The sequence below is a fragment of the Hydra vulgaris genome, chromosome 14 (genome assembly GCF_038396675.1).
Source record: "Hydra vulgaris chromosome 14, alternate assembly HydraT2T_AEP".
NCBI lineage: Eukaryota > Metazoa > Cnidaria > Hydrozoa > Anthoathecata > Hydridae > Hydra > Hydra vulgaris.
The window spans coordinates 1,668,956-1,800,000 of NC_088933.1; the positions used below are offsets into that span (position 1 = coordinate 1,668,956).

At 28.6% G+C, this 131,045-nt stretch overlaps 3 protein-coding genes and 1 pseudogene across 6 annotated transcripts; 3 read left to right on the forward strand and 1 right to left on the reverse strand.

The window, feature by feature from the left end:
- Window positions 1-52,604: 52,604 nt before the first annotated feature.
- Window positions 52,605-116,043, forward strand: LOC136090455 (uncharacterized). Of its 4 annotated transcripts, none has more exons than XM_065817134.1 (8): window positions 52,669-52,931; window positions 67,529-67,559; window positions 75,184-75,449; window positions 87,045-87,076; window positions 88,969-91,465; window positions 91,888-91,931; window positions 103,457-103,717; window positions 115,486-116,043. In XM_065817134.1, the coding sequence occupies exons 5-8, from the start codon at window positions 89,004-89,006 to the stop codon at window positions 115,500-115,502; spliced, it is 2,784 nt and encodes a 927-aa protein (XP_065673206.1). In that variant the 5' UTR covers window positions 52,669-52,931; window positions 67,529-67,559; window positions 75,184-75,449; window positions 87,045-87,076; window positions 88,969-89,003; the 3' UTR covers window positions 115,503-116,043. The 4 variants fall into 4 exon arrangements, with proteins under 4 accessions (XP_065673205.1, XP_065673204.1, XP_065673206.1 ...); XM_065817135.1 differs by lacking the exon at window positions 115,486-116,043 and adding an exon at window positions 111,679-111,921 and having other exon boundaries at window positions 52,670-52,931; XM_065817133.1 differs by lacking the exons at window positions 87,045-87,076; window positions 115,486-116,043 and adding an exon at window positions 111,679-111,921 and having other exon boundaries at window positions 52,605-52,931.
- Window positions 55,210-57,393, forward strand: LOC136090722 (uncharacterized; annotated as a pseudogene).
- LOC136090561 (uncharacterized) lies at window positions 58,832-62,095 on the forward strand. Its single transcript, XM_065817350.1, has 2 exons — window positions 58,832-59,144; window positions 59,242-62,095. Exon 2 carries the CDS (start codon window positions 59,977-59,979, stop codon window positions 61,171-61,173), a length of 1,197 nt encoding a protein of 398 aa, XP_065673422.1. The 5' UTR covers window positions 58,832-59,144; window positions 59,242-59,976; the 3' UTR covers window positions 61,174-62,095.
- An 859-nt stretch (window positions 116,044-116,902) lies between the features above and the next one.
- On the reverse strand, window positions 116,903-118,341 carry LOC136090474 (uncharacterized). Its single transcript, XM_065817169.1, has 2 exons — window positions 117,550-118,341; window positions 116,903-117,348 (listed from the first exon to the last, which is right to left on the reverse strand). The coding sequence occupies exons 1-2, from the start codon at window positions 118,273-118,275 to the stop codon at window positions 116,995-116,997; spliced, it is 1,080 nt and encodes a 359-aa protein (XP_065673241.1). The 5' UTR covers window positions 118,276-118,341; the 3' UTR covers window positions 116,903-116,994.
- Window positions 118,342-131,045: the final 12,704 nt, after the last annotated feature.

A 131,045-nucleotide genomic window follows, 5' to 3' on the forward strand; every position in this document is an offset into this window, starting at 1 on the left:
TATGTTGTTTACAACCATTTATATTGTTTTTATATTTATATATGTTGTTAATATTGTTTACAGTTTTGCTTATGTAAAAAATTCTTGTAATAGTTTTTTGTTTGTTTTTATTTTTATTTTTTTTTTAAGGTCCGATTATAAGATCTTAGTGATCTTCTTTCGGAAACCTAGTTCCTTTTTTTCGGAAACCTTGTTTACACTGTTATCACGTTTTGTAGATATATATATATATATATATATATATATATATATATATATATATATATATATATATATATATATATATATATATATTTGCAAGGACTTTTAACAGTTTATTTTATTGTATTACGACTAACATTGTAAACTGAAAAATAAAAAAAATTGTTTGTACTTTATAATTTTTAAATTTATAAATCTAAAAAAAAATTTATAATTTATAATTTGTAATTTACTAAATACTCTATTGCGATATTTTAATGGGGTAAATAGAAAAAAAGCGCAGGAGAACGTGCTACATCTCGCTTACCCCGGCCTACAAGTCTGCAAACTTAACAAAATTATAAAAAGGAAATCTATAAATTACGTCACGCTTAAGGAGAAGGCCAAAATTTGTTACAATTTGTGATAAAGGGGAGGGGGTTTGATAAATATAACATATAAAAAATATTTTAGCAAGACAACTTTATTATTACTTGTTTAGTCATTTAAATAGGAAAGTGTTTTAGTTTGTCGTATTTTTATCAGATTTTTAGCAGAAACGCAACTATTTACATTGAAATATTTTAGAATATTTCTGGCGCAAAAAAAGCATAGAATATCATAGTTGTGAAGACCTTGATGCGCAGCGATTCGAAATATTTTATTTCATTAAATTGAGAACGTAAATTTTTATTTTATATATAAATTTACTATAAATCAGGGGCGTATCTAGGGTACGTCTAATACGTCCGTAGAAGTACCCAAGAATAAAATTGAATCTAAAAATAAATTAAATTAATATAATATTTTAATATTACGTATAATAATAACACAGGTCAACAAAAAAAATTTTTTTTTCTGGTGCCGAGCAAACAATTTGTTTTTTGGATTGCATTTCACATTTTGATTTCAAATATGCAACTCATTTTTTACCATCACGTCAAGTTGTAAAGATATTTGGGTTCAGATCTTTAATATTTGGGGTAAAGTCCCTAATATTGTCAAAAAAAAAGTTGTTCAAAAGTATGTCAACCTGGGTCTCAAAAAAAGCGTATTTTCATAGAGATTTTAGAAAACATAAAAGTTTTTCCTTAAAATTTTTTGGCAAAAAAATTACTTTAAAAAATACTAAAGACTCTAAAAAAAATGTTAACAAAATGTTTTTCAGCAATAATACAAAAAATACTTACTTTTATTACAAACGATTAACATCTTTAAAATCTCTATGAAAATACGCTTCTTTTGAGACCCAGGTTGACATACTTTTGAACAACTTTTTTTTCAACAATATTAGGGACTTTACCCCAAATTCTAAAGATTTGAACCCAAATATCTTTACAACTTGACGTGATGGTAAAAAATGAGCTACATATTTGAAATCAAAATAAGAAATTCTACATAAAAAACAAATTGTTTTCTTGGCACCAGAAAAATGTTTTGCTTTTGTTGACCTGTGTAATTTTTCTTTGACATCAAAGTGAATTAGATTTAAGTTTTATTATCGGATTTAAGTTGTAAAAACACTAATAATAATAAAAAAATTGCTTCTTGTTAAGAGCGGTTTTTAAAGTTTATATAAAAAACATATTTCTTAATTAAATGTTAAAGTAATATTATATAAATAATATTTAATTAGAAATAGAACAGTTGCATAAAGTAACTATTGGAGTTCATTGTTTTTTTAAGTTGGGTTCAGATATATCGCTGTTAGTGACACCAACAACACCAATTTGCTGTTATCATTCTTTATATTAAAATGCTGTTGTAATTGCTACATTGGTAAATGCTTTTGTTTTTTCAATTGATTTTTTGCAGATTTCATGTATTTTTAGCCAGATTTAACAAAATAAAGTTTTAAAGTTTTCTTTTTTTTAACAAAACGGGGCATTAAGATTGTGTATTTAAATATCTCTTTACATAATTTAAAAACTGTATATTTTAATATAAAAATATTTTATTATAATTTGTGTTATTTTATAATATAATTGTTACTTAAGAATGTACTTATATGGATAAAGTACATCACAGTAAAGTTTCCTATAAACTAAATCAAAACAACCAGTTAAGTTACACAACTATTAAATTTACATAATATGCTCAAAAACATTTACTTGCAAAAGTTAACCACACCAATGTTTCTATTTATATTTTATATGTTCTTAACACTCCATAAATTTTAAATAGAATTTGAATAAAATACAATGCCATTTTTTTCATATTTCATATTATTAGGGAGTTTTTTAGATAATGTAAATAACTTTTATTTTAAATGCATTGGATTCCTTAATATATTTCATTTCCAAAATGGTTTCAACTACTTCTGTAGCTTATTTAGTCCCAAATGGTTTCAATAGAGTCGCAAATGGTTTCAATAGAGTATGCTCAAAAGAGAATTAATAAAATATGTAAAGTTATTTAAGCGCAAAAAAAAAAAGTCGGTTTTAGATACATTTTCTGTTTAATTGAAAACAGGAAAAGCTTATTTAGCCTGGTTGTTTGGTAATGCGCTTTTTCAGGGGGGAAAAACTAATAAAGGCTAATAATCAATTTACTAATAATCAATTTACACTAAGTTTTTATGTTTTAATTTAAAACAAAGATAAGTGTCATATAAAACAAAAATAGGAATTCTTCAAAAATGTTTTAAAAAAATAGTTCATGAATACCCAATAAAGCCTATTTTAAAGAAATAGTTCATGAATACCCAATAAAAATAAAAACTTTATTTTCCTTAAATACATCATAACAGTCTTAAAACTAAAATATTTTTAAAATTTGTATTGACTAAAATATAGACTAAAAGATTTTTTGATTTTTTGATTATCTCAGTTGTAAAGAATTCCTTGTCAACATAGGACTGTTCCTACTTTATTCGCTTGATCATTTCGGATATTCCTCCAGCAATTGTTGTTTTTTTTCTTTCAGAAGTTATTGGTGTATAATCTGCAGTTTGAACCTCGCTTGAGGCAATTTATCGGAGCGCCATGTTTATTTTAGGAAAATCATATAAATAAGTATTTCCATTGTATTACGAACTGTTTTAGTTTGTCAAACAATTTATTTATACTTCTAATATTTATGTGTATTGCAGTAAAACTCGCTTTTAAGGTTTCAAGTTCAGTTTTGAACGAATCTGTTTTACATTAATGCGAGTCAAAGTTGTTTATTTGAAAAATTATGCGCTTTTTTTATGCGTTTATGCGTTTTTAATGCGTTTATGCGTTAAATTATGTGTTTATTTGAAAAATTATGTGTTTATTTGAAAAATTATGCGCTTATTCGTTTGAAGTCTTTTAGTGAAATATTATTATCCATTTCTATTTATTTAATCATTAAATTAAAAATTAAAAACTTAATTATACTTTATAAAATTAAGTTCGATGTTGTTCTTATAGTTAAAAACTTGTCAATGGACCTTAATAAACATATAAAATAAAAAAATTTTAGGACAAAGAAATAATGGAGTAAACTGCAGTAACACATTAAAAAAAAAAATTAATAGGAACAATAATATTTAAAAAAATCGGAATCAGAAAAAAAATATTAAAGAAGTAAAACCAATAAAAACGACAAAATTTTAAGGAAATATGGAATTCCTTGTTATCAAGTATAGCACAAAACAAAAATAAAACAAAACAAAACAAAAACAAAAAAAAACTGGCTTTTAATTTAAAAGCCAGTTTTTTTTAATAAATAAAAATTTATATTTTTATTAGCAGTTACGAAGACATTAAAACGCATTTTGAAACATTACGTTTTAATGTCTTTGAAACTGCTATAAAGCTAATAACTGATTAGTTGGCTATTTAAATTATAAAGCTATAAAGCACTTTTTAAAATCTTGACAAAAAATATTTCTTTATATTTAAAAACTGCGCATTTATCTACGCTTCGAAGTCTTTTTGAAACCTTCTCTCATAACTTCTTTTGGTGTTCTATTATCTTGTTTATTTTCTTGTCTATTTCAAAAGTCTTTGTATATATATAGTCCAGTTCCAAACATACAGAGTGCATTGCATAAATTTACGGCGTAGGTATGCACAGATAGGTTATTTAAATGCATGCATAGTATGCATTCATTTAAATGATTTAAAACGCTTATATAAACCATATATATATTGAGGGTTAGGATAAAAAGTTATTTTAATTTGATTTTATTAAATTGAAAAAATTCAATAAAAGATCAATAAAAGATGAAAAAATTCAATAAAAGACTTTCATGATAAATGTATCATGATCAGAAGTCAATTTAGATCCATATGTTAACTTTGTAAATGATTTTTGAACATTGTTTTTATCAATATCCTAACGAAAATATTTTTAATGGTAAAACAAAGTTCCTTTACAATAATAACACTGTACAACAATTTTTAACTTATTGATAAAAACAAGAACCAAATTAGGTTATCTTTATTAATTCAGACGTGCTGATTCCAAATATGTAATCAGTTATGCTGTAGCACGTCACAATTTTTTGTAATAAAGATTTAAAGATGTAACGTAAGATGCATTTTTCTATACATGTGAATAAGTGTATGAACATGTTTATTATCACTTTTAACACAAATTGTTTACTTGTATTTAATTGTATTTAGCCTGGCGTTTGAATGCTGCATCGGGTTCATCGCGCTGCAAATTCCAGCAGTAATCTGCAAGCATGGCGGGGCTTCACTTTCCCTTGTATCCGCTTTCCATTGTGGCAATACTCTGACGAAAGCGCTCGCCATTTTCATCATATACATCTCCATTGACAGAAAAGAAGGAAAGATGGGAATGAAGAAAGTGGAGCTTCAGCGACATGTTACAACCCAGTTGTTGATAGGATGCAATTAATCTGTCAACCAAATCAGCGTAATTTGGTGCAATATGTTTTCCAAGAAATCCCTGGCACACCCGTTTGAATGCTGCAATTTCATATTGATCCATCGTTCCCGAAAACGTTTCATCCAGCATCAGTTCTCGTATTTGGGGCCCCACGAAAATGCCCTCTTTTGGCGTCAGTGATTTTAGGAAACTTTACTGAAATGCTGGTTTGTTGTGATATAACGCCTTTACAAACTGTTTCATGATTCCAAGCTTGATGTGAAGATTGGGCAAGATGATCTTCTCTTTATCCAAAAGAGGTTCATGAATGACGTTATGGGAACCAACCTCAAATGTTTCTCGTTGTGACCAACATTTCCTCATATAATGTTCTGATTTCATCCTGCTATCCCATTTGCAGAGGAAACACATGTACCTAGTAAAACCAGCCTGCAATCCATTTAGTATAGCAACAACTTTCAAATCTGCTCATATGAACCATCTGTGATCTCTGTATTTTATTCTGTCCAGAATAAGTGATATATTCACATAGCTTTCCCTCAGGGTTACCGAATGTGCTATGGGAATGGAAGGCAGCACATTTCCAGTATGCAGTAATACTGCCTTAATACTATAAAAAGATGCGTCAATAAACAAATTCCACATAGATGAATCGTATTGTATTCCTAGATCATCGAACAATCCACTGATGTCATTACAGGAGCAAAGTTCTTCACCCATTGAGAAGTATTGCTGCAGTTCCCGTGATCGCTTTCTAAATGACGACACTCTTGCATCACCAGCCAACAAATGCCACTCCTGGAGACGTGAAGCCAGCAATTCACTCTGTTGCTTTGTTAAATACAAATCTCGAACGAGATCTTTCAGGTCAGATCCTGTTATGAAGTGGGGTTTACGCTCTGTATCTTCTGGCAACTCGTAACTATCATCGTCATCAGTATCCTCGTCTGAATCAGAACTGTCCGTGTTTGGGATTTCCGATGGAGGTTCAGGAACAGGGAGTTCAGCCAAATGAGGAACAGGACGAATAGCTGAAGGTAGATTTGGGTACACTATAGCTTTCTTACCCTTAGAATTGCAACCTGATATGTTAACAGAACAGAAATAGCAATCTGAGCAATAATTATGGGGTTCACGCCACACCATTTGCACCCCAAATGTTGGTCCTCCGCCAGTCCTGTTCGCCCACGACGATAGTGAACGAGCGCACCTCACACAGTATGCATGAGGCGCCCAGTTCTTATCCTGGTTCGCCACAAATGTAGCAAAAGTTTTCGACTTGATTTTTAAAAGTTCTGGGCATTTCTTGTTTCAATATACACTGTATTATATCTATATATTACTTGGCTAACTGTAGTTTATCTAAAATAAAACAGACTTACATTTAGTCTAATACAAGGTTAAACAAATCCAAATAGGTATATGATAAAGAAATGCTAATAAATAAATCATAAACAACTGCTAATAAATATATTAAAAATCATATTGACAACTTTCATAGTGAAAATCGAAAAATGTGAATTTAACCAAAATTGGTGGGTCACACATCAAAACGGACAACATTTTCGTAATCTCCAAATCAAAATACATAAGGTAGTGTCAATGGCATTTCCGTTTTTTTTTTCGTTGTTGTAGAGTGTAATCAAAGCGATGAAAACTTGGAGGTGGGGAATTGAAGTATGGCATATTTTTTGTATCAACATTCTCTCTCTCCCCACCCCACTAAATATTTAGTAAGTCCGTAACTAAATATTTAAAGTCTAAGTAAAAGTTTTTAAAAAACTTCAACATTTTGTAGAAGAAACTGGAAATAATTTCAATAAAATTTGCTTATAAGCAAGTTATATATATATATAAAAAAACTTTAATTCTGATTTCAGGGCCAACAAAGTCAGGAGTGTGTGCCCTCTACTTTTTTCCTAGACTTCTTTTTTTATTATTATCATTTTTTTAGTTTCTAGATATATAGGACATTTCTTTAGAGACTGACAATTGTGTCCTCTTATTTCAAAAACCGTCGGCCTTGGATATACGTTAAGGAAAACATTGTATATATAGAATGAAATGTGTATTTCTGACATCCATTGACAAAATATAATATTGAAATTTTAATTTCTTTGTCTAAGATATTATTTTTATTGCTTTTTTTAAGTTAGCAACTTTTGGTTAAATTTTTTAAACAAAATTTATCTAATATTCATTTTTTAGTTTTACTACCATTTTCTATTCAGTTAAAGAAAATATGAACTTTGATAATTTATATAATGTATTTTTTATTAAAACACATTTTTTTTTAGATGGTAAAGCCAAATACATGTAAAACTATATGTAAATTTGTGATACTTTGAGTTATAAATGTTTCAATAAATTACTCTGAGAAACAATTTGAATAAAATTTTTTGTTGAATTTGATTTGGGGGCCTGATTAAAATTGACAAGCTGATTCCAAAGCTAAAATCTTTTTTTTCTAAGAAGTCAACCTTTTTCTCCACCCCTTGCGCTTTAGTTAAACAAATTTTACCGTAAAAGAGTTACCCGCTGATTACGATCGGTTCGTCTGCCCTTGAATCTACAAAAATAGTTTGTCTGGGCTACAAGCTATTTTTTGTATGAATTTTTAATTTTGTTAAAAGTTTTTGTTATTTTCAAATTATGTGAGTTTTATATTTAAATGTTCCTGATGAAACTTAATGATCAAGACAAGTCATGAAACTTGGTGATCAAGACAAGTCATGAAACTTGATGATCAAGACAAGCCATGTTCCCCTCATGAGCCCTTCACAAAGTGTGCAAGTAGTGTGTCAAATGTTTACTTATGTCGACGAAGGGAACACAAGAAAAGTTAGCATTTGGTATTCCTAAGGTTTGGTGTAAGGATCATTCAACAGACTGTTACTTTTGTTTAATAAAAGATTTTAACTAAAAAATGAAAGGAAAATAGTTTATCCTAATTTACCATCAGCTTTAAGACCAACGTGTCACTCAAATGAAATTTCAGTGCAAGTATTCAAACAACAATCTTCTCTAGAAGAAATTAGTGATGTTCAAGAAGACAGTGATAGGAATGATGCAGATTTTGAACATCACTATTCAGCTTAAGAGATTTGATCAGCTAGAGTTGAATGATTTGGCACAAGATTTGGGCCTATCAAAAAAAGCTCCAGAAATTTTAGCGTCAAGACTAAATGAGAAAAAACATAGTTGAAAAAGGAGTAAAAGTGCCTTAATTTCACACTCGAGAAAATTAATTTCTGCAGTAGTTTCAAATTGAAGTGGTTTTGTGTTTTTCCATAACATTTTTGGTTTACTTAAGGAATTGGGATTTTCAGACTCCAACTTAATTGAATGGCGAATGTTCATTGATTATTCAAAGGAGAGCTTCAAGTGCGTCCTGCTACATAATAGCGATTTATTTAGTGCAGTGTATACTAGGCATTCTGTCTGTCTTCGTGAAGAATATTGCGATTCAATAAGAGTTATTGAGTTGTTACAGTATAAGAAGCATCATTGGACAATCTGTGTTGACTCTAAAATGGTGTGTTTCCTTCTTGATAACCAGCGTTTTTACACAAAGTATCCTTGCTTTCTCTGTATATTACATAGAAGTGCTCGAGGTAAGCATTGTGTTAAAACAAATGGGCCTCCAAGGTCTGATCTTAAGCCTGGAGATCCAAAAATTTTACATAAACCACTTGTTGACTGAAAGGAAAGGAAATTTCCACCTCTGAACATAAAATTAGATCTCATGAAGCAATTTGTGTTGCTAATGACGACTATTTTAAGAACTTCGTTATTACATTATATGCATTTCCTAGACTGCCAAATAAAAAAATTAAAGCGGTGTCTTAAATTGTGCACGAATTCGACAGCTTATCAAAGATAAATATTTAACTAGAACTGTCGGATATTGAGAAGAATGCTTTAATATCATTTAAAGTCATCGTTAAAAACTTTCTTGGAAATACATACACACATAGTTACAAAAAAATTGTTTAACAACTTTTGGAAAATTATAAAGCACTTGGTTGCAATAAGAGCATTAAACTACATTTTCGGCATTGCCATCTCGCCAATTTCGTAAAAATCTTAGTGCTGTCAGTGATGAGAACAATTTCAACATGATTTGAAGGTTATGGAAGAACGTTATCAATTTAAATGGGATGTACATACGATAGCCAACTTTTTTTGGAGCAAAAAACGCCATAGTCATCAATCTGAACATTCCGGAAAGAGATATAAACGTACATTTTTACCTTAACTACTTTTAAAACTATGTATTCAGTATCCATATTATTTGTAAAAACATTATTTGTGTTAAATAAACAATGCAGTCTAGCCCAATTGTTTATTTTCTTTTGTATGGTAATATTTGGATAAAATAAGCTTATATCGGCTAAGTACCTTATAATTTACATTTTATCACATTTTTTAAGAAAATGAAAACCCTGTAATTTAAAAACTTGACGTGATAAAGAAAAATTAAGATTAAGGTTTTTAATTTAGCACTTATAAATTAATCAATAACTTATTTCAGATTCCATTCAAAAAAACTTTGGGTTCTCCAGTGTTTATTATTATTATTATTATTATTGCCATTATTGTTATTATCGCTATTATTATTAACATTATTATTATTATTTTTGTTAATATTTTTTTTAATCCATTAAAAAATTATGAGTTTTTATAAGAAATTCAAAATACTTTTTAATGTTTTGCATAAACGAGTTTAAATATATTAGTTTGTCTTCTTTTTACAAAGAATATTTAATACTTGTATTTATTTATATTTGTTATATTTTAACACTAATGGACATTTTCACAAAAAGCATTAAGTAGAAAAAACACCGCACTAGTATCGTTTTTAAGATTGCTTAAAAACGCATCAATGGTTTCTAAAATTTCTTAAGTTTTTTAAAACGTATTCAATATTTCTGAGACCTCTCTAGCGTTTTAGTTTGTTGAAAGACAAATAATAATTATGTTGTATCCCATTTTATTGTTCCTTGGTAGAATTTTTTATGATTAAATATTTAAGAGAAAACACATTTACAATCTTAACTTATTTTACATGTTAAGTATTCTCGATAAAATTTAAAGCTCTTTTACCTAAATAAGGTTTTCTGCAGCTTAATATACCTAATAAACTTATAAACTCAATAAACCGACTTAATAAACATCTGGTTTGCTAAAACTTTGTAGTTTAGTTGTTGAAAATGACTATAAATAGACCCAAATTTAAAAACGGTTTTATAAAAAGCATTTCGATACTTTTTCTAAACTTAGGACCTTATAAACTTTAGAGGTGTGAATATAAACATATTTGTGTATTCATACCTCCAAAGCATTTTTCTTTTGGGAATGGCTGTAGACATTAAACATTGATATAGTATAGAAATTTTAAATATGTCGCTTTTAAAACTTTTTAATTTTGCTCTAGAACAATGGGTATTGGAGATCAAAACAATAAAAAAAGAGGTTTAAGATATTAAAGTGAGTCTAAATTTCCACGAACATTTAATAGATGAAAAAATTAGGTCTGTCGTTAATTCACAAGAAAAGTGTATAACAACAAGCGCAATTCAAAGTAACGAATCAGCATTTATTAAAATTAGAGGCAAACTAAGAGAAATGAAAGATCGATCACGGCGGAACAATCTGAGAATTGACGGAGTTAACGAAAACGATGGGGAAAGCTGGGAAGACAGCGAAATGAAGGTAAATAAAATTTTTGAAACTTATTTAGGTCTAATAGGCATTAAAATAGAAAGGGCACACAGAACTGGCCAAAAAAACTCAGTTAAAGCAAGAACAATAATAATAAAACTTCTGGACTTTAAAGATAAAATCGATATTCTTAAAAAGAGCACTAATCTTAAAGGTAAAAATATCTATATAAATGAAGATTTTTGCGCTGAGACAGTGCAAATTAGGAAGAATCTACGAGAACAGATGAAAATCGAACGAGCGGCAGGAAAGTTTGCAACCATCTCGTATGATAAGCTGATCATACGCGATTGGGCTTCAAAGAAAAGTAATAATTTAATATCCTAGTATTTTAATTTTTTAGTATCTTATTTTCGTGATTACGAAATTATTTTATTATTTTTTCTTTCCGAAATGGATGACAACTTTTTATTTAATTTTAATAAGGAAAATAGCAGCTTTGATGACTATTTCAATAAAAAAAACATTGTGAGTGAATACTATTCAGTCCGTGAACCTACTCAATTTTTTAGTAAAAAAATAAATAATAATTTTTCAATTTTAAATCTAAACATTCGAAGTATTAATAAAAACTTTGATAATCTAAAACTATTATTGCATGATCTAAACCACGATTTTAAAATAATTAGTCTCACGGAAACGTGGTTAAAAAGTAATGAAAAAAATTGTAATTATGAATTAAATAGCTAAGTATCAATTCACCAACCTCGTAAAACCCACGTTGGTGGCGGTGTAAGTATCTTTATTCACAAATCTATTAACTTTATATTGCGTAATGACGTCAATGTTAATAATAGAGATTGTGAGTCGTTGTGCATCGAAATAACAAATAAAGCAACCAAAAATATTATCATTAATTCTATTTATATAAAGCCAGGTGGGAATTTTAAAATATTTAAATCTTATTTAAAAAATTTTTTAAGCAACACCAACATAACAAAGAAACACGTTTACTTAACTGGTGACTACAATATAAACTTGTTAAATCATTCTTCAAATGTAAATGTTTAATATTTTTCAAATACCTTAATTCAACATGATATAATTCCAATAATAAACAAATCAACCAGAATAACTAACACTTCATCAACATTACTTGATAATATATTTACTAATAATATTCATAATTGCCTCCTAGAATCTGGTATAATCAAAACTGGCATAACAGATCATTTCCCAATATTCTTAATTACAAATAATATAACTGATAATTATTCTGCTTTAAAATCTACAATCCAAATGCCAAAAAATTGATTGGGACCTTATATTACAATCACAAGAGGCAAATAAGGCGTATGATCTTTTTTTGGCGCGGTTTTGTAAATATTACGATTTGGCATTTCCAATAAAAAAAATAATTATAAATTTAAAATCACTTTTAAGCCCTTGGATGACCAAAGGTTTACTTAAATCATCTAAGAGAAAACAAAAACTTTATGAAAAATATCTAAAACATAAATCATTTACAAATGAAATAAATTACAAAAATTATAAAAGTTTATTTATAAAAACAAAGAAACACTCTGCATCTTAGCATCATAAAAGAATTTATTATGCTAAGATGCTAAAAAAAACACAAGGAAACAATCAAAAAACCTGGAATGTGATTAACCAGATAATTGGTAAAAAAAGATGTTCTAACAATAATTTGCCACAAAAACTCATAATTAAAGGGGAAATGATCAGTACTAAAGAAACCATCGTTGAAAAGCTCAACGACTATTTCCTTAAAGTTGGCCCAAATTTAGCAGATAAAATCCCAAAAAACACCACAAATTTCAAATCCTATATAAAACCAACCAATATATCGATGAAAGAAGTTAGTTTAAATATAACTGAGGTGCTTAATGCGTTCAATAGTCTGAAAAATAATAAATCCGCTGGCATTGATCAAATTAGCGTGAACTAGTTAAAGCAATCTTCGATATTATAGAACCATCTTTGTTTCATATTTTTAACCTTTCAATACAATCCGGTATTGTACCGGAGAAATTAAAAATAGCTAAAATATCACCTATTTTTATATCTGGCGATAACACAATTATGTCAAATTATAGACCTATTTCTGCCTTACCATGCTTTTCAAAATTGTTAGAACGTATTATGTATGATAGGCTTAATAAATATTTAACCAAAAACAAAATACTGTATAATAAACAATTTGGATTCAAAAAAAAACATTCAACGGATCATGCAGTAATCGATTTAATAAATTATATATCCGATGGGTTCAATAATGATTGTTATACACTAGGAGTTTTTATTGATCTGTCAAAAGCATTTGACACAGTTGACCATGACATACTTATAGAAAAACAAGAACTCTATGGAGTATTAAACAATAACCTATTCTGGTTTAAAAATTACCTGTCAAACAGGAAACAATACATAGTGTTTAAAGAAAATGAAACAGGAAACAAAGTTATAACTTGTGGTGTTCCCCAGGGATCCATCCTAGGACCACTATTATTCTTGTTGTACATTAACGATTTATATTTAGCTTCAAAGACTTTAAATCTTATTTTGTTTGCTGACGACTCTAATCTTTTTTACTCAAATAAAAATATAAAAGATCTTTTTAAAATATTTAATGAAGAACTGGATTATTTGTAATAAACTTTCATTAAATGTACTGAAAACTAAATTTTTGTTGTTTCATAAACCTAGTACGAGTGATCACCTCCCTCTAAAAGTACCCAATCTCTTTATGAATAATTCAGTTATTAAAAGAGAATCAAATGTAAACTTCCTGGGAATAATATTACATGAATATATATAATAATGGAAATCTCATATTAAATCTGTTGAAAATATAATTTCCAAAAATATTTCTGTTCTATATAGAGTTAAACCATTTCTTAACATCAAGTCTTTAAAAATTATATATTTTTCATTTATCCATAGTTATCTATCCTATTGCAATATTGTATGGGGAAGTAGCAACTATGGAAAGCTTAAAAAAATTTATAGTAAACAAAAAATTGCATGCAAAATTATTTTTGGCGTTAAGAGAACAGCTCATGGAGAGCCTTTCTTAATGGAACTTAATGCACTCAATGTTTATAAACTTAATATATATCAAGTTATGCTGTTTATGTTTAAATCTAAACATGGTTTGTCGCCTAATATATTTCACTCTTACTGAAATTTCTCATAAGTACCCCACAAATTTTTCAAATGATGATTTTGTAGTTCCAAGATTCTATTTCAAACTCAGTTCATTCCAAATTCAATATCGTGGAGCATTTCTATGGAATGAATTTTTTCAAAAAATTAATAAAAATAATATTCTTCAAATCTATCTTTTGAACAATTTAAAATAGTATGTAAACGTTTCTTATTAGGAAAAAATTTCAATCTAAAATATTTATTTTAAAATTTGATTATAAAATAATAAAAAAATATATAAACTGAATAGGGGTTCATCTACTTTTTTTTTTTTTTTTGTGTGAAAAAGTCAAAACTTATTTTTTTTTGATCTTCTGACTTTTATTTTTCATTTAAATATTTTGTTATTGAAAACTTATGCTATTTTAATATCTTATTATAATTTTTATATCTTTGTAGAAATGTTTATTTATATATATATATTTATATATATATATATATATATATATATATATATATATATATATATATATATATATATATATATATATATATATATATATATATATATATATATATATATATATATGTATGTGTGTGTATATATGTATATATATATATATATATATATATGTATATATATATATATATATATATATATATATATATATATATATATATATATATATATATATATATGTATATCTATATATGTATGTGTGTGTATATATATATATATATATATATATATATATATATATATATATATATATATATATATATATATATATATATATACTTTTATGTTTAAAGTTTTTAAATTGTAATATTAACTGACGGCTTCTATGTTAACGGGGCTCGGTGATAAGACAGTATGTCTTCTTCTTGCTCCGGCCATTTATTATATATGTAAACGATTTTTCTCATTGTAAATAGGCAAAATAAAATTAAATTGAAAAAAAAAAAAAAAACATCTCAAGCGATCCGACAAACATCGATTGGACGTCTATACTCATACTTATCAACAATCATATCAACAATTATATCGATATGTCGCGATGTTAGAATTATATTGTTCTATCTCCGCTTTTTCAAAAATTTGAGTTATTGATAGTGTTGCCTACCTCAGAATAATGTTTTTCTATTGTATTAAAAACTAAGTTATAAGTAAAAAATTTGCGGAAAAAACATTAGTTATAAAAAAAAAATTATATGCCGTCTCCTAAAGTCTATCCTTTTAATCGTTTTATCTCAAAAGTTAAAAATGTGGAAATAGAATAAGATATTTCTAACGCTGTATTAAACTTAAGAATATAATTTATACTAAAAAATTGTGACTTTATATTGTTTAAGCACTTTTGGCTATACATGTTTATAAATAAGATTTTACTTAACCCTACCCTATGATACCTATGATATATCATATATCGATACCCTATGATATATCATATATTATATATCACTCAGTGGCGGATACAAAGGGTAAGGTGGTGGGAAAGGAAGGGTGGTTGAAGGGGATAATTAACCCCCATAAGAAATACCAAACATCAAAGTACTATGGAAAAATTTGTAAAAAGAAAAACGAAATACAAAAAATTATTCTGCAGCTAACTATTAACTTTTTTAAACTAAAACAAAAACTAAAACCAAAGCAAAGCTAAAACTATTTCAAAACATCACAAAAAATTGTTGCATTTTTAACATTTTTACGATATCGAAGAAAAACGATGGAAGTTTCGAAACATTTTAATGTTATCATCATTAATTAATTCATATGATATAATTAAATAGCAATAAAAAACAGTAAAATTACTATCGTTATATTTTGAAAAATTAGTAAAAATAGTATATAGGTTTGGTTTTAATAGTAAATTTTTTTTTTATTAATTCAATTTTAATTTGTAGTATAATTTACATAGGTGATGAATATCCTAAAACTATTCTTAAACATACCATAAAGATATTAAGTAAAAGACTTCAGAATAAAGAAAACTTAATGCTATATTTATGACTGCATCAAAGTTACTAGAAGACTTAGGTTTAAAAATCAAGATTCCACGAATTACAGGAAAACAAGCGCAATCGTGCAAACCTTAATACCAATGATCCTCTAACTTACTAACGAGTCAATGTTTATTTTCCTTTTGAATTAAATGTAGCAATACCAAGAAATTTATTAAATAAAACAAAGACAGAGTTAACAGCATCCATAACTAATATACTGAGTTTTATGAAAGGGCTGCCCAATATAAACACTGTTGATGAGAATGTCTAACTAATGAAAGTTTCTAAAAATGGAAAGACGCAATCAAAAAGCAACAAGACCTACCTGAATGTGGTTAAACTCCAATATAAACGTGGTTAAAATCCAATATAGGACAAGAACGATTAAATGGATAAGCTATGATGCATATTCATAGAGATTCATAAAAGTCGAAAAGATTATTGATAGTTTTGCATCTTCGAAAACTAGAAAACTCAATTTATAGTTGATTGTTAAATTTATAAAAGTCTTTATTAATAGAAAGAATATACTAAAGATATTATTTTGTTGCACATTACAGACAGGGCCAGACTTACCTATAGGCAGACAAGACTGCAGCCTGTGTACCATGATGTTAGCGGGCTCAATTTTTAAATGGGATATTGTTGAAAAAAAATTGTGGTATTTAGAAGTGTTTACGGCCCCAAAAAATTTTCTGCCTTGGGCCTTCGAGGATATGAATCCGTCCCTTATAACAGACTAAATAATTATTTTCAACGTTTGATTTTTTCAAGATATTTATATACAGATACATTCAATATATTTATAGGCAAACTTTTCTAAAATTATTCTAAATAATCAAATAAAAAAGTGGTTTATCTGGAGGAAAAAAAAGCTGATTTTTTTTTGTTGGTCAAGTTACCCCCTTAGGACAAGGACCTGGATCCGCCACTGATATCACTAAAACAAAGATATATTATATAAAACTTGATATATCACTGAAACTATAATATACCATTATCGATAAAATTTCATAGTGTTCTAAAACTTTCCTCTACAATAACATGTTTATATTTAAAGAAACAATTGTTTTATTTTTACTTTTAAAGAACCGCTGAGTTTTTTTAATAAGAAACATTATTTTATTATTTGTTAAATTAGGTTATACTTTGTTAAACTTGTTAAACTACCTTATATAATGTTATGTTTTATATATTATACGTTGCATTATATTGACTAACAGAATTGTAACGTAATAAAGTGTAAATATATTAGAGATATATTTAGAGATTGAAAAGTTTTTTTACCACTAGACACCAGAGAGGGGGATAAAAATCTTTTCAACGCTATCTTAAACTAAATTACAATTCAATCATAGAATTCAGACTTCATCAAAAAATATCTTGGTTTTGATGGTCAGAATTTAAATTGAACATAAATCTTTTTGTACTGATTTAATATCTTTGTATTTGTGCTGAGAGGCTCGTTGATATTACTACAAGTAGTTTGTTTTTTAATTTGATACTGATATTTTTATATAACTATAATGTTGCTATCAAATACGACAATATAATAATGTAAACATATATCTGTATTTTTCCCATTTAGTTTCTGCGTTTTTCAGGAGATTTAAAGAGTATTAATTTATCGCTTTGATTTTTTAGAGAAAATCAGGAACAATTTCCATAAAAACAGGAACGATTTTCTTAAAAACAGGAACGATTTCTTTTTAAACAGGAACGATTTCTTACGTACAACAAATCTTAGCTAAAAAAAATATTAAAGCCGCCATCTTGTTCCAAATATATAGTTAAAGTATAGATTAATGCATACTATAATTTAATTGATTTAATATAGTGTTTAAAAACAATTGTCTTAAATCATACCCTTATGTTAATGCTTAATAAAGCATACATATTTTCAAAGAAATTCTTTAAAGATAATGTAGTCAGTAAGTTGTTTATTTTGAAATGATGAATTGTTTTTTTACTTTAACTTAAAAAATTATATATATATAATATATATATATATATATATATATATATATATATATATATATATATATATATATATATATATATATATATATATATATATATATAATGTAAATAAAGAGTATAAGACTGCCTAAATAAAATTATAAATTAATAAAATAAAGACTTCTTGCTCCACCCCAACCTTTCAGTCAATATTGACTGATAGGTTGGACATATTGCTTTCTATCATATCAATATTGACTTATAGGAACAGTCATATTGCCTTTTATCATGGAGTCAAAACATAATTGTAATTTGCTTGTTTATTTTTCAGAAACAAGAAATCAGCTTTATTGAATTTCTACCAAAAAATTCACATACATTCACATCTTTTAACGCATTACAAATTTTAAAAGTGCATGATATAATCAAAATTAAAAAATGTTTATATATTCACAGCTGCCTAAACAAAAAGCTACCTCCTATATTTAATAAATGGTTTACTCTACGCAGTGCAATTAGCTGTCAACTTACAAGAAATTTTTGTAAAGATGCAGTTAGCAAACATATAATACAATACGGTTATCCTAAGGTAGCGATCCCACGGCTTAACAAAAAACATTTGACGTTTGACAAAAAACACGTAATTTTTATAAACTTTGCTCTGTTATATCTTTTTGTTTGGTTAAGCCAGCGCCTTGAGGTTTTTTGCATCAGTTAGTGTTACTCAATCTCTTTCCAACCATGTATAGAAAGTACTAAGCTTTGTATGGCTTCATTTATATATTACCCATATCTTGAGACCACTTTTCATTAAAAAACTTGCCGCGGCACAGTGGGTCAAAAGTGACATTTTCTAGTCAAAACCTCTAAAACCAAAATTTTTTTATTTTTTATATTAGAAACAGTTTATTATATTGAAAAACATAATTTGTGGAAAAAATAACATTTGTTTTTTAAAAACTTCAAGTTTTATTACATAATTACGCAAATTATTAAAAAACTTATAAATGGAAAATTTATTTTTCATTTATAAAAAATTCCGTTTTTACCCAACAAAATTAACAACAAGGATATTATTTAAGTTTATGTTTTACGCAGAGTATTCTATCGTTGGCTCTTGCAATAGTTCAAGTACACCAGATGGTAGACTTTTTTTTTTGTTATGTATCTTCTTTCTTAATGTGCAAATTAAAGAATCAGATGCACATAAAAGGCGATGAAAAAGGTCTATATTAATTTTTTTCCAATCGCATTTTCTTGTAAACTTTTCACGAAAAATCTTAAAAACCTTATTGGTAGCCTCTTGAGCCTCTTCAGAAAACATACCTAATAAAAGAGTAAATAGTTCGATGATTTCATAGCCATGAATCAAAATCGTATGAAGTGTTTGGGTCATAGGATACCAAGGGTACAGGAATACATAGAGCGAAGCAGTTTCCCAACAGAATGTTTTAAATTTGGATGAGTTAATTTCATAACCACTTGATATTGTGGCCAGAATAATATGAAGCCTTTTCATAAGATCTACATCGATGTTCATTATACTAGCTGAGACATCGTATTGCTGAAAAAATTGCCTAGCTGTGTTGCCATCGTTTGATGTACCTGCCCCACCTATTCTCGGTTGGTCTATGACAAGACCTATTCTTGTTCGAAATTCAGCACAGACTGCAAACTTTCTCAGTTTAACAATATTTTTTTCGTCTTGATTTCTAGCCTGCCACTTCATAATCGGCATCTTATAAGAGATATCAAGCATACATTTTAAAAACCTTATCCAAGCATGCAAAGTTGAAACGCCATGTTTTATATTGCCTTCTAAAATTTTTTTTTAAACAAATAAAGATAAATTGTTCATTTCGATTGGAGATGCACTACACACTGAACAGCATTGGTATGAGTTGGTTTCTTTGGAAATAATAGTTTGAATTTTTCCATCTATCATTGTTAAATTTAAAATATGTTGTATTTCAACTTCCTTTGTTGTACCGTCCTCCAATAAAACAGGTACAACAGATAATGTTATCTCTTTAATAGAAGCCATAATTGACTCATTTTCTTCAAGAATTACTTCATTTGATTCTTTACTATATTTAAATCTCAGAGGTCTGCAGTAATTAGTTGACGATGGTTTCGGATTTCTCCAAACAACCTGTTTTTTGTCATCTTTGAAACAATATAGTTCTAGTGGAACCAAGCAAGTTATGAAAAGTGATTCATCTGTATGAAGTTCACTAGAAACATCTGACAGTTGTTTATAAACAGATTGTCCTGTTGCACCATCAAAACCAGCTTTGTATATTATAAATAGTTTAGTACAATCTTTAAGCACAGGTGAATTTAACACAACACTATAAGCTGAACATATTCTTAATGCAGTATGAAAAAGAAAGCTTGAAATGGAACCTCTGCAGAGTAGTCACTGACCTGAATGTTTTCAGGGTAGCATTTGATTTTAGCCACTTTTACAATATGATAGGATGGGTATAGAGAGCTGAATGGAAGGGCATTGTTTCTTAAATGCTGATAAGTTTCTTTAGATAAATTAGCATTTAAGACTAGCGCTAATGATTGTTCTGAAGTAAGTGATTCTGTCGATAATTATTTGTTGTATATTTTTTTAACCACTTTTGCTTCTATAAACCTTTTATCCCTTTCCAAACTTTTACTTGCTGCACATATAAAAGTTCGTTTAAATTATATTTACTCAAAAGCTCTTTAATTATGCGATCTTTAGTTCACACAGGCGCATCTTCAATCAAAATCAAAGGGCTTCCACCTTAAAGTATAATATTATTTTATCAATTATTAAATCGTCGTAATAATAATACAAATAAATTATACATATTATAATAAATTTACACATAGTTAAAGTAAACATGCCGCAGGTTTTTGTTTCGATTTTTTTTTTTTTTTACAGTCAAATATAGTTTGGTTTAACCAAACTTTATATCTTTTTTCAAATACTGCACTTGTTCTATTCAATTTTTTCCACTTTTATTTAGATTGGTAAATGAATTTCGAAATAATTAACAAGTTATCATTAGATTCTTCAAAATTGCTTTGGGAAACAAAACTCAAAATCTTTGCATGTAAATCATCATTTTGTGGTAAATTATTTTCCATTATATAATTCATAAGACATCTCCTTTCCATTTTTAAGAGATTGTCTGTTCAATAAAATACTTTTAATTTGAAAGAAAGTAATTTAAAATGTTTTTAATAAAGTAATTTTTTTACGAGCAGTAACTATGAAACTCAGTTCCTTTCCTTTATTTCTCATTGATTGTTATCGTGTTTTTTATCGATTACATATAATTTTATTGTTTTCGGAAATTATAAAATAAATAATAAATATTATGTTCCAAACTTGTACTACGTAGAAGTATATAATTCATATTTTATCACAGTCTCTGAGTTTTTATTACTTTAAAACGGTAGCATAAAAAATTAGGAATAATGGTTTCAATGCGATCTAAATGTTCATTGAGCAAATACGAGGAAGTTACTGGAAAGCAATTAAAAAATACATAAATATTTAATTTTAAACTTATGTCTTTAATAAAAATTATTATAAAGTCAAACTGCAGTTTTTAAATTTCAAATCTTAAATTTTTTGTTATCGATCAAAAACGCATTAACAAGAAACGTGGACGTAGTTAATTGAATTTAAAAGTGTATTCGTTTAGGCAGCTATAGGCAGCCAATTTTTATACCACAAGATCAATGTCATATTGATATACAATTATATATCATTTTAAGCGGTTGATACAGTTTGATCCGATGGTTTTAAATGATATTTTTGAAAAAAATAAAAACTTATAACTCAAAATTATTGATGTTTGCATTGTTGAAAATATTTATATAAAATGCAAAAAATATTTTTTTTAATTTGATTTAAATATTAACATATACTATATAAGTCATTTATAAGTTAAAAAATAAATTAAAACTTCTAGTTTTTAACGCATCATTTTTATGAAACTTTCCATATTTATTAAGAAAAGGACGGGGAATCTAATGGAATCTTTTTAATATTTATACACAAATTTTAGTTCTCAGCGTTTAAAAACTTCAAGGTTGATTTATATAGAAAAAAAAGCCTTTTTGAAAAACGTCCAGGTGGAAATTGCAAGTTTAGCCTTTCCTCTATTTAAAAGAAGTATTTACTTAAGTTTACCTAAAGAATTGGTACTTAGGATTTGCATATATAAATTATGTATATATATATATATATATATATATATATATATATATATATATATATATATATATATATATATATATATATATATTTATATATATATATATATATGCTTTTGTTCGCGTTTTGTTTTGGTTAGATTATGATAATTAAATTGAAAGTGATAGTATAATTCTTAAAATTTTAATCAAATGAAAATACATCTTTTACTTTTTCCCAGGTAAAAGGTCTGCATTCTTGAAGAAAGTTACAATCTTGATTTTTACTATTTTAACTACAAGTTGCTCTTATTTAAACTGTTTTTTTCAAAACAAAAATCTAAAAATAGTATTCAACAGAAGCTTATGAAAAAGGAGTTGTGTAAGAAATACTTTATTTCTTTTTATATTTATTTGCCTCTATTTGTTTGTTGATTAAATACTATGAACTCTTGTAATAATTATTTTAATTCCTTTTTTTTAGGTGTTGACATTAACAATAGTCTCACCAAAATAGTTGCTCCATCTATAAGTCAAGAAAGTAAGTCAAAATTGTAAATTAGGAATACTGTAGCACAAATTTTTTTCATTTTAATAATTCTATTATTGAAACCAAAATCATCCACCCTTTATTTTTCTTTATGTCACTTAAATTAAGTTTAATTTTAATTTTAGTCTGACCCTGTTATGGATTATCTAAATAATAATGGAGGCATTGTATCCCTCAAAAATCCAGATTTGGTTTTAATCAATCACCATTTTTTACAAATTTGTAAAGAAAAAGTTAAATTTAACTTGACATGGCCGAATCTTTCAGTATTTTTTACATCCTTGTTTAAATATCCTATATCTAGAGTTATGCTGATCATGTGCCTTCAAAAGTCAAAAGATTTTATTGCAAAAGTAAATCGTGCCAAAAATTTTAATTTAAGAAAGTATTTTTTAAGCTCTGCTTTATCTTTTATTGGTGCTTTTCCGGATTTTGTTGGTTTGTCACCTTCTGATGCTTGTTCTACGCCAACTTCTATCCACAATAGTGAAATTGTTCCAAATCAAATTACTGTTTCTGTATCTTCTGATTTAAACTTGCAAATTGCTAATGATGAATTTTCTGATGAGTGTTCTGTTACCCCAAACTCTATTGTATACACCCCTTTAGAAAATGATTCTGAAAATTTTCTTCTTAAAACGCAAGTTAATGAAGTGAATCTGCCAGTTTCCAATTCAGATAAAAAACTACCTATATTATCAGGTGATTTGGCCTATAAAATAAAAAAATACAAACAGAGAATTAGTCATCTTAAATTACAAATTAGACAAATTAATAAAAGATGTAATGAATATAAAAGAAAATATCAAGCAATCTTTTCAAAATATAATGTCAGAAATGTCAACAAAAGAGAAGTTAGAAAGGATTGTAGGATTAACCAATTGTTGCAAAAAAATTTTAGATTAAAAAAAGAAATTGATTTGGCTAGAAAACGTTCACAATCAGATCAACAAAAGGCATGGTATTTTAAGAAAAAAATTGAAAACACTGTTTTGAAAAAATCTGATGAAACGAATTATTCAATCTTAAAGGAGAGTTTAAATTACTTTAAAAATCTTTCAGAAGAGCTGAAGGAAAGAGTTAACTTTTGTGAAAAAAATGTAATTGATGTTTTTGAAGGAGGTAGATATAATGATGAAATTCGCTCTGTATATTAAGACCTTTTAAATAAAAATGTTTCTGTTAACAATGTTGAATCAGTTATCAGAACTGTACTACAAAAAATGGCTGGAATTTCATGTGGCACACTTCCAAAAAAATCTTTGGCTGCTGAATTTTTTAGTGAAATGAACCTTTTATCAAAAGCTCATCTGGAAGCTACACGTCATCTGGAAGCTACACGTTTGGGATAGAAGATATGTTTTCAGGCGAGGCACAATCTTATTTTGGAGAGCTAAAAAATTTACTCAATGATATGTCTCAGATATTTTCTCCTGAAAACGAAAACTATGAGGATGATCTTCGGAAGCTTATTTTTTCGTTCAAATCTTTGATGACAGATCGCACCATATTTAATTCAAGTTTTTTTAGCCAATTTAAACATTGGAGAGAAGTAATTTTGCCTTCTGTTGTTGAAAACTATGATCGACTTCCTTTAAATGAAAAATTAAAAATTTCTTAAATTCATCATGTTTTTTGTGGCTTACATGTTATCCATAATTTAGGAATATATGCAGAAAAAGCAATCATAGAATGGGAAAAAGTGATTGAGCAGGAAGGCAGTGTTCATGGTTGTTTTATGAATTCTCAAAACTCACGTACCTTTGATATTTTGTATGAACTTTCAAAACTTACAGGCTATAGACATGACGATCAACGGAACGGGAAAGCTGATGAATGGAGGGCATTTTTGGGTAAAAAGTTTTCAAAAAATTTTATGGTTTCATTTCTGCATCATCGGTTTAACATTATATTTTTACTTGGTGGAGCAACGTATTTTCATAAAGATCATCTTAAAGAATTTATTTTTAATCTTGATGGTTCAAATTTCCTTCATGAATCAATTAGGCATGATATTGACAACATAATTTTTCATGCTTCAACCAGATCTCTGGGAATTTTTAATAAACTGATATCGAGACCAATTGCCTGGAGGGAAATATCACAATCCAGATGTTGGTGTCCTTGAGGAAACTCAAAACTGTCCGCGTACTAACATTGTGTCTGAACGTGACTTTGCTTCTTATGACCGCAGGTTAAAAATGAAACCTAACATGACAACAGTAGCTGCAGCTGGTGTCATCATGTTTAACAATAACAAAATAGCTGATTGGATATACGGGAAATCCCAGGAAGATTTGGCAAGGCTAGTTTTACTAGCAAGGCAAAATAGAAAAGGATATATCAGAAAGTACAGAGAAAAAAAATGCAAATATATTGCAGTACAAAATCGATTAGATGGACAAGCGCAACTTAGAAAAGGAAATAAAGGAACAAAAGGCAAGCGAAGAAAAAGAGTTTTTGACAACAGAAATTGCGAAGGATGGTGGTTTAATTTTGTGTAAAGAGGATAGGGAGGTATTGAAAATGAAATTGTAATGAAGTTGCAAAGACAAATTAGGTTTGGAAAAAAAGTACTACAGCAAAAATTTCCAGAAAAGTGGCTACAGTTAGGAGAAAAGGTAAAAAGTGAAAATTACAAAAAATTTGGTATATAGTCGTTAAAAACAAACCTGCTATCAATTTTTAAGTTTTTAAAAGATGCTCCAGAACAACGAGCAAATACAATAAAATGTTCAGTCATCAGACAGAATAATGAAAGACAAGAAATGTTGTTAACATTAAAAAAAAAGGTCACTTTAGAGGGTGACACTAGACTATTAATGGAAAATAGAAAAATAATAAGAGCAGGCGCATCAAAGGGAGGGGTTCCAAAGTTTTTAGGAAAAAGAAAAACATAAAATGGTAGATGAAGGTGACAAGAATGTATTGTAGTCAGGGCTAGTAGTAAGTGTTTTAGATGACAATGAACTTGATGACGAATGCGAGTTTGAGATACTATATGACGGATTTGAGGATAAATACGATATTGAGTTAGTCAAAGAGTGGAGGATGAAATGTGTTGTGATAGAGGGAAAGGCTGATGGTTATGTGGAGGGCGAAGTTTAAAAAAAACAAAAATGTTGTTAATATTGTTTTGACGCAATGTCAATTCAACATCAATTTATTGCATTTATATTTGCTATTATTATTATTCAATTTAATGTCTTTATGTTTGTAATCTGTTTGGTCATCTGAAGCAGTGTTTGCGCACCCACAATTCTTTATATGTATATTTTATTTATGTTATGCTTTCTATTTTTGCGCTGATGTACCATTAATATATGTATCCTTGTGTTTAGGTATTTGTGAGTCATTATATGTATATTTTTGTAGGTGCATCTACTAGTCATAATATGAATATATTCTTCTTTTCACCTCTGCAGCGATGTTGATCTACTGATAATTAATTATTTGTATGTTTGTGTTTACGCACCCCTAAGTCATTATATGTACGTTTGTGTTTATGTACCCGTCAGTCATTTTGTGTATGTTTGTGTTCTGTTGGACCTCTGGAGCGGTGTTGACGCACCCGTAAGTCACTATATGTATGTTTGTGTTTATGTACCGGTTAGTCATTATGTGTATGTTTGTGTTCTGTTAAACCTCTGGAGCGGCGTTGGCGCACCCGTAAGTCACTATATGTATGTTTGTGTTTATGTACCCGTCAGTCATTATGTGTATGTTTGTGTTCTGTTGGACCTCAGGAGCGGTGTTGACGCACCCGTAAGTCAATATATGTAAATTTCTGCTTATGTACCTGTAAGTCATTATCTGTATGTCTATGTTCTGTTGGAATTATATGTATGTCTGTGTTCTCTGGCACAGCATTCATGCACGCGTAAGTCATTATATGTATATTTATGTTTTGTTAAAGAAAAAAAAAGTTTTTAGACCATGAAGGAACATATACAGCAAAAAGATGCTGAATGATTAGTCACACAAATAAGAATTTTTGTAGCACTTAGGGACAGTCACAGTAAAAGGAATGAGACCTAATTGAATGATAAGTAATACAAGAATGAATTTTAGCAGATGGCATAAGAGACACTAGCTCCTTAAAACATCACCTTTTATAGTATTTGTAGAAAAAAGTAAGAGAAGCAACACTATGACAGCGCAACAATGGTTGGCTACAGCGGCAGGTCTTGGTATTCTATAATTATTTTTATTTTTTATTTTTGTTAATAAACTTGTGTCACCCTCTAATCTGAGGTTTTGTTAACAACATTTCTCTTTTCTTTTTGATTTTTTTTTTTTTTCGAAATTTATTTGTCTTTGCAACTTTATTACAATTTCAGTCACATTAAAAGGATGAGACTTAATTGAATGACAAGTAACACAACAATGAATTTTAGTATATGGTACAAGAGACGCTAGCTCTTTAGAGCAGTCATCATTATAATATTTATAGAAAAGAGAAAGAGAAGCAACATTACAATGATGTGATAATGGTTGGAGGTTGGCTGCAAGAGCAGGTCCAACTATGTTTACAATGCATTTTTGAACGTTGTCTAAAAGAGAAAGGGCATTATTGGAAGATCTGCCCCAGATGGGGCAACAGTATTCCATACTAGGAAGGATTTGATATTTATAGAGATAAAGAATAAAATCCGGAGTAAGAAAGTGTTGAGCTTGATAAAGAGATGCAACCTTAGCAGATGCTAATTTTGCAATGGATTTGATATACAGTTTCCAAGAAAGATTGGAAGTAAGAGTTAATCCTAGAAGATGAAGGGTAGATAACTCATGGAGTACATTACTGTTAATAAATATAGGAAGATCTAGATTATGGCGATAACGATTAGCTAAAAAAAATTAAGTTTTCTTTAAGTTAAAGTTCACCAGCCACTGTGAGCCTAATGCTGTAGCAGAAGTGAGATCCTTTTTAAGCTCAAATGCCCCCTTCAAGCAATCAAAGAGTGTTGCGTTCTTATCTAGGCAGGAACAAATGGTAGTATCAGCTGTAAAATAAGGCGATTGAAATCCATCGTGATAATCAGAAAGTAAGTTATTAGATTCGAGAGGAGAGCATAAGTGTTTGTTAATTAAAGACTCAAAACCCTTGCTTATAATTAGACCATTAGATTTATCTACCTTCTTCAAAAACGTCAATTACATGTTACAAATTAAAATTTCTTTATTTTATAGGGGAAATCACCAGGTAGTATCTAAATTGGAAACCGGAAGATTCTCTTGATTAAATTGCGTTTTAATAAAAAAGTTTTTAAAACCATTTCCTAAAGGGATGTATGCTATAGAAGTTGGGGTAACATCATGAAAAGTCATCATTAGCATTTTTCAAAATTAAATCAGAAGGTACAAAAACAGTAATTTAATTGGGAACAATTTCACTATTTTGGATAGAAGTAGGGGTAGAGCAAGCATCAGAAGGTAACTATTTTTAAAGTTGGAAGTTACTGGAAGAGCCTAGACGAAGTTTATATAGCTAGATAACAATTAACAGACAACTTAAAAAATTGCAAAAAGATGGGTAAGTCCATTATGCCAGACTTTATCGAAAGCCTTTGATATCCAGAGCAGTAGAATTTGCCTAACCACCTCTATATAATGCTATGTAGTACCATTCTGTAACAGCAGTTAGCAAGTCAGTTCTAAAACAAGATGATTGAAATCCATTTGTTTCTTATGTCATCTGCAAAGAGAGCCACCTTTAAACTTTTTAGGATGATCACTATTTTTGGTTAAAAGTTTACCCATTACTTAGTGACACTAGTGTGACATAGGAGCGTTTAGTGCCACAGGGTCTGTGTGTTTTGTGATTGTAATGTTATTGTTGTGATGTTTTGTGTTGATAGACAACTTGGCTTACCTTCTCGATGGTGTTTATTGTTAAAAATGAATATTAGTTTGTTTCGTTACTGAAACTTGCTACTTCCAATCATTCACTAAAAGCCAAGAAATAAGTTTTAGAATAAAAACATTTTCTATGTTATTTTCATTTTTTTTATCTTAGGCGTTTTCATAGGTTCACATAAACAAACTTAAAGAGTAAGTTTCTTATTTTATACTTATTTAGTTTTAAATGTTTTTAATTTATATATTTTTAAAATGAATTAACAAAATATTTTTAACGCGTTATTGTGCATCTGTGTTTCTAATAATAATATTTTTACATTTTTAGATATAATTTCTGCTGGTATACCTGCCTATTGCAGTTGTAAGTACTCCGAATTTCAGAAAGTTCGTTTGCTGTAAGTTATTTTCATTAAAAATTAAACTTTAACTTTATTGAAGTATCTTCTGTCTGTTAAATAGGTTATTCTGAATAATTTCGACAGATTTTAATGCCCTTTTGTAGTAATTTACTGACTGGTCTGTAAATTATACAATAATTTCAAAATGATGTATGATTTGGATTCCATGATTTCTTTATGCATATTTGTATGGTGTAATTATAATAAAACCCCAAATTTTATTTTCCAAAACTAAATAAATAAGTGAAAACCATCAGTCTGTAAAATAGATGATTCTTGTTAATCTCGTCAGAAGAATAAAAATGGGACCATTATGAAAAATTTCGAATCAAATTTAATAACGGTTGAAAAATATCAAGTATATTCAAAGTCGGTTTGTGCAGCCCTTTTGCAGTAATTTACTGACCGGTCTGTAAATTATACAATGATTTCAAAATGATGTACTATTTGGATTCCATGGTTCCTTTATGCACATTTGTATGGTTTTATTATAATATAACCCCAAATTTTATTTTCTAAAACTAAGTAAATAAGTGCAAACCCTCAGTCTGTAAAATAGATGATTCTGGTAAACCTCGTCAGTTGAACAAAAAAATTTTGGGGTATTTTATTTTCTTATAGTTATTGGATCATTATGGAAAATTTAAAGTCAAATGTAATAATGGTTCAAGAGTTATTCAAGAGTCAATATGACACCAAAACTAAGTAAATAAGAAAAAATCCTTAGTCTTTAAAATAGACAGTTCTGGGCAATCCCAAAAGAATTTAAAAATTTTTTTATTTTATTTTATTTTCTTATAGTTGTTGAATCCTTAAGGAAAATTTCAAGTTAAATGAAATAACGGTTCAAAAGTTATTCAAAAGTGAATATGATCCAAAAATACTCTCTTTTTCGGTGCCATAACACTGCAAATTTTCCATACTTAAGCCCTATACCTTTCGTCAAAAAATCATCAATTTTTGCACTACAAAAAATTCAATAACTTTGGATCCGCTTAACTTCAAAGGTCGAATGTCCCTCATTTTTTAAGTCAGGTCAAGCTCTATACGATGATATAAATTATATATGTTTTTTTAAATTATAAAAAGATCGTCTGGAATGGCTACCTAAGGTAAACATTCCTTTAATACTCTGCAGTAATGAATTAAAATTGATTTCAAAATAAATTAAAATCAATCCCTTTTAACAGCATTAAAAAATATGACCTCAAAGCCAAATTAAAATACTACTTGTTACATTAAGATAAATAGAAATAACAGTTCTATCATTGGTGATAAAAGATATCTCACTATAGAAAATATATAAAATATAAATATGAATGTTGACTAATAGCATTTTTCTGTGTGTATTATTTATTTTATATTGCGTATATTTTATATCATATTGTGTATATTTTATATTATATTATATTTTATATTATATTGTGTATATTTATTTGCATTGTTTTTGTTTTGTTTTGTTCATGGTTGCTCCGCTCAATTTAGCCGAGCTATATGAGAGTGAACCATCCAGAATGTAGACTGTACATATATTTTGCAACTTATAACATTCTTATGTAAAACATCTATATTTCTGGTAAACATTTTGCCTTTTGTTGTTGTTGTTGTTGTTGTTTTGTTGTTATTGTTGGTACATTTGGGTGGACACTTCATGATGCAGTGTCACACTGTAAATTTACACACAGTGCGTGTAAATTTAAACATGCTGGGAGTACATCTATATATTGCAGTATTTAGATGTAGTAGATGTATTTAATCTTATAGAGACTTAAGAATATTTGTATAACCCTTAGCGCTATGCAGTGCTCTTAAAATATAATGTGTACAAACAAATTTGTAACAAGTAACAAACCAACTTTGGCTGTTGATAGTGTAACAACTCACCAAACAAATGATTTAATAAAATATTTAAAAAAATGTTAAATAATTATACAAAGTAGACTGAAAATAAATAATTTATCAGCAACTAGACATATTTTTTTCTCCCATGAAGCAGGTAATTTTTTATTTTTATTACCTCTTTAACTTATTTTGAAAAGATTATGTTTATGATAAGAGCTACGTAATATGCACATTCAGTAAATATCAAATCAGCAAAATCTAGAGAAGAATAATAACAAAACAAAAAAAACTGTTTAAGTAAAAAGTTAAAGGGGACAAAACATATTATTATTTTACTATTTATTGAAAAAATGAGTCCTGTAGTTTTTTATTGAATCAATGTATTTTTTTTCTTAGATTTTTATAATATTTTTTCTTTAAATTTACCAGTAATTAAAGGTAAAATTACCTGTAACAAAATTATACATTTTCAGTTTGATTTACCTGTAAACTAATTAACTGGTATTGCAATCCCTAATAATGGAGATAATAAGACATAGAATAAAAAGATTCTAAAAATATTTGATTTTTTTTTATTTTAGTTATTTTTAATGAATTTTAACGTTTTCAGCTTTTTAATAAAATATGCTGGGTGTTCTATTTAAAAAAATCACCAATCTATATATTTTTTAAGTTATTTTGTTTATTTTTTTACATTATTAATTTATGCTTCTCATAGTTTTGGCGTTGGTGATCCAGCACATATATGATTAAACATGGGTTTGATCATATATGTGTTTTTGTAAAATTCACAAAATAGCAATTTTTTTAACAATAAAATAGTTTTAATAAAACACTATGTATTTGGTGACATATCCATTTGCCTTTAAATCAGTATCACAGCGACGAGGCATTGAATCTACTTATTTAATGAGTACATCCTGAGGAATATTATATCAACATTCTTCAATCAATGCAAATAAATGGTCTTTGTTATTTGTTTTTCTACCAAATAATTTCCGGTTGATATACTCCCAAAGATGCTTAATAAGATTGAGATCTGGGCTCTGTGAGGGCCATTTTAAAGCTTTGATTTTTTATGATTTAAATTCTTCTTTAACAGATCTGGCACGATGCTTTGGATCATTATCTTGTTGTAAGATCCATTTGCAAGTTATTTTATGCTTTGCATGTGGCAGCATAACATTTTCAGTGACCAGAGAGTTTATTAAGACATTAGTCTAAATAAACTCTCTGGACCATTAAACCTTTTAAGTGATAAATGAAACCCACAATATCACGACTAAACATACCCAAACCATAACATTTCCTCCTCCATGACTAACAATGGGTAACTGTTATTTTGGATTGTTTGTCTCCTACTGGGCCCCTAACATACTTAATTCTGTCACTACTTTATAGCATAAACTTTGATTCATTAAAAAAAAGACTTTTGATGAGTCATTAACTAACCAAGTAATATGATCTTTTGCAAATTTTGTTCTGGTTTTTAAATTTCTTGCAGGTATTTGCGGTTTCTTAACTGGACAATGGCCACTAGGGTGGGTCGTACTTTTAAAATTTTGGATATGGGAGCGCGCGCAACATTTTTTTTATGTATTAGGGTATTAGAAGAGACGTGAATAATTTTTTTTTTCTTAAAAAGTTCATCTAGTGTGGGCGCAGGGCGTTTGAAAAATGTCAGTTTTACGAAAATCTTATCATATTGGCATTTTTTGGCCTTTTTTATATTAGCCAAAGGAAAGGCAATTATTAAAAAACAATCAGACATAATATAGACATAAAAAAATATATATATATTCGGTGCTACTTTTCTTAATGCTATACAAACACGATAGACGTAAGAAAAGTTGGCTACCATTATGAATTTTACAAAAAAATTCTACTTATAAATTTTAAAAATGAGAGCGTGCGTGATATTTTTTTTATGTATTAGGATATTAGAAAAGACGTGAATAATTTTTTTTTTCCTAAAAAGTTCATCTATTGTGGGCGCAGGGCATTTAAAAAATGATAGTTTTACTAAAAATGCATCAAATTAACACTTTTCTGTCCTTTTATTTAAGCCTATGGCGATGCAATCATCAAAAAACAACCAGGTATAATATAGACATTAAAATTAAACATAATTTGGGGTGCTACTCTTCATAAAGTTATAAATAAAATATATAAAATGTCATCTAAAAGATACAATATATTTAAAGTTCAGCTTATTTACTGTGATCATAAATAATCAAAGCAAAACATCAAAAAATTAATATTGCTTAAATTAATTTAAATAGATCTTTTTTTGATTGGTTCACGGGCATGATTTCTCGATGTGCTAATGTTGCTCTTATGAACCCATCTTTTCTATCTTTTCCAAATACCGATTGAGAAGCTCGTGTGACTTCTTGGACACATCGTTCAATAGCTTGCCCATGAACAGGAAAACAAGGTACATACATCGGAATATCATTGTATTTTAAAAGTTCATCCTTTGACAATAAACATGTAAGTAAAGGTTCGTGTACATCCAAGCTCCAATCAATTAGATCAAAAAGTGATTCAGCATTTTCATTATGTATATGATGTTTTCTACTTCTTACACTAGTGTTTCCGTATTTTAAATCTTCTCTTAATTTTAAAATTCTTTCAACTGCAAATTGTCTTTCTGTTTTTTCTAGACTACATAACAACGTTTTAAGAACATTTTCACTATGAGCATTCCATGAAGAAGATAAAACGTAGGGCATTACAATGTCTCTAACTTTAAGTCTTTGATGACAAAGAAGTTTTAACTGCTTGAGTATATGATTAGGCCCTTCAGTCCACTTCCACTTTACTTTGATTTCAAACCAAAGTGGCGCATAAACACCAACAATAAACTCCACCAGAAGTTGCAGATTATATGTTTCTTCAACTGAAAGTACGATTTCGGAGCACCAAAGTAAACATATTCTATTTGCAAAATTCAACCATCTTGCATGCGAATGTGGATCAATTTCTTTACTTTTAAGATTTTCCGGAAAAACCCCAGCGTTAATTGCATGGGTAATTTTATAAAGATACTTTTGATCATCTGATAGCGACTTTACAACTTCAAAGTCAAGTTCTATTATTGCATTAGGAAATTCAATTTTTACTATGCTATCTTTGACTTTGAAGCTAGTTGCCTTACCTATAAGTTTTCCAATAGAACCAGAAAAATTATTGTTAGACGTAGTTTTTCCATCAAGCTGAATCATTAGATGTCGGAGAGGTAGTTCATTTGTATGAAGAGCACAAATTATCCACATTAATTTTTTATCCAATTTATGTTCAAGGAAATGGATAACACCTCCTTTCCAACCAGTGTTTAAACTTGTTGAGTCTGCACCAATGGCAACTAAATAGTCTCCGACATCATGATTCACAATCCATTCGTAAATATTATCAGCTATTTGCTCAGCTGCAGTCTCTACTCTTTCTTCAGAATTGTTAGTGAAATGAAATTGGTATTTTCCTCCAGGTTCAGAACAAACTGAATAATGTTCTTCTTTTTTTTCCGATGGGTGTAATTTTCCATCTTCTTTTTCTCTGATGTACTTAGTCAAATCTTTTCGTCCATCAAAAAATATACATTGAATATTATCATTCATCGCTACTTTTTCAGCTCTACCTCGGATTTCTTTCATTAACTTAGTCTTACTTCGTTTTATTTTGTTGTAATAAACGAAAATATCAGTATTTTTCTTTAAAAAATTTGCATCTTTTGCAGAAGCTAAAGTAGCAATAGCTATGGCTGCTGCAGCTCTGTTAGATACCCCATACCTAATAGCTGCTTGAGAAACCCTGGTAGTATCTAAGTAATTTTTTTTCAAACTGAAGTCAACTTTTTCTGTATTATCTGCATTTTTGTTGCCAATGCCCGAATCGTCTGTTGTTTAAAATTCGACTGCTAAAGGAGAAAATAAATTATGTTAAACAATTTTAATGAAAAAAATTTATAATCAATTTATACTCAACTTTTTAATTCACAGTTTAAACAAAAATTGACAAAAATATTTTTAGTATTTTAGCATTTACTTGCATCCTCACTAAGTGTTCCAGGTATTTTAGAGTCTGATTCTTTTCTACCTAAATATCTTGTTAACCGATGTGTCTCTGGTATATCAACTAATCCTATTTGTAAAGAACTTTTGTTACCAATTTTATTTCTTTGAGCTTGTAGGAAAAATAGTTCTTGCAAAGGTATCTTTGCTACTTTTGGACATATGCAAGTTACATGAGCTTTAAAAAGACAACCATTGCATCCATTTTCATTACAGCTAAAGATGTTGCACTTACATTACGTCAAGTCAAATAACTTATCAAGCTTGTCCGTATACATATTTCTTTTTTTTGTAGTTCTCAGTTTTCTAATGTCTTTTGCAATCTTCCATTCAAGGACAAGTTTATCGACTGCGTATTTTTCTGAGACCAACGGGATTGTAGAATTTGCTGACATCCAAATACTTTTTATTTTAATAAATATTTATATACACATACATATTGTATTCAAATGTGTAACTGATCTATCACGCAACAAAATTCCATACCGTAAACTATCTCTCAGCGTAGGCAGCTCTGATAAACAAAGTTCGAGTCCATTACCCAATAGCTCATGCAATTTAGGGCATTTTAACATTATTTGAGCTCGAGTAGATTTAGCCATTTATAGCAATGAAATTGATGTTATGTTTGTTAAGAAATATTGGTACTTTTTGTAGTAGGTCAAAAAACGACCTTTATAATATGTTATAAATTTGTTAATTACATTTTTATTACAATATCTAGGATGCCAAAGTGATCATAAATAAATAAACTCGTTTAAACCGCAAATCGTCAGGAAACTATTATCTTAGTAATTATCCTACAAATAAGCTATTGGAACTTTATAAAAATAAAAAATCCAACACCATTTTCTGTATTTAAATAATTTTAATGGTTTTTAATAATAATTGAAGGGAGGATATAAGTCCAAAGCCCACAAAGTTTGATGACTATGTTTCATGATTCACCTCATTTTATAATAGTAGCATTACGCACATTGAAAATAACAACAACAAGTTTTGTATACTAATTTTTTTAAAGTTTTTTGTAAAACTGTCATTTTTTAAACGCTCTGCGCCTACAATAAATGAACTTTTAGGAAAAAAAAAATTATTCACGTCTTTTCTAATATCCTAACACATAAAAAAAATTTTACGCGCGCTCCCATTTCTAAAATTTAACAGTAGATATTTTTTGTAAAATCCATAATGGTAGCCAGCTTTTCTTACGTCTATCGTGTTTGTATAGCATTAAGAAAAGTAGCACCGAATATATATATAATTTTTTATGTCTATATTATGTCTTATTGTTTTTTAATAATTGCCTTTCCTTTGGCTAATATAAAAAAGGCCGAAAAATGCCAATATAATAAGATTTTTGTTAAACTGACATTTTTCAAACGCCCGGCGCCCACACTAGATGAACTTTTTAAGAAAAAAAAAATTATTCACGTCTCTTCTAATACCCTAATACACAAAAAAAATGTTGCGCGCACTCCCATATCCAAAATTTTAAAAGTACGACCCACCCTAATGGCCATAGAGATTATTTTGTCGTAATTGACGATGAGTTGTATTGACGCTACAGTTTGTGCCATGAATTCGATGCATTAAGTTATACAGCAGACTTGCAAGTATTATTTTTGGAATACCTTACTGATAATCTAACAGACTTTTCAGTTGTAACTTTAGGTCTTCCAGAGCGAGTTTTGCTTTCAATAGTTTTGCGCAGACAAAATCTTTTCATAGTGTGACTTATTCCTGGTTTAGAAACATTGAAAAGTTCATAAATCTGCCTGTAAGTCATTTTATTTCCTCCAGCTTTTATAATTAATTCCTTTATTTATATAATAGTTATTTCCACAAATTCTACACCTGAGAGCCCAGCTCTGCTCCAGATGGATATAAAACACATTGTGTCTAGGGATTTGCATTTCACACAACCTCAAATGGGATGCACACGTTGAAATAATATCATCAAAAGCTAACTATGTTCTCGCTCAACTAAAGAAATCATTTATTTATAAAATTGCTTAAGTTTGGAACAGGCTATACACATCGCTGGTCAGACCTCACCTTGAGTATGCTGCTCCTGTGTGGAATTATTTTTCTGCACACAGCTTTGAAAAACTTGAAAAAATCCAAAACCGTGCCACCAAAGCAATTTAATCTCTCAAAGCGTTATCCAGTGAAGCTTAGCAAGATTAGCACATCTTCATCTTACCTCACTAAATGAAAGACGCAATTGAGATGATTTAATCTACAACTTCAAATTTATAAATAACTTAAAAAATATTTATTGGATTAACCCATAAATCAGCTATCCATCTGTGCGAATAACTAGAGGACACTCTCATCGTCAATACAAAGAGTTCTTTAATTCTTCTGACCTCAATAGCAATATGCGTGCTATTTCTACTAGACTCAATTTCTTCCCTAACAGAGTAGTAAACCGATGGAATTCACTCCCACAAACTGTGATTGACTCTCGTCAACTTAATGAATTTACAAACCGTTTAGACAAACACTGTAGCCAGCACTAGTATTACAGTTAATGTACCGAATTGCTGCTACAGCTCATTGCCTACTGGCAAAGAGCTAAAGGGTTGCTACCCCTTTCAAGCGACATTTTATTGTTTGCCGCAGCTTATCATCATAATTATTATTATATTATTATTTCCTTTGAGACATCCTTAGCTTTTTCGATGCTTTTAAAATATTGCTAAGTAATTGAATTATAAAATTTTACCAATATTTTGGCAATTAATTATATTTCAATACCTTTGAAATATCTCAAAGTAACTAAATTATTAAATTTTACTAATATTTTGACCTTAAATTTTGCTTTTGTTTACAAAAACATGATTTATTTGCGGGGTATGATACTGTATCTTGTAACTTTTGCACGGAAGCTTTTTCAACAAAGCAATTAACAGTTAATTAACCTTTCAATTTAAAACTTTTGTGGTTTGTATTGTAAATTGAAATAATATAGAGCACATTTGGTAAAAATTCCAGTTTATTTAAGAAAGTTTGTGAAAAGTTATCCCATAAAAACTGAAAAAAAAATTGGTGTTTGCAAACTTTGGCAAGCTACTGTACACACACTGCCTCTTATATTGTTATATGTTCTTGCAATAGTTTTTTCTAAAACCTTCATCACTTGTTCAAGCAGGTTTATTCTTTGATAAAAACCACCCTACATTTACAAAACTTTACCATCCAACTTTTCTCTTTTTTATCCAACATCTTTTTTGCAGTTGTTCTTAACAACAGTGAAAAGGTTTTGCAAGCATGATATGATTGCCAACCTTTAAAATATAATAATTAGAACATTCATGGCTTGATTTTATGCTTTTAATCATTCCGGATTTTATATTTGAACAATTTTACTGCAAAGATTTAACACAAAATGAACATCCACATCCCTGAAGTTTTCAAACCCTACCTCAATACACTAGAAGGATTATCAGCCTTGTCTAACTGAGCCTTTTGAATATCCTTCATTTTCCTTCACTACTTGTTATCTGCTGGTCCTCTAATCTTATTCACCTTCCTTGATCATTTTAAACTCTCGATTTAGCAATTTTTCAAAATGAGCCATCCAACTTGTTTTTACTTAAACTTCATTTGTAACTATTTTTCCATCTAGCCCTTTATTACACCCTTTAACAAAATCTATATATTTTGTAACTATTTGCTTCTCAACTCTGAATTCTCCCTTGATTTTATTTATCTAGCATCTTACCTCATACCTTCTGCTTGTTTGATTGAACTTTGTATTTACATCTTGTTTTGCCTTGCGCTTAGACTTACAATGCAAGAACCTGTCTTCTGCATTCACAGGCTCTTACAACATTTTATAAAATTTGTTGATTTTTGCTACAATTTTAACCAAGTATTCATTAAACTACCACAATTCTTTGTGTTGTTGATGACTTTTAATTTTTAAATTCTCCACTTTTCACGACTAAAGTCCATTTAATAAGGATTTTAGGGTGTTTTTTATATTCCTATTTTCAACACGAAACTTTATTTGTATTACTAATACTTTTATTTGTATTATTATTAATTAGTTTATAAATTTTAAACATGCATGGACCTGTTTTGATAACCTTGGCCTGATATGGGTGCCCAAAAAAAAAAAAAGTGTCTTGCTTTTTTGTGTTTTGTTGAAAATAAAAAAAATAGTTTTTGTTTCAAATGTAGTAGTGCATAACTAATTTATGTTCATTTTAGCTAGTTCATATTTTTAGAAAAATGCAATGGATTTTAAAGTTATTACATGCCATGACTCATTTATAACTCTTATTTAGCTACTAACTGAACGTTAGTTTAAAAAAAATTTTTGAGTGATGCTGCAGAAAATTTCTTGAAACCGTTCTCATTGCTTTTTATACAAGGTAATAATAGTTGCAATGTTTTCTTCGTAAAAATTGCTGCTCAGAAGTCCTTATTGGTCTGGGTAATCAATTAAAGAGGGTATGTTACGTTTATTTAAAGTCTTTAAGTGTTTCAACTAATATATTGAAATTTTACAAATTATTTTGAAAAATGTGATTTTATTTTTAAATTTTTGCAGTTCATCTACCACCTCGACAGTCGCAATCAGCATCTGTTTGTCATCTTCATGCTATGGTTGAAGGTACTTAAGAAACAGGCAATTATAATGCTTATATCTAAGTAGTTTTGTTTTAAATAACAAGTTGTTGCATTATTTTTACCTTTTTTTAAAACTTTCTTAGTTTTCGAATGAGTTATTGTAAATCCAAAAATCAACTTAATATTGCAACCCATAATATTTTATTATATATAATTTAGTCTAGTTATATTACTTTTATCAAGTAAAATTTATTTTGTGAAAATAAACCTGGCTTTTTTCTTTTGTTATTTTTGTATATTATTATTTTTGAAAATTAGCCTTTATTTTTAAAAAAATCATTAAGAGTATTAAAAATACAAATTTGGCAAAGCATCTTGAAAAGTGCTTTTTTTTAATATTATACTGGACTGGTCTGGTGGCAAACTTTGTTAAGATAATTTAGTCCGTATGAATAATTTAAATAATAATATATAATCCGTAAAAATAATTTACCGAACTCACCCTTTACTTCCTAAGCAACATGCTCCGTTAACTTCACGAACGACACACCCAGTTTAAACATGAGGGGCAACTTGAAAATTATTACACTACCACCACCTTAAAGTTTGTTGCTTCGAACTAAATTTTTCTTTTTGTAAACATAAGTTATAACTAACTAAACTCAAAATAAAGAACTTTACAAAACATTATCTTGTTTCATTAGGCAATTATTTCAATAGAATCATTATATTTAAATTGAAACTAGAAACAATATTGAGCTAATTTAGTTTTTTATTTTCAAAAAAAATTATATTGTCACAAGAGATTCTAGTTTATGGAACACTTTATTCGGTGCTGTAGCTACTCGTCTGGCCCACAAAATCTGTCATTAAGGCCCCAAAATTTTAAAAAAACCTTTTATTATTAACCATATTTACGAAAAAATCTTTAAATTTTCAAATGTCCCACTAAATTGTGACAAAGAGCCGTTTAATTCGCTGTGTTTCCGCAATTGTTGGCATGAAGAAGCCTAGTTAATCTGACTTTAATAAACAATCGCCTCAAAATATTCTTCCCTTTATCAATCAAAAAATTGAACAAGAACTTTTTATTGATGTAAACAAATTTAATTTTTTCTAAGGTTTTAATTTATTTTAAATTTTCTATAATTTATCTTATAAACAAAAAAACAACTAATCTTAACTATACTTGCGTAGAGTTTTTAAATGTAACCGTAATTTCGGTTTTTTATAATTTAATTTTTGTAAGACACTCTTCACAATAAAAAAAAGCACGTCTCGGTCTAAGCGGCGTAGGGATAAAACAAATAAACGGGTCATTTCAGAAAAACCTTAGGCTACTTTGTTACTAAAATAAGTCAAGCACCGATTTGCATCGTCCATGGTTAGATAAAAGTTCTTTTGATAAATCAAATAATATTTTGCTTATGACTAAACTTATGATATATCTTATGATAATACTCCTATCTTGACAAAAAGTCTTTTCTTTTCGATCGCTTAAAACAGGCAGCCGATCTTGAATCTGATTTCACTTCTGTAACAGATTTAAGCTTACAGTGACTTTTAAACTTTAACTCCAAAAAAATTCAGTTATTTACAGCAAACAACTATCGTAGTACTGTCGACATTCTTATATTAATAAATGGTAACCCTCTCACTGAGTTTTCTCCTTTACGTCTTCTAGGATTTTCGTTTACTACTGACCTTTTAAGGATACCATACATATAATCGGCTGCTAAAATAGCATCTGCTAATTTTCGTTTACTACTGACCTTTTAAGGATACCATACATATAATCGGCTGCTAAAATAGCATCTGCTAAGTTTGCTTCGCTTTATCATGCTCATCTCTTCTAGGTAAGGTCCAAAAACGCATTGTAAACGTAGTTGGAACCGACCTATCTACTGAGCTTGAGCTTTTTTTCCATTGTTTTAAAGTTGCATCTTTCTTTTTTCTACAAATACTATCCAGGTTACTACTTAAAGGGGCTATTATCCCTAATTCTTTTTGCTGAAATTCATTCTTGTTTGACTCGTCTAAAAACTTTTATTCGTCTAGTTTTTTACCGCGCACCTCACCTTTTGGAACTAATTCTCACCTTCATGTTTTCCTAACTTATTAGTTTCCCAACTTATTAGTTGTTGCTTGCAGCCAGAAAAAAAAAAAAAAAACAGGCCTTACAGCATGCGTTGTATTGAAACACCTTAAGTCACTGACTTGCGGTGTTTCTTACTCTGGACGACCGATAGATTTTATATGAAGCACTTAATATCTGCAGAAATCCAGGTAAAGTGCTAATTTCTTTATCAAAATTGATTGTAAAAAATAGTGATAGTGGAAAAACTGTATTAGCTCTTTAGAGTGAAATGATTCATGCAAATTCTATCGGTCAAACCCGGAGTATAATATACTATTATAATTTTTTGTTTTCGTTTTATTAAGGAATCTTGTTTCGAAAATAGTGTTTTAACAGTCAAAATTCACACATTTTCCGCAATTGAATTTTTTGTTTGAAAAATAAAAAGTTTTTTTTATATAAAAACCATCTCTTTTTGTATTTAGCAGTATTTAATAATTAAAAGGAATTACAATGAAAAATTAAAAAATAGCATATTTCAGCGGGGTTGTAGCGATTTCAAAAGTAGATAAGGCAACCCAATATTATCCTCTCCCCTTCTCTTCCCCCCCCCCCCCGCCTCCTCAATCGCACTTATCAAAGCATCGTGGTGCAGTAGTTATATCGCTACCTTCAGGGGTTAGAAGTAAAGCTAATCATTGCTTTTATGAAAATAAATAAATAATATCATTAGAGTAGAGGGCATAAGGACACAATTTTAATATGTAAGAAACTGAAATGTTGAAAAATTTTTGTTTGGAAACGTATTTTATCCATAAAACCTTTGAATTGGTCAGGTTGTTAAAAAATCACTTGTTTGCATAAAATGTAAGAACCAATAATCCTAATATTGAGAAGCATCTGAACATGAGCTGCCTAGATAACACTTTTAAATAATGAAAAATAACTAACTGTATAGTTGAACATAAGTTTATAATAGTAATTAACTCTTAATATTAGGAGTTTTGATCAGTTTTTTAAGGCTTTTAAAATCGTAAATTATTACATTTAAATAATAGAAAGAAAACTCCTTCTGTATGTAGTAAAAAGCATTAACTTGCTTTAGTTAAGAGATAATTTATCGAGCAGAAAGCAGTGCATATAATACCAAACAGTAGAAATAACAATATCAACATAAACTTTCAGAGTTCCTCATGGCATGACCATGGGTTAGTTTTTTTACTTTATTTAAATTTCTTGGAAATGAAACGTTTTAATCTTTTTTGTTGATGACTAATTTTTAATCTTATAAAAATATGGCTAAAGACCTGGGCTTACAGTAAACTCGGCATTGACTTTTTGAAAATTGGCATTGACTTTTCAATTACCATATTAAAAAAAAATAACTATGGGGTTTTTGTTTATATATTATAAAATTTATATACTATTTAAATATTATAAAAACAACAACATATGTTTTAGATTTCGATAGTAACTCTTCACAACTTTTATTTATTTATTATGGTTTTGCTATTCATACTAGAAAGTCAATTCACAAATAATTACCAAAAAAAATTTATACATTCTCTAAATATTGGACTTCAAAAGTTTGAAATAGCGATTTAAGAAGACTTACCCAGTAAATTTAAATTTGAAATTAGAACAGCAGAACCAATTTTGCATAGTTATTTCTTTTTATTATTTTATATTAGCTAGTTAAGACTTAATAGGCGATATACTTATATTTGTGGTAGACATATGATAAAATATATATGGTAGACTTATGATTAAATATAGATTAATATGGCTTGTATAAACATCATGATTCAAAAGTACGCAAAAAAATGATATTTTTCAATCTTAATTTTCATCAAAAAAAAGACTTTGTTAGTCAATAACTATTATTTTTTAAATAATATTCTTAATTTGTTCAACTATCTTAAAATATAAAAATGCCCATTGGAATGAAAAGGCTATTTGTAAATTAGGTTGTGTTGTTGAAGTGAGGTTGAAACTGTATCTAATTTGCGTAATTAATGTAATTAATTTTATATTTTGTGGTATTTTATGAAATTTAGATTTATGATTAAAAAAAGTAAAAGACTACTAAAATGTTTGGATAAAAATGAATATTAAAAGAAAAGAAAAATCAGTTTTTGAGTACTTTGAAGCATGCTATTTATACAAGCCTTATGTCTACCTTATATGTTTTTTTGTTTATTAAGTCTCAAATAGCTAATTTAAAATAATAAAATGAAATAACTATGCAAAAATGGTTTCTTTTTTTTTATCTAATTTTTAAACCTGAAATTAATTACTATTGAGCTCTGCTTGATTCTTACAGGGAAGCTCTTCTTAAAAAGCAGCTCTTAATCAATTTTAAAATTATATATTTTAAATACATGTAGTTTTTTTTACCGCATTAAAATTCCCCATGGCATTTTTTATAAATATAGTAGATGAAAGATCAATACCCATTTTAAAATATAACTTTTACTGTAAACATAGGGCTAGCAGTATTTCGAGGTCACACAGATAGCGCTAATTGTCTGGAACTCCGTTTTTTGAGTTAGATTTTGAGACTTAATTAATATTATTTTTTTTTTAAATATTTAGTCAAACTTCAGTATCTTGAGAACCAATGAGAATATTTTGAAAAAAGTTTGGAATATTGGTTTTAGTATAAATAATAACATTATGTTAAAAAACTAAAATTTCGAAGAAGGTCACTATAAAGGCTTATGCCCTCACTTTTTTCTCAAGAGTCTTTTTTTATTTCTTTAGCAATGAAGGAGATTTTTTTAAAATTGAAAAGTCGTCCCAATTTCTGCCCAACTAATGACGACGATAAACTTAAGATCTTTTAATGTAAAAATTAATTAAAAAAGATTGTAGCTGTTTATTGTCAACTTTCCCAAATCCTGAAAATTAAATTTTAGTTTGACCTAAAAAAATACGAAGTAAAAGTAATGATATGACAGCACACATCCTGCTTTGAGATAAAGACCACTTAATTTAAGGTATGCATAAGTTGAATACAACCATTTCTGTCATCTGAATTCTTGTCTAGTTACATCATATGGAGCTTATTTTCTTAGTTGAGAAACTGATGAACTAAAAAATTAAAAACCTTATCAGTTTATTATTTACTAGACTGAAACTTAATTGAGATTTAGTGTTCAAACAAATTGTTTTAAAATTGTTACATTAACTACAATTGCTGATAATTAAGACAAAAGTTAAATTAATATTTATATGCTGTTTATAAGTTTTTTTAAAACCATCCTCCAGCATTTTATCTCTACACGATGTTATCATTAAAAGCTTACAGTGTAATTGTATTTACATCAAAATAATGTGTTATTGCACATTAGTGATATACAGTGATATATGGAATACATTAGTGATATATGGAATAAACATTTGAAAAGTATTGTACATCAGTAATATATGATGGCAATTGTACTATTAAACAAGTAATATTTACAAAAATAGCATTCAGTAAACAGTATTTCCTTTATTTGAAATGATTTCCTGAATTTACTTTACTTTGATTAACATAATTTTTTATAAGTTCAAAAAATCAGGTTAAGTATTAGGAGTTCAAATAAAAATTTAAACTATTTGTAACAATTTTTTTTATTGTTTTAAAAATTTATATAATTTTATGATACTAAGCTATTGGTTTGAATTTCCAAATGTTCATTAAAACATCATTTTTTTATCATAAGCGCTGAACACTTGAGAGAAACGGGGAATTCCCGGCCTTTGCCTTGTCCTGCACGATAATTGATAACGATTGCTTCTCCCGACGAGCCCTATCTTCTAAATTATGCCCTTCTTATTCGAATTTTTCCCTCCCCTCGTCAAGGCCCCAGTCCGCCCCCGTATTTTATTGATATGCAAACTAGTGTTTTTTCTTTACAAGTATCATATGAAACTTTTATGATCATAATAACGTTATAATTATTTCAAAGAATTAACAACACATTTTTGACAGTTTTACATGTTGGAAATTCTTTATTAAGAAAACCTGCATTTTCATTTCGAATAAATTAGTACCTTTAGTACGATTTCTCAAAAACTAGAACTATTTCTTCAGTAACCATTTTCTAGAAACGATTTCTGATAAAATAGGAACGATTTCTCACTTAATTTCTTACAAATCTTAATTACAAAATCTTCTTTTTAATACTTTTATATTGTCTGATGACGGTCCGAGCAAGTTATATTGAAATATTACATGATTAAATTTAAAATTCCTTTGGACGGTGATTATTTTTAATTAGTTTGTAGCTGTGTTTTATGTTTTTAAATATTAAACTATTGAAAAGAATCTCTGTTTTAAATGGCTTTTGTAAATTCGAATATTATTAAAATATAGAAATAAAACCTTTTTAATTATTAGAATTTACATAATAGTTATAAAACTTTAAAAAAATCCTTGCACGAACAATTAAGCAAAAATTAGTGAGTTATTTTTAATTATTTATTTATATGTAGCTATATAACTTCGTGATTCGATTGAACAATTTTACAATTGCATTAAAATCACAAGCGAGATACCATTAATTAGATTTAAAATATAAGAAAACGGTACACGGATTAAAAGTATGTTTTGCGTTAAGATAGCGTAAAATTTTACAGTAAGCAGACCTAGGGTATGAAAATTATTCTTCATATTGCGTAAAGCAGAAATTAAATTTTTTATTTACATTTTTTGTATTTTAAGGGAGTTTAATTACGGAATTTGTTTTCTGAAGCAAAAATAATATGTTTTTACTGGGAACTTTATTACTATTTTGTTTTTAGGACCAAAATTTCAAGTGTCTGCTTTAGGTTAACTTTTTAATACTGTCTGCTTTGCAATTAAATAGCGTTATATATATATATATATATATATATATATATATATATATATATATATATATATATATATATATATATATATATATATATATATAATATATATATATATACACAATATAATTTATCATCGCTCTTAATTATTGCATAATCGAATAAACCATTTTCTATTATGTGACCCATGTTTTTAAATTTTTCAATGAAAACTTCATACACAACGTTTTTTTTTGAATTAAATGACTTGTTAATGGCAGTGGCTTCAACATTTAATGCAGTTATTAATTTTTGCAATTCAAATCATGACGGAGCCATTAGTAATATTGTCGGCATATGCAAAAAAAACTTCAAAAAAGTTCTACCTATGTTACATCCAATCCATATTCGCAATATTGAAAGTCAGTTTTCTTATATAAGATATGAACAAAAATAGTGAAAGAATACAACCTCGTCGTGCGCCTTTGGATGTGTTATAGCTATCAGGTTTTAGTTTCTGTCTTCTGACAAACATGGTTTGATTCTTGTTATCAAGATACAGGTAGACAGACAACATTTTTGGCAATACCATGATCAATTAATTTAGAAAACAGTTTCCATTAATTAATGCTACCAAAAGGTTTTTTAAAATCTATAAAGCATGTCAATACATGGCTTCCTCTAGAAATGTAGTATTGAACTGTCCTTTTTAAATAATATGTACAAGACATTGTAAAATGATTTGAAAAAAAACTGAAAATTATCAGCATTCTCTTGAAATTTGGCTCTTTCTAATAAAATACGTTCAAGTATTTTAGAACAAGCGGGAGAAATTGCGATTGCTCTGTAATTATTTACATTTATTAAGTCTCCAATTTTAGGTTTTACTAGATGTTTTATCGTGGCTTCACAAAATGTTGATGATAAATGTCCACACAACATGTATAAATTTAAAAAAATACTTAGATAGAGAGATAGTCTATGTCTCCATATATAAATGATTCTATAAACAAGTCATCTGGTCCAGCAGCTATTCTCATTTTTTGCTTATGCAAAGCATTAGTAATATCTATAATGGTAACTCTAATAGGCATGTCTAGCAATGAAGAATGTACTTTTCTGTTTAAACTATATTCTATGTTGGTTATCATTAAGTGAATTATGCAGTGCTTGAAAAATGTGTCTTTCACATAGTGGAGATGTCCTTGTCACCATTAACTTAGCCAACACTAGCAGCATGATTGGTTGCTTGCACATTACTAATTTCATATACACTGTTTCAAAACTTTAAAGGATTGACATTATTGATGTTCTCTTTGCATTTGTCAGCTTTAATTTGCTCAGTATGATTTTCACAGTGCCTATAAGCAAGTTTAAATATTGCCCCAGTTTTTTCAATTTTTACAAGAAAATATATGTTTGGTTATCCATCAATATTGTAGCAGCTTTACTAATGATAAAATTGAAAAAACTAATGGTCTTTAGTCTGATACAATGACTTCTGTTAATATTGAAACGTTTGCTACAAACTTATACACAGCAAGGCTATATAAGACATGAAGTATTCTTATTACCATCACTGATATAGGTAAAAGTATTATTTAACCTGTTTATATCAGATTTAGCCAGACTACTTTCAACAGTAAGATTTAAAAACTCGTCATAAAATCTTGACCGTTCATGACAATTAAAATCACCTGCAATAATAGTATTTACTGTATTTGTTTCTACTTTAATAGCTTTAAATTTTGAGCATATATCATTATAGGCTTAAAGACTCTCCTCATTGTGATAATTAGTGGGCATGTATACATTTATAAGCAACACCGGCTAAGTATTGGTATCAATACGCAAGCATGTAATCCTTGATTTAAGCGATTTAATAATAACAATACAACTTGCAAGACTTAATTATATAGTATGCTTCAAATTTAATATGAAAAATAATAACTGTTGAGTAAAAAAAACCAAAACATTTAAAAATAAAAAGAAAAACTGTAAAAAAAACAATATGAATACAATAATGTATAAAATAATAGTACGTTTTGTTTCTATTGTAACGCTTTTCTTCTAAGAAAGAAATATATATAAAAATATCCTTGCTATATGAATAAATTTAGTTATATATTTTAGTTCCTTCATAAAACAAAAATATATATTAATGCATAACAAAATTATTTTCTTAATTATTTATTTGGTACATTTGATGATATGTTGACTGCAGACAAACCAGTACCATAAAAATCAAGGTATTTGCGGTTCAATATATCAAGGTCAATATATCAATATACCCGATGTTCATGTAATAACACAAAGTCATATGATACACACAAACTTTTAATTGAAAACAAACTGTTTTTTAAAAATCGACAATTGAATGAACAAAATGACATTGATTTATAATTGGTAGCCATTTCTAGTTAAAAATATCTTTGCACTAATAACCCCTTTAGCTACACTTCAGTTGACATAGGACAATCAACTGTACTCTTCATATTGAGAGCATTGACACTAATAGCAACATAGAAATATGAATATCCTTCAGGCTTTGATTTCGGCTTTTGATACTTAACTGATTCAATACTTTTAGTTTGAAAATTATCATAAGTGCATTCTATAATGTTGTTCTCCTTAGTAGTAGATTCAAGATGCGACACAAATATATTGACAGTTTGTATCCTATCTTTTGCTATAGATTTCAATCAAATATTTGTCACTGATGATCCTAAAAGGTAAGTCTTGATTTTTTGATTGTGTACCATTTTGTGCTGGTCGTTGTTAGTTCTGCTTCCTTGGTATTTCTTTTTTGACAATCTCAGAACTAAGAATTTGTGAAGATCCATTCCTCAACAATGAGAAGTCATCATGTTGAAGGACGCCTGGTTTGTCGAGACATGGATTGTATTCCACCCGATCAGTTTCGACAGCAACTATATGATCAAGTGAGGTTCTCATGTTAATTAGATCGATTTTCATTTGAACAAATTGCCTAACTTCAAATTATATTTTTTTTATTTAAATGCCCCAAGAAGTCCTTACGGTCTCTTTTTTTTTTTTTTTTTATTTTATTAAATATTCAATAAATTTATACCTTAAGATAGTTAAGATAAAAATCGTTAAACAATAAAAAAAACAACAGGTATTAAAATAAAAACAAAAAAAAGATGGCGGAGACTCGCAGAAGTCCTTCAGGTCTTATCATTGAAAACCGCTCGTGAAGATTAAGTAGATTTAATTAACATGAAATATAAAATAAAATAAAAAAAAACATCATCCTTGTAATAATTAGTAATAATTAGCGAGAACGCATATTTCGTAAAAACATATAAATAAATTGGTATAAAGAAATTCTTGATACTTCTGTATATAAATATAAAAATATTTTAAAAAGTACTTTTTTCATAAACACATTAGATGTGGATCAGATATAATATTTATTTAGTACCTTATGTCATAAGCTTCATATTAATTTTCAGAAAACCATAAAAATATATCTTCAAAGAAAAAAAAGTTTCTTTTAGTTTTTTCTTGAATGAAAGATAATTCCGTTCATGGGAAAAATCGAAAAATTTTTAAACTATTTTGTTTCAATGAAAAGCTTCTTGGTATGAAATACATGACTTTCCAAAATTAGTTAGAGATAAAGTTTACCGAATTAGATTATGATTTCTTAAAATATATTTATTTTTATCTTTATATATAAGGTATATAGATATCTTAATTTTAAGGTATATAGATTATGAAATGAAACAGGAGATGCGTTGATTTTACATTTGTCTATAAAACAAAGTATATTAAAAACATCCAGCTGATAAATATTAGGAATTTTTATTTGATATAATCATGAGCAAATCGATCTTTATAATTGATAAAACGAACAACATGCTTCTGCTAACGATAAAGAGGTAGTTTAGATTTATTGGTATTAACCCAAGCAATATTTGCATAGTTAACATGGCAATAGATTAAAGAGAAATATAACTGTGTTAAACTGTGTTTATTTAAAGAAAATCTAGCTTTGTAAATTACTTCTATATTTCGAGTAACTTTGTTGCACAACAAATCAATGTGATACTTCCAACTAAGGTTTTTATCAATATTGGTTCCTAAAAATTTAGTAGTTAGGTCTCTTATTATTTGAATTTTGTCAATAAAAAGTAAGGGCATGACAAGAGGCTGTACCTTTTTTTTTGAAGTTTGATGAAAAAGTATCCATTTAGTTTTCTCAACATTTAGTGACAGCTTTTTCATTTTAAACCAGTCAGAAACTTTTGTTCATTCAATGTTCATATTTTGGAATAATGTTGTTATGCTGTTATAATATGAGAAAAGATAAGTATCATCGGCAAGCAAAATTTTGTGACAAGGAGAGGGAGGGGGTTAGTCAAATGTGGCGTCACAAAGATTATTTTAGTATTACAGTTTAATTACTACGCGTTCAATTGAAGGAGTGTTTTAGATTGTCCAAATTTTTACTCACTCGTCTTATTTTTATGCGTATTTTAAATAGTTTTAAGTTCGCAAAAGCTGCCATCACGCTTTTGAAGGCATTAAAGCGCAGCGATGCAAAATCATTAAATTAAGAACGTAAAAATTAAGTTAAGAATTTTAAATTCAGAACTAAAATAAGTAAATAAAACATTTAAAAAAAAGTATAATAAATAACATAATAACATGTAAGTTAATTATCCTTTATATTATTTATTTTTGTGATTCTTATGCTTTTAAACATTAGAGTTTTAGTTCCGTGCATATTTAAGCAAGAATATATAATAATCTAAATAACTAAATAAATATATAATAACTAAGTTGCTTTTTTTAATAACTTTGCATCTATTTCCGTTCTGTAGCATGCCAAAATTAAACGCAAAAATTTTTTTTTTTTTTTTTTTGTAGTTATTTTAGGTGCTCCCAGAAGTCCTTACGGTCTTATCACAGAGCACCGCGGGAGAGCATTTAACAAGAAGTTCACGCCTCCTTCCGTACCAATGTCGCTTATATGGCTAGAGCTGGCATCGAACCTGGGACCTCTGGGTTCTGAGCCAGAACGCTAACCACTGCGCCAAACAAAGAAAAACACTTTGTATTAAATCAAAAATGTAGAAAGTCAGTCAAACTACTATAAAAATTTGGACTAGCCTTAAACTGCCACAGCACAATATATGCATTCTGTAACACAGTAAACGAGGAATCAATAATTCCATCTAGGTATTCCAGGAACTCTGCAAGTAGTTGTGCCATGGCAAACTAATAGTTTGAGTGGCTAATGTATTAATTGTAATTGCTTTTTGGGTGGAAAAAATATTTTGCTCTTAATTAACTGATTCTTTTGCAGGGTAATAACTTCTACACTCCTTTTAAAAGGAAAGGAATGCATATTGCTTTGAATATTGCTGAAGGAATATTCTATGAAGGAAAATTGCTGTTAAATGTTTTTATGAAAAAATTGATAAAAATACAACAAATTTCGCAAACATTTAAATTTTATTAAAAGTTATATTTGTTATTATTATTGGTTTCAATAAAAATCAATTATATATAATTTGGCTTTGTTAAGTAAACTCATAAATTAAGTTAAGTTAATGTTTGAAGTTTTATTAAGTATTTCAATTTTTCATTTTTTTTATTCAATAATATACTTTATTTTTAATTTTTTTTTTGGATAATATTAATTTTTTCTTGATAGTTTTTGTATGATAGTTACTAAATGATGCTTTTTATTTTTATTATTATAGTAATATGACAATGTTATAGTTGTATGTGTGTAATTGCTTACATATGGTTTTCTTATAAAATACCACTGCTGAACATTATTTAATGGGAATACTTTTGGCAATTAATGTAATTTTATAAGCATGCAGTGTAAAAGAGATTGTTTTTATTTACTTTAGTTGTACTGCTGTTTTGCTGTTTTATTAATTTTGTTTTTAGTTATTAAAAAGAAGTTTAGTTGTTTTATCAATTTTATTATTAATCAATCTATGCATGACAATAATAATTTTATATTAAATATTATTTAAAATTTTATATAATATTTAAGTTATTATTAATTATCAATAATAATTAAAATTAATTATTTATAAATTAATGTATAGAAATTGGAAAAAAAAACATGAAAAAATTATGTTAAAGGTTGCAGACGAATTGTTAAAGAAAGATGTTGAAGCAATCAATTATTATTATTCAGATATTGGTGATGGTGTTCTTGAAAATATTAAATATCCAATTCAATTAATTAAAACTCTAGAGCGCTTTGGTTATCTAGGGGTTAAAAACTATGATAATTTTGTTGAGACACTGAAAAGTATTTGTAGGATTGACCTAGTCAAACATTTTCAAATCTATGCATGGCGATAGTCGTGAATAATAATTAAAATTATTTTTTTTTAAATTTGTTTAAAAATAAATTATTATATTGAATACTATTTAAAATTTTATTTAGTATTTAAATAATGATTAATTATCAATACTAATTAAAATTTAATATTATAGAAACTAATTTATAGAAATGGGAAAAAAAAAACATAAAAACATTATGTTGAAGGTTGCAAAAGAATTGTTAAAGAATGATGTTAAAGCAATCAAATATTATTATTCAGATATTGGTGATAGTGTTCTTGAAAATATTGAAGATCCGATTGAATTAATTCAGACCTTGGAACGCTCTGGTTATCTAGGGGTTAACAACTATGATAATTTTGTTGAGACACTGAAAAGTATTGGTAAGATTGACCTAGTCAAATATTTTCAAGGTGAGTTTAACAGTATAAAAATTATTATAATATCTAACTACAAACGATTTTTTATTTAAAAAAAATTGCGTTAGTTTATTTACTTTATTTATTAAAAGTTTACAGGATTTAAGCAATTTACTCCATGGCATGACCCACACATTAATGAGCGATTTGAACCACCTAAATACAAATAAAAGCTGTTTTCAGTCATTGCAAATCAACTACTACAGGAATATATTTTTTTTGCAAAAGGTTTTTTAATTGCTATCATTATTAAATTGTTCATAAGACTATATTTACCTTTTTTCACTACAACTTCCTATTGCATCCAGTTTTGCAGTTACAGGATGTAACAAATTTTTTGAAGCTGGCTGTTGAGGGTTTGATGTTGGGAAGAGATTTGATACTATTATTTTTCAAATCCATTTCAGTGGATCCAATTTAAGACTGCGCCATTGTTGTACTTGATTGTAGGCACAGAAAGATTGTTGCTTAGCTCCAGAAATTGTTGGAGGTAACACAACTTAATAAAAGGTTTTGTGAACTGGTTTTGATGCTACACTGCAAAGATACTCATAGTAATGGAATTCATCAAGCAAAATTTTTGATTCATATAATACTAGGAAAAATTGTTCTCCAGCATGAGCAATTTTATTTTGTGTTTTGATTGTCATCTGGCATGTTAAATACATCAACAACTTTGCATAAAGCCACATTGATGTGCAACAACTGCCCCATCACAGTTAATTTTATCATCACCCACTAAACCGTTAAAAAGAGAGATTTTTTCAGGTCAGGTTGCACAAAATGGTTCATGGTCTTTTATCCATTCAATAAACATGTAGGGGTGTTGAAAGTCACATGCTTGCCTCGAATCATACAGTTCAATTTTGTTGCTTTGACAATTTAAAAGTGACACTGCAAAAATCTTCAATACCTGTTGCAATAGTTGAACCTCGGGCATACTGAGAATCCACTGAGAAATAATACCAAACCTCAGAGTTAAGAAAAATTGAGATCAGCAATAATTTGCTAACCTTAATCTGAGATCAGCATCAGGTCAGCAAAAAGTTTATACAAATGTTTTACCATAAAGCATAGAAACAAGATCAGCAGTTTTTTGCTGACCTTAAACACTTCTAGGTTGGCAATTAGATCAGCATTGCCAAATGCTGACCCTAATTCTGAGGGCTGTTACACTGTTGGTTAAACCTCTTTCATGTATAAGCTTACCTGATGTCTTTATTGATCTCATAAGTATCTGCTCTATGGTCATGTCAGTCCAAATGCTAGCCTAAAATATATGTGTTTGGCAAATAGTAATATACCCATCATCTATAAATTTTGAATATTCTTCTGGAGACATTCAGGGTTAAAGCAACATGATTTGTTGTAAGTACAAATGAGCGGATTTTGTATAAGGCAAGTGAGCTGACACATGAAAATGTGGTTATATTTGACGTACACAATGTAAGTGATGAATTCCACAAAAATTGTAACCTTATCTTGATTTTATAAACTAATTTTTTACAGTAAATTTATGGTGTAATTAGCTTTAATATGTACCTAATCACAAGAAAATATTAAATAAATGAATAAATAAGTTCGCTAATTAATGTTTATGGTAATTAGTGAAACCGAGGTATGTTTACAAATTGCCTGGGAATTTTTTGTAGAAAATGCAACTACAATATATCTTTAATTATTTAATGTTATAAAATACATCAACAGGTAAGAATGGTATCATTTTAAAGAAGAAATGTTGTACAGTAAATATGTAAAATTAGTTATTAGAAACTATTAGGTAAATTTAATAATTTTATTGAATTTAAATCGATATTGTATTTCATTGATTTTCTGTGATTTCCGCCACGAAATAATTACAAAACTTTATTTTATTACTGTTTCTGGCAAACATCAAAGTAAATAACTGCATAATATCTTAATATTTAAAATTTGGAATAAATTGTATGAATAATGAATATATTGTTTTTGTGAATGAATGTTTAATGTGCGTGAAGCAATCACACAATATCGTGACAGAATCACGCAAAATCGTGAGGGAATCACACACTTTTAACTTCAATTTTACATGCTTAATTTGTAGGGAGTTTTTTAATGTTTTACCTTTATATTATTTGCGAATAAATATATCTACTATTAAGATTGTTCTTTACAACTACGGTGCATCAATTTTCTATTGTAGATGTAGTTTATTAATTATTAATTAAAACAATATGCCACCAAAGAGTGCTGCCGAAAGACCGCTGTCTTTGCGGCACTCTTTGGTGGCATAATGCACCGTGCAAAAGTTAAAGAAAATTCTGCTATGCTCAAAGCCGCTAGAACAAAGGATTGTTTACGGAAGAAGAAACAGCGCTCAGCAAGGGACGATGAAGAGGCAGCTGATTTTTAAAAGCGAGCAAAGCTGGCCACTTGTAAATGGCGTGTTAATAAATCTCGTTCCTTGGCTACACCTCTTACTGCAATCGAAAATGAATTTCCCTACAAGTTGTTATCGCCCTTTGGAAAAGCAAGGAGGAAAGTCGAAAACGCACTTCCCAAAAGTCCTCAAAAAAAAGCAGCCATAATTCGAAAAATGGCCAGTGATATTTTGAATATTGAAGTAAAGGGTCCTTCATCAGTGACAACAGCAGATTACTAATGCGTTACTAACTTTTATAATAATGATAGTATATCACGAGTCATGCCTGAAAAGGCAGATGTCATTACAGTTTATTCAAATGGCGGCAAATTTAAAATGCAAAAACGCCATCTTGCAATGACGTATGCTGAAGCATATCAGACTTTTAAATCTGAATTTCCAAATTACATTATCGGAAAATCCAAGTTTGCCTCGATGCGTCCAAAGAACGTACTTTTAACCAGTGATATGCCACAATACCTATGCGGATGCAAATACCATAGCAATATTATTTTGTTACTGGACTGTTTACATCCTCAATATCCACAAATATTTCCGGCGTATTTAGATGAATTTGTATCAAATTGTGTATGTAATTCACAGCAAGAAGCTTGCATGTTTAACAAATGCGGTATGTGCAAAGATTTTTGTCTTTTTACTGAAAATTTCACCAGTAAACTTGAGAATACAGTTGATTCAGTGACCTGGTATCAGTGGAATCAGGACAATGATAGTTATTTAGTAAAAGAGTTTCAGGAAGGTAGTGTTCAAGGTGCAATTGATTTGATCTTTTCTCAGCTTATTGCTTTTCTACAACATGTTTACATATATCGTTAACAAGCGATATCTTACGAATCACAGAAAACTGACGCACAGTTGCCTGACAGTACATCTTGTATCTTGCAGATGGATTTCGCAGAAAACTATACTGCGACTTTTCAGGACAAGATCCAGTCAGTACACTGGAAACAAAAACAAATAACAGTGTACACGATTATGATTTAGCATAGCTCTGAAATATTTTCAAAAATATTTGTCTCAGACTGTCGTGATCATGAAAAACATTCGGTCGCCGCATATACTGCAAAAATTCTCGAGTTTATCAAACTGTCTTTACCCACAGTTGATACTGTGCAGATACGGACCGATGGACCAAGTAGTCAGTACAAAAGTAAATTTGTATTTATTCTGTTTATAAAATTGAAGGAAGTTTCTGATCTACAGCTACAGTGGAATTACTTTGCAACCAGTCATGGGAAATGATCAAATGATTGCAACCAGTCAGGGCCAAATGATACGCTAGGTGGCAATGCGAAACGAGTTGCCCATCATCAAGTGATATCCAGAAAGTTCGTAATATGAAATGCTTTATCATTTGCTGCTTCTGTTAAATCTGTACAGAGCAATATAAATGTTACTGTCATTTCACCTAATGAAATTGAAACCAAATGCAATGAGCTGAATGCTAATCTTTTGTGGAGTGATGTGTTGGCTGTTTCAGGTACACAAACTGTTCAATGTGTTATTCCGCAACAGAACAGCGTTAAGTGTAAGATGTATACAAATGCTGTGAATGTAAAATAGCATGTTATGATTGAAACTATAACAGAAACTCACAGAAAATCTCTCCAGCCTCAACTTCTATAACACCTAGCATGGATTTTATTTCTACGCCACCGATTGTGGATGCTGGTTCTATGTCACTGACTGTGGATGCTGTCAGTATTATTCCTTAAGCTTCGATTTCAAGGCAAGACAAGAAATCTTCGATTTGCGGTAATTTACTAAGTAGTAATATAGTTAAATATTGTTATATTTTTTGGTAATTTCATCGCCTTAATTTAAAGTTGCACTAACAAGTACTCATAGGTATAAATAACACAAACTTATATCTGGAAAGAACTTTGTAGATCATGTGTTCCAAGGCAGATTTTATAATTGTTAAATAATTATTTAATATAAAGGTAGTTTTTGATTTGTAATAAACATGGTACGTGTAATAGGTATGAATAAGACATATGTCGTAAATAAAGATTCCCCATTTTTTTATTTTTGTTGGTGTATCTTTAACTTTAAGATCACATTTCTCCTATCCATAACACTATGTAACTATAATTAGTGTGTTATATTATTAGTGGGAAGATGACTGCTACAGAAGTTGCTGCAGTTCTTGAGAAAGTGTTACTAAAATGTGTTACTAAAATAATATACCATAAAATGCTAGTCCATAAATTGGTGATTCTGTCACACATTTTATTATTATAAATATTATATGATTATTATGTATTTATAGTTTTTTGGTATTAGAAGTATTTCAGGCCAATGTGTGACAAACACATCTATCATATAGAATAACAATATGCACATTACAGTTTTTTTATTTTTATAACATAAATGTGGAAAATATCTCAAATTGGTGATTCCGTCATGACGGAATTCATGAAGTGCAACTGCCAGTCTCTGGTTCGTTCTTCTCTAATGATCAGTTTGCAAGATTTAGTTTGGGATTGTATGCTTTACAGCGACAGATAATTTTCAACTTAATTATAGGATCTAAATTAGCTTCTTTTAACTTCCATACCTGCTTTGAGAGCTCAGTATCAATTTTGTATTTGGAGATGTTTAAATATTTAACGTGATTAGCATATCTTAATTTAAATGGGTTCTCACTTAAACCAATATAAGGCTTTTTATTAGGAGAGATTACGATTTTATTAGGAGAGATTACCAAGAGTACTTATGGCTAGTGGAAGGTTTTAGTCTCATCATAGGGCAATTCCACGTGAAAACATCCAGGGCATGCAACCCTAAGTCTCAGAATTTGCTGATTTTTGCACCACTCAAAGATTTTAATAAGTTATGTTATTAAGTTATTCCAACTCGTTCCAAAGATATAGCTATTTTAACTTTGACATGAATCATCAAAAATCCGCCATTTTGTAAAATGGTTTTGGACATCTCTGTTAGATGTGAGTTGGAAAGCTGAAAATTTGTACCTATACATATTTTGGGCCAAGGAATCCAATGAAATAACTTAAAATATTTAAAAAAGAACATAACACCCAAAATTGAATTGTTTATCACAATTGCACTGGGGCGAGTCCAATCACAAAAATGCCGATGTAGCTCGATTTTTTTTAGAAGTTATCCTAAATAGTAAAGTTATAGTTATTACAAAGAATTGTAGAGTGGTCTTTTCTAAAACAGAAAAAAAAACATGGTCAAATCTACTTAAATTTATTACTTAAAAGACAGTTATTTTGATAAATCAAAAGAGATAAAAAAGGTGGTAACTTGACAGTTTTGTAACTGAAACAGTTTTGACTATATCCAACTGTTCATGTAGTTGTTGTTGACTTGTTGTTTCTGTTTCCTTAGCAGTTTTATAATTTTTTAGGAATTTAAATTTAGGAATGTTTATAAATATGAATTTTCATTAATGACATAAACTTTTCTAATCCTGAACAACCTTGACCACATGCATGAATTGAATAAATTATAATTTTTTTTTAGGGATAATAAATAATAGAATATTGATAAAATGGAATCTTGTGGATTCGGAAAAGCTTTAAATGATGACTGCCACAAAATATATTTTGTACGAAAAAAAGGTTTTAAAGATTTTTGTAATCTAGAAAAAGATTTTCAAGATACTTATATTTGGAGGTCTGGCTTGCTTGAGACTACATCATACAAAGAGATAAAGACTATTTGTTATCATCATGAGCAGGTTTTAGGCCCAATATTTCTATTAAAGAATGATAAGTGTTGCGATGTTTTAAAAAGACACAAAAAGAAGGTTAAAGGTATATATATATATATATATATATATATATATATATAGTCTAATATTTACATTTAGAAACAGAGAATGTTTATTAAAAATTAATGATTTTATTTTAGGTCAAACAACCATATCTCTTGAATTGGCTCGTAATCTTAAATCTAAAAATCTAGACTGTATACCAGGATGAAAATTTTGCCGCTCATGTGTTAAATTTCTTTCAAATTGTGATGAAGTTTCTGATAATGCAATGGAGTGTGAAATTGATGGTGATGTAGCATTTGTCAACGATGATAAACAACAGTTAGACAACTCTTTAATATTAATTGGAGTCCCACCAATTAAAGTTCATGGTGTCGCAAAGCATCACTGAGTTGTAACAGCAAAACGAAAATTAGCCAAAGCCTACACAAAAATGGAAGAAGGAGTAGCAATGGCTTATGGATTAAATATAGATAACTTTAGTGTAGCTTCAACTTTTTCCTGTCATGATACAGATAAAAAAAAAAGCAAATGATCTTGATCAATTGAAAACTTTAATGAAAGAAAAACTTAAAGTTGAGCCATTAAAAAGAAAAATTCAAATATTAACTCTTACACCTGAATCTTGGTCTAGAAAATATGCTTCAGAATACTTTGAAGTTTCTGAACATCTTATACGTCGTGCTAGAAAACTTAAAAGTGAAAATGGGGTTTTTGCTATACCTGATAAAAAAATAGGCCATAATATACCTGACTTTCTTACAGCTTTGGTTCAAGATTTTTTTCAACAAGATGAATATTTTAGAATTATGCCTGGTAAAAAAGATTGTGTTTAAGTTAAAGGTGGTCCTCCACAACAAAAAAGATTATTGATGTGCAACCTTCATGAACTTTATATTGATTTTAAAAGTAAATACCCTAATTTTAAAATCGGATTTTCAAAGTTTTGTAGTTTGCGTCCAAAATGGTGTATTAGTGTGGGACCAAGCGGTACACACTGTGTATGTGTTTGTATTCACCATCAAAACTCAATACTGCTTGTAAATGCTATCCTATGGAATGTTACATACAAAGATTTAATGTCAAAATTAGTATGTGACACAAGCAATAATGAATGCATGATTCATAGATGTGCCAAATGTCCAGGTTTTGATAACTTAAAGGAATTTTTAGATGAGGAATTAAGTGAAATTGACGAAGAAGAAGAAATTCAATTTAATCAATGGGAAAGTACTGATAGATCACAATTAGTTACTCAGACAGCTAGCTTATTTGAATATAAAGAACTAGTTGTTTCTCACATTAATCAACTAACTTCACATTCATATATTGCTAAATGCCAAATTCGCTATTTGAAAGAGCTTAAAAATAGTTTAGGTAAAAATGAATGTATTATACTGGCAGATTTTGCTGAGAACTATCAATTTGTAATACAGGATAAAATACAAAGTTACCATTGGAATAAACATCAATGTACATTACATCCAGTTGTTATATATTTTAAGGAAATTTTTAAACCAAATATTCAGCATAAGTCGTTCTGTTTTTTAAGTGATGACAATGACCATGATACATGCTTTGCGTATGAATTTCAAAAGAAAATTGTAGAGTACATTAAAGAATATTTAGTGGATATTAATAAAATTTATTATTTTTCAGATGGATGTTCTGCTCATTATAAAAATTATAAAAACTTTATAAATCTATGCCACCATAAGGAAGATTTCGAGATTACAGCTGAATGGGTATTTTTTGCAACCAGCCATGGAAAATCCCCTTGTGACGGCATAGGTGGTACCATTAAAAGGACAACAGCAAGAGCAAGTTTACAAAGACCATCGGAGAACCAAATATTGACAGTTGATGATATGCTTGAGTTTTGCATCGCCAATATAAACACAATCATATTTTATAAAATTACCAAAGAAACAGTATCAGCAAGGCGACAGCAACTAAAGAGCGATTTAAAACAGGCAAAACTGTTCCAGGGACCAGTAGTTACCACCATTACATACCCATTTCAAATTTTGAAATTAGTTTTAAACGAACAAGCGAGCATCAAGGTGTAGACAGATTTATACTGTCAAAAGCAGCAATGTCTGATGCTGTAATTGTACCAAATCTAAATGATTTTGTTGCATGCAAGTACGATTCCTTTTGGTGGGTAGGCATGGTTACAGAGATAGATATTACAACAAATGATATTCAAATGAAGTTTATGCACCCTCACGGGCCTTCTCAAAGCTTCATTTGGCCTCAGAGAGATGATATCTGTTGGGTACCATTGTTGAGTTTAATTGTAATAATCAATGTCCCAACAACAAGATCAGGGCGAACATATAACATTGATGTGATTGATTATAACACTATAACTAATAAATTTTAATTTTTTTAGTTTTTAGTTATTAAATATTCATATTACTTTTATTTCTTGACCTTCTTTTCAAGTGCTCTATTTGTCTTAGAGTTTTTATTTCTTTTGAAGTTTTTGTCTTTGTTTGATAAAAATGAAAATAATGTTTTATAATTAATACATTTAAGTATATTTGACGATGTTTTTATTTCTGTTTTAGTAAAGACCAGAATCAGATACTTCTATAGATAGTAATAACTCCAACTAAACTATTCAATACAACTTCTGAAAAAAAAATAATTTGCAACATACATCTTTATTAATATAATTCTCCCCCTTTTTAAACTTTAATATTTTAGGATCAGATTTTAAAAAATTACAAAGGAAACAGAAACAACAAGTCAACAACAACTACATGAACAGTTGGATATAGTCAAAACTGTTTCAGTTACAAAACTGTCAAGTTACCACCTTTTTTATCTCTTTTGATTTATCAAAATAACTGTCTTTTAAGTAATAAATTTAAGTAGATTTGACCATGTTTTTTTTTCTGTTTTAGAAAAGACCACTCTACAATTCTTTGTAATAACTATAACTTAACTATTCAGGATAACTTCTAAAAAAAAAAAAAAAAAAAATCGAGCTACATTGGCATTTTTGTGATTGGACTCGCCCCAGTACAATTGTGATAATCGTTTAAATTTTAGGTGTTATGTTCCTTTTTAAATATTTTAAGTTGTTTCATTGGATTCCTTGGCCCAAAATATGTATAGGTACAAATTTTAAGCTTTCCAACTCAAATCTAACAGAGACTATGTCCAAAACCATTTTACAAAATGGCGGAATTTTGATGGTTCATGTCAAAGTTAAAATAGCTATATCTTTGGAACGGGTTAGAATTAGATGATAAAATTTTGGGGATGTTCATAACTTATTAAAGTCTTTGGGTGGTGCAAAAATCAGCAAATTCTGAGACTTCGGGTTGCATTTTCAAAAAAAAATTGGATGTTTTCATGTGGAATCGCCCCATATACAATGTTCGTTGTTATTTATTGAACAATGTACATAAATATTTATTAAATCAGTGGCAATTTTCTTGATTAGCGTTTGTATTGTTGCTTAAAGTGTATTTGTTGTGCAAATTTATAATAGATTTTACACTTGGCATACAACTTTAGCTAACTGTGTGTTCCTGTTAAAACCTTTACGCAGCTTGTTTGTGTTAAGAAAGTGTTTGTCAATTAGCTTCAAAAAGTATTTTCTCATTTTCTCTAAAATATACAGTGTCAAATTTACATTAGGGTTTTTTAGGGTCAATCATGAGGCCCCACATATAAGGGGGCCCCATATATAATAGGGAAATCAGTTTTAAGCTTTTCTTCCTAAATACCTGTCTTAAACCTAGTTACTTATTTGTTAAACAACATTCTAATTGAATAATAATATTAAACTATTATTATTTAAATGATAATTAAACAATAAATAAAAATAATTTACATAAAAAATTATGAGTAATTATGAATAAAAACATGCTCTATCTTATTGATATACAATAACCTGGCAAACAGCAAACTTTTTTTTTAAAGGAAAAAACAAGAAAATAAATAAAGAAAAATTATATATAATAAAATAATCATAACATATGTAAATTTGGTTATGAAATAATATATAAGTTTCAAGTCATTGAAACTAATATACAATTAGTTTAACTAAGGATTTAATCAACAAAGCTGAAGTTTTTTTGCGTAGTTTTTTTTGTAAGTTATGTTTTTTGTTTGTCTAATATCTAAGTTTAGTATCTTTTGTCTGTTATGTGTTTTTGTATTTATCTTTTAATGTGCTTAAATGCTTTAAAGAATATTAGTGAAAAGGATAACGATAACAAAAAAAAGGATAAGGATAAAAATATAAAGGTAGTTGGCACAAAAAGCATTTGATTGCTTGTTAATAATTCAAAATGTGCAGCTAACTCACTCAGACTGCGGACATTCTGCTCAAATATCACCTTCTGCTCAAATATCACCTTCCAAGAAATATAGTGTTGAGAGCTTACTTTCAGTGATTGATTAAAATGGGTTTCCTTAACCTTTATGGTTTTGCCTTACCTTATGGTTTTGCTTAACTTCTCTTAACGGGAGAATATATGATTATATGTATTATCTCTCTTTGGCTTCGTTAAGTTGATAGAACTCGATTCTTGGAGTGTCAGGTCAGCTGGAGACAAGTTTGCTGCAGTTTAAATTCATCCTTCTTTGTATAATGAGTGCAATTTAAAGAGTTTGTAAAGGTGTTTTTTTAATAAGGAAAGAATAGACTTGCACATGAAAAATTTAACGTTTTCTCATAAACACAAGAAAAGTGTGCATGAAGAGTTCCCTAATGCCAAGATTGCACTCTTCATTAACCTTGTGTATTGATAGCAAACTGCTTGATAGAAAGGTTGTTTCCTTAATTGAATTTAATCAAAAAAAGGCTGAGTACCTCAATCTTTCTAGAAACTGGCACTTAAGAGCATTAAAAGTAACATTATGAGGAAATTGAATGATATCATCATTGACTTAGCTAACTAAAAAGCTAGGAAATTACATTTGTAATTATGTCCTGCTTAAATTAAATTGACAATATTCTAATCTGACACTTGCATCTTATTCGGTAACGTTTATATTTAATCGTTTATATTTAATCGTTTGTATTTAAACGTTTATATTTAATCAAAAATTTGCAAAGATTTTTTTTCAATATCTTTGCTTCCAACAAGGCTGCAAGCAACTACTATTAGAGGTGGAAGCTACTGGAAGAGAAAAGATGAAGATTGTAGAGCAAGGTAACGATTGACAGATGAACTAAGGGATTGCAAATTATATGAATCAGGAAAGCAAGATGAAGGAAGCAAATACCAAACAACTTATGTTCAAGGAAAAAACTAGACAAGTAAGAGATTTTGGAGCATTTAGGAACAGTCACTGAAAAAGGATGAGACTTAATTGAATGACGAGTAACACGAAAATGAACTTTAATAGATGACACAAGAGACACTAGCTCTTCAGAGCAGTGCTTATTATAGTATTTGTAGGACAGAGAATGATAAGCAACAATACTACAATGCAATTTTGGTAGGAGGTTGGCTGCAAGAGTAGGTCTAACTATGTTTACAATGCGATATTGCACCTTGTCTAAAAGAGAGAGTATCATTGGAAGATCCACCCCCAGATATGGCAACGGTATTCCATACAAGGACAGATTTGAGATTTATAGAGATAAAGAATAGATTTCAGAGTAAGAAAGTGTCAAGCGCAATAAAGAGATGCAACCTTAGCAGATGCTAATTTTGCAATGGATTTGATATATGGTTTCCAAGAAATATTGTTAGTAAAAGTTAATCCTAGAAGATGAAAGGTAGATGACTCATCGAGTACATCACTGTTCATAAATATATGAAGATCTAAATTATTGCAATAACTATTGGCTTAAAAACATTGAGCTTTATCTGAAGTGCTGAAGCAGAAGTGAGATCCTTTTCAAGCTTGAATGCCCCCTCTAAGCAATTAGAGAGTGTTGGCTTCTTATCAAGACAAGAATAAATGGTAGTATCATTAGGGAACAATGCTACCTTAGATTTAAGAATATCTGGAAGATGGTTAATGTAAATTAAAATGAGTATAGGGCCTAGGATAGAACCTTGAGGAACCCCTAAAATTACAGGATATGAAGAAGAGTGTTTTCCATCAAGGACAACTTTTATACCATGATATACGGAAGGATTCAATAATCTTAAAGATGTTACCTGATACACCTTAATAAGAAAGCTCATGGAGAAGACCAGCATGCCAAACTTTATCAAAAGCCCTAGAAATGTCAAGTGTGATAGCCTTAACCTCTCCACTTCTATCTAATGCACAATAAAACCTATCACTTATTTTTGTTAGCAAATCAGCTGTAAAATAAGATGATCGATATCCATATTGATGATTAGAAAGTTATTAGATTCAAGAAGAGAGATTAAGTGTTTGTTAATTAAAGATTCAAATACCTTGCTTATGGTAGGAAGAAGAATAATGGGACGATAGTTAGACGAGTCAGTTAACTCTCCAGAATTTTTGAAAATAAGTATAATAACCCTAACCCCTAACCCTAAGCCTGATGCTGCTTTTCAGCCGGCTGGAAAACAAGACTTTGATAAGCACTTGTTAAATAGTTTTGAAAGTTGAAACAACTGACCCAAGAACACTTCTGCAAGACTATGACAGGTATGTTGTCCAGACCACAAGCTGTAGAAGAGTCTAAGCAGGAAATCACTTTAGATACAGAAGCTGGAGTGATACAAATGTCAAGCATTGGATCAACCTGTTTGTTGGGTATATCATGTGGAACGCCCCTAGTGGAATCAAGAGATAATATTGATGAAAAGTTCTTAGCAATCAATTCAGCTTTGTCTTTAGATCAGGTGACAAAATCTGAACCATACAGGAGAGGCGGGAATAACAGATTTGCCCTTGTTATTGATACTGGTAAAGATTTTCAAGAAGTCACAAGAGCCTAATTTTTGAGATGAAATACAAGATTTTATGACCTAAGGATAGCTAGGTAGTTGTAAGAAGTACTATGGTAAGGGGATTCTGATGATAAAGAAGAATGAGATAATAGTTTAAGAGAGACCAAAATGTGATCAGAAGCACCTACGGGTGAATGTAAAGAAACTGAGCACTGACTAGATCAGAATCTAGACATTAGTCGAGTAGAGAAGGTAAATGTTTCGGGTTTCCTGGAAAGTGAGTTGGAAAATTGACTGCTTAAGTTAGAGATTGAGAAAGGCAAAAGTTGAGGGCCTTAACGCCTGCAAAGTCACTGACACTAGAACCAAGCCATTCAGTGTAATGAGCATTTATGCCACGAACAACAGCGATATTGGCTGATGGTTAGAGAGAGAGGGGTTGGTTGATATGATCAGAAATAACATTGAAAAGACTGCAGTCTTAAGATAAGAAGATCAATATAGAACAAAGAAAATGGTGCTAAACAAAAGCACGTAAATGAATAGTCAGTGGGTTCAAACCTAGTTTCCCGACAAATAGGTAAATTCTTACGAATGTAAATGCAAAGGCCAAGCATGTGACTATTGGAGTCTTTGTGAATTAAAAGAAGATAACCATAAACACTAAGATTACAAAATGAGACAGTTGAAGGCTGTTGATAGTTGAAGACTGAAATTAGTCTCACAAAGAGCAAGTAGGTCTTGTGAACTATGCAAGATATAAGACTGAGCAGAAGAAAAGTTACTTTGAAGACCATGAATATTAGTGAATGATAGGTTTGGAGAACTTGGTGATAGCGATGGTTTCTTGTGTTTTATAGTTTTTGGCACTTTAGTCATTTTTAAATTTTTTAAAGAACTTGACTCAAAGCCTAAATAGTACTCAGATAGTATACTATTAGCAATTGCCAAAGTTGACAAAGAGTAACCTTTATGATATAATAAAGCAAGTTGAATATAGGCTTCCAATAATGCTTAGAAATCTAATTTCATACTCTTTTGTAATTTCCAATGATGATGTTTCCTTAAAAAAGTTTAATAACTAAAACAATAAATTAGTGGTTGAATTAGTGTCAAAAAACAAAATGGTCTAATGCTTTGTAATTATTCTTGTCCCCCAGATTCTTATTAGTTAGGGGTTTTTATATTCACACCAAAAATAACTTCAAGAAGCAAAAATATGTTAGTTTAAAAGTAATAATTTTAGTTTGCTATCTTAATCTCAATCAGGTTAAAATCAATCCAATGCTCAATGTTATGCATGCTTTATATTTATAACTCTCTCTTATATGCATGTATATATCACACATACATCATAGAGGATTCACTCACCTAAAATTGTAACGATAACCCAATCAACTTAAACTTCTAACAAAATAAACATAAAGTCAAAAGTCAAAAAAAGAAAGAGAATCTGGCACAAGACAAAGACTTTTTAGATGTAAAAAAAAAAACATTTTAAATTCAAATAAAGTAGTAATTATTTAATAATAGAAACTTTTTTGTTAACTAATTATAATTATGTTGTAACTTGTTTTAGATTCAGGTGAACTTGATTCAAAAAGAAATATGTAAGTATTCTAATTTTATTTATTCTTAGTATTATTAGCTGCAAGCTAATGACTAAAATAAAAAAGTCAAATGGTTTGGGTTAGGTTAACACATAAGTATATAAACTTAAAGTATTTAAAACTAATATTAAATTAAATATATAATCAATATTTCCAATTATTTTGCATTTTTTTGTTTCAAGCAGAAAACTGGGCATATTTTCAGTAATTTTACAGTTTATTTATCTTTATTTCAAATTTTTTCTTATTTTGACTATTTAAATTCAATTAGACTGATTTAAAATGCATTTTCTTATGTTGGTTGTTTAAGATGTTTATTTGATACAAACAATGGTTTGATGGTATCTTTGTTTTATCCAATAATTATTAGTATTGTTTATTAGTTCTAAACTTTAGCGTTCAGTTCTACTCTTAATAAGGATTTTTTTTTTTTTGAATGTTATCTTTGTTAATGGTAACACATTCATTAAAGCCTGTTTTCGAAACTTATTATGTTAATTAACATTAGTAAACTATCTCTCTTTTTTTGGGTTTACTAAGTGTTCCAAAATATTTTAATTGTCAAGTTTTTTCCTCAACATCAGTTCTTTGGATTTCGCTCCCTTCATTTTGTTTTCCTGATTCATATAATTTGCAATCTTTTAAGCCAGCTGTTAATCGTTATCCCACCTTATAAACTTAATTTTTTTCTTCCAGTAACTTCTAACCCTAATGGTGGCTGCTTGCAGCCTTGTTAGAAGTAAAGATATTTTTCAAAGAAAAAACAGACACAACTAGTTTAATACCAATTTATGAAGTTTAACAACAATAATTAAAAAAAGACTTATTTCTAACAAGCATAGCTATGGTAAAAAATTAAATATAGCTATGGTAAACAATTAAACAACAAAAATACATCTCAAAGTAGTATGTCTAATGTGAGGCGCTCTCCCACAGATAAAATAAATGTTTATTTGATCTGGAATTTTAGTCCAGATCTAATAAACTATGGGGTTTTAATTAAAGAAATTTTGGGAAATTTTTTTATGTTACAATATAAGTAAAAAATAATTTTCTACACGCCACTATACTGAAGGAACCAAATGTTTAACAATTTGCAAGATCAAAAGTTTAGTCTGTAGCGACAGTAGCATTTCATAAAGATGCTTTTGCATCAATCTGAAATGTGTTTTCTGTTGTCTTCAAAAACTTGTATCAGTTCTGCATTTCTGATTCATTTTTTGTAATGGATTGATTAAATGTGCTCATAGGAGCAACAGAACATTCAGCAGTGTCATAGATAACTTTCATAGGTTTAGCAATTCCTTTAGTATCATAAAATTCAGCAATTTCTTCCCAGGTAACAGTTCCAAAAAAATTAATACATTTAGCCAAGGTGAGTGCAAAGCAGCAGTTGATAATGATGTCACAAGATTTATTTACAAGCTTGAAGGTTAACTTCTTTTGTTTCATGAAGTTACTTCTTTTAGCTACTTCTTTTTCGACCTTGAAATTTTAAATTCTAAAGCAAAATTAAGCTTGGCCAACACTTCTTAAGCGTGCCAGATATACCTTTACAATATGCAATATTTTCTCTAGATTACAAGCAGTCACATAACTATCATCATTTTACTATCACCATAACCATAGATAACCATAGGTGGTTTCTCACTTGATGTAAATTTCCGGCAAATGACAACCTAATGACAATTTATGAGGGTTAATTTCTGATAGTTAATGAGGGCCACCTTATAAAACTAAAAATATAAAACAAAGCCTTTATAACTTTAAACCTTTATATAAAAGTGTTGAAAAACTATTTTAGTTTTCTTCCTTAGGGATTTCAGATAATACACATAAGTAATGTCTGGATGCCATTAAAATTCTTTAAGTTTACCTGCCTTCCAGGGAGGACAGATATAAATACAAGTAGACATTTTAGAAATAAAATAGAAATAGATATAAATTTTAAAAAGGTTAAATTTTTACAATTTAAAATGTAATTTTATAAAAAATTTGTTAAAACTGAGAAACTGGTGGGCAACAAAAATAATAAAAAAACTAAATATCTAAAAGACTGTTTAACTCATGACAAACATGTATTACTAATAGGTGGAAAAGTGGATTAGTAAACAACTAATTAAATAAATAAAGTGTACTTAAAATAATATTTTTTAATGTATATGAAGTCTAAAAAGATTCTCATTACAAATGTGTTATTTCAATAACTGCTGCATCCTTAAGTTCTTAAAAAAAGTACTTAATGATGCAGTGAACATTGAAGAGTACTTCTAAATTAAGGAATCTGGTTATTATGCATTTAGAGAAATATGCTACTTTAAAACACAAATAATTGCATTAATGGTATTGTTGGCATCAACAGTTTTTGGGCCCATCAAACCAGCAAAACAAGTGCATGGTCTTTTACATTATCTCTATCTCAACTATACCTAAATAAGTAGAGCTATTTGATGAATGTCACAAAATCAGACCTAGCATAAATTAGATTTAGCATTACCTTTATATATATTTTTATTAGATAAACACTAATGATGGTATAACCTCAAATTTTTTCCTGGTTGCATTCTAAAAAATGTTTGTCTTACTTAAGTTTTTCACAATGATTATCAGTTTCTCAACCGCAGAGGTAAAAACTGGGGCACCAACTGCACTCGATTTTAGCAACCAATACATATAGAGATTTTAATTCATTTTCATTATTATTAGTAACCACTAATACGACCATGTCATTACCACCATTTCATTATAAAACCTACATAAAGAAAGATAGTTTACTAATAGTAGATAATTTGAATTGAAAACTTTCTATTTACAGATGAAAAAGAAGATTTAAGAAAAATTTATAAAGTGACTTTTTAACTGTTGTTGCAAACAGTTCCAGCCAGTGCAAAAACAATGTCTAATGATTTAGCTCAAATCTGGAACAAAGCGAAAACTTCAATAACTTACCAGCCCCATATTGTATTAAAAGTAAAAGCATGCGTTGATGAATATAATTTAATTAAATAGAATTAAGAAAGAGCCAGTGAGTCACAGGTTGCTAGAGAAAAAGATTTTAGTATCAAATTACTGTTTGACATTTCACACAAGGATGCTAACAAGCTAATTAAAATTGATGAAGATAAGATATTTTTGGATGACTAACAGAATGCTTGTATAATAAAGATTGTTAGAGAAAATGTTAAGTTATCTTAACAAGAAGGACAAGCAACAGAGGGTCAACAAGCGGAACTAAAAAGATAGCAGGATGAGGCAAAAAGAAGACAACAAACAAATAATGTCATTATGCTAATTTAATCTTGATAGTGATACTGAAACATAAGTCAAAAAAGAGTTCCAAATGATGGTGGTGATTACAAAATGGAAATTCTGGTTTATAAAAAAAACTGTTAACCTAATTGTCTAATGCTTAACAAAGTCCTTAAAATGAAAAAGTAATATATTCTCAATGAAGATTTTTCTCCAGGTGTTTTATCCATGCACGATCAAATCAATTTATCTAAAAAAAAATTCTCTATTTTGGTTGCTGCAATTGCTAGAGAAAGTGGAGAGGACCTCCAAAGTACATCATTGTCAAGAGCAACAATCATCACAATCACATCTACCACTGTTCATTAACTGAAAATCACATTTGCCAGAAATTTACATCAAGTGAGAAACCACCTATGGTTATCTATGGTTATGGTGATAGTAAAATGATGAGAGACAGCACTAACTCTGAAGATACAAAGTCCAATGCTAATAGAATTGCTAGTTATGTGACTGCTTGTAATCTAGAGAAAATATTGCATATTGGAAAGGTATATCTGGCACGATATTTTCTCTAGATTACAAGCAGTCACATAATATACCTTTACAATATTGTAAAGGTATATCAACACTTCTTAGTGTAGATATACTTTTACAATATTGCATATTGTAAAGGTATATCTACACTAAGAAGTGTTGGCCAAGCTTAATTTTGCTTTAGAATTTAAAATTTCAAGGTCGAAAAAGAAGTAGCTAAAAGAAGTAACTTCATGAAATAAAAGAAGTTAACCTTCAAGCTTGTAAATAAATCTTGTGACATCATCATCAACTGTTGCTTTGCACTCACCTTGGCTAAATGTATTAATTTTTTTGGAACTGTTACCTGGGAAGAAATTGCTGAATTTCATGATACTAAAGGAATTGCTAAACCTATGAAAGTTATCTATGACACTGCTGAATGTTCTGTTGCTCCTATGAGCACATTTAATCAATCCATTACAAAAAATGAATCAGAAATGCAGAACTGATACAAGTTATTGAAGACAACAGATAACACATTTCAAATTGATGCAAAAGCATCTTTATGAAATGCTACTGTCGCTACAGACTAAACTTTTGATCTTGCAAATTGTTAAACATTTGGTTCCTTCAGTATAGTGGCGTGTAGAAAATTATTTTTTACTTATATTGTAACATAAAAAAATTTCCCAAAATTTCTTTAATTAAAACCCCATAGTTTATTAGATCTGGACTAAAATTCCTGATCAAATAAACGTTTATTTTATCTGTGGGAGAGCGCCTCACATTAGACATACTACTTTGAGATGTATCAACTGCTGTTCAGACGTAATTGTGACAAGCGCAAAAAAGCAAATAAATAATTTATGTTGCTTAACTAAGGGATTTCCGACATTTGAATGTTAATCACAATATTTCAAGGGATTTTTTGTTGTTTAATTGTTTACCATAGCTATATTTAATTGTTTACCATAACTATGCTCATTATAAATGTCTTTTTTAATTATTGTTGTTAAACTTCATAAATTGGTAATAAACTAGTTGTGTCTGTTTTTTCTTTAAAAATATCTTTACTTCTAACAAGGCTGCAAGCAGCCACCATTAGGGTTAGAAGTTACTGGAAGAAAAAAATTAAGTTTATAAGGTGGGATAACGATTAACAGCTGGCTTAAAAGATTGCAAATTATATGAATCAGGAAAACAAAATGAAGGGAGCGAAATCCAAAAAACTGATGTTGAGGAAAAACTTGACAATTAAAATCTTTTGGAACACTTAGGTACAGTCACAGTAAAAGAATTAGATTTCATTGAATGATGAGTAACGCTCGTCATTCAATCAACTCTAATTGAGGAATAAATTCTAATGAATCACACGTCTAAAATATTAAAATATTATGATTACTATATGTATTAATTGTATTAATGTATTAATAATGTATTAATAATGATTACTATATATATTAAAATATTATGATTACTATAAAAATATTATGATAAAAAATTTTATTTTATTTTAAAAAAGTTTTTGAATAAAGATATAAAATTTTTATAGCTTTTTTAAAACTACTAATGCTCTCACAAACCTTTTTACTTTAAAGAATCTCAAAAAAATTTTAATAATGAAGAAACATATTTTTGCTTTTTTTTCCATTATTGCATAATTTTTTAATACTTATTTAAGCAACATTTTATTTTAAATGCGTTTCTTACTAATTTTTTTTATGTAAAATGACTAACTTAAAAAAAGTTCAAATTTTGCTGTTAAAAAAAAAGTTGTATTTTTGTACGAACTTTATTTCATTATTGTAAACTAACTTACGCGGAGATAAAAGTGGGGATGGTTGACACTCGCCATTTCTGCCAAAGCCTGTACACACACACACATATACATATACCATTAAATTGCCTAAGTTTGGTCACGATGTAACTTTGGTCATTTAAGAAAAAATATAAAAAAAGCATGCTAAACTCAAATTTTACAAACTTTTTTTTCTCAATTAATATTTGTAATTAGTTTGTAAATATGAACCTATAAAAAAGAAAACATTATGTTTATATGCAACCTGCTAAAATAATTCTTTAGCAATACAGCTATTTGAAAAATTGTATACTATTAAAATCTAAAATAAGCAAATTATTATAATAAATGATCAAATTTAATCTTAGTATTATTAAGAATCACCAAATTAATTATATTTACAACAAAAAAAAAATTAATAAATTTTGAAAAATTATAAAATTATAAAAATTATAAAAATTAGTGAAATACTTTAACTTCTGTCATTCAAGAATAAACAATGAACGAGACAATTAGCAGTAATATTGTGAAATGTTGATAAGTGTTGCAAATGTAAAATTTACAGGTAACCTTTACCTGTAAATTTACCAGTAAATTTTGACATTTTTATAATGGATACACACCATGATAATTTCTTTGAATAAAAAATTTGTTCATAATTTCAAAACTAACTGGATGGTTCTTTGAGTTCTAAAAAAATGTCAAGCTTGTGACATTTTTTTTTGAGATAAAATACAGCTCAACAACAATTATGGATGCATTGTGAATCCTGTGACGATTGGTTGTGTGGATCTTGCTGTTCTACTATGGTCAATGATACGTGCACGAATTGCCAATAAATATACAAAGCTCTTTTAAAGCAAAGTAGTGTTTTTTTTTGTTAATTGAAAAAACTTTTTTAAATTAATTAAAAAATATATTTTTAATTTTATTGAAAAGTGACAAATGTGATGATGGCCAAAGTAATAAAATAGTTGACTAATTACAAAAAAAATTAAAAATACTACTACTTATATTTAAAAAGGCTTTTTTTATGTGCTCCTTCTTGTTTTCTTTGGTGCCCCAAAATACTCTTTTTTTTTTGAGCCCGGAGCGACACCCTCCTTAGTTACTGGTATTACCTGAACTTATATCATAATTTTACAATAAGACAACATTTAAAATTAGTTTTCATTATTTGTGACGTTAAGTTAGAGAGGCTGTTGAAAGGAGAGATGGTTGAAAGTTTGGTCAAAGTAGATGTTTTCATTTTAAATTAAATATTGAGTACTAGTTGTTTTTTTTATTTTTATTGTTTTTACAATATCATTTATCAATATAATTTTCTGTATGTTTCAGGAAAAAAAATTGAAGTTTTTTATTTATGTGTGATAAAAAAATGTTCAAAGCTAAAGTGACCGAACTTAGGCAATTTTACAGTATAGCCCTAAAAGTTAGAAGCTGTATATTTATATATACATACATTGGCATTCTGCAAAGCCAATCTAACTGCAAACCTAGAAGTATTTGGTGTTGGTAAAAAATTGCCGGCCTTGTTTCTATGGTTTATGTTAAATTTTTTTTATCAAAATTTTTTTTTTGCTGTCATATGTTATACCTCTTAAAAATTAAAGTCAGTAAATTGTTGCCGACCTCATTTTTTCTAGTTCCGCGAGCTGTATATGTTAAGTTGAAAAATTATGTTGAAAATTAAGTTGAAAAATTAAAAAGTTGAATTAAGTTGAAAAATTTAAAGGTTATTTGACTGTTTTAAAAAGTTTTATAAAGTTATGTGACTGAAAAGTTTACAGCAGAAACAGAGGGATTTAATTTTATTATTTTTTAATTCTAGATTTAAAAGATTTTTTTTGAACTAAAAAATATGATACTAAATAAAATAAATTTAAAAATTATTTTAAATATTTGCAAATAAAACTTTGTGGCAAATATATATATGCATTTTTGTTTTTCTTTATAAACAGACAAAATAGAAATGTAACATTTACTTCTTTAATTCAAATTTTTGGTGGCATTTTTGCAATTTTTAAAATAAGTTGAATAAAAAATCTTTTTTTAAAGCCAAAGAAGAATTCCATATGGTTGTATATTCAAATTTGATTTACATGAAGATGTAGAGTGTACATTAGTTGAATTTAAACTCCTCAAAGATGATAATTGGTCGTCTATGAGTAATATAAAGGAATCACCTCCGTATTACTTGACAAGAAAAAAGAATAATGAGATCTTTATCAAAGTTGAAAGTTTGATATGTGAGGAGGAAAAAGTTTATTTCAGGTTTTCGTTTCAAGATTCAAAAAGCAAGGTTGTTTGTTGCAAAATAACAGGTATTGTTTGTAGTGTTTTCTTAGTGTTTGCGCTATTTTTTAGACCAGAAAATAATTAAAAATAGTTGAAAAAAATTAGAACCTTAGATTCTGATTCTAGTTTTTTTTGACTATTTTTAATTTTTTTGTAAAAATTTTATTTATTTATTTCACAGCAAATTTTTAAATACTTTAGTTACATAGTCATTTAAACCAAACTGCAACCAATTGTTAAATGCAGTTCTACCAACTTTATAAATCTTTTTTAGTTTTTCAAATTGACTGGGAATTTACTTATATGTACAATTGCATTGCCAAAATTTAGCTGTTTCCATATCTCCTTTAAACATTATATGCGCTTACATTTAGTAGAAAAAATAGAATTTAAAACTTTGATATTCTACAAACTCTGCACATCTATAAGTTACCTAATATATATACAATATACTACTAAGAATAACTATAAAAAGTATGTTCTGTATGTTCATTTATAGGTTTTTCAAATATCTTATATTTTATGAAAGAGTTTTATTGTCATATTTTACAACTTCTGTAACAGTTAACACCAAAGCAAATAATAGTTTGACTTTTTTATTGCCTAATATTTTACCTATAAGCAAAGAAACAATTTTTTCAAAATCATATACTGAAAAGGATGCACAATGAAACTGTTAGTATCTTGCAACATTTGTACTGAGGCTGCTAATCATACCCAACTTGTCGATGCTGTCTATACCGATTTAGCTAAGGCCTTTGACCAGGTACCACAAAAAAGACTTACACATAAATTGAAAGCTTATGGCATACAATGAATGGCCTTAGAATGGATCAAATTATGGCTATCTAGCATGTACAAAGAGTTGGACATGAAAAATCTGAATGGAAAAAAGTGATCTGAATGGAGTTCCTCAAGGATTTGTTTTAGGGCCCTTACTTTTTGTGATATACATAAATAACCTAACAGAAAACAACTATATAAACTTTTATGTGGGCTTCAACAAAATAATGAAAATTATAAAAACCCTATCCTTGCAAAACAATATTGACAAAGCCGTTGAATGGAATAGAAATTTGGGCATGTTTTTTAATCTTGATAAATTTAAGGTTGTGCATATTGGTTGCAAAAAAAAAGTAAATCAGCAGATAATTTATCTGTTGATTTAATTATTGTTATCCATTAAAATGTACCACAGTTAAATATGACTGGGTGTATCTGGATTTTACGGAACTGAATTATGCAATCCAAATCTATGACATGTTATTCAGTTTATTTAATATTTGTCTGGTAAAGTTGTAGTTTCATTCATTATTATTTAAAAATATTTCATCTCATTTTTTTGCTTCTTTTTTAATAAGATTTTAATAAGATACAGTGGTAGCTCAAAAAATTAGAGTCGCCCTAAATTCTTCATAAAATATGTATTTGAAATACCAAATTGTTTGTAGTTATTTGATTTCAATTTGTAGATGTCACAAATATGGATTACGCCACATCTTGGCATTATTTTATCATAGTGGCAACACATTTTATTGCATTGTAATAAAGTTAGTAGCATTTGAGTTATTTGTACGGTAGTTTTTTGAATACACGTGGATTTTTGACAGCAATATTTAGTCCAATATTTAGAACAAATTACTTTTATTTTCATATTTTTCACTGAAAATTATTATTTATTTTTTTTCTGAACAAAGGTAAGTGCTTCTTCTATTTGAATGTTTAAAAAATCATATATTTTTTTGTCTCTATTTATTCAAACATTTATTTTTCAACATAACCTAAACTTCTTTTTTTGTTATCTTTAAAGCAATGGGAAAACAAAAGAATATTTCACCATCTCTAATTGGACTGATTCAGGGTTTTATATTCAGGGTCTTATATTGGCTGGAAATAGCTCTAATAGACAAATAGCAAAGAGTGTAAAGGTTTCTAGGGCAACAGTCGATAGAATTAAGAAAAAAATGGGGAAAAATGAACCATTGTTGTCAGTAAAGAGGAAAAACTGTGGCATCCACTATAGAGATCATGACGGATAAAACCAATTTTGTGAGAAGAAGAGAAGGCGAGAAGTTTAATGAGGACTGTTTTGTGCAAAGAGTAAAACACCCACTCAAAATAATTGTGTGGTCTGTTATAAGTGGCCAGGGAACAGGAAGGCTGTATATTGTACAAAATACTATGAGCCAGGATCAGTACATTAAAGTTCTCCAGGAACGCCTCATACCTCGGGCAAAGGAGTGTTTTCAAGATGGAAAATTTATTTTTCAACATGATTCGGCTCCATGCCATAAAGCAAAAAGCGTATCTAAGTATTTAGACAACAAAAAAATTACTGTTTTACCCTGGCCAGGAAATTCACCAGACCTAAATCCAATAGAAAATTTATGGGAACTTTTAAAGCGGGAAATGTCAAAAATTTCGGTAACTAATAAACAAAAATTAATTGAAAGATTAATTGAAGTGTGGCACCATAACAAAAACATTCAAAAACAGTGCTTAAATTTGATAGAGAGCATGCCAAGGAGAGTTGCAGCCGTCATCGCAGCTAAAGGTGGTCATACAAAATATTGATGTCGATGTAGATGTTAAAGTGTATCTTTTTTTTTTGTAATAAAACATATAAAAGTTATCACTGTTTTTTTTCTAAAATACCTAAATGTTCATGAACCAATTGAGTTAGAAATTCAATGTATGCCAAAATCATCGATTTTGGCACCTAAACCTTAAAAATGTGGAAATTTTATGGTGGCACTAATTTTTTGAGCCACCACTGTAAGATTATTAAGTTTTTAAAGAAGTTTAAACTCAATATTTTGTATTTTTTTAGATAAAATTAAATTTACATTGAGTTTATTTTTTTGTAAACTTTGTAAACTTTTGCACTACCCTGAGTTGATTTGTGTTAATGGTTGAATAATTTTTTTTATGAGGGGGATAGTGTTTTTTACTTTAAAAATAAACATTTTTTTAAGTTTATATTTAAAGAACGTATAAATTCATTAACTCTGCAGACTTCAGCCCTTTTAATATTTAACACATAACTACTGATTATTTCATTATATTTTTAATTTTGGACTGTAGAAAGCGATGTCATAAACTGCAATAAATCTTCACAAAGTGTATACTTATGAATTGTTTACAAATTTTACAAAAAAATATAAAGAAAAAAAACATTTTTTTTTAAAGTTGGTTTTGTGTTAGGTCTATTACAAAAATCAGCTATGTTAAATCATTTCCCCAATATCATCTGCTTCACCATCTTTGCATTCTGCTCTATGACCCATGACCTATGGTGTCAAAATTGTATTAAAAATGGTGAAATTTGCTTATTGCAAACCAAGATTATTGGTTTCTAGGTTAACTCATTGTTTTGACTATAGTAACGTTTCTTTTATAGTGGACTGGCCACCAATTTTTAACATTGTGAGTCAGATCTCTAGTAGTAATCAAAGAAAGTTTTTAGTGGTTGATGTAGAGCTCTCTACATCAACCACTAAAAACTTTCTTTAATTTCTACTAGTTTATATAATTTTTCTTTCTTCAACACTCTGTCAATTTTTTTTATTTCTTGTAAACTGTTATGCCTTCTTAACTCTTTTTTTAAATTCAAAAAGTCATGTTCACAGGACAAAAAGCTGTGCTTTCTGATTGGAAAAAATTGATTATAATTTTTAATCCACTTATTGTCGGTAAGCGCCAATAAGAGTTTGGAAAAACAACGATTTTCATTTTGCCCCCCATAATTATTGGCATAAAAGTTGAGTTCATTATACTTTTGAGGAATGGTAGACAGGTAGTGCAAAAGAAATGAACAAGTTTCATCTGGAAACTTTCTAGCCTACCCCTCATAGTAAAGATTGATTGTTGCAACATTTCTCTTCACACCTTTAATAGAAAATACTCTAACCAAAGACTGCTTAAAGTAAAAAAGCTTATGCACAGATATTTTGGGCAGTGAGATATTGTGAATAAAATCTACTGCTAGGTACAAAACATTTTTTTTTCTTAGCGTCTTGTACATCTTGTTTTATGGTTTGGTAATATGGTTATGTACTGCTAACTCAGCTACTGCTGTTTGCTTAGTCGCATCATTAAGGTAAGATGATTTTATCTACAGCTTCAACTCTTCGCATGTGCAACAGGTTTCTCATTGATGTTGCCCAAAACATATTTATATACTATTATAGTATTATGATAGGACTGGTAACTGAACTTTACCCCTTCATTTTCTTTCATGAATAATTCATACATCGTTTTTATGTTCAAACCTTCACTCAAAAAATATCTTTCCTTACCGCCATAGTGGATGAGTTTTTTGGAAAGGAGTCTACATGAGCATGCTAGTACCCTAGCTAGTATATCATGACTGGTAATGTAATTTGTGTGTACTCCTCTCAAATCTTTAAGTGCGGCCGTGGCGCAGTGGTTAGAACGCTTGCTTTATAAGCAGGAGATCCAGGTTCGAAACGAGCTCTGGACATATTTTCGCGTCACGGTAAGGAAGGAGGCATAAACTTCCTGGTTAAATGCACTTCCGTGGTGCTCTGTGACAAGGCCGTTAGGACTTCTTGGGGCACCTAAAATAAATAAAAAAATTAAAAAAGAAGTGCTTTCCATCCATTTTTAAACCCTTACTCTTCGAACCCTCTTTTCTGAAACATATTCTGAAAAATATTAATAGAAATGCCACACATACCTGTACTTGTTCTCCAATTAAAACATGATACTTGAATTCTTTTTTGTTTCCACTGTTACTTTTTCTTTTTTGTCCAGTATCTTCATTGGCAACATGACTTCCTCCATCCTTCAAATTTTAAAACTTTTGGAACAAATAATAGCGAACTATAATGCAACTGTTCGCACATTTATAAAACCTTTTTTTTTTTGAATTTAATGTAATTAAGTGGCCTGTTGTAATTTTTCAGCTTGAAGCCTTAAAAGTATTTGCCTTTCTTATCAGTAACTTTTTAAATCAAATATTTTTCATGTTGGAGTTTTTCAAATTCTTTTTTTTTTTAATAAATTCAAACAATCCTATGTTTTCAATAGGAAATACATTATTAACCACTTTAATTTTATCAGTTTGCATGGAAACAGATGATTAATGCGATTGGCAGTAAATTAACACACATAGTTAAAAGAAATTGGATTTTACTGTCATTCCAGATTGTTAGAAAACCCTAAAGTTTAGCTCGCACCTTAGTTGTAGTTGGTGGATCTTGGCAAAGATTTTTCTAAGTGCTAAATGTAAATTCCCACTTGTTAAGACATATTTTTATAGCAGCATTTTTCTGGAAAATCCATCTAGTTCCACTGCATTTTTTGGATTGATATCCACCAACATGAAGTTCTATTCCTTCTTTGTTCGTATTGTGGATTTCTTTTAGTTGACAATTTTTTTTGGTGCTTGTAATTTTAGATAAAATAAATTTTGAAGCACTCATTAACTTCATCAAAGCCTTTTGATAAAACATCCTTCAGTGCAACTCTGAGCGATGAGCAACACACCATATAAATACTATCCAGGGTGACTTTTTCTGAAGAATAATGTAAACACTTAGATTATTTCCTCCGTTAACAAAAGCACCGTCAGAAGTAAAACATGAACCTTATTTTCAAACTCTTCAAATTTAATAATTCTTTTCAACAATCTGCAATTGCGTCGTATACACCAGTAGCTGAAAAAATTCTTATACCTATGAATATTGTTTTTACTTGAACCCTAACATTTCCCAGGTTCAGTGTCAAAATAAGCTGGGCAAACAACTTCATCCTTTAATGTTGCACTATCTGTTGATCATCCAAAAAATGCATTTGAAAAGTTATCCTTCACTTAATCTTGCATTCAAATTGCTGATATTCATTGCTTTAACTTTCACGTTTAAATCTATGGAGTATTTCAGCCAATTAAAAGTAAAAACATCAGTTAGTTCCGACTTTTTTCCATGGTTCCTACTGTAACGCTTTGGGAGTAAAAGAAGTAGTCAAGATAAGAATAGTCAAGATAAGCCCATAAAAGAAATCAGAAGTAAAGCCTGTAAAGAAATCGATTGGAATTTCGCTCCTCTGAATGAACCAAGGATTTTCTTTGGTACTTTTTTGGCAGTTCAAGTGATTTAGTTATAGCAACTGTTGTAGCTTTTTGAGTACTACATTCTACACAATCCTCTACCTTCTCTTGTTAATTTGTATTGTTTGCAGTTTAGAACGCTGATAGTTATTTTCATTGTAAAGAAATTTTTACTTCATTACTCCTTAAAAGTCAATTGAGTCAAATACAATAAGATTTATTATTTATAGTTATTGGCTATTATATAATTCAAAAAATCTGCACGCTCCACTTGTACTCATTAAAATGCAATTAAATCAAAAGCAATATGATATTTGCTATTATTTAATTCAGCAATTCCACGGACTGCATGTCATTAAAATTCAACTAATTCAAAGAATATTTATTTTGAGTATTAGTTTTACAGGTTTTCATCTAAAACCTGTAAAAGTTTTAATGTAAAACCATGATTTGCAATTTCTTCATCAACTTCAAGTCCTGAGAAGAAATAAGGAATGATTTTCAAATTCTTTATCAAATTAATATTTATCCAAATTAAAATATTAGTGCTGCAATGATATTATGGCTTTATTCAACTTTTAACTAAAGTTTTTCTGAAATAAAAAAACTAGAAATTTGTTTAATTTATACCTGCTATATTGTATTGTTATTTATACTTTGAATTGGCTTATTGGGATTCAATATTTGGATTCGATATTCTGGGATTCAATATTGAGACTCATAGGATTCTATATTGTGGGATTTGTCAACACTATGCCCTTTTGCTAACCCTAACTCATAACCCATAACCCTAACACTAAACCTAACCTGAAAGTTGCAATCTGTATGTTTGTGTTCTGTCTGAGTCTCGTGCACAGTGTTCACTCACCCATAAGTTCTTTCTGTATGTTTGTGTTCAGTCTGAACCTCCTGCGTGGTGTTGAGTCATCTCTAAGTTGCTATCTGTATGTTTGTGTTCTGTCTGTTTATGTTTATGTATGTTTGTATTCTGTCTTAACCTCTGGCGCAGTGTTTACTCACTTGTTTAAGTATATATGTGTTCTGTTTAAATGTTCTGTTTAAATGTTTCAATCTCTTTTGATGCAGTGTGAGTACATTAACTAACTAGACACTTTAACTATAAAACCTATATTCACTCTTATCTCTGGTGACTTGTTAATTATATTATTTTTCCTAAAGCATTTTAAAAACATCATGTCCAATATTCCAAGTTACTGTTTGCAGAAAGTAGCTCCTTTTAATTATTCCTGGTCAGGTCAGGTTCAGGATCATTGCGATCACTCCACTACTGGTATTTTGTAACCCAGTACTACTTGACCCATGCCCTGCTGCCTTGTAGAGTCTGTTTTTCAAGTCAAAGGCTAGGAGAAGCAGATTCTGATTTAAAAATCCCCTGCCTTGGGGCTCTTGGATGAGTAAAGGCAAAAAAATGGTGTCTCAATAAAAATACTTATCTTGAGCAGATATTAACTGCATCTAGCTAAATTTCCCCTGCCTTGGGGCGCTTGGTTGAGTAAAAGCTAGAAATGGTATCTCAATAAAAATACTCATCTTGGCAGATGTTAACTGTATCCAGCTACTCTCTAGTAAAAGGCCTCCTTGGCAAAGACTTTACAGGTAAGGAAAGTAATTCTGCTAACAAGTCTTGAACCCCTTCTTCATCTATTAGGCTAGCGTAGATGTAAACCTGTTACATGGTTTCCTGCCTCTGATAACAAATGCTGGACACTTCTCACAGGCAGGAAACTTCTCATGCTTGAGTCTTCTTGACAATGGCTATGCAACTCTTCCTGTTATCTCCTAATGAGAGTATAGCTATAAAACTCAGGTTTTTTTTTTAATTAGATTATTCACCTCCCCAAGGCCCGAGGGGGGCCACTACAGTCGAGGAGGCTACTCATTTTTTTGTGTTTTTTTATTGTTTTTTTTTTACTTTTTATTCGTGGTGCAACCCTCTCTCAACTCTTTAACTCCGAAACACGAACCTTGCCGAGCAAGGTCGCTGCGCGGAGAATCTAAGTTAAACGCGGTACTTCCAGGGACGTTTAATTGAACTCTGTGGTAGCTCTCATAGAGGCTATTTCCATCAACAGCTGCAACGTATCAAAGTATTAACAGTGCCATGTTGCCCATGGGTGGTGTCCCTATTAATGCTTTTAATGCGCATTGTTGAGGCCACATCTGGAGTCCTATGTTACAACTTAAGGCTATTTAACAGGACTAAGAAAATTGCATAGCTTATTGCTTAGGCGGCTGTGCTCCATCTATGAATGAGTAAAGTTCTCTTTAAACTTAAAACATGCCTAAAGTAACCCAAAATATTAAACATGAAAAGCCATCCCCACCACCTAACTGTTTTGATATATCTTTTACTAATATTCATGATTTGCGAAGCAACCTTCCATCAGTTGAATCTTAACTCTTGTCTAAATTCACCAGACTTGCTTGCTCTTAGTGAGACTAATTTAAATTCAGTTATTCTTTCTTTTGATCTCAGTGTTGATGGGTACTGTCCTTTGATTCATAAAGGCTCCAATAGTCACATGGTTGGCTTAGGGGTATTCATACGCATCACTTCATCTATTTGTCATGAAATCATTTTTTAATCCTTTTACTATTATTTTATGTGCTTCCGCTCTTTATCAACTTTCTCTTTTTTCTTTATTGCTTTCTTCTTCCTGAAAGTCTGCACTTTTTTAAATATCATTTCTGATCAAATTGAACTCGCTCTTTACCCCTCTGCCAATAGTGTTGTTATTGTTGACTTTAATGCTCATCACCCTGAATGGCTCATCTATAGCCAATGATCTGCTGGCACTAAAGCCTATAACTTCTGCATTTCTCAATCTCTTACTCAGATAGTTAACTTTTTGACTCGTTTTCCTGATACCCCTGATCAATTACCTTGATATATATCTGGTTCTGATCCTAGCTTGTGTTTAGTTTCTCTTTTTTCTCCTTTTTGTGGTTTTGACCATCCAATCACTTAAATCTATTATCTTGTACTTCCTTTACAAACTCACCCTTTTATTGCACTACTTACTACAACCCTAAAGCTGACTGGGATTTTGTTTGTGATGGTTCTTGGGCTGATATTTTTTCCCTCTCAGCTGAAAAATGTGCCTCCTATGTAACCTCCGAGATTCAGACAGGAATGGAAGCTTTTATTCCTTTTTGTTGGTTCCAAGTCAAGCCTCATTCTACTCCATGGGTTTCATTGTATTCTATGGCTTAGGGTCCAGACAACATTTCTGTCATAGTCTTACAAACTTGTTCTCAGGAACTCTTTTCAATTCTCTCTAAACAATTTAATTAATGCTTGATTGTCTCTTGTTTTCCTGCCTGCTGATAAATGGAATCTGTTGTTCTAGTTTTCAAAAACTCTGGTGGCAGTTCTGACCCCTCTAATTATTGTTTGATCAGTCTTATTTCTGTTATTAGCAAAGTCTTTGAGTCTTTGATAAACAAATTTCTCACATTCCATCTAGAGTCAAATACCTTACTTTCAGACTTTCAATAAAATTTTCTATAAACTTATTTCATATGGTATATCTGGCAAAGTTTTTGAGATTATCAAATCCTTTATTTCTATCCGTTTTATTAAATTTATCTTTGAAGGCCAACGCTTTTCGTCATTTCTAGTAATTTCTGGGGTACATCAAGGTTCTATCCTTGTGTTTTATTCGTTTTTTTATCTACATTAATGATCTTCACGACAATCTAATACAGCTCTTCATGTGCTCTTCATAACAATCTAATACAGCTCTTTTTGGTGATGAATCAACTTTATACTCTTAATCTAATCTATCCTTGGGTCCTATTTGTTTTTTATCTACATTAATGACCTTCATAACAATCTCATACAGCTCTTTTTGGTGATGAATCAACTTTATACTCTTGTCTTGACAAAAATTCTTCTCTTTTTAATCGCTCATAACATGCAGCCAATCTTGAATTTAATCTCACTTCTATAACAGATTATCGAGCTCACAGTGGCTTGTAAATTTTAACTCCGACAAAGCTCATGGCAAAACAACTATAGCAGTACTGTTGACGTACCTATATTAATGAATGGCAACCCTCTCACTGAGTCCTTTTCTTTATTTCTTCATGAATTATACAATCTTGAATTATATACAATCAACAATCTTGGATTATATACAATCAATTGCTAAATTACCATCTGCTAAGGTTGCTTCTCTTTATCGTACTCACCATTTTCTCCCTCTTGTTAACATTCTCTACCTCTACAAATCTCTTATTCGCCCCTGTGTGAAATACTGTTGTCATATTTGGGATGGTTCTTTTAATGATGCTCTTTTTCTTCTAGTCTAGTTCCAAAAATGCAACATAAACATTGTTGGACCTGCTTTATCTGCTAAGCTTCAGCCTCTTTTCCATTGTCGTAAAGTTGTATCTCTTTCTCCTTTTTACAAATACTATCATAGTTACTGCTCAAAAGAGCTACCATCAACTAAAACTCAATCTCGCTTAACTCTTGTCATTCAGCAAAGTTTTATTTTTTTACTGTACCTGTCTCTGCATGCTCTAAAAACTTTTATTTGTCTGTTTTTTTTCCCGCACTTCAACGCTTTACTACTCTCTCCCATCTTCATGTTTTTCTGACTCTCACATCCTTTAATTTTTTAAGTCTTCCGTCAAGCATTTCCTACTTCTAATTTATATTATTTTTTCCTAGTAATTCCAAACATAAAAGTGGTTGCTTGAATTCTTGTTGGGAGTGAATCAGAATAAAATTTTTTTTATAAATTTACTATTATGCGGATTAAAATGATAATACTTGTTTATTTAATATCTCACTTCAGCATTTCTTAAAGTATTTTAAACAATAGTCAACTGCAGGCCTTGTTTTGAAGCATTATGCATAGAGCCATTTATGTACGCCTTAATTTTACATAACCGGTTAGGGATTTTGGTTAAGGGACTTTTTATCATTTTTTTAATTTTTAAATTATTCTATTAGCCGTAAGATAAAAAAAGTAATTAATTTTTTTTTAAAAAGCACGTTAGCTTTACAATGGCTTTTGTTTAAAAATATTTGTTACAAAAGTTTGAATGACTACTATGTTAGATATAAGCGCTAATTACTAATGAAAAAAACTCAAATAAAATTCAAATTTTTTTCTTATTTTGTTTTTATTTTATTGGAATGATTGGTTTTTTCTCTTACAAAAGGCTAATACTTTAAGCTTGAAGCAAAGATTATAATAACATAGTTTAATTCTGATAAAAAATTATATGATTTAATTTAATAAAAATATAATTTTATTCTGATAAAATAATATATATTATTTAATTTTGATTTAAAAAATATATTTAAGTTTATTAAAATTAAAGTTAATGCTTGGGTTTAACTTAACTGTCAAAGTTATTTAAAAATATTACTATTTAAATATTACAATATAATTATGTTTAATATTTAAATTTTACTTGTTTCATAAAAAAAATCAGCTCATTTTTATCGTAATTGTTTTTTTTTAGTTTTCCTTCCGAAACATTTTTTTTACTCAATTAAATTAAATTTTAGATTAACGGCTGCATCAAAAATTTGCATAAAATGTAAGTTAAACTTTTTTTTTTATAATGCAAGTTAAATCACAACTATTTTTAATAAACGATATCTTCAGCGATATAATTTTAATAAATGATGTTTGGAAGACTAATCATTGCTTTCACAACAAAGTTGTTAATAAAATAATAAACTTTTAATAAAGGTAAATAAAGTAACATAACTTTGTTATTTGTTACTCTCTAATTTTTTTAAATTAAAAAATCGTTTGTTATTGCAAAGCAGCAATAGAAAATTCAAGAGATAATCATTTAAAAAATTGACATATTTTAATTCATTTATGCTAATGTCGAGGAAAAAAAGATATTTTTTAATATGAAACATTTTTTATAATGTAATATTAAATATAATTATTTAATATTAAAAAAAAAAAAATGAAGAAAAGAAAATAACATTCCCTTACAGTAATAATAAAAAAGAAGTTAAATAACATTAAAGTCATTTTGCGGTAATTAATATTATTGCAGTTATTTAAAAAAGTTAATTTCTTTAAAAAATAACAAAATAAAGAGAATTTTATGACGCCAAATTCACATTAGGCTATTGCGTTAAGCATTTTTTATTGAAAACTTGGCCTGCAACTGGCGATGGGTAAAAAATTTAGTCTTACACATGTCAATGTTACCCACATGTCAAAGTAACCTGTATGTTGTTGTGTAAGTTAACCATGTTACCTTACACAGTAATATGCGCTTTTAGCTTTTTCTGTGCAAATTTTAAACTTTCAAAATACAAAAAGTTGTTTCATAAAGAAGAAGAGTAATGAAGGAACTTTTTAAATCTGAAAGTATGCAGAGACGACACATAATAACATTTATAAAATAAAAAATTTTATAAATAAAAAAGCGATTTAAGTATATATTAAAATAGACTTAAAAATATTTTGTCACATGCAATAATCTTATTAAAAATTTTTTTAGAAAAGGTTATGATGCTAGTATAAATAAATATTAGAAAAACAACCGTTGCTAACGTATGTTTTTTCTTATGTATTTATGATATGAAACAAAAGATTACAGTGTAAAACTTAAAAAACATAATAAATTTTATGTTATCCATGAGTTTTTTTTTATCTAAATATCAAAAAAGCTCACAATAATGCTTATACATAACAAATGTAAATATAGCAAATTTAAAAGTATTGGTAGATTTTCTTTAGAATGATCCTGAGGTGAGGGTCAACATAAAGCAAAATTTTTTAAAAAGATTGTCTGAACAGGAAGGTGAAAAAAAGATCACACAGAACAATGAGTTGCTCTCAACGGAAAGCTGCATAGAAAATTGGTTGCTTTAAAAGTAAATAATAGCTACAATATGCTTTGTAAGTTATTAAGCAGAACTAAGCAAATTTTCTGAATGGAAACAAATTCATCTTATTTTATAATTAGCCTACAAATTATTGCAGCTAAGATTTTCAAAATTTTATCTGTTTACTCAACTCTTGTTTGTTTCTTATAAAAAAAAACGATTAAGGATTTGAGGATTGTTTATATAATTTTGGAAAAAAATTAATGTGCTAAATTAGACCACTCATGCCAAAAGTTGCCAAAACTGATTAAGGAATTAAAGATTATTTATATAATATTGGAAAAAACTTGATGTGCTAAATTAGATCACTCATGCCAAAAGTTCTAATCGGGATTGTCATGAAGATCATTAATGTAGATAAAAAAACGAATAAAACACAAGGATAGAACCTTGATTTACCCCAGAAATTACAGAAATGTTAATACTTTTCTATCAAACTACGAACATTAAAAAGGTTTAGATCTAAAATTACTCTCATTTGAATTGTTGTCAAGACCAGTCTATAGTTTATTCATTCAATTTATGATTTATAATTTAAGTTTTTATTTTAAAACTTGCCTTTTTTTTTATTCAGGTGAGTGTGGCTATGAATCATCTTACAAAAGCGTTATGATTGCAACACCTGCACCAATTTCCAACAATGAGTTCAGCAAAAATATTAGAGCGCCAAAATCTTTGGATTGGAGAAAGACTGCCAATTTTAATCTTGAGAAAGTACCTTCTACTGAATCCATTGAGTCGTTTGCAGATATTTATATTTACAGAAATTTTCCTGATTTAAATGATGTAATTTATGTCCGTTCCTTTTTTGGTGGTAAAGATTTTGTAACTATGATTATTCACAAGTTTTATCTTTTTTTTTCTAAAAAAAAAAGAACTGGTATTTGTGCTATATTACCTGGTTACCATTTACGCTACCATGCATCTCTTTTAAAGTGCAATGTTGAAAGTTTTAAATATCACAAAGATGAAGATAGAACAATAATATTTAACTCTGAACTCAACCTCATTCTTATGGCTCGTATTGCAACTTCATTAGATTTTATCAAGTTAGAATCCGATTACTGTTTGAATGATATTTCATTGTTTGTTACTGTTAATAGTCTCTTGATTGAATCTAATGAATTAGTTATATTGGGAATTGTTGTTTTACCTTCAATTGAGCGTGAAGAATTAAAAAAAGAGTTTTTTTTTATATTTTCTGACAGTTGGAATTGTCAGAAAAAATCTCATAACTTAGAACAAATTTTATTTCTATGTAAGGATGATATTGAAGATGAAAATTTTGAGTGTTGGTGGAGATCAGTTAGTGCTTATACCAATAAACGATGTAATGTTCAAAGTAATAATACAACACTTTTTAAAAAACTTATTGGATTAACTATGATAGTTATGGCTAAAGTTGATATGGTTACGGATAATGTCAATATTCCCACACTAGAATTTGATATTCAAAAACAGATTGAGTCCTTAATTCTTAACTATGAGCAAATTGTTTCAATTCATGATGAAGAACTTAAAAAAATTATCACAGGAGGATATGGTTCAGGTAAATCTATTGTTGGTAAGGAGATTGTAAAAAAATGTATAACAAAGCAATATGAACATCCATTAACCTTGTTTTACATATGTTGTAACCATTTCTCTTTGTTTGAATGTGAAATGAAAGAGTTTGTTGATAGTATTAAGAAAACTTCAAATGTTACTGTTGTTTGTGATAATTTGTATGAGTTGTGGCAACAAATGTTCACAAACGAAAAAATTAAGGAAGAAAATATTTCTATTCCAAGATTACTCGAATATTTGGTTAATGCCAACAAAAATAAAGTATGTTTTGTATTAGAAGAGCTGTCACCTGATTATGTCAAACATGAAGATGCAATTCAATTAAATAAGTTATTTTCATCTTTGTTAAAGGAATCTTTAGTTGTTTTTATACCTGAAAGTATTGAGAAGTATAGAAAAATAATCAGAAATAATGAAAAACAAATAATGCAAAAGAATTGTTTTAATGAAGAAACACTAGGTATGAAGGTCTTCACTCTTAACAAATCAATGAGAGTAACTGAATGTAATAAATTATTAATAGATTCTACTCAAAATTCTATTTGTGGATCAAAAACTGTTTGTAATTTTCCAAACTCGAAAGTGGATAAAAAAGCATCAACTACAGATTTAGACAATAATTTTGTTAATTATTCTTTTTATGGTGATGTGAATCAATTATCAAATAAAATAGAAGAAAGTACAAATGATTTAACTGATAAAGATTTTCATGATTATGATCTTGACCAAGTTTCAAAGCATGTAGCAATTGAAACTAATGATGAGGTTTCAAACTACTTTATGGAAACAAGTTTTGGTTTTAAATCAAGTACTATAGGACATTCAATTAAAGGCGAAAAACCCAGGGTAGTATTGTTTCCTTTTCACGACTTAGAAAAAAAACGATCTGCAAAATTTCTTTCTGTTGTGTTAGAGTGCCTATGTTTTAGCAAAGTAAGAAAAACTGTTGTTATATGCAATGACATGGAAGAAATTAAATCTGTTGCATATGCAATAGATATTATTGGAAAGTATAAATCAGTAACTTATTCACCACACTTACGAAAATGCACTCCAACATTTTCAGAAAAAGTTGAGATTTCAAAGAAGCTAAAAAGTAATTTTGATATTCTTATAACTGATAGTAAAGGGTTTTCTGGAGCTGAATCTGAATGTGTAGTTGTACTTGTGAGACCAGACGAGATTTATCTTCGACACGTTCTTGTGGATGCCATGTCTAGATCAAATTCATATTTAATAGTTTTAGTTATAAACTATAATGGTAAAGATCAAAATTTAGGTAAAAATGGAACTATTAGAAATGTTTTAAATAATTGGTCAGAAGATATTGTTGAAAAAATCATTGTTGATATATCCAATAAAGAAAATGAACTTTGGTCACTTAAAGATAACTATTTAATAATAAATGAAAATTGCAAAGTTTTTATTGATTATGGATCTAAAATTAACTTTAGTGCACATAGAAGCAAAACGGAGTTCAGAATTTTCGCTGAAAATTATAAAAAGTATGTTTAGTTTTTTATGATTTTAAAAAAGTAATTGTTAAGTTTAATTATTTTTGATTTTAATGTTTTATGATTCTACACATGTGTTGTTTGGATTGAGTATTTTTGTTTTTACTACTACTAACTAGGTAGTTACTATACAAGGTAATCTTCCTAGTGGTAGTATAACAGTAAAACAGTCTCTTTTTTCATATACCCACCCTTAAAGCAGGGGTTTTATATTAGAGTTATTGTATAAGGGGTTTTCCTTCTCCAAGGAAACTTTTTTTCCTTATAGAGCTCCTTCCCTATTGCTGCCTTATAAATGATGTTCATTTATTATTAGTAGAAGTTAAGATAAAAATTATTAATGAATTAGTGAGTTCTTAATAAACTTACTAAACTTATAAATAAAAAACTTATAAAGAAAACTATTTATTTAGATACGAATCTCTTGCTTCTAACATTCAAGCAAGCAAAGTTAATGGTGAGAGTTTAAAATTTAATTTATGATTTCAAGAAAATGTTTGCAAAAATGTTATTTACTAAAATTATAGCAAACCAAATAATTTTTTAAGTTTTTGTTAAATAATTTCATATTTTTAAAACTTTTAATTGTTAAATTTTTAATATTTAACTTTATTTGATTTTAAAGCTCAGGTTTAAGCAATAGTAACTTTTACACATAAAAACTTGTTTTAAAGCTATAGCATTAGATTTGATGATAAATCTTAATTTATTGCCTTTCTTAATGATTTTTGATAATAATTTAAGTTAATTATTTAAATAATAGAATAATAGAAGTATATTAAAGAAGTTAATTATTTGAAAAACAGAAAATAATTTAAAAGCAAAATCAATAAAAAAATGTTATTAATGATTATTAATAATTGGCAAATGGCAGATGTGACTATCTAACGTTTGTTAACAATGTAAACACAAGTAAAAAGAAGTTATTTTTTAAATAAGAAAAGATATTGTCTTATTAAGGAAATATTTATCAATTTAATAAAAGATCTTTATCTTCTGTTATATTGATAAATTTTTCCCTAATTAAACAATATTTATATATAAATAAATATATTAATAAAGGTTTTTGCAAATATTAACCAAAAAAACTTTAATTTTTTGTCTGAAATAAATTACTTAAATTAACAATTGTTTATTGAATAAATGATAAGAATTGAATGTAGTGAAATCTGCTTACAAATAAAAAATATCTGCTTACAAATAAAAAATAGGAAACAAAAAGTAATAAAGAAATTTGAATTAAAAAAAATATTTTTTTATTGTTAAAAATTGTTATCAACAAATTAATTAGAAAATAAAAATCATATTTAATGGAAGTTTATAAAAACCATAAAAAGAAGAAACATTACAAACCTTAATCATTTACCCTTATATTTGCAATCATATTTACTTTAACTATTTTTGTTTTAAGCTCATTTAATTTCTTTTCTTTTTTACATATCTATTTTATCATATTATAAATTACTTTTTTATTAGTTTTGTTATGGATGACTTTCCCAGCAACATCATATCTTTTTTAAACAGCATGCGCGCATACTTATAGGCAGAAAGCATTAAAACTTCACAAGAATGCATTCATAAGTTTATAATATAAATACACTTTATAAGTTTTTTTTTTTATATCCTTAAATAAAATTTTGTCTTCTTTTAGAAAAATGATTGAAATAGTGAGTTACTTTTAAAATTTTGTTTTTTTTATTTGAAAAATTATTGAAATAATTAGTTACATAAAAAATGTAGTTACATTTTTTTTATATTGTAAAAATAAAATTTTTTATTGTTTTTATATACTTTGATTGCTATTAAAAATTTTTATGTATTTATTTTATGTTCTTCTGCAAATTTTATACTCAGATTGATCTTGTAAAACAACAACAACTCTAATTAATTAGTAAAACTAATTCTTATAAGCCTTTTCAATTTATATTGGTTTTAAAAATCTTGCCAATCCTTACTTAACACACCCCTGCTTTTGGGTTCTAGAGATAATGTCTTGATAAAAATACTTATCTTGAGTAGACAATAAATGTATCTGGCTACTGTATAGTAGTCAAGTGTTTGCCATCTAGGCAAAGACTTAAGGGGTAAACAGATTCTATCTGTTAACCAGCATCGCACCCCTTCTTTATTTATTAAGCTTTCGTAGATGAATTTATATTACATTTTTTGCAGTTTAGGATGTTGAATGCTGGATCTTCTTGTCTCATTCCATGGGTTTTGCTTGTATATCAATTTTTATGACTAGGCAACTCATTCTGTTATCTCTATGAGGGTACAGCTCTAAATATCAGTTTTATTGTTCTGTGATTGGCTGGTAGTCAGGTTTCTCAAATGCACTCAAATGGTTAACGTTCTTTAAGATGATTCATAATATAACTTTGAAAACTCAATAAAAGGGTTTATTAATAGTAATAAGGGAATTGCTTGAATTGTTAGATAGTGTACTGAGTACTATCTGTGCTTTGAGTCAAGATCTTTAACCATTTAAAAATGACTAAAGTATCAAAACCTATAAAACACAAAGCCATCTTCATCACCAAGTTCTCTAAATCTATCATTCACTAATATTTGTATTCTTCGAAATATTTATATCTTATTATAATATTTTGATTAATTTTAAAATAAAAATATTTTTTAACATTTTTATTTGACTCGAACAGTTTTAAATTTATAATAGAATTTTTAATTTTTGACATTTATCCGAATATCTCTCAAATTTTTATTCTAAAAATTACAGTAGTAGCATTTTATTTTTAAAAGTTGAACTTTGTTTATGAATTTCGGTTTTCATTATTTAATTTTAAGCTAATCAGCTAAATCAGCTAACATATTTTGGAAACTCTTACTACCTACTTTTTGAAGATAGCCATTCTAGAGGATTTTTTTTTTGTCAATATATTTATATATGATTAACATAGTTGTAAAGACTTTTTTTTTTAAATAAATTGATCTTAAAGTTTTTTAACGCTGAGAAATAAGAAATTATTTATAAATGTTAAAAAGGTTTCCCATTCCATTAGATTCCTTATCTCTTTTTAATCTATATGTAAATTTTCAAACAAATTTGATTTGTTTTGGTTCTTTGGAAATCTTACCTTCAAAAACAACTCTTGAAAAGACATGTCCTGTGGCAAGTTTTTTCATTAATAGTGGTCTTTTGCCACTGAGTTAAAAACAGCTATATGATATGATTGATAACACATAAAATAACGATTGCACGTAAAATAACGAGCTATAAAAGTAAACCAACTGCGACATCGTGAATGGGCGTATTTTTTTATTGAAGGAAAAATAAAAAAAATAAAAATGATGGCGAAATTTTCAGCAACCAATATAAAGAATTTACTGGAGATACATGAAAACACATTAATAAAACTTTTTAATGATAAATTCGATAAAATGGAAATTAAATTTAATTATATACAAGAAGAAAACAAAAACCTTAAAAATAAAATAAAGGAATTAAAAGAGGCAGTTGACTTTATAAGTAAAAAGTATGAAACTACTCTAGCCGAGTTGAAAGAACTGTAAAAAAAGGCAATTCCAAATGTCAAACTAACAGATAACATAAAGTTTAATGACAAAAACAATGATGTGAAAGACAAGCTTGCCGAACTTGAAGATCGAAGTCGTAGGAATAATATTAAGTTTAATGGAGTCGAAGAAAGCGAGAATAAATCATGGGAACATAGAGACAAATTCAAGAAGTCTTAAAATCCAAGTTTGGTTTTACTAATGATTTAGAGATTAAAAGGGCGCATCGAACAGGAAAAAATGAAAAAGGAGTTAAAAAGAACAGAACAATAATAGTAAAATTTCTTAATTACAAAAAAAAAAATGCAGTTTTTGAAAAATTTATCAAACTAAAACTTTGGAATGAAAAACTATATGTTAATAAAGATTTTAGCGAAAGAATCAAATTAGGAAAAAGTTGTTTAAAGAAGCAAAGGAATTAAGAGCCAAAGGGATATTTGCTAAAGTTATTTACAACAAACATATTACGCGCGATTTTTAAATGAATTCTATTATTTCTAGTTATTTAAATTTGAAAATGGATTCTAATTATCAAAGCAATTTTGAATAGCTATCATTTCACTTTTTTCAATCTAACAACTTGGTGCTTGACACTAATTCAGATCCGGATCCAAACTATTATAGTGATGTAGGAGCTTTTGCAAAACAATTGTTCCTACTTCTATAACAAAGAAATAAAAGAATTTCTTTCTCAGGATCATTTAAATGTTATTCATTTTAATATTAAAAGTCTTAAAAAAAACTTCGAAAATTTGTTTACTTTAATAGATAAATCTTCAAATACATTTAGTATAATTGAAATGTGGTGTGAATTTGATGGCGCTAAATCTAATTTAAATATGATACTACTAGGTTTTAACATGATCTATTTATTTGCTTTACTAGCGCGTAAAGCAAATAAATGCGGAAGTGGTGTACTTTTTTATATAACGGAAAATTTGAGGTTTTTTATTAGGCCTGAGATGAGTATTTCTGATGACAATAAAGAAATTTTAACAATTGAACTTTTAACCAATAGTTCTAAAAACATACTTATAAGCTGCTGTTATCGCCCACCATCTGGCCATATTGAAAGTTTTAATGCATTTTTGTGTAATAATATTAAAAAAATAGTTATAAGAAAAAGAAACTAAATTATATTATTGGTGGCGTAAATTTAAATTGTTTTGAATATCATGTTAATAACAACATTAAAAAGTTTTATGATGACTTATTCGAACATGAAGCAATTCCACTAATTTACAAACATACTAGAGTAACCTCAACTTCAGCTACCTTAATAGACAACATTATAACAACCGATATCTTTAATGAAACTCTTAAAAAAGGTATAATAAAAAGTGACGTTTCCGACCACTTCCCTATTTTTTTCCCTATTAATATTGACAACAAATTAATACAATAACATAAAAAATCATTATCAAACGTTTTTTCACGATGCAAATCTAGCATTGTTTAAGGATCAATTATCTTTAATAAATTGGAATCATATAAACAGTTCATTTAAAGCTAATGAAGTATACGATACATTCTTTCAAACTATCTTTGAAATATATGGTGTAAATTTTCCAAAACGTGAATTTATTATAACCAATAAAAGTTTAAAGTCACGATGGGTCAATAAAGATCTTAGGAAATCCTCAAAAATAAATCAAAAACTGTAAATAAAGTACTTAAAAAAACCAACACCAGAAAATAAAATTATTTATAAAAATTATGCTAAAATGTTTGAAGGTCAAAGAAAAAAATTTAAAAAAAGATATTGCTATGATTTACTAGAAAAATATAAACATAATTCAAAATGCACATGGCAAATTATAAGTCAAATTACCGGAAATAGTTAATTAAAATTATGCCCTGTGCCTAACACCATAAAAGTTGATGGCGTATTTTTATATGAACCTAAACAAATAGCAAGAGAATTAAATAAGTATTTCGTGTTTGTTGGCTCTAATTTAGCTAAAAATATTCCAAATATTAATCAAATAAATGATTATGTGTTTCCATTAATCTCTAGTTTAGATAAATTTGAAGTAACTTGAAGTTTGAAGAATATGAAAGTGCTTTTAAAATGCTTAAAACTAATAAAGCAGTTGGTCCTGATGGTATAAATTGTACTATAGTCATAGATTCACACGATACCATAAAACATATTCTTTTTTAAGTTTTTAAATGTTCTATAAATCAAGGAATTTTCCCTGATCAATTGAAAATAGTCAAAATAACGCCTATATTTAAAGGAGGTGAACCATCAAATATCTGTTAAAAAACTTGAACATTATGTTACCACCGGTAATGCTTTAAAACTACTAAAAAGCTATTTAAAACATTGCAAACAGTTTGTCTATGTCGACGGATCTTCTTCACAAGATTTTCTAAATATAGATTATCTAAATATAACCTGTGGAGTTCCACAGGGATCTATACCAGGGCCCATATTATTTCTGATTTATGTTAACGATCTCCATAAGTTCTCAAAATTAACAACAATGTTTGCTGATAATACAAACCTATTCCTATCTAATAATAATATCAATAAACTTTTTTATGATATGAACATTGAACTAACAAAAATATCTGACTGGTTTAAGTCAAATAAACTTTCACTCAACATTGATAAAACTAAATGGATTTTCTTTCATCCACGATTTTAAAAACATTTACTTCCAAGTAATATACCTCTTCTTCATATTGATAATATTCAAATAAAAAGAGTAATTTTCACAAATTTTCTAGGTATCATTGTAGATGAAAATCTATCATGGAAGAATCACATTGGACATTTATGCAACAAAATTTCAAAAATCATTGGAGTTTTATATAAAGCAAGAAGCGTTTTAAACTAAAATTCATTAACTCAACTATATTACTCTTTTATACACTGTCATATTAGTTATGCAAATATTGCATGGGTTAGTACCTATAAAAGTAAATTAAAGTCACTTTATTGTCAGCAGAAGCATATTGCACGTCTTATAAATTTCAAAAATCGTTTTACTCACTCAAGGCCGCTCTTATTTAACATGAATGTTTTTAATATATATCAAGTAAATGTTTATAATGTTCTTTGTTTTATGTTTAAATGTAAAACCAACTCATCTCCAGCGTCCTTTTTTGATTTATATTCTTTAAAAGAAAAAAATAATTATTCTTTGAGAAATGATAATTTTATTAAACAACCAAAATTTCAAACAGACTTTGGTAAATTTTGCATTTCTTTTTGTGGAGCTTTTTTATGGAACCAAATAATTTTTCTCATGAATGGAATTATTATATGTTCAAAAGAAAACTAAAAAAAGTAATTTTCTCAATTATATTTATATATAAAGTATATTTATATACTTTTAATTATACCCAGTTTTGTCATCACTCATTTATATTTTACTTTTATACAATATTGATTTAAAGTTTATGTGAGAAACTATATTTAAACACCATTATTTGAATTTTGTTAAAAGTTGCACTGACATTATTTGTACAGTAGTCATTTATTATTTACTTGTTACTTTAATTTTTATTTTAATTCGTAATATTTGTAAATAATTTGTATTACGAACGGTATATATAATATTGAATATTGGTTAGTTAGTCGATTCAATTAATCTAAAACACCTTTAACCATGTTTTCCAACTTAAAAAAATTTATAAATATTTTACAAATCACATAATTATATGTGATTTGTAAAATATCTAATGAAAATGATAAGTAACAAATTATTAAACTTACAAAATATTACATAATATTTTGTGACAACTTAAAAAGTTTTATAAATATTTTACAAATTACATAATACAAATTTTTTAGTCGACTTTTTTATTTAGTTGAATCCAAAATTGAACGTATATCAATTCTTTCAAATGATAAACTTCAATATTATATATTATATTAATATTGAATATTATTTTAATATAATATTTAATATTGAATTTAATTTTGTAATTAAAAAAATATAAAAAAAAAGAATTAAAAAAAAAAAAAAAAAAAAACTATGATCATATAATGAATTAAAAGAGTGTAAAATTAAAACTACTTGTCAGAATTTTACAAATAAGACCTTGTTTTTTTGTCATAGAATTGGCTTTTAGAATAATAAAAAACTTTATAATTTTTTTTTTTATCTTAGTAACGTGATGAAATTTATCATGATGAAATTAACAAAAATATATAGTTTCTTTATGAAACCTTAAACAAATAAAGTAGAAATACATAAACATATTGTTTTTGAATTTAAATAAATCTGGCATTTAAAGTGGTGATCAAACAAAAAAAATTTCAACCACTTTGAAATCATTGAAAAAAATCTCCACCACCTAGAAATCATTGAAGAAAATATCAAGGATCTTGTTGATCTTGTGAAACCACTATCGTTAAATTCGTATGTAGTAACGGGTGATGCGTAAGTTGTTGGACAAAATAAAAACGTAAATATTTTATTTATAAATGAAAAAAAAAACTGTTATTATACTTTTTATAAATAAAGTATTTATCTTTGCATAAAAATAAGTTGTTTTTAAATGAAAAAACACCACCATCTGCAATTGATCTCAATTTTGCTCTGACGCCTTTCATAAGCGACTGTAAAAAATTTAAATCAATTTCTTGTAGTTTACATTAATTCGATCAATCAAAACTTGCTCTGTTGAAGCTTGCCAATTTCCTTCGTAAACCTTCTGTGCTAAATGTCCCCAAAAGTTTTTAATCGGTTCAAAAGTTTTTAATCATTAAGTATAATTTAAAGAATCACGTTTAATAAATAAATTACATTTACTATGGGTTATTTATAACAGATCTTAATAAAACTTTTGTTAAGTTATTGTAATTGTTATTTTTATTATTTAAAAGTAACCATGAGCGAGATCTCGTCTTGTTCTCGTTTCTCGTGAGAAACGAGAAATAGAAAACTCTCGCGAGAAGTAGAACGAGACTTAAATATTATATTATTTTCCAAATTAAAAATTATTATAGTTTACAAAATGCTTAATAATTTGTTTTTTTAATTAATTAATATTTTGACTCCGTGATTTTTAATTAGATTTTTAATTAGATTTTTTAATTAAATTTTAAAATAAAATCTAATTAATAAATTTTAATTAGATTTTAATATTTTTAATTATATTTTAAATACAAAAGCTTTTTGTATAAAATAGTGCACTTTCGACTTAATTTCATTAGTTTACCAGTGGAATTCAACTTGACACATATTGTTCATATTGAAAAGAAATATTCTTGCCTCATTTCAACAATCAAAAATGTCACCAAGAAAAAACAAAATCTGGAGATATTTTCAAAAAACAAGTGGCGGTGCTGAATGCAAGGCGTGCAAAAAGTCTTTGAAAGCAAAAGGTGGAAACACAAGCGGACTTCATCGTCACCTCGAAAAAAACACAGCCAAGATTACGTTGAGTATTCTGAAAAAACTGACATTTCTCTTCTTCCTCCTCCTAAGAAGAAACAACGAACCATGGTCGAAATGCTTGAAACAAAGTCCGAAATATGACATAGACAATTCCATTCAAAAACAGTTTGACTCTGCAATGCTGTATTACTTTTGCACTGATCTGGCATCCTTTTCAGCAGTCGAAGGAAGAGGTTTCAAGAAATTGTTTGACATTGCAAACCCTAAACTGAGCCTTTATCACAGAACAACATATTCAAGAAAGCTTTCAATTCGGTCAAGAGAAGTTCAAGCTGGAATGAAGAGCATAATAACGTAGATTACGCCAAATCTAAAAAGTGCTGCATTTACTTCTGACCTTTGGACTTCTAGAGCTCAGGACAGCTACATCTCTTGAACTTTTCATGCTATTGACGAAAATTGGAGACTACATTACTGGACACCCCATGTCCAACAGTTCCCAGGCAGACACACAGGTATCTTAATTGAAGGAAAGCTGGATTCTTTCTTAGAAGAACTAAATTTGCCTGCTGATTTGCCAATGTACTGTGTGAATGACCAGGCAAGAAACATGAAACTTGCAGTCAAATTGTCAAAGCGTCTTGACCAATACTTGTGCAACAATCATATTTTGCAATGTGCAGTTTGAGACTCATTTGGAATGACTGCTGGAATGGATGATGTGTGGCAAAACAAGCAAAGATTTGGCTTCTTTAACTCACCAGTCAACATTTGCAGCTGATTTGCTTGAATCAGAATCAGAAGCTCAAGGAATCAATTTTAGACAGTTACGCCAATCTGTTGACACAAGATGGAATAGTGAACTGGATTGCACAGCTTCTGTCCTACATCTAAAGAGCGCAATTATCAGCTTATGTGCAAATGAAGATATTTTTTCTTCAAAGACCATCAGTGCATCACAGTTTAAATCAATCGAGGGAGCAGTAGAAATTTTGGCACCACTTAAAGAAGTTACAGAAACGTGGTCGGCTGAGTCTATTTCTACAATTAACACTGTCGCTGATTCTCTTTATTTAATCCATGACAAAATTGATCAATTTATTGAGACGGATGGAAAATATGGCTACGGTGTCTTGTATGCAAAAAACTTGAAAAGCTGCATTGAGAAAAGATTTCCTCTTTGTCACTTATTGAGTGCTGCAGCAAACTACTTAAATCCTGCTTTAAACGGACTTCACTTGAAGCTCTTCAAAAAATTTCAAACAACAAAAAAATGGTTAGCCTTACAGGTTAAGGATAATGTTGAGTGCCAACCTGTTGCCAGAGTCCTTTCAGCAGATTTGTCCCCTAATTCAAAACTGAAGCGCAAGTTAAACGTCAGACTTGAAACACAAGAGCCAACATCTGAACTGAATCCTATTTTGAGCGAAATGTGCCAGTATGAGTATCTCCCTGATGCCAAAAAAGACTTTCCAATTCTTGATTGGTGAAAATTGCATTCAAATACAGCCAGAACTCTCTTCATTAGCTAGACAAATTTTAGCTATTCCACCAAGTTCAACTAAATCAGAGAGAGTTTTTAGCTCAGGTGGAAATGTCGTCCGATCATCCAGACACAACTTACACCCAGAAAAAGTAGAACAAATCATCTTAATCAGAGAAAACATTGTCTTGTTGGAAAAGTTTGGCAAAAAAATTCTGAAATAATATTTGAATATGTTGTTTACATTTGACAAATGTCATTTGTGTCTATTTGTCAAAACCATGTTTATATATTTTTTTTTAATTAGATTTTAATAAATTTTTTTCAAAAATTGTTAAATTTCTCGTCTCGTTCTCGGTCTCACGAGAAGTACTAACTTCTCGTCTTGGTCTTGTCTCGGTTTGAAAAAACCTAGCCTCACTCATGGTTATTTAAAAGTCAAAAAGAGTATTGAAGAGAAACATAACTCTCTGAAAAGTTTACGTTTCGTTTTTTCTTTTTCCTCGCTTAAACTAAAATAGTGAGTTAAAGATCCAAAGTTCATTCAAAAATTAAAATTGCGCTACAGCTATTAGGACTGAAATTTTTTACTTATGTTCATTTATTATAAAAAGCAGTTTGCACACTTTAGTTGTTTTAGTTTTGCTTCTGGCGTTTTTATTTGAATATTAATTTATTGTGCTTAGTTTTTTTCTTCGGGTGGTATGTTAAGTGATTTATTTAATTATTTTTATTTAAATTGTGCACTAGATCAACATTTTTTATATCATATCAAAAAAATATTAGTGTTTTACAAATTTGGGTATGGTTGGATTTTGGCTATTTGTAGTGAATCCTTTTTTACTGCAGTATGGAATAGGCGTAAGTCGCGGGTTAAAACCTAAGTGGCGATGACGTTTGTCTGACAGGATAAACTAGTTATTAGTGCTGATCCTCATTGAAACGCCAGTAATAATAGACGCGACTCTGAGGAGATGTTTATTACTTAATTACTACACAAATTATGTTTACACATTAGTATTAATGTTTTTTTTCCATTCTGAGGCCTTTCATTGTTGTATCCATACCTTTTATTTTTGTAATCTATTTTTATTTTTTTTTATTTTTGTTTGGTGACATATTTTCTATATATCTTTATTCATATTAGTATTTATATAACAATTTATTTTTTATTATTATTGTAAGTACTGTTTAGGTGCATTGTCTGTCTTATTTATATTTTAAATATTCCTCTACTAGTCTTTATTTTTGTCTTGACACCTGTCTAAATATGCTTTATTTGAAAAATTATTCTCCTTTATTCTAATGTACTTCATTTCTTCCCTCAGGCTTTCACTGCTCGTGTGTGACCATTCGGCGAATTTTATATAAGTCAGAATTATATATATGCCAAAGTTTTTAGATAAATGATATTAGTAAATATATATATTATATTAGTAAAGTGTTATTATATTAGTATACAGTATACTATTTATATTATGAAACAGTTATGTTATTATGTTAATTATAGTATTATTATATAATTAGTTAACTAATTAGTTGTTATTATGTTATTATGTTCATATTATAAAATGTAAAAATATTTAAAATGTTGTAAAAAATTATTAGATTATTGTGAAGAAATGGTTGATAAGAAATATAAACCAACTTTGCTGATGATTGCAAGTAATCTATTGGAAATAGATTTTAAAGCAATTAAGTTTCATTATTCAAACGAAATTGGCGATGATCATCTTGAAAGAATTGAAACTCCTATTAAATTAATTGAAACTTTACAACATCATAGGCTTCTAGGGATTAATAATTATGATGGTTTTGTTAAGGCACTTATAAAAATCGGAAGGATTGACCTGGCATATCATTTTTCTAGTGAGTTTTATAATAGTGTTATATTTTTTATATCTAGTTTTTATAGGAGGCGCATGCAGTAGCACGTCTTGCATGACCGCGTATGTAATGTTTTGTTTTTAAAACTTGGCCATGCTCATTGCATGTTTAAATTGTTTACATATCTTTAAATTTGAAATTTTGATAATGCGTTATATAAGATAAAGTCTTCAAGTAAATAGCTTTTTAAAATAAAACTATAAAAAGATTTTTTATCTTTATAGTTTTATTTTCCAAGTTTATTTTATATTTATTTTCTTGTTCTTTAAGATTTATTTTCTTTTTTCAGTTTATGAATCGTTTTCTTTTTAAATCTCTCTCTCTCTCTCTCTCTCTTTATATATATATATATATATATATATATATATATATATATATATATATATATATATATATATATATATATATATATATATATATATATATATATATATATGCAGGGTGACCAGAAAAAACAGAGACAAGCATTTTTAATCATTTTTTATTAAACCAACAAAATTTAAGTAAAACAACAATAAATAACAACAACATTGACCTTCCGCAATAATATACTCAGCCGGTTTCGAAGTGGCCTCCCGCGGCGATACATAAGCCCAAACGCGTCTTGAAATTTTCAGCGATGGGCCGCAGTAGCACAGGCCTTGCCTCCAAAATTGTAGTGTAGGCGTGTAGCACAGACCTTGGCCTCCAAAATTGATCACGCTGTAATCCATCGGGTTGAGAACTGGCGAGTAGGGAGGCCATTCCGAAGACGCGATGAAGTACGGAAAATGGGTCCGACACCAGTATTAAGTCGTTTTCGTCTTGTAAGCAGGTGTAGAGTCCTGTTCGAACGTCCAATTCACATCGCTGAAGTGCTGTTGGGCCCACGGAAGTACCACAGTCTCGAGAATGCGTCGGTAGACTACTTGGTTGATTTTGACTCCTTGATCCACGAAAACGAGGGGGGTCTTACCCCTTGCGCAGATTCCGCCCCATTGTTCGACAATGGCTGACATGCCGGAAGCCTCAGAGGACCAGCTCCTGTCGTTTTGGTGGTTGTGCGCCTGCTTGACGGTGTACAGCTTCTCGTCCGTGAACAGGTTACGCTTCCATCCAAAGCAAGCGGTCCGACGCTTGAGTTTGCGACATCTCTGGAGCCGCACACGTTTGTTTTCATCGGTGAGCAATTGAACTTTTTGGAGCTTTTAAGGCTTGAGGTTGAGCTCCTTTTTTGTCATTTGTTGCACCGAGTCACGTTTCATTCCGGTTTCACGGGCGATTTTTCGCATGGAGACGCTCGAATTTTGCTTGACTCGCTTCGTGATGATCTGGCGGTTGGCGGACGTGTTGACGGTGCGTCTTCTACCATTTCCTGGACGGCGACCATCGTGGCCGAGCTCCTTGAAACGATTGACGGCCTTGGACACAGTTTGCTTAAGCACATTAAGCAAGCGAACAATATCATATTGACGCATTCCTTTACGAAACAACTCCAAAATTGCGCTACGTTTATTTGACATTTTAAAAATATAATATATTTTAGAGATATTAAACTAAGAACATATATATACTAGTAACCAGACTAGTCTATGGATAGACTTACAACACAGACATAGACAATTCTGTATGTTGTAATGGATACAACAAATGTTTAATTTTTTGTCCTTGTTGTGTCTATCAAATTTTTGATGGTGTCCTAAGATTGCTCAGTTAAAAAATAATTTTCAATTCATAAGTCTACAAAGCATAATTTTTTGTCTATTTGGTGTCTATGATTTTGTCTAAATTTACTTGATTTCATAAAACCAGAAATATTGATTTTTGCCAATAAAATCTTAATTACCCAAAAAATCCCTTAGAAACAAAAAAGAAAATATACGATACATTATATTTGAATTTTATTTCATGGTAAAAATGACTTTTATGGTGACAAATTTAAAAATAAAAAAAACGGAATATGACAATAATGTTTACACAAATAGTTGATTTTCCAAAATTTAGATCCAATCATAGTCAGATTCATCAATAAAATGAAAGTAAAAAACATTTTTCTTTTTCGCTATTGTTTTATTCGCAAACCTAAATAAATTTTAACACCTATTGGAATCTTCTACTTACCAATCCACATTTTATAAAGGACAACTCCTTGATCACATATTTTTAAAATAATTTTATTGAAGGTGATAAAGATTTTAGTGACTAAGGAAAATTTTTTAAATGATAAACTTACCTTCAACGAAATTTCAAGAATTGAAAAACAACTGAACTGAGTAATTAATGAACTTCAATTGAGCACAAAATAGTCCATTTTGAGGTTTTTAAATAGACATTAACTTTTCAATCAACAGCACACGCTGGACAAAAAAATCGAGATTGTTCATTTAGTGTCCGTTTTTAAAATGATTGTCTAGAAAGACAAACATTTTTTATAGACCATTCATTTTTGATAGTTGTAATTAAAATTGTTGCAATTAGTGCTTTGTCGAAGTCTATTTTTGTCCTTTTATAATAAGGCCATTAGAGATTGTCTGGTTGCTAATATATACTAAACATAAAATCATGGAGAATCCAAAAACCAATAAAACTAATTGGGTACCGTAAAAAAGTTTATTATCAGGACATATTAAATTTTGCCTCCGTTTTTTCTGGTCACCCTGTATATATCAGGCCTTGTTTTAAATAAAAAATGCTTAACGCAATAGCCCAATGTGAATTTGACGTCATGAAATTCTCTTTATGTTTTTATTTTTTAACGACTTGAACATTTTTAAATTACTCCAATAATATTAATTACCGCAGAACAAGTTAAATGTTAATTAATTTTTTTTGTTTTATTACTAAAGGGAATGTTTGTTTTTTTTTAATTTTTTTATATTATATAATTAAATTTGATAATAGGGGAAAGCGTGCACCCTTGATCATAAAATCCAGGGCGCATTGTGTTAATAACATTCTCCTAAATTAATGATAATTGTAAAACTAATATTGATTATAAAAAATATATTTATACTTTCTTAAAGTTTATTAAAACCATAAAGTTAGAAAACGCTAAAATAGTTTTATAATTTTGTCTTTCGTAAATTTTTGTTTAGCATTTTTTCCCCCTGGATTTTAGGATCAAGGGTGCATACTTTCCCCTACATTTTAAAAAATTTTTGGTATTAACAAATTTCTTTCTTTTCTTGACATTTTCATAAATGAATTAAAGTATGCTAAACTTTTGAATTTTTAAATGATTACTTCTTAAATTTCTAATTGCTTCTTTGCAACTACAAATAATTTTTTATTTTAAAAAAATTGGCGAGTAATAAATAAAAAAATTTAATTACTTTATTTATTGAAAGTTTATTATTTGTTACTTGTGAAAGCAAAAATTATTTTTCCATACATCATTTATTAAAATTATATCGCTGTTTATATTATTTATTAAAAAATAATCGCTACTTTTTTTTTAGGCAATAAAAATACAACCACTCTTAATTATAATAAATACATGAAAATGCAAACATACAGTATGCAAAATTTTGTTATGGTCTCAAAGTTACTTTGATTCGGACCGTAGAGAAAACTTTACCTCTAAACAATATTTTACCCAATTTTTAAATCATTTTATATCATGCCTTATATCATTTCAATATTACCCGAAAACTTTTTATTAACCACCCATTTGGCTAAAATTTATCTAGTCTTGATACAGTACTTATTTTGTCTTATGTATACAGTATTTTTAATATATTATCTATCCGCTGGGTTGCATAATACTACTATTATCAAGGCATTTTTGAGCTATATTATTTTATATCCTTTACTGAGCTTCGTTTTAATTTTCATATGCACAGTTTTCGTCTTTTATTATTATTCATAAAGTTTTTTATAAACTTTGCTACAGGTTTAAATCTTTACATTTTTGCAGGCAATTTTTTATCTACTATCATATATTACTTGATTTTTGGTGATAATTTTAAATTGCACAGTTTGTTCATTTTCTTACACTTTAGATTGGTTAACAAAATTCGAATGAAGTATCCATGACAACGTTAGAGTCTTTTTGAAGACTGTTGTTTTTTATTTTATTTTAAAAGCGGTTTTTTATAGGGTTATTGCCATTTGATTGCTTTTGATTTATTTATGCTGAAGTACCTATTTTTTCAAATAGCTCTACGAGAAATTTTTTAGTATTTTCAGTTAGCATACTTTAGTTGTTTTAGTTTTGTTTCTGGCGTTTTTATTAGAATTTTAATTTATTGTGCTTAGTTTTTTCTACCCGTGGTATGCTAAGTGATTTATTTAGTTATTTTTATTTATATTGTTGCAGTAGACCTACATTTTTTATATCATATGATCAAAAAAAGTATTAGTGTTTTACAAATTTGGGTATGGTTGGGTTTTGGCTATTTGTAGTGAATCCTTTTTGTAGTATGGATTAGGTGTAAGTCGCGGAGTAAAATATAAGTGGCGATGACATTTGTCTCACAGGATAAACTAGTTATTAGTGATCCTCATCGAAACGCCAGTAATAATAGACGCGACTCTGAGGAGGTGTTTATTACTTAATTACTACACAAAGTTGACGTGACATAATTAAACTAAAAGAAGTTTACACAGTTTTAATTTAAGTTAATACATGCTCGAACAATGAACTTATAAATAATTTAAAATTTTTTCCATGATAAAAAACTTTTTGTTAAGAAGTAAAGTTTTCTCTACGGTCCAAACTAAACGTTATTTTGAGACCATAACAAAACAAAAACGAAAAATTATATATCAACAAAATATATCGAAAGCCGCTAGTTTATAAGAATCGCTCTTATATATATTTATATGAATACAAAATGAAAAATCAATCACATGATAACCACATATACATTGCATACAAATCTGTATCTAACATCCAAACCTCATACTATCTATTAAAAGAAATCAATATATATATATATATATATATATATATATATATATATATATATATATATATATATATATATATATATATATATATATATATATTTAATATTTCAAACAAAGATAGTTTATCTAATAAAAGAACAAAAAGAAGAAAAATAAAAATTATTCTATTATTTCTATTGAGTTTTTTCTAATGACCCTATTTTATTTATTTCTATTGAATTAGCGTTAGAGAAAGAGCGAAAGCAGTTTTTTAAGATAAATGGATTTAATTTGTGGACTCTGTCGGCTTTGTTTTGATTAAGATTATTTAGCCTTTCAAGAACATATTCAAGAAAATGTCTTCATATTGGAGTTCTTCAGGAGTTAAATCAAAGTTGGTATCATTGATTCTTGCTTTAAAAAATGGACTTGTAAATGCACTTTTTATTTTCTTGGACAAAAACGTTTTGAAAATTTTTATTTAGTAGATCAGCAATTTTTTTGTTGATTCTGGGTTGTATCACCGCTTGGTTGTTGCAGGGTTTTTTATATAGTTTTTTAAATATTGTTGTGAATTCATACATCTTTATAAAGTTTTTGGGTTCGTTTTAGCTTCTTCCAACAATCATTGATTCATATTTCGTGTTGCTATAGAAATTTCAAATCAAACTCTTTTTGATAATTATTTATATTGGTTACAAACATTAGAATTTTTTTATTTACTAGAACAAATTCTGTATCTTAAATTCTGTTTTTCTCTAATGATGAGATATGTTCTTTGTTCAGGTACACCTTCTTTGACGATGAGTTTGAGGTGTTTATAGGAATGTATGAGTTACACGCTTCTTTAGTATAATGAATGAAATCATCATACATTTCTTGATCATTCGTGGTATGAAAACACTGAAGCCAATCGACACTAGTAAGGAAGTCATTAATGCTAAACATATACATGTTTCCTAAAACAATTTTACTATCAATGGCACTTATATTTGCTGACTGAGTGGTGAATATAAAATCTAAAATATTTACAGCAGATTTAATAATTGTTTGAAATGTTGATATGTTTACATTCCTGATATAGGTAATTGTCATTTATTATTTTATTAAAAACATCCTCAATTTCTGACGATTCTTTAATCGAATTTATTAAACCATTGGACCAACTTATCCCAGGAAATTTAAAATCACTAACTATGATTCGATTTTTATAAACTTTTTGGTCAACATATTCTTTTGCAATTCTAATTAAATTTTCTATATCTATCATATCCTTGAAATCATAAGGTCTATAAGTACATCTCAATAAGATATTTATCATTGTCGAACTGGATAATAGCCCAGACATGCTCTATTTGGCTCAATGTAAAACCGCTATCGTTAAATTCGTATGAAGTAACGGGTGATGCGTAAGTTGTTGGACATAATAAAAACGCAAATTACTTATTTATAAATGAAAAAAACAAACTATTATTATACTTTTTATAAATAAAGTATTTATCTTTTAATAAAAATAAGTTGTTTTTAAATGAAAAAACGCTACTATCTGCAATTGATCTCAATTTTGCTCTAACGCCTTTCATAAGCGACTGTAATAAATTTAAATCAATTTCTTGTAGTTTTACTTTAATTCGATCAATCAAAACTTGCTCTGTTGAAGCTTGCCAATTTTCCTCGTAAACCTTCTGTGCCAAAGGTCCCTAAAAGTTTTCAATCGGTCGTGCTTGAGGCACATTTGGGGGATTAGATTCTTTGTTAGCGTAATAGATATATTGGTCTATCCAATTTATATAATCTTTAGAATAATGTGAACTTGCTAAATCTGGCCATATTATGTAGTTAAAGTCTCCATGATACTTGCGAATGAATGGAAGAAGTCGTTCTTTTAAACATTCATCAATATAGATCGATGAATTATTTGCTACAGCCTTGGAAGTGCCAAACAATGGCTCGGACATACCACGGTCAGACATGGCTATACACATTAATAATTTTTTTGTAAATTTCTCTTTTTTTATAAAACGAACACTTTCTGGGCATGTTTTTTTGTTGTTTGTGTTGTATCCAAAAACTCTGATGACCAGAGGCGATTTTGTGTTATAGAGTTGGTTAACTGTTTCTTTTCTTTGCCTTTAATTGTTATTTTATAGTGTAATATGGAGTTTTTTCACGTTTTCTATATTTAATATTTATTTTTTCTTAACCGACGAGCAATTGTCGATTGATTTACACCGAATTTAATACCTTATTTTCTCTGACCCCTTTTCAATTGTTGAAAAGTCTCGTTAATTCGGCTTTTTTTTCTCTAGTGCAGAATGTTGAAAGACCAGGGTGCTTTTTGTCAGCAAAGGGTTAAACAGTTTCAAGTCTTTTTAAGTTATCATATATTTATTTATTTTTATGCTTCGCTTCATTTTTCGCAGTTTCCTCACTTTCATCAAAAAGTATATCATCAATGTTGTTATCACATGCTTTCTTCACTATTAGATTTACATTGGGCACATTCCGAAGAATTGTAGTCATTATTGTTATTATAATATATATTAACTTGAAGGTAATATATCTATAACTTAAATAATATATATTAATTTTAAGCCAGGCTTTTTTAAGATCAAGAATTTTTGTATTTTTCTTCAACGACGTTGTTTTTCTTGAAAAACGTCCGCATTTGTTATGTGACTATTTACAAGTTCGTTGAAAGCTTGGAAATCTCCCACTGGTCGTACCTTTGTGCCTTTGTTTTCTTGCACTCCGCACATAAGCGGTATCAATACTTTAGATGGTCACAGTGTTAGTTTATTATATGGTCCAAGAATGACAGAGCTGATTCATTCACTTATTTCTCAGGGTGTCCACTCTGCTGGAAAAACTGGAAAAAAGGCTGTTTTTAAAAAACATACTGGGAAAACTGGAAAAATATTGCGTTAAGCAACATTGATGCTAGAATAACTGGAATTTTTCTTTTTAATTGCTGTTTAGTAACTTAATTTGTGTTTAGTTAATGATTTTTTATGGCTATTTTAAATCTTACTGACAATATTTTTTTTTTTTAAAGTTTTATATTTTTAATTTAGATTAGTGCTGTTATTTTAGTTAGTATAAATATGGAATTAGTTAAGAAAAGTTAAGCATCAAAGATGATTCAAAGATGACTGGTTGAGCGATGATAGTTTTAAAGATTGGCGATGATTGTTTTAAAGAAAGATCTTAAAGATGATACTAAAGCAAGATGTGTGGTTTGTCACAGGTTAATAAAACTCCCTTCAAGTCGGCACTCTGCCTTGACAGATAACTCAAAAGGAGCAAAACAAAATAAAGAATTTAGAAAAGTGAAAGGATTCTTTGCAAAACCAAAAGAGAAAAGTTCTTTACCCTCTGTCTTTTCTAACTCTAATGAGTCAACTACAGAAAAACAAAAGACATTAGATTTGTGTGACAAAAAACTAGATGTTGCTAAGCCTGAAATTATTTGGCACCTTAAAATGTAGATAGTGGATTTTCTCTACGTTCTAATGATGACTTGAGTCATGTTTTTACAGCTATTTTCCCGATCAGTTCCATAGCTTCACAAATTCAAATTGGTCGAAGCAAAACTTCATGCGAGTAAAATCATGGTTTAGCTCCTTATTTTAAATAAGTTTTGTTAGAACTTTAAAACTGTCAGACATCCATCTCCATTCTTTCGATGAGAGTTTAAACAAGATTACTCAAACTTTCGAAATGGATATTTATATTAGATTCTGGGATGTTAAAAGAAATTGTGTAAATATCTGTTATTTTAGGTCAAGTGTCTTAGGTCATACGACACACCAAGACTTATTTACTCATTTCAAGGACTTTGTTAAAATATTTGTTTATTTCAGTCTTATTGCTATTATTATCTTAAGTTGTTTATTCTTTAAAGTTTTTTGATTTTGTGATATATTGAGATATTTTGCAATTTATTAAATAAAAAAATGATTTAAATGGATTGTGCCTTCCGTAAGAGTTTTTTTGATGTAATAACTAGAAACTTTGTACACCTACGTCGTAAGTCTACAAATAGTTCTTTATTTTAAATAGTTATTTGTTAGTTGTCATGATTATTTTGTTTTTGTTTTAGGCTTTTTTTAAGTTATTTGCTTAAATTTGTGCATAACAATGACTGAATATTGTTATGACTGACTCTTCAAAAATTTATTAAGTTTAAATTGTTTTATTAATTCTGAAATTTATTAAATTCAAAAATAAAGAAGATTATGGAAGTCTTTGCATTTGTTGTCTTTTTTTCTGAATCTATATATATAATTCTCAATGGCGTTGAGTTTAGTATTTGTAGTGTTAATGCTTTTTTAATTTATTACAGATTTTTTGAATTAAGTTGTAGAACACGAATTTATGTTATGAATTTATGTATTTAGTTTTAGATTTAATATTACTTTTATATTTAAAAGTACAGTGGTTGTTATTAAAACAATTTTTGTATCACTTTGGAAATATCCTTAGTGCTGGGATTTAAGTGCTTTTTCAGTACTGATGCTGGAAAAAGATATGGGTTTTAGGACCACAATCCTTCAAAAACATATCTTAATGAAGTAATAAGTGCTGGATTTTTTAAATTATAATATAATAATAACAGTAAGTGATAACGGTATTGTCAATTACAGGCTCTTTATTCCAGTTCCACGATACCGTTCACTTTTTCCCGTCGAACTTTGCTGTGAATTGTTTTATTTCTCTTTATTTCTTGTCTTATTAACATCAGGTTTTATTTCGTTTTTTGTCGTAGTAACGGCGCCGTATTTTAATACGTTTATCTCTTTCTCTTTATTTCTTGTCGTATTAATGACACCACATTTTATTTCGTTTCATCTCGTCGTAGTTACGGCACCACATTTCGATGTGTCATATGCTAATAATCGAACTGTACGGTTTTTATCACCGTAAATGACGACTCCTCCAAATTTTTCATTCGCATTCATTCCAAAAATTAAATCTAATCTAAATGGTTTTTCTTTTACAATTAAAGAATTAACCATCCGGTGTATTCCATCAATTTCCAACTTGATTACCATTTGACCTGGCACTTGCACAGTCCCTCCCAAAGTTGTGATGAGTTTGTGACAAGACCATGCCTGGATTTATGGATTTAGCATGAACTACAGAGATGGAGCATTCGAAATCAAGTAATGCTGTTTGGAGTATTCCGTTTATTTTCACTTTTAATGATGGCAACGTGATTCAGGGCCATCCATATATTACTTACGCGAAAATCTCCAGATTTTGACCTCTCCCCTCCCCTCTGTTGCACCTTGTACATTTTTATACCCCCTCTGCGTACGTACACTTAGTGGTCTCACCTTCCACCCTCCTCCCTTAATCCTCACTTCCTCCTCCCTCTCTCATATAATTTTCATATGCTTGGTGGTCTACCAAGCATATGAAAATTATATGAGAGAGGGAGGAGGAAGTGGAAGTTATACCCCCCTTTCCCCAATATTATTGCACACGAAAGTGATCACTTTTTTTTGCGCTGTTCAACATTTATAACCTTAACAGACCATGAACGTGAGCTGCATTTATCTTTTAATAATGGGCAAGTGAACGTGAACTGCCACCTCAATTTTTGTGTTTGCCAACATACATTTGTTGAGCCCTTCCCCTCCCCCCACCCTCCGTCTTCCCTCTCCTTCGGTTTAAAAAGCTTTATGATGTTTTTCTCGATGTCTACGTTGATAACTGAGTCTTCTTGATATGTAGGCAAGCATAGATCTTCAAGTGCGGAATAGATCTGTGTTGGCAAACATGTTAATTTTATTGTTTTTCTTCTGGATTCGGGTACGTCAATTATAGTATGTATGTTCGTAGTTGGAGGACGAACCGCTGACGGTTGCCATTGAATACTGGTGGCATAATGGTTGAAATAGCTTTTTGAATCGTCGCGTCCATAAATATAAACAACTATTTTTAGATTTTTCTTTTCTCTTTCTTTTTTATAAAAAATCTTCTCTCTATATATTATATACAGAGTTAAAAAAGTCCTATGACAATACTTTTAATGACAATCCTTATTAAACAAAATAACGCATGACTTTCAACACGCATCTACCTGGTTTCTAAAATCACGTAGATGCGTGTTATTTTAATGCTGGTGAATTGTATAATTCAGCAAAATTAAAATAGAGCATATATTGCCTTTTAGCTAGTTTGTTTAACAGAACTATTTGCAGTAATATAGGTAGCTTCCAGTAAAGGATCGTCCATAAAATACGTAACGCAAACTTTCACAATAAACAAAACAAAATAGATCAAACGTTTTCCCTCGCAGAGTCCTAGTTAAAATAAAAAATCAAAATAGCCCATTAAGTTTAATGAAAATCGTCGCGTAGAAGAGCTTAATATCTTCTATCTTCTATCTTCTTAATATCTTCGTTTTTGAAACATTTTTCATTGCGTAATTTACGGACAATCCCTAAGTAATTCTTACTACCATGGTAACATCTCTAATAAAGCAACTATCTTAACTTAAAAGTTTTAACAATATCTATTTACTAACATGATGGAAGTAACTACTTCGATGTCCAGACGACTATATTTAGTCTATTCGTCAAAAAACAGCTTTGATAAAATTGGTTTTTGTCTATTGATGAAAAATATATTTGACATCAGAATACAATGTCTAATAGGAGCAGACAGCATAACATAATTTCTTATCTTTAGTTAATGTATGTTCTGAAAAAATAATGATGATGTATCTAATAAAAAAATAAACCATTTATTCGAGTTTTTTTTTTTTGAACATGTAGTAGCGCAAAGAAATATAATAAAAATTTGGAAAAAAGTATGAAAAAATAAAAGCTTAAATATAGTTTTATGTTTATTTATTTTATTTTTTTATTTAGACATCGTAGAGTCATAATGTTTTTGAAGATTCCTATGGTGGTGAAGGTTTCAGCGTACTGCGTATTGAACAGCGTTTGTGAGCCGTAAACTATTTTCATTGCATCATGCATAGTTTTTAATTTATAATGTAATGAGAACATGATAACAAAAAAACAACATTATGTTTTATTGGTTTTTATTTTTACATTTATGTGCAATGTGTAAGCAATAAGTCAAGATTTTTCTTTTTTTACATTTTTTTTTTAAATCTTCTTTATAATTATTGTATCCATATAAATTTTCAAAATATTTTTTTTAAACTGCGAACAAAATATAACTTGAATTAGCTATTTTATAATTTTTTTTTTTTTTGCAAGTAGATTTCGAAGCTTTTTTGATATTTTATTATTTAAAGTCTTCTAAATATTAATACGCTAATGAATAGTGCGCATAGTTACGCATAATGTTCGTTATTTATATAATAAACGTAATGTATATAAGCATTATTTATATTTAATAACCGTAATTGTTAAATACGGTTCTGTATTCTGTAAAATACACTGTTTCTTAGTTTTTAAGTAGTTTTAATGCCCTATTATATGTTCCATGCGGTTATTCGAGTAAGGTCAGCAAGCAAATTAGAGCTGAAAAGTAATACAGGTGTAAAAAAAAAGAAATAATTAGTGTCGCTTTGATAAATATGTTTAATGAAAATGATGACATTGAAATAGATGATAGGCTATATGAAGTTATTTATTTACCAGATGATGTAAGAGTAAAAATTTTTCAAAAAACACAAAAAAACACAAATCTGCACCCTACATCACCAAATTTTTTGAAACTTGGCACAAATGTTTAGAGATATATATTAGCAAAGACTGTAAAATTTTTTCATAAAATTCCTATTCGTTTATAACTTAATGCAACTTGAGGGGGGAAAAGTGCCGAAAGTTATTCCATTTACTTTTACCCTTATAAGGTGCTTGTAGTAATGATACAGTTCTGAAATTTTGTAAGAGTTTAAAACCTGTTTAATCCAAAAAATATAGGCTTTTATCTGTCAAAAGAAAACAATGTACTTTATTTTACCATCCATAAAATACACTCAATAATGCCGATACAAAAGGGCATTGACAATTATAGCTATAAAAAAAGTCTGACTGATAGAAAACAAATTTAATTTTGATTTTCTTAAAGATAAGATGAACATCTATTTTTCGAACCAATTTTATTTTGGCCTTACATTTACTTAAGGAATTATTGATGATTGATGTGGACACAAAACTTTGTGATATTTATTAAACCAGACACTCAATCCCAACCTTTTACCAATCAATCAAATCAGAAATTAACAGTTTAGTTACTTTTTTATTTATTTATTTTCATGTTATTTAAAATTGTAAAAGGTATAAAAAAATATAAAAAAGAAATACTCAATTTTAGTGATTTTATACATGCTTTACATTCACATTATTTACAAGTTGTACACATAAGCATAAGGTCTAAGTATGGATAAGACATAATAATCTCTATTTCCTTAGGAAAACAATTCTTTTAAAGTTGTCTTTGGCTAAATAGTAGCAAAGCCCTGTTTTTGTTATTGGTACCTCAACTTTGCAAATGATGTGGACATCTGGAATCCAGCATTGGCTATCTATTGGTGGCCATTTAAACAACCGTGCAGGACCATTCGGACACATAAATTTTACAAGCACGTCTTTTTCTTTCAGATTAATATCTTCAATGACTCCTATCCACCACTTTTGTTCATAGGAAACACAGGCAAAATCACCTGGTACTAGGTTTACAGTTGTTATCTGGACGTTTCCAAAGTCATGAATTAAAGCAAATTCTTCATCAACACTGCATAGCTTTGTGCCTACCTAGCAAAATAATAACATATGCATTTATTCATTTTTGTTAAACATGTTTTATTAAATGCATTGAAAGGAAATTGCGAGCCCAAACTAAAATATAAATATTTTTGACAATGATCTGCTCAAATCAAAAATCTATTTGATCAACAAAAGTTATGCATGTTTTTTAAAAGATAGTAAAAGGTATATTAAACATATATTTTTTACCTTTTGATGGCCAAGTGGTACAAATTGATGGTAACTACGTGTTCCAGGTATTGTTGTTGCAGTATCCAATCGTTCTTTAAGAGTGTTTCTCACCAAAAATAAATCTTCTGATGAGATATATATGAAATGTACACCTTCAATGTTTTCATGACAATATTTATACATTGCTTGTGGAGATAGAATATAATTACCCATATCTCTTTGCAAGCTTGCTAGTGTTGCTAAACGTTTGACTGTACCACCTATCCCATCACAAGGTTGTTTACCGTGGCTAGTTGCAAAAAAGTTCCATTTAGCAGAAAATCCAAAATCTTCAAGATGGAAACAAAGATTTAAAATATTTTTGCAATTCTTATATTGACCTGCACACCCATCAGAAAAGTATTCAATATTTTTTATTTGAGGCAGATTTGTTTTTATATCATTGCTAACAACATCAATAATTTTATATACCATGTTCACATCATAGATCATATCATCCGAAATAATACAATAAGATTTGTGCTTGAGAATACCTTCTTTTTTGAAATAAATAATCACAGGATGAAGTGTACATTGTAAATTTGTCCAATGAAAGCTTTGCACTTCATCTTGAACTACAAATTTATAGTTTTCCGAAAAATCACCCAAAAATAATGCTGTTACCTCATTCATATTTTCTTTTCTTGATCTCAGGTATGATGCTTGACTTTTTGCTAAATAAGAATGTGGTGCGAGTTTTTCCATTTTTCTACATACTAATTCGATGTATTCAAACACTGGCTCTTTATTATGTGTCAAGTTTGACCTCTCTGTTGTTGTCCACTGATCAAATTCTACCTCCTCATCATCTTCAAATTCTCCAAGTAAATCAAGTTTTTCAACCAATGCATTCTTAGTTGCAGGGCATTTTTCACATTTCCGCATCATACAGTCTTTATTAGTTATATCACACACAATATAAGGTAATAATTCTTTGTATGTTAAACCAAGAGGATGTAAAAGCAGTTTCAAATTCTGATGAATAGCACAGACGCATACAGAATGTGTTCCTGAGGCACCAACAGTAATACACCATTTAGGTCGCAATGTGCAAAACCTTGAAAATCCTATTTTTATTTCTGGGTTCTTGGTTTTAAAGGCAACAAACAATTCCTTTAAATTACATAATAGCAAACGTTTTTGCATGTGAACAAAATTTTTTTATGCTTACATAATCCTTCTTACCAGGCATTATACGGCTATGTTCATCATCTTCATAAAAAGTCTTGACCAGTTGAACTGTTACATCAGGAAGAACTTTTCCTAATTTTGGATTAGGCATGGTTAAAATACCTTTTTCTAATGCCAACTTATGTACAGTTCGAGCTACATAGTTTGTTACATGAAATGTTTCAGAAACTTTTTTTATTGACCAGTCTGTTGGAGCAAGTGTCGTCAGTTGTATTTTTTTAGATATTGCTGTAGACTCTGCAATTTTGTTAGTTAGTGATACCATCATGTTATCAAACAAGTTTGCTTTTTCAATATACTCGTTAACAAAATTTGACTGCTCTTCAAAACTTTCTTCTGATATATTAAGGGAAGTGGCTACCTTTTTTTTTAATGGAGGTTGTTAATGCTGTCAATTTTCGTTTACCTTCTCTGATTTTACCTGACTTATGCAATCCTTTGACCTTAATAGGAGATACTCCAGCAAATGTAAAGTGTGTATCCACACCTTTTTTATTTTGAATGGACGTTTCACTAACAATATCAAAATCTTCATCATTTTTATTTTCACTCGTACTCTTTGATAAACGTTTCATAACTTTACTTCGACAGGTTGGACACAATTTCTTTCCAGGTGTAAGATTTAAACCTATAGTTTCTGCTTCTAACACAGTATGCATTGTAATCATACGTAGTGATGCTGAAAAAAAAGAGTAATTACATTACTTAAATAACGTTATTTATACTATGTTATTATATTACTATAAAATTAATTATATTTTTAATTATGATAATTATTAAAAAAACTTATAAACAATTTATTAAGAATGATATTATTAATGAAATATAAATATATAAATTTTTACCTCTACACACCTTTTGGTGAGTCAGAAATGGATTACAACAACTTTTCTGATTACCCTCATATCTTACAACTAACATATCATAATGATGTGTGCATATGCTAGTGATTTGTTCTTTTTTCATATTTGTTCATTTTACAAGTAGTTTTTTAACATTGCTGTCAATATCTTCAATCAGATTTCTTACTTGGGTATATGACTGTTTATAACAAGTTCCATAATTATTTACAAAGCAGCAATTTATTTTGTTATCCATATAAAACTATAATGAGTAATCACAGTCTAAACACTTAAAAACAAGAAATCTTAAATTCTATGTCCTACCAAGTAAATCACACTTAAACACAAACAATATGTCCACTATAAAAATTTAAGTCGTATTTATAAGGAACATATTGCTTGAAGAAATAGCTATTTGTTCTAATAGACATATTTTAAATGCCTAAGTACCTACTAATTATTGTCAATTCTCTACCAACTATTTACAAAAATTTTGTGTGAAATTAAAATATAACCAAATATAATTTTATTTAGCTATATAACTTAACATGGTTATATTTATTAGAAATTTGTTTAATTACTTTAATTAATTTCATTTTATTACTTTTTTTTTATTGATGAGATAATTACTATTTGATTACAATAAAACAATTAAGAATAAAAGGTTATATAATATTGTTTAACTTAATGACATAACTATTATGTAACAAAAATGAAATAACTATTATGTAATGAAAATAACAACTAACAAATTTATAAATTTACAAAATGTTGAACTATGTTTTGTAATAACTTTGTAAATAATTTAATTATATATACTGTTTTTTTTAATCAACTAACTCTAATAATTATAGTCAGTTGATTTAAAAAAACATAATTATATAATTAATTTATAGATTATGATTAATTAGACCAATTTAAATTAAAAATAAAATTAATTGTATTTAGTTCAATATCAAAATACATTTGCGAACTTTTTTTTTTTTACAAAATTTTTTTAGAAAAATTGAAAAACCAAAACATTAATAACTTCTCGACAAAACATAAGGCCAATAAAAATTTGATTCGCAAAGTAGATATATGTCAAATATTTAAGAAAATCAAAACCAAAAGTTTTTTCCATCAGTCGGATTTTTTCTAGAGCTATACTTGTAAATGTCCTTTTTTATTGTTGTTAGTAAGTGAGTTTTGTGGATCTAACAATAAACTATATTCTATTGTTTTGACAGATACGAGACTATGATTTTCAGATTCAGCTGATTTTAAACTCGCAACATTACCATAAGCTTGTTAAAAGGATAATGGTAAACTAACCTATTTCCAACACTTTTCCCCCCTCATTTTTCAGTTAAAAACTAACTAACTTCAAGTTGCTGTAACTCTTAAAGGGATGAGAATTTTTTGAAAAAAATTTACGTTCTTTTCTAAATTATATCTTTAAACCTTTTTGCCAAATTTCAGCGAATTCGGTGATGTAGGGTGCAACCCCTTGCTTTTTGAGAAATTTTTACCCGTAAGTGCTATAAGGCGTGTTGAAAATAATCGTAGACGAAATGAAAGAAATAGACTCAGGCGAGATGAAATTAATCATTTACAAAATGAAAGAAATAGGCTTAATCAAGATGAAGTTAATTGTCGCCAAAATGAAAGAAGATCTGTTGGACAAGGACAAATGTATTCTATAGCAAGAAGTAATGCTATTCCAGATTATAATTATTTAGGAGAAATGAATTAAATTTGTCAGCACTGTGGTGCTAAGAAATTTCCAGATGAAACACATTTTCTATGTTGCCATAATGGTAAGGTAGCTTTGCCTCCACTTTCACCATTTACACAAGTTTTACAGGATTTATTTACAGGGAATCATGTAGATCGTAATGCTAATGTTAATTTTTTAAAACATATTCGAAATTATAATGCCTGTCTTTCTTTCGCTTCTTTTAAAGCAATTGTAGTTCAACCAATAAATCATAGGCCTTCATGTTTTAAAGTATATAGCCAGACTTATCATCGTGTAGGTAATCTTAGGCCAGATCAAGATATTTCACCAATATATTCTCAACTATATATATATGATCCACTTGCAGCTGTAAATTTTAGAATGCAACAACGTTGTAATGATCTTTGTTTACGTGATTTTTTTTTTTGGTAAATTTTTTTGTTTTGTTTATTTGGTAAATTTGAACAGAATTGTTTCCGATTTGAATTTAATAAAAGAAAAAGAACTTGATCATAATAAAGTAAAAGAAGAAATAATGGAAATTACATTGAAAAATAAAGAAAAATTAATTACAAACACACTCGAAGAACAAAAAAAGAGTATTTTAAAAGAAACGGAGCGCCTGTTAAAAGATCAAAAAAAATTTTTACTGGTATAATTAGTGCAAATTTAAAAATACTCACTAATCGATTAGATAAAATTGAAAAAGAAGTAGACACTAACAAATCGAAAGTCTTGAGCATAGAAAACGACCTACGCGATTTTAAAGAAAGTTTTAACTTTCAAGAAATAAGAATCACGGAAAAATTAAATCAGATCACGAAGCGTTATGAAAAAAAAATAAAAAATCTAAATAAAAAGACATTCTGACATCTGGAGAACCGGTCTCGAAGGAATAATTTAAGAGTAGACGGGATATATGAAAAACTAAATAAAAATTGCGCTGAGTGCGAAAATGTAGTAAAGGAAATGTTCAAAAAAACGACTAAAAATTAAAAATGATATAGTTATAGAAAGAGCTCATAGAATAGGCGCACCTAAAGAAGATAAGAGACCAAAAACTATTTTCCTAAAGTTGTTAAATTATCAAGACAAAACAAAAGTACTCAATGCTACAAAAAACTTGCGAGGAACAGGGATTTATGTTAATGAGGATTTCGCTATAGAAACGATCAAAAGCCGAAAAAAGTTGTGGGATCAAGTCAAAAAGCTGCGACTCGAAAGTAAGTATGCAGTTATAAAATATGATAAAAATTTTTCTGGAGAATTTTGGAAGTAAATGTGTTCTTTCTTAAAAAAAACTCCTTTTTAATTTATTTGTTATAACTAATCATGGCTTTAATAAGTGACTTTGAAACTCTTGCCTTTAACTTTTTTGAAACGAAATTTTTTTCATTACACGAAAACTCCGACCCATATTAATTATTTTCATGATAAAAAAATCGAGTGTTCTTACTATTATCCAAATGAGTTAAAGGGAATTATATTTAACAATATTAACAAGAAAAGCAACGCTCAAATTAGAATTGTACACGTAAATATCAGAAGCATTAATTGTAATTTTGAAAAGTTCCAAAATTTACTTGAGGAAACTAAATACTTTTTTAATATTATCTGCTTGACTGAAACTTGGGCTACCTCAAACGACACTAATAAAAATTCTAATTTTTATCTTTCTCATTTTGAAATGATTTCTCTTGAAAGGCAAATAAATAAGCGTAGCGGTGGAGTTCTAATTTACGTTCATGAAAATATTAGGCATTGCTGTAGAAATGATCTTTGCGTTTCTGACGGCGATGACGGCGAAATATTACCAATCGAGATTATTAATGAACGAAAAAAAACATTTTAATTAGCTGTTGTTATCGACCGCCAGATGGCGTGAGCAAGAATTTGAGCATGTTTTTACAGCAAAAAGTTATCGTGAAAGGTAACAACAACAAAAAAAACTTTCTAGTTGAAGATTTTAATATGAATGAAGATTTTAATATGAATGAATGAAGATTTTAATATGAAATTTTGACTACAAAGACGATAACAAAGTTAGAAATTTTTATGATGCAATTTTCGAATCTGGAGCAATTCCTTTAATGAATCGTCCAACTAGAATGACAAAAAATTCAGCAACATTGCTGGATAATATTATTTCCACAGACTTGTTCAACAGTGATATAAAATTGGGCATCATAAAACCAGATAATTCCGACCACTTTCCTATTTTTCTAAACATTAACCCTGACCAACCGCAGCAAAAATTAAATAAAGTTATAAAAAAACGTTTTTTTAAACCATCAAATATTGAGTCTTTCAAAAATCAGCTCTCATTATTACATTGGAAACACTTAAATTCTAATGAAAACGCAAGCAGCCTTTATGAAAAATTCTTTGAAACATTCACGTCTATTTACGAATCTAATTTCCCAATTGTTACGGTTACATTAAAAACAAAACACTTGAATAATCCCTGGATTACCAAAGGAATCAAAAAATCATCGAAAACAAAACAAAAGCTATACATTAAATATCTGAAAACAAAAACACCAGCTAGTGAAAAAATTTACAAAGATTACAAAAATCTTTTCGAAAAAATTAATAAAGTTAAAAATGACTCAAAAAGCACTTGGAAAGTATTAAAAGAAATTACTGGAAAACAAAAAAAATGATCAAGTTCTTTGCCACAAATGCTGAAAGTCGATAACAATAGCTTGCATGAATCACAAATAATAGCTCATGAATTCAATAAATATTTCACTGAAATTGGATCAACTCTGTCAAGAAAAATACCAAATACCCAAACCTCATTTTATGATTTTTTGGTACCTATTGACAAAAATATTTGCTCTGAAGAATTATCTGCCGAACTATCATTTGATGAGTTTGAAAAAGCTTTCAAATCCTTAAAAAAAAGTAAAGCACCTGGTGCAGATGAAATAAACGGGAATATTGTTATAGATTGCTACGAACAATTAAAAAATGTTCTTTTTAAAATTTTCAGAGCATCTATTCATCAAGGTATTTTTTCTGAACGTTTAAAACTTGCCAGGGTTACCCCTATCCATAAAGAAGGCGACAGATCCAATATCAGTAATTATCGTCCTATTTCTGTTCTTTCTATATTTTCCAAAATTTTAGAAAGAATTATCTTCAACAGAGTATACAATTATTTTAATTACATCAACTTATTTCATGACAATCAGTATGGTTTTAGAAAAGGGAGTTCAACTGAACATGCCATTATTCAGTTTATACATAACATCTCTGAATCTTTTGAAAAATCTCAATATACACTAGGTGTTTTTATTGACCTATCAAAAGCTTTTGATACGATCAATCACCGCATTTTAATCAAAAAAATTAAACATTATGGTTTAAACAATAAAATCTTAAAAGGTTTAAAAGCTATTTAACAAATTGAAAACAACTTTTGTATAGTAATGATCGTCAGCAAAGTAAACCCCAGAGCTTAACCTGTGGTGTTCCACAAGGTTCCATTCTCGGACCACTACTTTTTTTAATCTATGTAAGTTTATTGTGAATAAAATCTTTAAACAATGTTTCTTTCTTTAATTTACTACCCCCAAGAAAAAGACTTGTTTACTTTTTTCATTAGACTTTAAAGAGAAGATTTTTTTTTTAACTGACGCGTCATTTCAAAAATACTAAAGTTAAAACAACCAACTTTTGAGAAAAAGTAAACTTTTTGTATTTAAAACATTAATGATTTTCAAAAAACTACTAAATATACTTGATACTAACTAAAACAAATTTGCATGTTTATTTTTATATTATAATTTACTTTCTTGGTTGATTCATTTTACTTTTTTACTTTCTTGGTTGATTCATTTTTGTCCGAATAATGACTAATGGTATTACTGAGATTGTTTAAATATAGGTACAAATACGTCTTATAGATAAACAAAGATTGGCAAAACTCAAGTTTATAAATTTGATCTAGGGGCTAATGCGACTTTCGAAAAAAACTATAGCAGTTTGGTGTAGATATTATTTTAAAATCAAGTTTCATGCTATGTTTTTTGTAAACATTCACATGAATAGTTGATCGATAATATATAATGCACTTTAAAAAACATGTAATTACGTTAATACAAAAATATTTATTCTCTTCAGGCCGTTTTTCACAAGACGAAATATTTGCGCGAAGCAAATTTTTCGTCAATAAGCAGGCGCAGATAAGACATTTCTTGCATTTTTGCTGATATTTTTTGCTACAGCGTTTCGATGCAGCGAAAAAAAAAATTCGGATTTGTTTTTGTCAATTGAATCAAGCTTTGAATATTATATCACGTGATATCGACAGTAAAAAATGCGAAAGCACGATGTTTTTAAAGTAACAAAAAGAAAATTTCTTAACCAAGCCTTCTTATTAACTTTATGTGAATTTACTCTGAACATTGGCAAGCTGGAGTAAATTCATTAAACAAGGAGCAATATTAAATCGAGAATTAGCAAGTGTATATTTACATACTGCTAATTATGAAAGTTACACTTCATAAGAATGTTTACCTTCAGCTCAAAGCCAGAAATAGGTAAGCTCAAAGCCAGAAATAGGTAAATAAAATATCAGACACCCAACAATACCCTATTTTTTAAACTAAACTTTTATGGTAAATACGGTCAAAAAAATTATTTACGTAAGTTTATACACAGTTATTATTGGCGCTCATCTAGTGTTTCGTGAAAGTATTATCATTTGATATAAAAAAATATGTGGCGCAATATTTTGATGTTGATACGTAAATGTTGATTTTTTCAAAAAAAGAAAACATGTTAGCTTGAAATCCGTAACATCATTTTTTGATACCAAAGCATAAAAGCATTGATTTTGGCTTCTTTAATAGATAAGGAAGAAGAGTGCAAAGGATGCTTTTGCAAAACATACCTATGCTTTTGTACTGTTTGACAATAAGTTTAATTTTTTGCTAAAATGAATAGCTAAATAAACTAAGCATTTAGTTTTGAGTGATAAAATGTTCAGAATACAGAATAATTATTATAACAAATCTCCATTAAACGTTCAGATTGTAAAGTGTATTCGTTTATAATCGGATTAATAACGTGTTAAATGCGTCTAGATATAGCTTTGTTAAACAATGACGTTCAATGATAATTCAGTTTTATAAAATGGTTATAAGGTCTTCAGATTTGTTATGTCTGATGCTAAGTCTTATCATTCTCAGTTTGCGATATCTCATATCTTATCTTAGAGAGTAGGCTCAAGCGACTTTTGGATTTTTCGCGGAATCAAAAATAGAAAGAAAAAATTTTTATAAGGCTATGCGCGATAAACACGCACAATTAAGTTAGGGCAGCAGTATAAATTTATTAACATTGCATTAGTAGCATGCAGGACAAGCCTAATAAAGGTAGTGATCATTTCTTGTTTTTTGCGAGTTTATTTTGTCTGTTGTGGAAGTGAAAAAAATTAAAACATGCTCTGCAGGAACCAGTAACTCTGTAGCCAAATCTGGTTTAATTTTGTGTTAACAAAAACAGCAATCAAAAACTTGTTTCTAGATCTACAAGCTTAAGCTGCGAGGTTTATTTATACTCTACATAATTATTAAAAAAAGGCAAGCCTAGCCAGTTCAAGTAATATAAAGTTGCCTTTTTATCTTTAGAACAAGGCTACTTATTTTTCAAAACGACCCCACAGAAAGAGTAGTTTTGGAATATAACAATTCTTTTTTAAACAGTTATTATAAAGAATAGAAGAACTAAAAGAATACTTATATCAGAATTGTAATAACTAGCTGACCGGACCTGTAAACATTCTGTTCTTTGTAAATCTGTTTCACACCGACATTTAATTTACTTTTTCCTTGTATATATATGCTAGCTGTCTAAACCGCTAAAAGACAGATTATGACTGCATCAACCATTTCTCTACTTATCTATTTCGCACCGGTTGTTTCTGTAGTTGTTTCGTATTTAATTTAACATTTTTTAGTCAACGGTAGAAGAACAATTCATTTAAAAAACTTACTTTATGAGTAAAACCATATACCATCCGTACCCTTTCCGCATACGTAAAGCCTATAAAAAATTTATGAAATGGTTTTTTTTCTCTTTAATGTATAATTTCGATAACAATTATGCATGAAAGTCTATTTTTTGCCATATTTAGTTTTTGCTACAAATATGCATTTATAGCAAAAACTAAATATGGCAAAAAATAGACTTTTGATAAATAAAACAAAATTTATTGTTTTTGCTAGCTTCAGGCTATTTTTGATTATTTTTGCCTTTAAACATACTGAGTTATACCACGGTGTTGCACCTCATAAACGCAGCAAGCTAACCACTTTGGCCACTATAGTTTATTGTACGATAAATGTTTTAAAACTATAAACCAAAGGCTTTGAAAAACGGCAAATAAATGCTATCAATCAAAGTTCGAAAGGTTTTGCGGCAATGCAACTTTTAAATAAAAGTAAAACTTTACAACTTTATATAACTTTTAACATTACATTGTTTTCAGTTTGAATAAGTTAGACAATTGCATACAATAATAATTATGTTTCCTAATAAGAAATGTATTGCGGGCCTTTATTGCTAATAATTTGGTTGTAATGGCTGACAAATGTTTCGTATCAAGCATGCACAAATGAGTAATGGCAGCATGTAATTCAATGATAATATATTATAGGATAGGATGCAGGTCTCAAACCAATAAAAAAAATCTAATTTTCTTGTATATTATGTTTGAACAAACTAAAATAAAAATACTAATCAATTCACATATCAATCTCATAAATACAAAAATGTTAATTTAAAATAATAAAAAAGTAAAGAATGTTATGTAAAATGAATTGAGTTAAACATGAAAACTTTAAACCCTATAAAACTAAAATGTAACCATAGTTGTCAATGGTCACGACAAGAACGTAGTTCAGTTGAAGTCAAACTGCTATACATATTTTGAAGGTTCCACTACACAAAAATATAATTAATCAGCGGCTATTTCTAACTGGAAACTAACTGGAATGTAAGACAAGCTAACTTTCGACACAAAACATCACAACAAAAACTCACAATAAAGCTAACTGAGCTAGAGAATATTTTTTCTTGCAATTAGAAACATGTGTGTTTATAAGGTGATTATATATGAAAAACACTACATCCGTACAAAAAATATATTACTGGAACAAAAACGGCTTTTTTTAAAACCTCATAATATTTTGAAATAAATAATTTTTTCAAAAATACTGGTTATTTTTGAAAAAATTATTTATTTCAAAATATTATGAGCTAAAAAATATTGAACAACTTTTGAACTATAAATATTTACAATTTGTCAGTTTTTAACTTTGTTTGCAAATTTTGTGCAGTTAGTTTTTAATTTGAATTTCAGGTACAAAATAGCTGCTAAAGTCTTTATATTAAGTTACAATCTCTTTTGAAGTTACAATCTTTTTCTAAGTTACGATCTCTTTCTAATCTTTCTTAAAAATTATTAGCAATTAAACTCGATCTATTAAAGCATTTTAACCTGGTAAACATAAAGCGGCTTCCACTAATCATAATAAATTGTTGTAAGGAGCGTGATTATGTTTGAAATGAGAAAATTTTTAACATATTGCTTGTTATATTAAACAAACTGTTAGTTTCAAGAAAAAATCTTTCCTTTGTGCATTATAGATTAGTTCTTCATATTTCGTCAAACAATTTATTGTCAACGAATATGATATCAATTGATTTTTTTTAACTTTTGTCACATTTAACATGCGGTGAGCTCCACGGAAAAAACTTTCCTTTAAAAATTTTTAAATCATTTTAAAGACACTTAAAAAGAGTTTCTGATAAAAAAAGCTAGGCTAAGGCTAAAGCCAAATGTTACAAGGCCAAGGACAAATGTTGCAGGCCAACGATAATGCTAAGGATAAGAGTTTTAAAGTCAAGGCAAATAATAAGAGTTTCAAGGCAAAGGCCCACGCAAAAGTATTTAAGACTAAAGTCCTAGGTTTTTTAAGTCCTAGGTTTTTGTCTATTGTTAAGACTAGTTATTTACAAATCTTTAGGTTAAAATCGCTGTGACAAAAAAACTCATGTTGTGAAAATATACCAAGATTATGCGCAAAGTTCTACGAAGTCAATAAGAAAACATACTTGTAGATATATATGAAAGCCAAAAACAAAAATACACAAAAATAAAGAATAAAAACTTTTAATTCTTTAATTTTATGTTTTTTCATTGAAGGTCAACGCCAAAATAATCAGGACCAAAATTTTCAAGGCCAAGACCAAGGCTAAGGTTAAAAGCTTCAAAGCCAAGGCTTTAATTTTTGGCCTAAAGGCAAGGCCAAGGGCTAACAACTCTGCTCCATTGACACAGCTAAAGTTTATCAGAGTCAATTTCCACAACCTCTTCAACGTCAAAACAACGAGCCCAAATTTGATACATTTTAACGTTCTTGTAATTTGATATATCAAAAAGAATTTGCGCATATGATGCTTTTAGAAACGCATTTTCTGAGTAAGTTTTCTTGTAATATTTCTTGAACATGAATACAATTATTGCTTTTTATTTCAAACGCGCATAAACAAGTCATTAATTAAAAAGTTTTTTAAATAATTTTCGTGAACAATTAGCTGTTTTAAAACTATTTTTGTATTTCATTGTATGGAATCCAATTGCTTCTACTCTAATGGGTAATATTTTTTTCATTTAAATCAAAGCTTTAATCAGTTTCTGTGATTTTCTTTGACGATAGAGATGCAACTAAATTGTTCATCAATTTCTTTGATTTTTTTTGACGATATAGAAGCAACTATAGTGTCAGATAGTTAGACCTACAAAAATTTCGACCTATTAAGTTGTTCTACAATAGGACATTTATTAAAACGTAGGAATAATTTTTGAATAACCTACTGAGGCCAAATTTATTGTTGATCGATTATAGTCTTTTTCTATTTTCACCCGATTCAAGTCGTTTTCTTTTTTATCTAATATTTTTTCAACCTATTTTGAAGAATTTTATTTTCAACTGATTATCTAGTCTATGTTTTCAAAGTTGTTTTTTTAAATTACGAAATTTTTTTTTTTAAATAAACAATAAGTTTTGTAAGCATTCAACGAATCTTTTAATTACCATTTTATCACCCGTTCTTGAATACAGAACTAAAACTACTTTGCCAAGCCTGATCAAATTTATTTCGTATTCAAATTAACATCAAAATACACAAAACTCATACCCAAAAGTTGAAAATGTAAAACTGAAAATAGAGTAGGTTGAATATTCAGTATTTTAAAAATTCAAAAGGTCAAAAATACGCTAATCAGGTCAATACAGGTTAACGAAATAAAAAAAAATAAAAAAAGAACTTAGAATTAAAGAAAGGAAAAAAAACGTTTAATATAAGATACAAAGAAAGAAATAATAGAAAACAAAAGAATGAAAGTGAAGTAAACAAATTAAGTAAAAATAAATATTTAAAAAAAAATAAAAGAAAAGAAAAGGAAATATTAAGTAAACTAAGAAAAATCAAAAGAAAAAAAAAGAAAATGCAGTAGTTGAACTAGAAGATAGAAGTGAAATTTAAGAAGAATTTAGTTTGTTTATTTTATAATACGCTTTTAAGTTAATGTAATTATTCTTACTAGCAGTAGACAACCCGAAATACGGGTTATTAGTAAATAAATTAATAATAACAATTTAATTTTTATTTATTTTTTCTAATGAAATATAAATTTATTATTTTTT

Coding starts and splice junctions, on each gene's coding strand:
- LOC136090561 (XM_065817350.1), top strand. CDS start 59,977: ATGTGCAACCTTCATGAACTTTATATTGATTTTAAAAGTAAATACCCT.
- LOC136090455 (XM_065817132.1), top strand. CDS start 52,688: ATGGGAAAAAAAAAACATAAAAACATTATGTTGAAGGTTGCAAAAGAA. Junction 52,932..67,528: donor CCTAGTCAAATATTTTCAAG/GTGAGTTTAACA, acceptor AACTTGTTTTAG/ATTCAGGTGAACTTGATTCA. Junction 67,560..75,183: donor CTTGATTCAAAAAGAAATAT/GTAAGTATTCTA, acceptor CTTTTTTTAAAG/CCAAAGAAGAATTCCATATG.
- LOC136090474 (XM_065817169.1), bottom strand. CDS start 118,275: ATGGAAAAACTCGCACCACATTCTTATTTAGCAAAAAGTCAAGCATCA. Junction 117,349..117,549: donor TACCACTTGGCCATCAAAAG/GTAAAAAATATA, acceptor TTATTTTGCTAG/GTAGGCACAAAGCTATGCAG.